At 46.4% G+C, this 140,372-nt stretch overlaps 4 protein-coding genes across 10 annotated transcripts; 1 reads left to right on the top strand and 3 right to left on the bottom strand.

The window, feature by feature from the left end:
- The first annotated feature begins 14,681 nt into the window (after positions 1-14,681).
- On the top strand, positions 14,682-35,960 carry CHRNA4 (cholinergic receptor nicotinic alpha 4 subunit). The gene is made up of 6 exons (XM_030463024.1): positions 14,682-14,748; positions 15,867-16,018; positions 19,303-19,347; positions 19,439-19,548; positions 30,290-31,646; positions 35,835-35,960. Exons 1-6 carry the CDS (start codon positions 14,685-14,687, stop codon positions 35,958-35,960), a joined length of 1,854 nt encoding a protein of 617 aa, XP_030318884.1. The 5' UTR covers positions 14,682-14,684.
- A 5,409-nt stretch (positions 35,961-41,369) lies between these two features.
- Positions 41,370-81,540, bottom strand: COL20A1 (collagen type XX alpha 1 chain). The gene is given in 48 exon segments (XM_030463091.1): positions 41,370-41,453; positions 41,880-42,035; positions 42,790-42,867; positions 44,528-44,716; positions 45,242-45,308; positions 46,881-46,916; positions 47,539-47,610; positions 48,611-48,664; positions 49,013-49,066; positions 49,415-49,468; positions 49,882-49,977; positions 50,541-50,594; positions 52,829-52,915; positions 53,496-53,573; positions 54,272-54,430; positions 55,132-55,241; positions 55,620-55,762; positions 56,482-56,620; positions 58,628-58,666; positions 61,891-61,947; positions 62,225-62,354; positions 62,877-63,019; positions 67,406-67,471; positions 67,474-67,525; positions 67,527-67,538; positions 68,743-68,867; positions 68,870-68,884; positions 69,398-69,527; positions 69,737-69,864; positions 70,553-70,688; positions 71,937-72,082; positions 72,571-72,700; positions 73,306-73,334; positions 73,337-73,459; positions 73,462-73,476; positions 74,724-74,888; positions 75,197-75,361; positions 75,528-75,612; positions 75,614-75,664; positions 76,296-76,450; positions 77,840-78,034; positions 78,499-78,549; positions 78,552-78,635; positions 78,638-78,655; positions 78,877-78,969; positions 78,972-79,019; positions 79,521-79,631; positions 81,468-81,540. Coding segments are annotated over 48 exon segments (4,410 nt in total). The 3' UTR covers positions 41,370-41,439.
- Positions 81,541-86,948: 5,408 nt separating this feature from the next.
- On the bottom strand, positions 86,949-103,777 carry LOC103532092 (DEP domain-containing mTOR-interacting protein). Of its 3 annotated transcripts, XM_008497801.2 has the most exons (9): positions 103,653-103,777; positions 95,629-95,807; positions 94,361-94,484; positions 92,980-93,158; positions 92,210-92,395; positions 91,709-91,843; positions 91,305-91,375; positions 89,381-89,485; positions 86,949-87,150 (listed from the first exon to the last, which is right to left on the bottom strand). In XM_008497801.2, the coding sequence occupies exons 1-9, from the start codon at positions 103,736-103,738 to the stop codon at positions 87,025-87,027; spliced, it is 1,191 nt and encodes a 396-aa protein (XP_008496023.1). In that variant the 5' UTR covers positions 103,739-103,777; the 3' UTR covers positions 86,949-87,024. The 3 variants fall into 3 exon arrangements, with proteins under 3 accessions (XP_008496023.1, XP_030318938.1, XP_030318937.1); XM_030463078.1 differs by lacking the exon at positions 89,381-89,485 and having other exon boundaries at positions 86,985-87,150; XM_030463077.1 differs by lacking the exon at positions 91,305-91,375 and having other exon boundaries at positions 86,985-87,150.
- A 6,575-nt stretch (positions 103,778-110,352) lies between these two features.
- ARFGAP1 (ADP ribosylation factor GTPase activating protein 1) lies at positions 110,353-132,447 on the bottom strand. 5 transcript variants are annotated; one of them, XM_030463021.1, is made up of 14 exons: positions 132,343-132,447; positions 131,960-132,093; positions 129,694-129,757; positions 129,179-129,288; positions 127,765-127,936; positions 125,543-125,643; positions 124,758-124,844; positions 123,998-124,094; positions 122,288-122,344; positions 121,605-121,637; positions 118,360-118,416; positions 116,343-116,402; positions 115,067-115,143; positions 110,353-114,822 (listed from the first exon to the last, which is right to left on the bottom strand). In XM_030463021.1, the coding sequence occupies exons 3-14, from the start codon at positions 129,751-129,753 to the stop codon at positions 114,474-114,476; spliced, it is 1,260 nt and encodes a 419-aa protein (XP_030318881.1). In that variant the 5' UTR covers positions 129,754-129,757; positions 131,960-132,093; positions 132,343-132,447; the 3' UTR covers positions 110,353-114,473. The 5 variants fall into 5 exon arrangements, with proteins under 5 accessions (XP_030318881.1, XP_030318879.1, XP_030318880.1 ...); XM_030463019.1 differs by having other exon boundaries at positions 124,758-124,847; positions 132,343-132,441; XM_030463020.1 differs by having other exon boundaries at positions 124,758-124,847; positions 131,960-132,088; positions 132,343-132,441.
- Positions 132,448-140,372: the final 7,925 nt, after the last annotated feature.

Genomic DNA, 140,372 nt, shown 5'->3' with positions numbered 1-140,372 from the left:
TATCTTCTGCATGTCTGGGCACACATACTTTTGAGTGTATATATAAATATAAAGGGCTTTAAAGTGAGGTTTTAAGGAGTTTATGCTGCCTGCTTAAAAAAAAAAAGAATCTTTAGGGAAAATGCAAACCTTTGATTTCTTATGCCAGTAAAGTGATGTTTGTTTAACCAGTTTCCTGTGCTTCATTTTCAGTCCTATCCTGGAGGAAATGTTATGCCACTCTGTTATCTTTTTCTTCCCGACTTGGACTTTAAACAAAATGCTCATCCATGAGCTGTTTTCTCAAATCTTCAGAAACTTGAAATAGCATTTTTCTGCCTTCATCACAAACCCAGTTAAGCACTGGCTGACTAAGTGTGTGAGCAGAAAGATCTCATTTTGCTCAGGCTTTTAAACTCTCCTTGTCGACAAACGACTTGAGCATCTCCGCAAAGTGTTCTGTCACTTCTCTGCCATCTGTCATGTGTCACCCCCTCCCTTCTTCCCCAGGGAGAAATGTCAATTCCTGATTTATGTTTCACATTTTCCTGAACAAAGGAAAATCCTGTTAGATTCACAAAATCTATTTGTATCCTTACTCAGCCTCACAGAGCATATTAATTCTTCTCTTCTAGGCACTATTTAATTCCTTCCCACAATCAGTCTGTCTTTTCTTTTTTGTTTTGTTTTAAGAATCCATACCTTCTGTTCATTCTTAAAGTAAAGCAAGTATAAACAAGTTTCAGAAAAAAAAAACCACACTTTTTTTGGGGTTTTTTTGTGTTGATATGGGAGGGAAGGTGGGGAATCAAAGGGCTGTGGATGAGATTATATTAGAGAGGAGAAGCATAATAATTACTCCTGTCTGGGACAGCCTCAGACTCACAAGATTTGCTTTTGGGTATAAATATTTAAAAATCTGCCACAAACCATTTCTAATTAGTGCTCATATACTGTGGGGTAGGAGCTTGCATGTGGGTAGAGCAGAAGAGCTGAAATGTCCAGACAGAATTAAGATAATATTTTGATTTAAAATCTAAGGCAGAAAGGAGGGAAGAGATCTTTTTACTGCTGGATATTGAAATTGATCCATTTATATAGACACTGTCTGTTCATTCATAGAAGAATAACTAAGAAAGTGCTTTATTTCTACCCATGTGAAGTCATTTTTAATGTTGGACCAGAGGAGCTTCCATTGAGCAGCTTTTTGGCTCAAGAATTGTGCTGATGGTTTCTGACCTTCCCTGCTCCTGCTGAGCTGCCCATCACCTGGCTTTGGGCCTTGTGGGCTGAGCAGTGAGAGTGCTGGAAGGGAAGCAGCACAGTGGGTTTTATCTGAGAGGCACAAAGAAGCCAAATTTAGAGAGGTTTAGAAACCTGCTGGCAATTTTCTCTGCTCTTTTCCCTTTGGAAATGTGTGGGCAGTGGAGGAGCCTTGGATGGAGCCAATTCTCTGCCCTGCAATGACCCTGGAGGAGGGAAGCAGGGCTGGTGGTGGTCATCCTGAGAAAGGAAAATTTGGGAAGAAAAGTTTGGGAGCTTCTGGAAGTCTCTACTTCACTCTCAGAAGAAGATTTAGGCTTTTGGGAGAAGAAAGCTTTGACACGGCCAAGAACCTGATTTACAAATTAAAATAGTTGCCAGGTGTTTTATTTCTTTTCCATGTGCATTTGATCCCTTCTGCTCTCACCAGCTGATGGCTGGCACATCCCCTTTAGCTCAGAAAAGAGAGGATGGTTTCAGATTTTAGTGATGCTCATGTTGAGTTGTGCAATTTCCCTCTTGCACATGGAAGCTCCTGCACCAAGCTGCAGGTGGGGTTCTGCTCCAGCTTTGGGAAGAGCCTTGGTTTGGGCTCTGCCTGGGGTTTTGAGGTGAAACATGTGGTCAGGAGAGATTATTTAGAGCCTTTCTCCCTTGCCTCAGATTTCTGCCTTTCTTGGCAAACACCAATTAACCTTCTCTTTAAGATGTCATGAAGAGATGCTCAGGGAAGCAAACCAGGAGCTCTGGTAATGATCAGTTGGATCCTTATGATGGGATTCACTAGGAAACAGCCCCCCTGTGCCCCTCTGCTGCTCCTCCCTAAACTTATTCCTACTAAAGAAGGACTGAGACTTTAGAGCAACAGGACTTTTGAGCTGAGCATTTATTCAGGAAAAAAACAGGGGCAAGGGTAAAGTAGAAAAGAGATGAATAGGAGAAAAATGTGATACAATGCTGAGAGGAGCCCTGAGGGTGTCACTACCTCAGTTTCCCTCTGCTTGAGCTGATGTTCTCTTCCCAACAAAAGGTGAAAGCCTGTTCCCCCCCCTCTGCATCCCTGTACCTTACAAATTAGATCCAGATGAAGCTGGCTTTGATTTAAACACCCTTGCAGGAGGAGCACTGGCAAGTTGTGCTTCAGCTAATTAAACTTTCAGCAGTTCACCTTTGTGAGAGCTTCATTAGCTGAGATGCTGCCTCCTCTATATTTATCCTCTGTGTTTCCCAGAGATGGAAGTCAGAGGAGCTTTGATTTGCAGGTTGGGTAAGGCTGAGTGGGCATCAAGTTTTCTCCTCATCTCCCTGGAAGGGTGGGTGCTGGGCAAGGTCAATAGCTCCATTATTTTTTTTTTTAATGTGGAGCCTGAATATTCAGGTTATTTCTCTGTTTCACTGGGGTTGCACGGGGAGATGTGTCAGATGGTTTCAGTGCTGGAACTGCAGAGGCAAAGCTGTTGCAAGGTGCAGATCCTCACCTGTGACCTCTGCTGGGATTTGGATCAGGAAGACAAGGAACCAACTCTGCTAAACACTCTTTACACTCAGGTCACATCCATTGTGTGGAAAATCAAAGTACAAACAGTAGAAAAGCCCCTGAAATCCCAGCTGTCCCTCAGCACAGCAAATGCCCTGCAGCAACTTGGATTTCCTCAAGATTTTAAAGGGTTGGACTCGATCCCTGAGGTCCCTTCCAACCCAGCCAATTCTATGATTCTATGAAGATGTTGAACCCCTCCTTGCTGGTTCTGGCTCCTGGGGGTGCCTTTAATTGGGAAAATGGGTGCTGCTGGGTGGGAGAAAGGGGAATGAGTTGAGCTGAGCCTTTTCTCCAACCCCTTAAAATCGTGAGATTTGAAAGCTGATGCTGGGATTTGTTGTCGTGTTGAATCAGCTTGCAATTCCTTTACCTCTTTGAGACTTCAGCTGCAAATACCACATTTAGAAATGTACACAAATTAACAAAAATAAGGTATCTTTCTGGCTGTATAATGTGTAATTTTAAAGGAAGGGCACTTCAAGCAAACCTCGTAAGAGTTGGGCTCCAAGTTTTATTCCTGTGGAGCATTTTCTTAGGTGAGTATTGCTAAAATCCTTCAAATCCCTGCCTTGATACCCCAGGCTAAAACCCAGCAACCCATCCCTGCCTCCTTCCAGGCTGCCAGACTTGCAGGCTCTGGCTCCAGAAACTTTTTCCTTTCTTTGGAGATAGGTAGGACCAGTGACTTCCCTGAGCCAGATGTAACCCAGGGTGTAAATATCACTTTTCTCCCTCGATTTAGCCCCAAACTATTGTAGAAATAGCAGGTGAACCACTAAGGTCAGGTCACCTTTCTCTTCTAACCCAAGAAGAGTCCTTGCCCTTCCCTGTAAATATTAAAATCTTTATAAAAACCATAGGAGTGCTACAGCACACTGCAGTTCTGGAATAAAAGCTGCTTTAGAAGTAAATCTATCACTGCCTTCCCCCCAGAACTCCCTCTTGCAGAATCCCTGTGAAGGAATCCCTAATAGGGCAATAAATATTAAGCAGGGCTTTGGTGGATGACTTTGGAGGACTTCTAATTACCTCTAATTAGGCTCCCAAAGCCTCCCCAGTGCCCACTTACCTCATTCAGACTTTTCTCCCTGACATTTTATTTCCTCCCCTCTCAGCATCCTTCACCTGCAGAGCAGATTTGGGAATGGGAGGTGGCAAATTACAAGAGGGGCCCAGTGGAAAGGGACTGTCCTGCTGGAGATGAGAGTCAAGGGTCTGGGAGATGCAAGGAAATCAATGGAATTCCCAGCAGTCTGCCTGGTTCCTTCATTTGGAATTCATGCAGGGGAGGAAGTATCTCCAGCATCACTAGGCTGCAAATAGTCAAGCCCTAGGGGTAAAAAAACCAACAAAACATGGGGAAAAGAAAAATTAAACCCAAATTTGAATGATCTGAGAGTGGAACCAGTGCCTGGAGTTAGGTGGGAGGCACCTGGAAAAGCTCCCAGTATCCCAAGGCTGGAATATGCATCTTGCTCCTAGGGCTGCTGGTGCTGCACACAGCAGGGATGGGATCTCCAAGGCTCTTTTTTGAGTCTTCGTGGCCTTTCTGAGTTAAAGCTGATTTCTGCAGCAGTTATCTTCTGCCTTGAATTCCCCTGTCCTTTACACTGCTGAATTTTCCTTTCAAAGCTGTTTTTAAAAGGACTCAGGCAGGGAGCTTACAGAGGAGGTAGAGCCAGTCCTGGGGATAACCCAGCAGCTGTGTGGAGCCTTCCTTGGCAAGTAAACCTTTTAAAAATTAAAAACTTAGGCAAGCAGCTCTGGGCAAGTGTGTGTAACCTTGTTCCTAGTCCTTCAGTCCCTGTTTCCATCTCTATTTAGTGCTGCAGCTCCAGCCCTGAAGCCTTTTCAGGAAGCTCTTCAGAAGCGTGCGGTTCAGTTGCTTTGGCTCAAACCATGATGTGCTGGATTTTTATTATTTTTTTTTCACTTTCCCTTTTAGTCAGGGCTGACTGTTCAGATATGGGGTTGAGTAAATGCCCTGGCACACAGTGTGCTGGTCCAGAGTGGTGCAAAGTTCTAAGAAACCCTGGAGGAAGTCAACAGCTTCCAAGTCAGTCTGAGCAGGAGTGGCTCAGCCTGGGCCACCAAAGCATGAGAAGCAAATCTGTGAAGTGTTCCAGGTTTCTGTGAGGTTGGAACTAAATTATCTTTCAGGTTGCTTCCAAACCATTCTATGATTCCACCAGATGAGGTCGGGATTGCCACAAATCCTGACAATTATCCCTGCTGACAGCTGATGCTCCAGGCACAAGATTGCTCTGGCAATGTTTAGCCCTTGGAATAAGAATCATTCTTGCTGAGTGCAAACACCTTGTGAGGGGCAGCTGAACCCCTGGATGATGTCCATAGTGGACACATGGATGATGTCCATGGTGGACACACTGCTCTCTGCTCATCTGATGGGAATTTTAGCTGCAGCAGCCTGAAAAGAGGCAGCAAAGAGCAGCAGGTGGAAAGAGAGCTCCAAATTCCATGAGCAGGTTTGTCTGATTCTCAGGGTGGTGTGAGGGGAGCTTTTCTATGAAAATATCCTTTTTTTTTTTCCTATTTATTCTGGCTTTGCCTCTCTGCTTTCACTGCACTAGGGCTGGGCACTTCTGAGCTGCTTCTGAATTTTCCTGTATCCAGCACTGCCCTGCAGGAGGAGGTGATGGGACAGGTCCAACCCTCCCTCATCCCTGTGAGTGATGCCTTTAACCACCCAAGGGCCATCTCTAGCCTTGGCTTCATTCAAAACCCAACAGCTCCTCTGGAGAGGGGGAATAAATTTCAGTTTTTAGTGCAGTGTTTCCCCAAATGGGGCTGAAGCCTTCACCAAAGTCAGTGCTGGCATCTGAAGGGCAAGGAGAGCCTGAGCAGGGCTTGATGTGACAAAGGGACAGGGGGTGTGTGGCTCTGAGTTCCTGCATTGGGAACAACATTCCTGACACCTTTGGCTCTCACATGAATAGAGATTTTTGCAGGGACCATATTTTCAGGCATCCAATGGTAAAAATGTTTCCATCCCAGTTAAACACCAAGAAGCTGACCTAGGGTGAGCCATCCCCTTGAGCATTTGGGGAACTGCTGGGAACAAGTTGTTGCTATGGCTCTGGACAAGTTTTTCTTGTTATCCTTGCAGTGACTGCCTTTGACTGAAGCTTTGCTTGCTACAGATGGGATCCTGATGGAAATATTCAGATTTTCAGCCCCTTGCCTGCTTCTGCATTCTCTCCCACCAATGATCTCCAACCCTCCCCCATCCACAAACCCCTCAGGCAACATCATTCCTCACAAGCTGGCAATTTCTACCTTACCAAAATGATTGCAATATTAGAATAACATCACTTCTGGATGAGACCTGACTTGATTTTTTAATAAACTGCAGGCCTGGTGTGACTGGTGCTTGTGAAGGCTCTGGCTGAAGGCAGAGCTCTCAGTTTTGGTTCATTCTCCCTCAGAAGCCTCATTGATTTTTTTGCCTGCATAATTTATGTATTTGTGTTTGCTTTCTGTGAATAAAGCAGCAAATAACAGCTGGGTCAGCTCACAGAGGCAGTCCTTTGAAGCAAATATCTTTCAGCAAAACACTGTCATGAATTCCAAAGCCCCTTCACTAGGGGGAGAAGATATTTAAAAATAAAGGAAAAAAAAAGAAAAAAAAAGCAAACCCCAGCATAAAATAAATGGGACTGTTATGTGGGGTTTGAAGTCTAGAAAATTTGCCACAGTTTCAGCAAACATTTGCTGAAAGAGCCAGAGATTTGCCTTGCTGAGTTTGCTTTTCCACTGGAATGGACTTCTTTTTGTTCTTACATCTGTAAGAAGTCTGGGTCCAGAAGTGTCCTCCTTTTCTAGGGCAGGGCAGATAAGGATTGGAAGGAAGCTCATGTCCATGTTTTAATCTTGAGAAAACCCACCTGCTTTTTGGGATGTGACTCCTTGTGGGCTCTGTACATGGTCAGCATTTTTTTTTCTTTGCAAAGCTCAGCTCAATGGTCTGAGTCCTCATTAAGGACAGAGATGGGAACTCTCCTTTCAGAGGATGCACTGCAGGGACCTCCTCTGCTGGATACAGAGAGCAAAAACCCAGCTCCTGGGTCCTGCAGCATGGCAGAGCAGGTTGGTTCTGGTTGATTTTTCACCCTCTGCTGTCTGGAGCTGTCAGTCTGAGCTCCACTTCAAAAGATGGATGCTTGAGGAGTCTGTGTGTATGTTACATGTATGTTACATGTATGTTACATGGGATCACATTCCACTTCTCCCAGGTGGGAACAGCTCATTTTCATCCTCCCCCAAATGAAATAATTTGGGAAATTCTCTCCTTTTCCAAGTGCCTGATTTGGTTTCCCTGCCAGTAAGGAAATCGTGCCTGAGAATATTCAAGGAATCCAAATATTCTTCTTTGAGCAGTTTCTGGAGAGGCAGCAGGGTTAATTTGTCCCTGTCCATCTTTTATCTTTAAACAAATCTGAATTCTTGCTGCAGTTCACAAACTGGGCAGCTCCAACCTGGCTCTCATCAGGATTACAAGAAAAAACATTAGCACAAGCCTTGCTACTAACAAGGTGGGGTTTTTGTGTTGTTTTCTGCTCATTTATCCATCTCTATTTTTGTGTGAAATAGTCTAGGGAGGCTTCTCATTTCTCTCCTTGGCTGTAAGACCAAAATTTGGAAGTGTGGACGAGGTTTTATTTCTGAGGATTGGAGTCTTGAGGATTTCAAAGTAATTAGGAACGTGTGGCTGTGGGTTTGGAGAGGTCACAGAAAGAGAAATATAGCTGTGCCCCTTCCTCCAAATTTCTCCCACTTGTTCTCAAGAGTTCAGCTGGATTTCCATCCTCTCAGATGAGAGAAGGCACCTGAGGTGTGGGAATCCCATCTGAGGTTTTCAGGCCAGGAATAGGAGGTGGTTCAAGCCAAGGGTTTGGTTCCATAAAGGAAAGAACCATTTGATTTTGGGGGAATGGATTTGTACCCCTCCAACTTTCATTGAGAGCTGAATGTCTGATCTGAAACCCACTTCCAGGTGGAAATATGCTCCAGGAATTGTTTTAAAAAAATATTTTTTGCCCTTAGAGAATAAGCTTTTATATAAAAAATACTCAGTGTAGAAAATGCCCCTTTCTTGTTGAAGAGTGAAATAAACCCGAGATGGCTGTTTCCTTTGCCAAGAGCACTTTCAGCTGGAGCCAACCCAAAGGCACAACTTGGTGTTTTGGAGTGTCAATCAAACACTTTCCCTTCAGCTGGTGCAGGGGCCAACAATTGGCCATATGGGATGTTAGGCTATGCCAAATGAAGGAAGAACTGAATGGGGAATAAAACCCATCAAAGAATCTTCATCTTAATTCCAAGCTCTGCAGCCATCGTGATGGAAGGGGACTTGGTGTTGTCATCCCAGCCCAACCATCCTTGCTGGCAAAATTAGCATCCCAGGGATGAATATCCCTGAGCTTTTGGATACTTAGAGTGGCAGGATGAGGTGTGAAGACATCATCATAAAAAGTTTGAAGGTAATAACTGTGCTCCTAAGTAGCAAGAAACTTGTTGGGTTTATGGGCATGGTCCAGGTCTCTAAAGATATTAATGAAGTTTTAGTGTTCCATTGCTGAGGCTGAGCTGTACCTAGGGATGTAAATAACTGCTGCACAGGAATCTGGACCCAAGGAGAGGCTGGTGTGCTATCAATCTGCAGGACTTGTGCTTTAAAAGCAGGCAAAACACTGTCGTTTTAGAGGGAAATAGTACGGGGTTTGGAACTCAATGGGAAATGGGTGTTTTCTGGAAAAACTTCCTCCTTAATCAACAAAACCCTTGTGATCCAAAGAGCTGTGGGAGTAGCAGATGGCTGATGTTTCTTTTCATGTAGACCAGTCAGCAAGAAAATAAAAGCAGTATGTGTCTTAATGAGCAAAAAGAGGGGAGCCTGAAGGTACCAGGAATGTGGGAGAGGGATGCAGCCAGGCCAGGTGCTCCCATCCCTCTTATCAGAAGACTTTATCTGGTGCTTGGAAAGAGAGGTCTGGGAACTATCAGGGAATCTCTTTCTGGAGCTCTTGGACTGTCTGCCCATTGGAGAGATGCAGAATCCAGATCAGGATCTACCCTGAGGTCACCTCAGTTGGTTTTGTCCTAGCCAGGCAGGATGGTAGCAACTCCCCAGCCCTCAGTTCCATGGGGTTCCTGAAAGAAACTTTCTTCCCTGTTTTAGATGGTATTTTGGAAAATTCCCATCCTAAGGCTGTCAGCTCCATATGAATGAATCCAACCAGTAATGAGGAGACTGGAAAAATAAGAAGCTGGAACAGAACTGTCATTGCATCCTCTACTGCAGGCAGTTGTGGGTTTTTTTGGACAGAGCTGAAGGAAGTGAATATATATACATATCTATAAATATTTATATTCAGAAATAGATATCTATTTTTCATACTAGCCCTGACAAAATCAGTAAGGACAGAATGGTGTTGAATTCTTGGCATCACCAGAAATCAGCATTTTGGGGTTGCTTCAGAAGCTGTGGGAAATCTGCCCTGGGTTCCTGCAGAAGCAAGGCAGAACCCCAGTGCCAGTGAGTGTGAGCCAGTTACTACTCAACTCTAATTGAGATTTAAGAGCTATCATTTCCTATGGGTTACCCAAAGAAATATTTATGGCCAAAGCTTGGTGCCAAGCACAATATTTTTGACCCAGTTTTTAGCACCCACTGCATTTTTCTTCCTGCTGGTTTCCACGGGGGACACAGATCACATCCACACTGATGTGGGAGTGAAAGAAGTGACCAAGACAGAGTCTGGAACAGGCTCTGTCTCACCCTTGCCTTCAGACACCTCCTGAGCTCCATTATTACAACCAGGGGGGCTAGAGAAGCCCCCAGCTCCTGGATGGACATCATTGAGCCCCTGATGCTCAGAGCCTGAGGGGTTCAGTAAATTAATTACACTTCCCATTAACACATCAGGAGCTGTTGGGAGGTTATAACCTCTTCAGCCACCTCATCTGGATGATTATAGCTTGGCTCTCAACAAGCCCTGCTCTGCCTGGAGCACCCAGCACCCTTGGAGAGGTTTGTGCTGGTGGGGAGGATGGGGTTTGTAGCTGGAGAGAAAAGGGAAAGGGTTTCTCAATCCTCAGGTTTCTTTAGTGAATAAACTGGGCAGGATTTGCCCTCTGAGGAAGGACAAGAGCCTAATTTAGCTCTACGAAGCTGAGCAGTGAAACCAAAGCTACCCTTGGAGAAGGAACTTGTCTGGAGAAACACGAAACTTGTCTGGAGAATCAAACACACTTCTGTACTCTGGTTAAAAACCCAGCTCCTTAGGTTTATCTTGAGATAAACAACAGCTTCCTCCTTGCTTTTTATGGACTTTGTACAATGGAGCCTGGCATTTCCAACCAAGATGTAAAGGTCCATCTGATGTGTAACATGAGGGCTTTAGTAGCTGCAGAGCTGGAAGCCTTAATGAGGCCATGACTTGCTGCTTTGCTTCTTTCCCCTTCTCAAAGGTTTTCTCACTTTGTTGCTTTGTTTTAGCACAGCCAGAATCACAAATCCTCTTGTTGCTTTATTAATAATAAACCTGATTCAGAAATCCCCATCTCGTGCCTAAGAATGGGAAGAGGAGAAATCCAGAAAACAGATAAAGTGGATTAGTGCATTTGGTTGACACCCCAAGTTGATGGTTGGAGGAAAAAAATGATCACCAAGTTCATCAGCTGTGGAGGAGAGAGGTGGGAACCAGCCAGGAGACAACAGCAGTGAGAGAATCCCTCCAGCTCTCCACCAGAACATCTTTGCCAGAGGTAAAGACATCTGGATGCTCCCCAGGACTGGACCCAGGGATCAGGAAAGGGGTGCCCTGGCTGGAGGACACAGTGGTGGCCTCAAGTACTCAGGATCAGGCTTCCAGGTGAGGGACTGCCAATTTTATCTGCTCACAGGGTTCACTTTGTGCTGGAAACTAATCTAGGAAGGCACCAGGAGGGTGAGGCAGCTTTGGAGCATCCCACACCAAAGGTGGTGCTGAGTGCTGCTGGGTTTCTGGCTGTGGATGCTCCACTTGTAAACCATGACACTGCATTTATCTTCAGTGTCTGATCACTGCCATGAGGACAGCCCAGGAAATAAGAGGCTACAGGAGTATTTTCTTGTTGGAAACCCATCCTCAGCCAACTCTGAAGCAGGGAAGAAGCCTGGGAACATCCTGGGCTCCAGCACCCTATCTACTACCCAGGGGTTTTTGCTGCTCTTTTTGCTCCCATGCTGGTGTCTGAGCTTCCCTGTGTGGCCAAAGGTCTCTTACATAGTAGAACTGCCTGATTTTGTTCAAAATGGTTTTCAAAAATCTTCTGGCACTTCACAGACCACCTGAAATAAATATAAATAGATTTAAGTCACTCCTGTGAGGCCAGCAGTGCCTTGCAGGGTTCCGCAGAGGCAGCCCCAGACTGAGCTTTTGGGAAACAGCTTCACAGCTCCCTCTGCTCCTGGCAGCACAGTTTTCCCTTGAAAGACCATGTCATTCCCATCATTGTGTTGGTTTTCTTCCTCCTCCTTTTTTGGTGACAAAAATGTTAGGAACAGGAGAGAGAAACCCTCCTTATCACAGGGATGGAGACAAAAAAACCTTTTTTGAATGCAAAGATGGTTTCTTAAGCATTCCATTAACTGGCTTTGCCCTCCATGTCCAGCCCAAACAGGGAAGGAGTAAGGAGATATTATCATTATTGTGTCCCACTTGTGTAGCTTTCAGCATGAAAATGACATTTTACAAAATAAACAGAGCCAAGGGCTTGCCCTGGGGTGCTGGCTCTGACATCCAGGACAAGACTATGGAGGGAGGGCAAAGTCAAAGGAAAATACATGGTCCTGGTGGTGCAGTGTTCCTCTGCCTCCTGCACCTGGATTTTATCCATCTTGAGCTAAGGTGAGGGGATTTGGGCACAGTTTATATGCAGGCACCCAGCTCTGGGGGACCTTCAAGCCCCTTCTGTCAGTGCCTTTTAATAGGATAAAAATCATTTGAGGAAGAGGTAAAATGGGGAGGAGAGTTGCAGGAGTGCAGAATGCAAGACAGTGGAGTCAAGAGTTACCAGATCCCTGCAAGATCATGGAAAATCCTAAATTACCCAAAGGACTTGAACCTGAGCTCGTTAACAGCTTGTCCTTATTTCAAGGGCAGGGCTAAGATTTCATGAAAAACCTTGAAGGAAACACTGCCTTAATTCAGGCTACAATCTTCAGTAGCTGGGGTGTTTGCATTCTGTTGCTGGGAACATCTGGATTACCCAAATTATCCACATCTTTTTTCAGACAAAGGGAGAAAATCATAATGAGGAGGCTCAGAGCCAACTGCCTGGGAATTGGGCTGGAGTCACAGATTTCTCCCACAATAAAAAAATAATTAAAAGCTTTAAAATGGGGTTTTCTTTTTGTGCCAGTCAGTCTGAGTCCCTTGTACATGGACCAGTGGAAGAGATTCCAAATACACACTGGGGCTGATGGAAATTTTGTTCTGGCCCAATGATGCAGAAAGAAACTGGCAGTGAGATTTAACAAGGTCACTTGAAGGCACAGAAACCTCAATAAAATATGCTCATTCCCCACATCATCCTACAAGAGGGCCAGGGAGGTGAGGGATAAACCTTTCACTTATAGGAAATGGTGATTTATGCTTCATTTCCAAAAGCAGGAAATCCTTTTTTTAATCACTATTATTTATAGGGTTAATCCAGAGGCAGCATTTGATTGCCAGCACAGAAACCAAGGAAAGGGGAAGATGGATGGGGTTTGTCCATGGGATTTGAATCAGTTCTGAGCAGGAGGGTCTGTAGTCAAGGATACCTGTGTAATTTATGACCAAGGTTTTCAAAAGGGAATAACTGACCTTGGGTCCCTTGGGGTTGGCTGCCCAGTACATGACCTGTGAGGAGCACCAGCCTCCTTGAAACATGGCCTGAAAAAAACTGATTTCCTACCACAAATCTCTGGGAATTTGTAAGGTTTGTTGTATTTGGGGCTTGTTGCTAGAAAGAGGCAGCTGGAACCCATTCATTCCCCATTAATGCTGCTGGGTACAAACTGGTACAGACTGAGGTGATGTCCCCCCTCCCTCCAGGTTTCAGAATGCAAAAGGGTTTAAAGAAATGTTGTTTTTTTTTTTCCTGGTTGCTGTGTGGATGCTTGGGAATGTGTGGTTGCTGTGTGATGCTGAGGAATGACTCTTCTTCTGTTACCCTATTGCTGCCTAGGACCTGGCTGTCAGGATGTAACCTGTGTTTCAGCTTGAAGTTAATTTGATCTCACATCTGCTGTTCCCTGAATAAACACTGGATGATGCCCTGGAATAAGCACGATGGATTTTTATAGATGCTCAGGGGCTGCAATGAGGATCAGGACACAACAAGCAAGGCAGGTAGGACATACAGGAACCCACAAAAAAAAACATGGGGGGATTTGTTGTTTGAAAAAGCTGACAAGAAAAGTCTGGAAGAGATGAGACAAGAAAAGGCAAGTTTGGTGCTACACCTACACTACAGACCTGATTTCTCTTGTGGCTGTAATCCAGCCCATTTTTAGCCAGCAATCTATTATATTGGAAGATACCTGAGACATTTTGGGAGCAGGGGAATTATTACCCATCAAATATGTAGCTAGTATGATGAGAACTGACTTTGATTAATTTTGCAGCTGGCAAAATTACCCCTGCCTGAAAACGAAATCCATTTCCCATCCTTGTGGAAGCAATTGTGCTCTTATCAAAGAGAGTTTTAAAATGTAACAGAAAGGACTTTGCTCTGTGTCTCCCAGGTGAGGAATCAGGGATGTGAGAGGAAAGGCTGGAGTGATAATTCCCTGCTAACACAAGGAATCCTCTTCTTTCACAAGAAGTCTTCCTGACTTCCATGGAGTTATTTCTGGTGTTCCTAAAGGTAAATTCAAGTATATAGATGCATTCAAGTGATCTCCTTCCTCAGTCTCACCTCTGGAAAATGGAAAAAAATGGAAAATAATGGGGAGAGACCCATATTGAAAATGGAAAAAATGGAAAATAATGGGGAGAGACCCATATTTGCCTTTTTACTTCGTGCTTGTACAGCACCAAGCCCAGCAGAGCTCTGCCTCATGGGCACCCATCACCCCAGTAACTGTCCAAAAATTCAAATCTCCCTGCCAGAGATTATCTCCCAGACTAATTACCCTGTTGGCTTAGAGGACTCACTTTGAAAAGCAAGATAAACCAGCCAGCTTTGTTTAACTAAGAACTGCTCGGCTTTTAGGTGCCCCTTTCCCCACCCCCCCATGGTTCCAGCTGGGCTCCGGCTTCTCCCCCTTTTATTTCTCCCGTGAAAAGTTTTCCTCCCTGCAGCCTGTTTGCTGGAGCTCACGGATTCTCTCCTCCTCCCAAGCAGGAGGTGGGCAGGTCTTAACTCCATTAAATATCCCCAACACACCCAGCTCCGGGATTCTGCTCCCGGGGCAGCGCTGACCCAGAGGCAGCAGAACCTGAGCAAGAGCTTCACCCCCCCCCTCCCAGGACTGGCAGAAAGGTGAAACCAGAGGCAGCAACCGAGCAACCAAAGCACCCCACAGGATAAAGGGAGCTTAAAAAGCTCTAAAAAATACCTTTGTGTTGTTTGGGTTTTTTTTTCTGTCTCTGCACAGGAGGTTCCTGCAGCCTTTGGGCATCTCTGGAGGGTTTGTGTGCAGCGATGTCCCGGGGAAGAGCATCCTCCTAGGAGGAAGAGCAAAAAAGCAAGCAAACAATCAATCTGCTGTTATCCCTTCCCAGAGAGGGGTGAAAGAGAAGGAGAGAAAGGAGTTCGGGGGAATGAAGCTGGAGGATCCAGAGACTCGGAGAGGAAAAGTTGCCCCGACGGGATCCTGGGTGTGCTAGAGCTTGAGTTCTGCTCCACCATGGGATTTCTGGTGCCTAAAGGAAATCTCCTCCTCCTCCTCCTGTGTGCCAGCGTCTTCCTCGGTAAGTTTGAGAGCTTTTTCACCCCTGCCTTGCTTTTTAGTTCTTTTCTCCCTCATCCCTCCCCAAGCCATGCTGCAGAGACTGGGAATTTCTCCCACTCCTGCATCCTTACCGGTCCCTTGAACTCCAACCTCTGCTGAGCAACCTTTTGGCTTTTATTTTTCTGCTCCTTGAGCAGCTTGCCGGGGAAAGGGTTAAATCAGCGGTGGGGAAGGGGCCAGGATGGCGAGCACAGGCAGGGGGCTCAGCATCCTGCTCCTTCCTTGGCTTTTTCTTCCCTGGGTAAAGCGTGTAAATGTGGCTCCGGGCTACAGCTCCGGCTGGGGAGAGCTCAGCTAATGCTTCCCTTTGTATAATCCAGGGCAGCTCAAGCCTTAAGTGGGAGCCATAATTCCACGAGGGATGCGGGGAGAGCCCCCGGCTCCCTCTCCCCTCTCCGCGGAGCTGCCGCTGCGTGCAGCCGGCAGAGGAGCGCAGCTCCCCCGGCAGCTCCTGGAAGAAAGGTGGCTTTAATTTTTCATAGCCCACAGGCATCTCCGACTGTTCCTGCAGCCTACGTGCAGGGGCAGGGCTGTTCTTCACAGCCTCCAACTTTTAAAGTCGTTCTTGAGGAAAATCGCCCTCCTGTTGGGCAATATGTGCTCTCCCCACTCCTCTTCCTTCACCCATCGTTTTTGTGAAAGAGCAGCTATGGAGGTTAGTTTAAAAAGCTGAATTTCAGACTATTTTTTTTTTCCTGGTGCATTTGGAGCCAGTTTCTATGTGTAAATCCGACCCAGCATCCCTGTCTCCCAGCAGAAGGTTGTTTGTTTCCCATTTTGGCCTGCCCTTTCAGCATCTCCCTCCTACTCACAGGCTCACAACTTGCTGCAAAGTGGCCATGAAAAAAAATTTTAATGGTTTTATTTATGCTCTCACTTTCTGCAGACCACTCCTGCTCTGTGCTAGAAACCTTTCATCAGGATTTGGCCATGGGGGGGGGGGAACAGGGTGAGAAATCCATGGCTATGCTTGGGTTAGGAAGTCACCAAGGTGGCATCACCTTTCCATGCCATGGAAAAGGCTTTTCCATGCCACACACGTGTTTCATCCTGCTGTGCCCCATCCCTTCCCTGCAGCTTTTGGCCACGTGGAAACCCGAGCCCATGCAGAGGAACGTCTCCTGAAGAAACTCTTCTCAGGTTATAACAAGTGGTCCCGTCCAGTCGCCAACATTTCTGATGTGGTTCTGGTCCGTTTTGGCTTGTCCATTGCCCAGCTCATTGATGTTGTAAGTACAACCCAGCTGTGCAACAAGCAGCCAAGATGAACCCTGTTGTGGGTCCTGGTGTGTCTGGGTTTTACTGGGTGATCCAGGGTGGGGTTGGGAAGGCTTTGCTATCAGCAGGGAAAAGCTCTGCTGGGATGAGGGAGGATCCATGGGAGGGGTTGGGCATCCAAGCCCATCCTTTATTCTTCATTTATTACAGGCAAACCCAAATTCTTTATCCAGAGCTACTGGGGGCTGATCACAGCAAGTGGCTCAACTGAGATAAATACCAGAAAGCCCTGGCTAAGGAGAACACCAAATAGCAGATAGGGAATTTGAGGCATGAGTATTAACACCAATTTACCCATGGTAAGAGTGATCTGGAAGGTAGCTTGGTTTTTTTTTGTTGTTTCTGAGTGTTTGCTCCAAACCAAGTCCCACACGTGTTGTGTTCAGACCCTCCCAACCAATGCCCTCTGCAGTGGTGTGGGAAGGATCCTTGTCCCAGAGTGCTGAATCCCAAGGGGATCCCAGTGGGGCTGCAGCTGTTGAGCACCCACAAAAACACAAGCACACACACAAACACAGATTTTCTGTCTGCCTTGTGCAGATCCTGGTCCTGCTGGCTTTTCTCTTCCATCCCTGTCTGCCTGTTCTGCTTGCCAGAACATCCTCTTGGTGCAGAGCCACAACCCTTGAGCAGGTCTTGACCTCAGTGTGAGGCTCCCTCTCCCTTTTCCTTTCTCCAAGTCCTTTATCCCCTTTTTTTTATTCATCAAGGGGATGACAAAGGAAAGAGTAATGCAACTTAGACACGACTGGTGTGGGACAGTCACAACAAATGACTCTCCACACCATTTTAGCTTTTGAGATGAAGGTTTGGGGATGCAGAGGAAGCTGAAGTGGGGTGGGAGTTGGGCAACCAAAGTCCCAAGTTTCTGGGGACTTCCATCTCCTTGCAATCCAAGGCAGCAGCTTTGCAGCAGAGGAATGGTCACCCCTTCCCCTCCTCTCCTCTCTCTCAGCTCAGCCTGGAGGACCCAGGGCTGTCTGCAAGTTGCTCACGTTGAGGTTGTGTGGTTCTCATCTGAATAATTGATAAGGCTAAAGATGAGACATTAGTGACTGCTGAGGCAGGAGACAGACTTTCCATTATGCAGCTGCTGAAGGGGGGGAAGGGAGGGATCAATACACCTGCCTCCTAGTGCTTCCCCCAGTTTACTTAAGGAGAATTAATCTTCTTAAAATCATGTCCGTGGTCAGATGGGCAACTACAGGCAGGTCTGTGCAGGGTGTGGTTGGAGGAGACCTCTCCTCCCTTCCTGCCCCACTGGTGTGGTTGGGGACAAGGACACCAAAGCCACCACTGCAGCACTTTGGCTGCCTCCCCCTTCCCAGAAGGGACACTGGTTTTGTTCAAATCACCCCTGCAGTTGTTGGACCCCACGTTCAGCTCAGGGATGAGGAGTCTGAAAGAGAAATCAGTTCTGTGTTCAACCCTATCTCCTGCTGGGGGGTGGAGGAACAAAAATCAGGGTGGAACAAGACATCTCAGTGTGTCCTCACCTCACCCTGATGTGCTGAGGCTTTTCTGAACCCAGGAAAAAAACCAAAACAATAAGGGGTCAGACATGGGTCCTGGAGCAGCTACTGAGGACCACATTTGGGTTCCTAAACCCATCTCTTAAGGACTGGGGCATTGCAGCTCATCCAGCGGTGTTCCTGATTCCCTCCCTTTCAGCTAAGGCAGGAGCTGCATTTTTTTCCTTTCTTTGTTGCTTTTTTTTTTTTTTTTTTTAATTGTATTCCTCCTCTTTTTGTGTTCTCCTGGTCCCTAATCCCCAGAGGGAGGGGATCTCAGATCGTGTTTTACACTTGGTGCCACAGCAGCAGCAACGAGGAGGCAGAGGGAGGGAGAAGCAGAGCCCTGCCACCCATCTCTTGGCTTTTAATGTCCCAAATTAATCTTCAGCTGCCACAGGAGGAAGGTTAATGATGAGCAGCTTGCTTCCAAATGAGCCCTGTCAACTGAGAGGGTTTGGATGTCAGACCAAAGAGAGGCAGCAGAAAGCAAACACATGAATGAGCTGGGATGTGATGGTTCCACCAGAGCAGGATTAGGATCCTGGTTATTTACACAGGGGTTGTAAGCAATGTGTAAAGCAAGCAGCAAACTGATTAATTCCCCTGCAGTGCTGCCAGCATTGTATTTGCCTTACATTATTGCCTTACATCAGCCCCTCAGTTCAGGAAGGATATCGGGGTCCTGGAGCAGGTCCAAAGGAGGCAACTGGGCTGATGAAGGGATCCAGCACAGATCCTATGAGGAGAGGCTGAGGGAGCTGGGGGTGTTCAGCCTAAAGAAGAGGAGGCTCAGGGGAGACCTCATCATTCTCTCCAACTCCCTGAAAGGAGGTTGGAGCCAGGGGGGGGTTGGGCTCTTTTCCCAGGCAACTCTCAGCAAGACAAGAGGGCACAAAGGGTCTCAAGTTGTGCCAGGGGAGGTTTAGGTTGGAGCTGAGAAAGAATTTCTTTCTGGAGAGGGTGATCAGGCATTGGAATGGGCTGCCCAGGGAAGTAGTGGATTCTCCGTGTCTGGAGATCTTTCCAAAGAGCCTGGATGTGGCACTGAGTGCCATGGGCTGGGAACCACGGGGGGAGTGGATCAAGGGTTGGACTTGATGATCTCTGAGGTCCCTTCCAACCCAGCCAGTTCTATGATTCTATGAAAAATACAAAGAATCCTACCTGTCCAGACTATTTGTATTTAGACTAAAAAAAAACTCTACCATGGGACAGCATGGGTGTACACCAGCCTGTCCAAAGGTTGCATCCCAGCAGAATAATTTAGGTTTATTTGATAATCCCAATCCATAATACTCTCAGTTTGGGTATTTTGTAGAAGGAGAAATATTCCTGAGCTTCATGTTTCCAGAACTTTGCTCACAGGTAACATTTCACCAGAGAAGTGACCAAATACTCCTTGGAGATGAAGCTGAGCCCAGGTCAAGCCTTTCCTCTGCCTGTCTCCATCATCCTGGCCTGAATCCATCAGCACCAAGGAAAATCCCAGTAAATTCAGGTCCATCTGCTCACAGGGTTGCTTAGGTGCAGGCTCAGCTGTTCAGTGGCACTGGGCAGCTGCTAAACAAAAGAAACATCTGCCTTTTATTTCCAAGATGGAACATATATCACTGCAGAGGTGTTTTCCAACCACAGAAATGAAGTGCAATAAAGAGAAATGGAATTAATTCTTTAGGGCCTCTCCTCTGCTTCTGTAACCAAGATCTCCCCTTGCATTTCAGGATGAGAAAAACCAAATGATGACCACGAACGTGTGGGTGAAACAGGTGGGTGCCCCAAAATGTGTGGGTTTTCCAGAGTCTTTTTTAGTTTTGCAATCTGCACCCTCCCAGCTTTCTAACCCCTTGGTTTTGGCAGGAATGGCACGACTACAAGCTACGCTGGGACCCCCAGGAGTATGAAAATGTCACATCCATCCGAATCCCCTCGGAGCTGATCTGGAGGCCAGATATTGTCCTCTACAACAAGTGAGTGTGAGCACCCTGCCCAAACTTGGTTTGGTTTTGCAAATTTTGGGGTTTTTTTGGGTTTTTTTTTTTTCTTCTGAGGTGCTTCTCACAGTTCTTCTCCTTCGTTTGTTCTCTGTGCTTGAATTCCATGGAAATTCTCAAAATATCTATTGCAGACAAATAATGTTCATGACCAGGGCTTTGTTCTCTTCATGAATCTTTCTCTGGACAGGGTTTTGTTGGGGGATGCCAGGTATTGTTTTCTCTTCACATGTCAGATACACAATGAAGCTGGATTTGAGCTTTCTGCCTCCTTTAATTCTGTTTCCCCTAATTAATCACCAGCAACTGGAAAAGCCAATTACTGAGAAAGGGCTTAAAATATGCTGCAGACTTGTGTGTGTCACAGCTTTCAGGGCAGCCCAATACTCTTCTAGAATTAATCTTAAGTGTTTGTTCCTGATCCTGAATGCTTGAAATCTCTCTCTTGTATGGACACTTCCTAGGGAGCAGCTGGTAGGGTTTTCTTTCTTTCCTTTGGGGCTTGTTGATACTCTTAGAAAGGCTGTCCAAGTGCCAAGAATATTTTTTTTTCATTCCTTGGCTTATCAGACCAGAGCTCTCCAGTCTCCTGTGATGCAGGAGATCTCAGGCTCCCTCCCCAGCACAGGCTGCAGAAAAAACACTTCCTGGAGGCATCAAACAACCCCATCTTTGTGGCCAACACTCAAAGAAAAACCTCACAGCAGAAACCAAAGCTCATTTTTAATAAATAGTCGTCTGCTTCTAGTTTGATAGGGTTTTACTTTTGCCTTTTATTTATTTATTTGAAATAAATGGCTGAGGGAGGAATCTCTCCAGGGGATTGCAAGCTCTGGAGACCACAGCAATTGTTATTTTTTTTTCCCATTAGCTTCTCTCTGATCCTCAGTGGTGTGGAGTGATTGCAAAGCTCTTGGGAATCACTGCATTCTCACATAGTCATTTCCAGAGGTTTATCTCTGAGAGGTGTTAATTCACAGGCACTTGGACCTTCCTAGCCTGCAGGGACCCACTCTGAGTGTAAATACATATTAGAAATGCCTCACGTTGCAGTCAGAAAAGGTTTTTGCAGCTTCCACTGGAAAAAAAAAAAATATCCTTGTCCTCAGTGCTTAATTAATGATGAGAGCAGGGATTATTCTATTTGGGGCTTCTGGTCCTGGACCAGGAATCTTCATCCAGGAGACACTTGTGGCTGAAACCTTTTGCTGGTGCTGCTGGTAACTGCTGTGTCCCCTGCTCCCTTGCCTGACAACCTGGTCCATGCAAGGAAATCCTCAGTTTCCTTTTGTGTTCTCCACATTTTGGGACTTTATGCTCCAAGCAGCCCCTGGAGGGCAATGGGCCACCAGCCCTCAGAGCTGGGTAGCCTTTGGCTCTGCCCTCCTGTCACAGGGACCCCAGGGAGCAGCTGCCCATCTGCTCAGCTATTCCAGAACATTCTCCTATTCCTCTTCTGGGATGAGTCCATCAGCCTTGCCCACCTTGGTGTCCAGGGAGGTCTGGGAGGTAGCAATGCCATCTTCTGGCCTGGTGCCCCTGCCAGCTAAGCCCAAGCTGACTCTTTCTCCATACTTATCATCAATCATCAGAGACCCTGTCATGCATTTTTAATTGGATGCTTTATTCCTGAATTAAACACAGGGGTGGGCATCAGCCACAAGGCAGTCAGGGATGGTTTCCCATTCCCAGAGAGTGCTTCTTCTGGTGAGCATCTCAGCTAGAAATGCTTTAAAAAGAAAGGATTTGCAGTAATTAGGCATGGGTGATGCTAACAAAGGTTCTCCCTCATCTTTTACAAACACCTGTAATATAAAGTTACTGTTTAGAGGGGATGGGAAGTGATGCACACAATGCTGAGTCCCTAAGAGCAAGAGAATGTGTGCAGAGGTCCTTGGTGGGACCCCTTTGGCCTTTGGCATTATTCAGGCTTTTTAATGTGAGTTATTAATTGCTTCTCATGTGCTCTGGCAGGCCAGGAATTTCTGTTTGGGATGGTGTCTTTCTGGGAAGGAAATAATGCAAATGCCTCTTCTGGTTTCATCTCAGGGTATAGACAGAAACAACAAATTTTCCCCTTCCACACATCTGCAGCCCCAGCCAATGCCTTGGTTGCTCTGCTCCAGCAATCAGGGTTCATATTCCCCTGTGCTCAGCCCTGGTGAGGCCACAGCTTGAGTCCTGTGTCCAGTTCTGGGCCCCTCAGCTCAGGAAGGAGATTGAGGTGCTGGAGCAGGTCCAAAGGAAGCAACTGGGCTGGTGAGGGGATCCAGCACAGACCCTATGAGGAGAGGCTGAGGGAGCTGGGGGTGTTGAGGCTGGAGAAGAGGAGGCTCAGGGGAGACCTCATCACTCTCTGCAACTCCCTGAAAGGAGGTTGGAGCCAGGGGGGGGTTGGGCTCTTTTCCCAGGCAACTCTCAGCAAGACAAGAGGGCAGGGTCTCAAGTTGTGCCAGGGGAGGTTTAGGTTGGAGATGAGAAAGAATTTCTTTCTGGAGAGGGTGATCAGGCATTGGAATGGGCTGCCCAGGGAAGTAGTGGATTCTCCATGTCTGGAGATCTTTCCAAAGAGCCTGGATGTGGCACTGAGTGCCATGGGCTGGGAACCACGGGGGGAGTGGATCAAGGGTTGGACTTGATGAGCTCTGAGGTCCCTTCCAACCCAGCCAGTTCTATGATTCTATGATTCTATGATTCTATGATTCTATTCTTTAGGGCTTGAAGGGTAAGGTTGGGCAGAAGGGAAGAGCTGAGGGGACATGTGGGGACACCAAGGTGGGACACCCCTTCTGCTTGGTAGCTGATGAGCTCAAGGACCAGAGAGTGCTTCTGGTGAGCATCTCAGCTAGAAATGCTTTAAAAAGAAAGGATTTGCAGTGATGAGGCATGGGTGATGCTAACAAAGGTTCTCCCTCATCTTTTACAAACACCTGGAATGTAAAGTTACTGTTTAGAGGGCATGGGAAGTGATGCACATAATGCTGAGTCCCTAAGAGGTCTTTGGTGCGACCCCTCTGGCATTGTTCAAGCTTTTTAATGTGAGTTATTAATTGCTTCTCATGTGCTCTGGCAGGCCAGGAATTTCTGTTTGGGATGGTATCTTTCTGGGCAGGAAATTATACAAATGCCTCTTTGGTTTCATCTCGAGGTATAGACAGAAACAACAAAATCTGAATTGATTTGAGATTTACATCTTTAAGGAAACTTAGCCCTCTTATTGTGAGATTGTTCTCATATCTAAGCTCATTATTATCAAAAACATGCATTTATCCACTCCAGAGGCCCAAATTAAGTCAGCAAACTCATCTGCTTTGGCCTAGAGAGTACATGTAGTTGTCAACATTCATAAGGAATATAAAACCAAATTAATATCCTACAGGGAAATTAATATGCTGTTGGATTTTCAGGCTTCATGAGATAAGTTCCAAGACTCTGTGCACAGTTTCTACTTGATGTGACAAAGCATAACAGAGGGATATGAGTTAGGGGTGAAGCCACAAAGTCTCCTCTTCTCTCCAAAGTCCATCTGCTGCTTGGCTGGGGCTGGAAAAGCTCTTCAGATACCACCAGATCATTGATAAATGAATTACTTGATCTTTCCCATTCACTTCCCATTCATGAATGAACTTTAAGCACATTTTACTTTTCCCTTTTTTATATTTAAAGTTAAAACAAATATTTTTTTGGTCTAATAGGGACTAAACTCTTGGGGTTGCATTTTGATTTTTTTTTTCCCCTCCCTCACTCCTGTCTTGAGCCATTTGGACCCTCTGTAATATACAAACTCCAGAGGAGGTTTGCTAAAAGCAGAGGAATGTGAGCCCATGTCCAGATCCTAAAGGATGGGCAGGGGACTTGAAATGGGAGCTTTTCTGCTTAGTTTTCAGCTGGATACTCATGATATACCATGGCATTTGTCTCCTCCAGCCTGATGGATGTAAAACCTGGGAAGAAGCTACTGGGAACATTCAGACTTCAGAATATTCTCTTTTTTTTCTCACTATTGGCTGCTGTTAGCTGGTTTAAAAAGTAATCTCTGCTTCTGTCCCCATAGTCACAAAAAAAAAAAAAAAAAAGAATCATGAAGGGAATTCAAACACAAATTCCTGTAATTAGGAAAAAGAAATATCTGGAGGAATTCACCCAGTGTGATACACACAGGATTATGGGTCTGGATTAGAGGATCATCTGGCATTCAGCTTTTAAAAACCAGGAGAAAGCAAAGAGTTCTTTTGCACTACCTTAGGGTGTTTGTAACCACTGAGACTTAGGGACTAACACTGGATTCCTGACTCATCCCAAAGCTTTTTGGAGAAAAAATACCCAAAGATGCCCTATCTACATACTGGAAACTTCCTTGACATTTTTATTTGTGTGTATTTGCATGGATCTTGTAACTTTGCACCAGATTGTGTTTATAACAGGTCTGAGATTGACACTTTACACTTCAGTTTTCCTGATTCTTCTGGGAGTATACCTGACTCTTTCTGGCCAGGAATTCCATCCCTAAATGCCTCTGAGTTTGGCTGCCAAGCTCTACCCAGTGACAGAGGAATTAGGAGAAATGATGAAGAGGGGTCACGCATCATGACCCTGTGTCACGGTTTAACACTGGCCCGGCAATTAAACCGGATAACAGACACTCTCTATTAATGTCTCTTTCCTTGATAAAGAAAGGAGAGAGAATAAGGGAGAGAGACTGATGGGTTGGAAACTAAACTACACAACTTTAATGAACAGTAATGATAAATAGGAAAAATTACTAAATATACACAAATATACAGGAAAATGGAAACCACATTCCTCCCTCCTTTCCCCCAATAACTCTCACATCACCACCGAGGCTGCAGGGCAGCCCTGGGAAAGTCCAGGCTGGAATCCTGGGGTCAGGAGCAGTTGGGAGCTGGAGGCAGGAACACACAGATATGGGCTGGGATGGATCAGGAGCACAGGCAGACGAACGGACGGGATCCTTCCAGGATGCCGGGTGAAGGAAGGGAAGAAGGGAAATCAGGAAATCCAGAAGTCTGGAAATCTGGAAATCCGGAAAAGATCTGGCTTGGCCCTCCTGATGCCTCAAATTTATACTGAGTGTGACGTATATGGGATGGAATACTCTGTTTGGTCAATTCTGGCATCTATCTTGTCTGTTCCTCCCCAAAGGAGGGCTCAGGTGGGACCTCTGTGTCCTCCTGGACGGTAAAATGTTTTCCTCAGAGCTGAGCAGTGTCCTTGGCTCTGCACACCAGTCTCTAGCAGTAACTATAAACATCAAGTGTTATCAATCCTAGAAGCACACACTGTCTGAGAAACTTGCTGTTAATTTCAGCAAGTGCAACTACTTACAAGAGACTGAGCTAAAAGCAAAAGTACAAGACAGAAAATCACCTTTATCCTGGCCCAAACCAGGACACCCTGTTTGAGCAGAGAGTTGGGACTTGATAAGCTCCAGAAATCCCTTCCAACCTCTGCTTTATCATTTTGGTAGCACAAAGCAATTGTTCATCAAAATATTCCCTGGTTTGCCTCTGGGGAGAGTACTTGAATCTGAATATTAAAGCAGCATCTCTTTAATGTGGACCAAAAAGATGCAGGGTACATTCTCCTATAGGGGTCTTGAAACTGCAGTTTTTTCTTGCTTACTGCTGTTTGATGAGAAAGGCTTGAAATGAGAACATTCTAGCTATCTCCATATATGCACAGAGCTAATTTTCAGGCTTTTAAAGCTCTGTTTGGATTTAAATTGTATCATCAGAAATGAAAATAAAAGTGGGCCTCATTTCCACATTGAGTTTTGTGAGATGAGGTAGCTCCCAATTGCAGGGAAAATAGAAACTGGAAGGAGAAAAAAATAATAATAAAAAAAAAACTGGCAAGCTTCTCCATCAGCAGAGCTTTTAAATGAACTGCAGCTGATGGCTGCCAGTAAAGCAATGCCAAATAAACTTAGAAGATTTTAGAGGAGCAGCCTTTATTCTGGAAAGGAGGAGGCAAAGGCTGCAGAACACAGCAGTGCTCTTTCCCTTGGCAAAAAATAAAAGGAGCAAAGCAACTGTCTCCTCTGTTTAATGTGTGCACTGCTGCATTTGACATGAAAATATAAAAGCTCCAGGATTTTTTTACAGACAGATTTTCAGAGCTGTCAGGTCAGAGCAATCAGGAGAACCTGAGTGTCTTAACTCCCAGGTTCTTGCTGGGATGTTTGACTTGCACTTGCCCCTTCTTCTGGATGGTTTTGCATCACAACTGTCACAACACAGGGGTCTAGACTGAGCAAGAGAAAAATGTGCCAGCACTCTAAAGGGATGCCTGCAGATTTCCTCCATCCCACTTCATCAGATCTCCCACCTCCCTGCCTAAGGAAATAGTCACATCATTGAATATTGACACAACTTGGCTGGGAATGGGTTCTCCATAAAAAAACCCCCAGGCTATCCCGGAAGAACAGATTTCATAGAATCATAGAATCATAGAATAGGTTGGGTTGGAAGGGACCTCAGAGATCATCGAGTCCAACCCTTGATCAACTACCCCCACAGTCACTAGACCATGGCACTGAGTGCCATATCGAGTCGCTTTTTAAATGTCTCCAGGGACGAAGAGTCCACCACCCCCCCAGGCAGCCCGTTCCAATGGCTGATCACCCTTTCCGTGAAAAAATTCTTTCTAATATCCAATCTGAACTTCCCCTGGCACAACTTGAGACCCTGCCCTCTTGTCTTACTGAGAGTTGCCTGGGAAAAGAGACCAACCCCCCCCTGGCTCCAACCTCCTTTCAGGGAGTTGCAGAGAATGATGAGGTCTCCCCTGAGCCTCCTCTTCTTTAGGCTGAACACCCCCAGCTCCCTCAGCCTCTCCTCATAGGATCTGTGTTTGAGTCCCTTCACCAGCCCAGTTGCCCTCCTTTGGACCTGTTCGAGGATCTCAATATCCTTCTTGAACTGAGGGGCCCAGAACTGGACACAGTACTCAAGGTGTGGCCTAACCAGTGCTGAGTATAGGGGCAGAATCACCTCCTTGGACCTGCTGGCCACACTGTTTCTGATACATGCCAGGATGCCATTGGCCTTCTTGGCCACCTGGGCACACTGCTGGCTCATGTTCAGCTTCCTGGCAATCCAGACTCCCAGGTCCCTTTCTGCCTGGCTGCTCTCCATCCACTCTGTGCCCAGCCTGGAGCTCCCCATGGGGTTGTTGTGGCCAAAGTGCAGGACCCGGCACTTGGCCGTGTTGAAGCTCATCCCATTGGAGTCAGCCCATCTCTCCAGTCTGTCCAGGTCCCTCTGTCCAGGTCCCCCTCATTTGCAGTTTTCTGCCCTCCTTCCCTTGGAGGAGATGGAAGAAAGGTTTTGGAATCCCATCAACATCTAGGATGAGCTTCTGACTCCCAAATGCAAGAAGCAATCCTGCCCTTGGTTTGGCTCCTGCCATGGCAAAATCCAGCTTGGAAGGCTATCCAGTGTTATTCAGAGTAATCTGCAATCCAAAGAGGATCCAGGATGAGGCTGGGTTTGTTAGGCAAGCAATTAAAAAGATTTTCCTCTCAAAGAAGCAGATAATTTATGGAAATAATTGACACATGAGACGTGTAACATCACTCTGGTTGCATCCTTGCTTGTAGCAGAGGTGTGTGGGAAGTCAGGCAGAGATGGCAAAAATGCCAGACAGGACCTTTCTGGGAAATGAAAGACAATTACAGGAATTATTCTTGTTCCTGGATAAATTTTTCAGAAGTTTCATGCCCTTTTCCCAATTGTTTTCAAAAGGAGAACCAGACCTGGGCCATGTTCCCAGCCATTACCATAGTGCTCTACCTGAGAAAGGAAGCATTAGTGGATGCTCATAATTCCTGTTCTGTAGTATGCCTACAATTACAAAGATGTTATCCCATTAGTGAACAATTTGATCATACCTTGGAGATCTCATTAAAGGCAGAATTGGATTCCAAATTTCCATGGAGGCTTTGAAAGGAAACCACAGAGAGGAGCAAATACTGGGCTGTCACTTCCAGGCATGTTCATGTCTCAGTCTGGCAAAACCTGGGAGAAAATAAAATCCTGAAGTTTTTTATCCCAATCAAGTGGTCCTGGAGTATAAAATAGATTTTAGAAGAGGTAAGAAAGGGGTTGGGTGGGTGGTACCATGGCATTGCTGGGTTTTGTTTGTGTTGGAGTGAAACACCAGGGTGGTTTTGCCTTGATGCCCTGTGGATAGCAGTCTGGGTTTGGACTTGTTTTCAGCTTTCCTAAAGAAAGGAAAGCTTAAAAAAAAAACCCAGTTCAGAGGTCAAAAAGCACTGGGTTCTTTGGTGTTTTGGTTTGCCAAACTCTACCACAGAGAGCAAAAGCTTTTTATTAAAGAAACACAGAGAAACAGCCCCATAGACAATTATAGACAAGGTTTTTTCCCATTAATTCAGCCAACCTGGAAAATTGTCTCAAAAGATCAAGGTCAGGGCTGTGAGCCTGGGGGCATCTGCCCTTTCTGCCCAGATTCTCTCTGAGCCAAACCAGCTCATGGAATGCCAGATCCTGCCACTTCCCAAAGGAAGGAGTTTTCCAGGAAGCCAGCAAGGACATGGACTGGTGAGGATGCTTCACAGGGCAGCAAGAAATATCAGAAAATCTTTTTTTGTGTGTCTTTTTTGTTCTGGGTTTGGGTTTTTTTTTTCCTTTTCCTCTTTTTTCCATATGAATTCATGGCTGTTTTTTCTAAAGAAATAAATTTAGGAAAGTTCCTCTGCCTTCAGCAGCTGGAGGGGTCCCTGCAGGGTTTATCTTGCTGCTGGGGAGGAGGTGCCCCCCCCCTGCACCCCATTGCTTTAGGGCTGCTGTCAGGGCACATCTGGGCACTGGAGCAGCAGAAAAGGGACAAGGGACATTGCTGATGGCTGGGGGAGAGGCTGCAGGCTGGATGGGCTCCAGCCAGGAGGAGCAGAGAGCTTGCTGGCTACATCAGCCTGAATAATTCAGCTGGAGAGTTTTTAGCAGAAGCTCTTCCCTCCCCTGCTCAGCTTCTCCCTCAGCATCACACGAGCAGCAGCTTCCTCCCTGTCCCCCTCCTCCAGCCACCAGTGACAGATGGGCCCCAAAGCCCTCCCTGCTTTTTGGAGGTTCTGCTCCCCATCCCTGCAGCTAGACTTGGGGATACTGCTCTATGAACAGATTCCACCTGTTCTGGTTTTGCTTGTTTGGGGGTTTGCTTGTTTAGGGCTTTTTTTTTTTTTGCTTTTTTTTTTTTTTTCCTGTTGGGATTTCAACCTTTCAGACATTTACTCACAATGGAAAAGAAAAGAAAAAACAAAAAAACAAACCTCCAGCTGCATCCACAACTCATCCACCTTTTAAGGCTGATCCAGGCTGTGAGTTTCCAAGGATGTGAAAATTCTTTGGCTGCAAGTAGAACCCCAGACAGAGAGAGGAGCTGAACTTTCAGTCCATCCCTGCACAGAGGGGCTGCAGGTGTAGGGCTCATCTCCACCAGGATGATTTTGCAGCTCTGAAGGTTTCAGTTTTGCCTCTCTCTGTAAAGCCAGGCTGGCTGCAGGTCCTGGAGACACAGCCTGGCAGAAGGATGTTGCTGTGGAACAGACACCCGTGGGCTTGGCCCTAGATGTGGAGTCTCAGGGTCGTGGTCCATGTGTCCTCCTGGCTGAGAGCAGAGGAGGATCAGAGCTTCTTGATTTCATGGCCATGCAGGGCATTAATTAGCTGCTGTGCTAATTGAATCTGTTAATGAGATGATTTGTTTCTGGGGCCTCAATGTCCTGGGACAACCAGCAGGTTCAGTGTTCCAGGTGTGGGGTGTGAGGAAGGAGCAGAGTTACAACTGGTGATGCTCAGGAGGTGGAGCTCCAGGTTATCTCCAGGCTTCGAGATCCCACTCAGAGAGTTTCTCAGCCCCTTTCCTTTCTCCAACACTTTTATGCCTTGAGTAGGACATTCCTTGGGGGCCTTTTGTCCCCCAGTGCCTCTCCTACTGCCTTTCCTGAGTTCCTTTGCCTGTATCCCAATTCCCATGAGGAGCTGGAAGCAGCTGGTGTCCCAGCAGGGAGCTGGGGGACAGGGGTGTGAAAAGCAGATCCAAGGCAATGAAAATCCTGTTGGTGCAATAGTTTTTTTCCCTGGCTGGAAAATCCTGGTTTGTTATCTGCTTATCTTCCAGCAGCACCCAGAGCCCAGCTGAGAGGCTCTGGAAGAAGGCACCATTAAAGGCAGCTGCCTGGGAAATCTGAGCTTAACTTTCATTAGTCCTGTTAAGAGGATGTTCTTGCTGGGTGTCCTGTAACAGACAATGGTTACCCAACACTTTCATTTATAGCAGCTGCCACAATTAATTCTGCAGAGCCCACAGCCACGCCATTTGGAAGTGGTTCCTTCCATCACTTCAAAGGAAACCCAACCCTTTCCATTTTGTGGGCATTTGGGGGACAAGTTTGATTAAAAAATTGTGTTTCTTCACCTCCAGGACCTGACTGCCAGGTGAGGGCTGATGTTTGCTTGCAAATCCAGTGCTTGTATAAGCCCACAGACTTCAAAACCCACTGGGCAGAGTGGATGAACCCAGTGTCTGCACACCATGGGCCTCTTGAATCCCTCAGGTGTGTCCCAAGTGGACTTTTTGGAAGCCAGACACTGAATATCCTATTTCTTTATCAGCACTGAGATCTTCCAGAGAAATCTTTGTCTTTTTTTATTTATTTCCTGTGTCTCTACAGTGCTGATGGTGACTTTGCAGTCACCCACCTGACCAAGGCTCACCTCTTCTACGATGGGAGAATTAAATGGATGCCACCTGCCATCTATAAAAGCTCCTGCAGCATTGATGTCACCTTCTTCCCCTTTGACCAGCAAAACTGCACAATGAAGTTTGGCTCCTGGACCTATGACAAAGCCAAGATAGACCTGGTGAGCATGCACAGCCACGTGGACCAGCTGGACTACTGGGAGAGTGGGGAATGGGTCATCATCAACGCTGTGGGCAATTACAACAGCAAGAAATACGAATGCTGCACAGAGATCTACCCTGATATCACTTATTCCTTCATTATCCGGAGGCTGCCACTCTTCTACACCATCAATCTCATCATCCCCTGCCTCCTCATCTCCTGCCTGACCGTCCTGGTTTTCTATCTGCCCTCTGAGTGTGGAGAGAAGATAACTTTGTGCATCTCTGTTCTGCTGTCCCTCACTGTGTTCTTGCTGCTCATCACAGAGATCATCCCCTCCACCTCCTTGGTCATCCCTCTGATTGGAGAGTACCTCCTCTTCACCATGATATTTGTGACCTTGTCCATCATCATCACTGTCTTTGTGCTCAATGTCCACCACCGTTCCCCACGGACCCACACGATGCCAGACTGGGTGAGGAGGGTTTTCCTTGACATTGTCCCACGCCTCCTCTTCATGAAACGTCCCTCTGCTGTCAAGGACAACTGCAAGAAGCTCATTGAATCCATGCACAAAACAAACAACACCCCCAGGCTTTGGGCTGAGGTCAGTGTGGAACCCAACCTCACCACCTCCTCCTCCTCCAGCCCCCAGAGCACCGAGCCATCCCCCACCTCTTCCTTCTGTGCCCACCTGGAGGAGGCAGCCAAACCTCAGCCTATCTGCAAGTCCCCTTCTGGGCAGTACTCTGTACAGGTGACCTGCTCCTCTCCACAACCTTCCCACCACCATCCCCTGAGTGACACCCAGGCCACCTCTGTCCTGAAGGGCAGGTCCCTCAGTGTCCAGCAGATGTACAACCCCAGCAAGGCAGAGGAAGGGACCCTCCGCTGTAGGTCCAGGAGCATCCAGTATTGTTACCTTCAAGAAGACTCTTCCCAAACCAATGGCCAATCCACTGGCTCCCCAGCATCCCAGAGGTGTCACCTCAACCAGGAGCAGCCCCAGCACAAGCCCCCCCAGTGCAAGTGTAAATGCAAAAAGAGCCAAGGAGCTGGCACGGGAGCTCAGGGGAGCAAGACCAAAGAACAACATCTCCTCTTGATGTCCCCAGCCCTGAAGCTGGCAGTGGAAGGGGTTCACTACATTGCAGACCACCTGAGAGCAGAAGATGCAGATTTCTCAGTAAGTTCACTAACTCAGACTTCTCTCTTTTGGGTAAGTCCAACATCACCTGCTAAGGAAGCCCCACCAGAGCTGGGGGCTCTCCAGGTTCACCCATTCCTGATGCTGTCGTTTTGTTGTTGGTTTTTTGGTTGGTTTTGGGCACTTTGGTCACTGCAGACACTCAGTGAGCCTTGGCACAACCAGAGCATGCTCAGAGATGCTCTAGGACAATAGGAATCTCCAGCAGAAAATAGGAGTAAAGTTGTTGTAGGTAGAAAGGAAGCAGCTGTGATGGTGAAAGAGACCCAAAAACTCTGGGACAGTTTGAGGCTACACTGATTTCTTTTTCTAGCTTCAAGTCACATCAAGTGGCAAAGCCCAATTTATTGATTTTTTTTTTTTTAATTCAGGTGGACATGGCCAGAAAGATGCTCTCCTGGCAGTGAAATCTGCTGGAAGGAGCAGAACAGATCGAGTGAAATGAGAATTTACTAGGGGGAAAAAAAAAAAAAAAATCAGGAGTCAGATTTCCTTTCATCTTAAAATCAAATTGCAGCATTTCTTCATGGGAGGCTTCAAGAAGTCTCTCAGCAGGCCCCTCCATGCAGCTGCAGCCCCTGAGACACAGCTCACTGTCTCTTGGGTAATATTTTCAGACATGCACCTTCCCAAAAAGGGAAAAGAGCTTCTTTTCAAGTTCTTGTCTCTTTTTCTAAAGCCCCACTGCCACAGGGGTAGTGCTTGTAAATTAAAAGCAAATAGGTTAATTAAATAAGTGCTTCAGCAAATGGGAGCTGCAAGAGGAAGTTGTTTGTTATTAAAAAAAAAAACAAAAAGTATCTGCAAACAATACAAGCACAAGGGTACACCAGGGAAAATGCAAGAGAGGGTTGTCCCAGTGTGATAGAAATTAATAGATAGAAATTAATTACAGACTGAAAAGCAAAATAAGCTGCATGTCACACACCAGCCAAAACAACCAGAGCATCATCTGCAAAGTCAGATGAAATGATGATCTGGGGTCATCAAGAGCAGTCAGCATGGTTTTATGAAGGGTAAATCATGTTTGACTAACCTCATAGCCTTCTATGAGGAAATTACTAGGTGGATAGATGATGGAAGAGCGGTAGATGTGGTTTATCTTGATTTCAGTAAAGCATTTGACACCGTCTCTCACAGCATCCTTGTAGATAAGTTGATCAAGTATGGGTTTGGTGATCAGGTAGTGAGGTGGATCAGGAACTGGTTGAAAGGAAGGAGTCAGAGAGCTGTAGTCAATGGGGCAGAATCTGGTTGGAGGTGTGTGACTAGTGGAGTCCCTCAGGGGTCGGTACTGGGACCGGTGTTGTTCAATATCTTCATCAACGACTTGGATGAGGGTATAGAATGTACCCTCAGCAAGTTTGCTGATGACACTAAGCTGGGAGGAGTGGCTGACACACCAGAAGGCTGTGCTGCCATTCAGAGAGACTTAGACAGGCTGGAGAGTTGGGCAGGGAGAAACATGATGAAATTCAACAAGGGGAAGTGTAGAGTTTTGCATTTGGGGAAGAACAACACGATGTCCCAGTATAGGTTGGGGGCTGACCTGCTGGAGAGCAGTGTAGGTGAAAGAGACCTGGGGGTCCTGGTAGACAAGAGGATGACCATGAGCCAGCAATGTGCCCTTGTGGCCAAGAAGGCCAATGGCATCCTGGGGTGCATTAGAAAGGGTGTGGTTAGTAGGTCAAGAGAGGTTCTCCTCCCCCTCTATTCTGCATTGGTGAGGCCGCACCTGGAGTATTGTGTCCAGTTCTGGGCCCCTCAGTTCAAGAAGGACAGGGAAGTGCTTGAAAGAGTCCAGCCCAGAGCTACTAAGATGATTAAGGGAGTGGAACATCTCCCTTATGAGGAAAGGCTGAGGGAGCTGGGTCTCTTTAGAATCATAGAATCATAGAATAGGCTGGGTTGGAAGGGACCTCAGAGATCATCGAGTCCAACCCTTGATCAACTACCACCACAGTCACTAGACTATGGCACTGAGTGCCATATCGAGTCGCTTTTTAAATGTCTCCAGGGACGAAGAGTCCACCACCTCCCCAGGCAGCCCGTTCCAATGGCTGATCACCCTTTCCGTGAAAAAATTCTTTCTAATATCCAATCTGAACTTCCCCCGGCACAACTTGAGACCCTGCCCTCTTGTCTTACTGAGAGTTGCCTGGGAAAAGAGACCAACCCCCGCCTGGCTCCATCTTCCTTTCAGGGAGTTGTAGAGAACTTAGTTTGGAGAAAAGGAGACTGAGGGGTGACCTCATCAATGTGTTCAAACATGTAAGGGGTGAGTGTCAGGGAGATGGAGTTAGGCTTTTCTCAGTGGTGACCAGTGATAGGACAAGGGGTAATGGGTGTAAATTGGAGCACAGGAGGTTCAAGTTGAATATCCGGAAAAATGTTTTTCCTGTAAGGGTGACAGAGCCCTGGAACAGGCTGCCCAGGGGGGTCGTGGAGTCTCCTTCACTGGAGACATTCAAAACCCGCCTGGACACGTTCCTATGTGATGTACTCTAGGTGGCCCTGCTCTGGCAGGGGGGGTTGGACTAGATGATCTTTCGAGGTCCCTTCCAACCCCAAGGATTCTATGATTCTATGATTCTATGAAAGCCTTGTTGGCCTGGTACCTGTCTGCATCTTCAGATTATTCTAAATAAAAAGACTTTAAAGACAGCTTAAAAATAAAATGGGAGAGAATATAGCTCAGGGGGAGGAAAGGAAGGATGATTCCACTGGATTATTTTTAACAAAGTACAACAAAAGCACCTGGGGTGGCTCTAATCTCTGCTGCAGGTTCTGGGTCCTGGGCATCAGATGTCACCAAGGTCCCTCAAGGGGGATGCTCTGCTCCCACCTGCCTGGAGCTGGCCCAGGAAAGAGCTGCAGGTTCCCATATTTTGGGGGAATTTGGGGGAATTTGAGGGTGAGGGAGTCAGCTGGTTCCTGCCCCTTGATCCTTTCCATGAAATAGCTTTGAGTGAGCTTCTTAAAACCAAAGAAAAGCACAGCTCAGGAGTTGGGGTGGCAGGGAAATGCTGGGAGAAAAAAAAACCAAAACAACTGAAAATACAAAATCCAGATCCTATTCTTTTTTTTTTTTGGTGCTTGGCAGATCACAGCATTTTAAGACCTGAAGTTGCCACTACAGATGTGAAAGCACCTGCTGCTGCAAAATGGCTTTTTAATGGATATTTGGGTTGCTTCCCTTACCAAAAGGAATTTTCATCATAATCAGCAAATAATAATAATAATAATAATAATAATAATAATAATAATAATAATATCATCAAGCCAGGTCTCTGAGCTACCCCCTTACCATTCTTTAAAGCAAACCTGGGATCTGTGGATGAAAAAGCCTGTGGCCCCAGGGTCCCATGGATATTGTCCTGTGGGGAGGTGTTATCCCTACAGAGAGAGGCAGAATCCCAGATTCCAGCCCTCGGGTCTGTCAGTCACCAGTTCCTGCATTGTAGGAAAATATAATGGGCACAGCCAGAGCAAAGAAAACTCTTCCTGGGAAAGACATTAATAGCAGCAATGTAGTAAAAGAGGGTTTTTTTTGATATGTGTGGTTTCTTGCTCAATGAAATAGCCATTTACAATCCTTGCCTGATGGCATTAATAAGCACTAGACCTCCCCAGAGAAGAATTCCTGGAAAACCTTCCTGCAGCCAGGCAAAAGTGGGGAAATAGCTTCTTTTATTTGCTGGTTCATTTTCACTTCTTACTCACCCCAAGCTGTAAATCCTTTCACAGAAACTGTTTGGCTTCATTAATCTGTAGGCAAATCTGTTTCTGAGCATGGGAAACAAGTGATTTCCTTCCCCCATCTCCCATCCCACTCTTCCCAGTTGGAATTACAGCCTTATTTACAACTCCCAGGTCTGGTGTTGCTCATGGAAAATGGGATAGGGAGTGTGCACAGATGAGCTTAACTATCCCTGGGTGTATTCCATCCCCTGGAGAGCTGTGAACAGGGAGTCTGGGAATCTGTCCCACATCACTTCTAGGACCACAAAAAAGAAGTGACACCTTCCCCTCTCTCTGCAGTTAAAATACCCTGGTTTGGAATAAAGCTCTGACAGTCTGTATGGGTTTTAATCTCAAATATCAATGTCTCAGCTAAGTGCTCATCTCAAATAAATGCTATTAACACTTTCAACCCTCTGTTCCCAGGTGAAGGAAGACTGGAAATACGTTGCCATGGTCATTGACAGGATCTTCCTCTGGATGTTCATCATCGTGTGCTTGCTGGGAACTGTTGGGCTCTTCCTCCCCCCGTGGCTGGCAGGGATGATCTAACTCTAACCCCAGAAGGGAGAAAATATCCACTTTAGGGCTTCTAGCTCACCTGGAGGGAGAGGAGCAGGGAAATGGAGGCAGAATAATTCCCTACATGTCCACACTTGAGTTGTCCCAGAGCTCTCTGGGAATACTTTCCAAGGTCGCATCCTTTTGCTGAGCCATTCTCACCTCCTCCATCTAATTTAGGGGGGGGAAGATTCTAATTAAAGTCTGTACATAGCATGGTGGCATTCATTCCTTGGCATATATTCAGCAATGTAAGAACACGAGCTTGGTCCCTAAAGCAGCACATCCAGAGGCTTAGCATCTACAAACCAATCCTTGGCAAATTAGCTGGAATTGTCCTCAGAGGTCTCCGTGTGCCCTGCCTGGTAATTTTGCCCCATCAAGCTGAAGCAGTTGAGGACTGTGTGTCCCTGTATGAGTCATTTTTATAAATAAAGTTCCAGATTTGGGCTATCTGTGTAGGCTGTGTCTGTAGGGCGAGATGGAGAGGTTGGAAAAGCTGGAGGAATTCCTCGAGGCAGTTTTGGGAGCAGCAGTGAAGCAAAACACAGCTCCAGGTTTTATGACTTTGGTCACCACCCCTCAGACCCCACAGGGATCCTGGCTGGGTGAGGATCACACCAATGAAGGGAGGATTTGGGGTTCAGAGTCAGAACTTGTTGGTAGCCCCTAAGTCTCCTGCCAAGGGGAATTTCCTAGCCCCAGGTTAGGGCTCCTGCAAAATAGCAAACCCCCCATTCCCATCCTCAGTGCTGGCTGCAAGGTGAGCAGCACCCAGCCCAGTGTCTCCCCAGAGCCTGGCAAGTGAGGTTTTGCTCATCTCAACCCCTCCAGTGAGCAGCAGAGAACTTCAGAAGCTCAGGACAGGGATGCTGAGCTGGAAACAAGAAGTTTTAAAGAGACTTCTTTGGAATGCAGTTTTCCTCCACTCAGCCTGAGCAACAGAGGCTCCAAGCCAGCTCTGTCATCAGCCTCTTTGGCCTCATCTAAGAAGTTACAACTGACCTCTGTGTTCACAGCCTCAGCCAAGTGCCCCAAACCTGCCCAGCTCCTAAAAACCTGGAGGCTTGAGCCAGCACCCCAAAGAGGAAGGGAGGAGGACCCAGGGGCTGCTGCTGCCTCTGTGCTTGGTTTCAGAATTAAGAGAGGCTCGGGCTTTAGAGATGCTAATTTGTCCCTTTTCACAGTCACTGAGTTTGCTTATGGCAAGGAAAGGAAAATAAACAGTCCAACATCTTCAAGGTCTGGTGCATAAATGTACCCAGGGCAGCTGCAGCCTGGGCAGAGGGGATGGGCTGGGGGTTGTGTTACAGACAGGGGGTGGGCTCAGCGAGCTGTCCTCAACCCCCTCCAGTGCCTTTTTTTGCCTTTTAATAAAGTAATCATGGAGATGGGGCAATTTCTGAGCCTGGGCACTGCTGGGACAGGGGCATCTCATCACCAGATTGCAGCTGTGCCCACCAGGGTTGTCCAGAGCTCCCACTGCAGCCTCTTCCTCCTCTTCCTCCTCCTCCTCAGCCCATGGAGCACCGAAACTCTGTCCAGGGATGCATGGTACTTGCACTAAACCCACAGGCACTTTCCAAACTAGGCTGGGGCATCAGCAGCAGCTCAAATCCCTGCTCACATCCCCTGGTGAAAGTGGGCACAAGCAGTGATGGCCAAAGCAGGGCAGGGTGGTGGCCCAGAGGGAAGAAGGATGCTCTACAGCAGGAGCTGCACTCAGAGCCCTGCCTTGGCAGAGAGAATGATTTGGGGATAGCAGGAGAACTTAGATTTGGCAGATCAAGATGAGAAGTGACAGCTGAAACCAGTTACAAGGAGGTTACTGGTGGTAGAGGAGAAGCTGGGATGATGCTGGTGATCAGCATCCTCTCTGGTTTGCTGATAAGCACTTCCCAGACTCTGGCAACTCCACTTCTCACGTGGAATGAATCCTTCCCCAGTTTACATTTCAAATCAAGCCTTACCTTCTGATCTGCCTGCCTGTAAAATCCAAGGGGGAAAAATAAAAATCAACACTTTCCAAGGCAGGTTCTTCCATCACAGAGACTGCTCAGGGGGGTGTTCTCCCTTCATAGGAGCTGAAACTGGAATAAAACTGGGACAGGAGCCACACCATAGCTGTAGAATAATGAATAATGCTGCTGTTCCAAACCCAGGGAACAAAAAGAGCTCTTTAGCATATGAAAGACTCCATGAAATGTATGCAGCCAGGCTGTTAACATTTCCAGAGTTCCCAGCTCAGAACTATTCCCAGGACCTGCCTGAACAAGCTGACATCAGAAGAAGAGTGAGGAAGGAAAATCAGGATACAACAGGAAAACTGGAAGAGACCCAGAGCAAAGTAAGTGTCCTGCAGGACCTTTTGAGTGCCAAACAAAGCTCAGAACCCCAAAGACCATCCCAAAACATCCCAAAAAGTAGGTGCTGAGCTTTCCTTTTTCACTTGTGGAAGAGGGACTGGATCCTCACCATGGGGTGTTCCATCCTTTCTCACCAGAAAAGTTGGAATGGAAGAGAACCAAAGGCACAGAAACCTAACTTTAATAACCTCAGATATTTAATTATTAGTTATTTAAATATTATTACTCATTTTTTCTGTTGCTCCTTACCCAGTCTGCCTCTGAGAGGTCCTCAGAACTTTGCTGCACAAGCTGAGTCACACCCTGAAGCTTGGCTAAAAATCCAAATTTCTTGCAATTTAAGGGGTGGAGGAGAGAAGCTTTGGAAAAAAAAACAAACCTGAAGCTCTGATGTCTCACTACTCACTGTGTGGAAAGGCCACAGCTCACTTAAAGGGAGCAATAAGAACAAGCTCAGGATAAAGGATTTTCATAAGGACTGAGCAGAAGGGGAGGGAAACAGGCATTACTCTGCAAAGGTGAAGAGATGGGAGGAACCTGTGGGATTTCACAAGGATATGTTAAGTTTTTATACTGGGGTAGGCTCAGTTTTATCCAGAGAAATGGGTTTAAACCTAGAAAACCAACAGCCATATTATTTACAGCAGTTAAAGCTTTGAGAACAAAGTCCCTAGGAAGGGATTTTTTTTTGAGTTACATTGACTTAACTTACAGTTAACTTCCAGTCTTAACCACAGTTTGCATTAAAAGGGATAAACTGGGGTACTGGGAGACTAAATATCCATGATTTTCCAGTCAATAAAACCCCTCATGGGACAAAGTTTAGGACCATCAATGGAGAAGCTGTTTGAGCTTCAGTCTCCCAATCAATAACCCTTCAGGGACCCAATTTTGTTAAAGTCTGACCCTGGCTGTTGGATCTGAAGCAATCAAAGAGCAAATACCACTTGAAATTCTAGCAGGCAGATGAAATCCCAAGGCAAGCAGTTAATGATGTAACTTCCAGAAGCACTCAATAAAGAAAAATTAAAAAAAAAAAAGAGCTGTGTGCCAAATCCCCTCCAGCTGCTGGATTGGGCTGAACTGGGCTGGGCAGGACAGCAAGGAGAGCAGGAGGAATTTGGCTGCTGGAATTTAAAGAAAAAGGAAGGAAATTACCTGCCAGCTGCAGATGTTGCACCTTGGGCTGCTTCCTGGCAATAATTTTGGGGTCTTCTGTGCAAGTTCCTCTGTTACCTCCTTGCCTTTCCTTTGCATCTGCCACAAGGTTTGGAGTTTTTGTGCTAAAAACCATTTTGGGTGCAACTCAAGGCTTGGTTAGGTTTATTCTAGAAAGCTTTCATTTTTCAGAAAGCAGGGGAAAACACAGATCAAAAGCTCTTTGAGCTGTATAAACTCTTTTACTTCCCCAAAGGAATGCAGGTTGTCCATCCCAGCATCTCTTCCAAACCCCTGCTTCCCAGAACTCTGTGTCCTTCAGCTCCTCTGACCTCTTCCTTCTGTCTGGGGCTTTCCAGCTGAGCTGGAAATATTGGAAATTCGCTGGTTTGTATGTCCAGGCATCTCTGGAAAGCTTCAGAGTGAAGGGCAATGTTACCTGGCAGAATGGTTTGATGCATTTTCCAAAGGGATATTGAAAATATTATTTTTTTTTTAATTTACAGAGAATAAACCTACATGAAGCCACAGACCACTTTAAATCATTTCAGGATGCAGCAATCATATTTCTATGGGACTTTTCTTTTAGGATGACTCCCACACAAGTCTGATACCTTCAGATCTTCCCTTAGCAAAACTTCTTAATACCATACAATTTTTCTATAGTGGTAAAAAAAAGCATTTTCATTCCGTGTCTAAACAACTTAGTTTCCTTAAGGTAGATCTCTTTCTCTGGGGTATTTCTGTGACAGTCTGGTTCCTAAATCTGGATGTATTTGCTGTGAAGTTTTTCAAGGTTGGCTATGGAGGGCTGAATGCCCAGCTCTGAGTCTCCACACAGCTACAGAAACCCCCACAAAATCACCAGGAATATGCATGATGCTCTGTTACTTTTGCCTCTTAGCATCTTTGGAAATTAAAACTGAGGCTGAGAGTTTCTGCTTCATTCCACTTTGGAGAAAAAAAAATAAAAATAAATTAAAAAAAAGAATTATTTTGTTGCTCCAGGTTTGAATCCCAGTTCAGACACCATTATTCCTGGGGCAGGGGCAGCTGCCAAGGAGCACAAACTAAAGCAGAGCTTGCAGAGGAGGGGATGCATTTTCATCAGCATCTGGAGGGGTTGTGGTTGGTATTTATTAGACTACAGCTCATACAAGGAGAGGGATGTAACATGACAATGACCTCTGTGTCATACCCAGCCTCAGAGCTATTAAATACTCTACAAATCTGATAAAATCACTCCCCAGCCTGCAGGAGGCAGAGATGGAAAAGACCAGGAGGTCGATGTCCAGCTCCTCTGGCTGTGTCCTGTCTGATCTAAGGATGGTTTGATAGTCACCAAGCTCCAGAGAAGAAATGGGGGGGTTTGTCACCTCCTGGGGAGATTGTCACTCTGTCTGCAGCATTTGTGCACACACCAGCCCTGAAGGAAGCCACCAGCATTTTGCCAAAAGCAGAAGGAATCAGAGTACTGTGAGACTTTACCTTTGCTCCAGGTGGATTTGCATCCTTGGGAATGAGATGTTCCTCTTCTGCATGCTGGGGACCCAGAACAAGCAGCAACAAGAAACCACAAGCAGACAAATGGGCAAAAATTATCTGTTATTTCTGAGCATTTCAATACATTATTTCTTTTTTTTTTTCTTCTTTTTAACAAGTCTGTCAGCCTCTGCCTTTGTCCTCCTGTGGGCCATGCAGTGTGAACTTGAACACTGCAGTTCACCTGATGCTGAGAAGCAGAGCTGGGGGTGACCCCTCTGAACTCAGGCTGGTTCAGTGGCATCAGTGTTTGATGGGCTTGGCCATGTAGAAATGGTGGGACATTAAAAAAAAAAAAAAAAAGAAACAAACAAACAACATATTTGGTGCTGAGGTTGTTGCTTCTCTTGGAGTGTTGGAGCTTTCAGGGCAAACCAATGTCTTCAGCTGCCTCCATGCCAGCCTCAGGGGATGAAATCTGTGTGTGGAAAGGAGATGAGGCCACTGAGCAACCAAATACACCAGGGAAAGGTGCAGAATTCATTCTTTTCCCCTTGTAAATTGTTTGTTTGGGGCCAGTGAGGTTTTTCACTTCCCAGGACTTTGCACAAGTGAGGCTCCATGAAATGGAGGAACTGGGCTGGGTTCTTTATCCCCCATGGACACGTTGCTGGGGATGTTAAGAACAGAAAACACCCCCATGCTCACTCCTTCTGCTCAACCAACTCTGGGCTACTCTGTGATGGATGGGAGGAGTCAATCCCATCGGATTCTATCCCTATGGGATCCCTCCTGCCTGCTTTGCAAGGGAAGCTCCTGCAGGACTGACAGCAGCAGGACCAGAGGTCTCTGCCTACCAGAGAGCCCAGTTTTAAAAATGCCCATTTTTCCACTCAAGACTCACCTCTCCTGCCTTCCCCATAGCATCCAGAGATATCACAACCCCCTGGATATCCAGGCTGCCCAGGCTGCCCTCTGGCACCAGGAAAACCTGGAGGACCAGCATTCCCATGATAACCCTTTGGACCTGGCTTCCCCAGCACAACTTCTCCTGGTGGGCCTGAAGAAGGAAAAGCTCTGTAAGTCATGGCACATCTCCTGGAGCTGTTTCAGTGTTGTACCTCTCCTATATTTTCTTCATCCCACATGGTGGTTCATGTTCTGAGTGGTGGCTCCTCATTTCTGTGGAAGAACTGGACCTGCCAGCTGGAAAAACTCTTCTGAATCTCAGTAGCTGAGGTTTTATTTTTGACCTTAAGGGTACCCAGCTTGGCTGAAAATGGAGCCTCGTTCCAAAGTTCACTGATGTGTCAAGGCAAAAAAATGCCTTAAACCCAGGACCCATCCCAGAGTCATTGGGTTTTGTGTCCTTACATCTCAAATAAAAAAAAAACTTTAAATAAGAAGAATATGGATGGTGCTTGGTTTGCTAAATCCTTTTCCATTGATCCCAAGGAACAAGGATCAGGAGGGAGGATGCCAACAGATTACTCAAACCCCCTCGTTCTTCCCGAGCTGAATTTTCAAAGAGTTTCCATCCCCTGAGCACCTGGTCTTGCATGCAGAAAGGCAGCAAAACAAACTCCCTGGATGTGTCTCAGATCCTTATCCCATCATTACCTGGGAATGGGTCCCAGAGGGAACCAGCTGCCTGGGACCATCTCTCACACCTTAGCAGGAACCATCCAGGCTGCTGCTCCCAGGGGGGGAGCTCATTCTGCCCCCCAACAGTGGTCCAAAGGCTGAAAGATGCTTTAACCTGGCACTGGGGAGCTCTGGATGGTCCCACTACAAAAAGGTTGTGGTCACTTTACCTGTTCTGCCTCTGGGTCCTTGGATCCCTTCCTCATTGGCTCCAGGTGTCCCTTTTTCTCCTTTGGGCCCTGGGGCACCTGATGAGAGATAAGAAGTGTCACTGCACTGCATTCTGCATCTCACCCTGAACTGATGCCCCTGCAGTCTCCCCACCAGCCTCTTCCCAGATGTTGGGAGTCCCAGCCGTGGGACACAGGGAAATATCCATGGGCTTAAGCTCTGCCTGGATACCTCTTGCCATTTCTAGGGTAACCAGGAGCCCAGGACCAAAAGGGCTCCAATCTGCACTGACTTGCAGCCTGATATTGGGTGAATTTGATATTGATATTGACCCTATGAGGAGAGGCTGAGGGAGCTGGGGTGTTGAGGCTGGAGAAGAGGAGGCTCAGGGAGACCTCATCACTCTCTACAACTCCTGAAAGGAGGTTGGAGCCAGGGGGGGTTGGGCTCTTTTCCCAGGCAACTCTCAGCAAGACAAGAGGGCAGGGTCTCAAGTTGTGCCAGGGGAGGTTTAGGTTGGAGATGAGAAAGAATTTCTTTCTGGAGAGGGTGATCAGGCATTGGAATGGGCTGCCCAGGGAAGTAGTGGATTCTCCGTGTCTGGAGATCTTTCCAAAGAGCCTGGATGTGGCACTGAGTGCCATGGGCTGGGAACCACGGGGGGAGTGGATCAAGGGTTGGACTTGATGATCTCTGAGGTCCCTTCCAACCCAGCCAATTCTATGATTCTATGATTCTATGAAAATGGAGATTTTGCACAGGGAAATTCACAGCACTGCTCTGAGGCTGAGGTCCATCCCATGCCCCTCCTGTGGATCAGCCACATCACAAAGCTGAACCATCTCTTCAACCAGTTGCTGGTGAGCCAGGCTTACTTTTTTCTCATTAAATTTCTTGTGGACCCAGCACACCTCTCAGTGGAAAAGGTGCATTTTGTCAAAATACCATTTTACATATTTTTAAGATGAAAATATTTTGATCAGCTGTGTCCTTAAGATATTTTTTTTGCCTTCTCCCATCTCCTCCCAACAGACTGGGAACATCTGCAGGTTGCTCCTCTCCTTTTCTCTTAAGTTATATTTTGAAAAGCTCTGCAGAACCCAGCTAAGACTTGAACAGAAGGTCTCTGGTTACTCAGAGGGGTTAGGATACAGCTGAGACCAACTTCTTTTATTTTATTTTGAGCCACTGACAAACGTTGTCTGCAAACCTGAGCAAAACATATTCCTGTCATCCTCTCATTCATGTGCAATAACTGAGATTATATTAATCCATCTCTTTAGTCGTGTGGGGAGGTTTTTTTGTTGGAATTACTGCTCCAGAAACCTCCTTCTACTGTCAGTATTACTCCAGTTGCCCCACACCTTCTTCCAGTGTTTTCCAAGTCTGGTAATTTCTACCTGAAGCTGATCCCCCGTTCCATCACCCCGTGACCATCCCAATGGCTTTTTCTTTTGCCTTTCTGGAGGTGATGCTCCCTGCTCCCTAAAATCAAACCTTCAAACATCTACTAACTGGCCTTCCTCCCAAAGCAGAGCTTGCAAAGAGGGGCTTGCAGCTGCCTTTCCCTCCTCTTTGAGCTCTCTAACCTAGGGTACCCCTTCCTAAAGGAGTCCAAAAGGAAACTAGGAATGAGATGAGCCAGTCCCATGGGTTATCTTTCCTGCCTGAGGCACTGAAATATTAAATTAAAGTATCAGACACAGTTGAAGATGCTTCCAGTGCTTCTCTCCATACCTCTTTCTCCAGGATACCCATCTTTTCCTGCTCGACCAGGGATGCCAGTTTGGCCTCTTTCTCCCTGGCTTCCAGAAGGACCTGGAGGACCTGGGGGTCCTGGTTCTCCTGGCTTTAACTTTTCTTCCCAAAGAGGAACTGGTTTCCTGGTGTGTTCGTGAATGAAGGAGTCAAATTTCAGCACATGAGCTGGGAAGGGAAGACAAGCAGTCAGTGCTCCCATGGCTGGGAGGTTTGGGAGATAAAAGCAGAGGGTGTTGGCTATAAAAGCAGTTAAAATGATCAGCCAGGGCTAAAAGGCTGCTAGCCCAAATGAGAAAGCCAGAAGCCAAAGAGAAGATGTGCAGCAGAGTCAGGACTTTGCTGCCTGACCTTGGGCAACCCCCCCAACTTCTCTTCATGCATCACAACCCAGGGGCTTTTTACCAAAACCACCTCAGCTCAGGAGGACTCAGCCCAAATCACCAAAAAGAAGAATTTCTTTCAAGCTTTTCCATTTAGGGAAGAAAAGAGTCTTTGCAAAGTGCCAAAAAAATATAAATATTTCACAGGTTTCTGTGCTAATGCCACCCAGTAAAACCAGCATAGCCCTGAGAGCCCATGGTGGGACATTGCCTGGGGTGATGCTCAGCATGGCAGAGGATGGAGGAGTTCCCAGGTCACTTCATGCCCTTTCCCCTCTGGTTTTCTTCACAACTTGCTGGTTATACTCACTCTGAATCATCCGTTCACAAGCCTGGCTAACAAGCTGGTAAATTGTGGCCAAGGACTGTGGTTCTCCCTATAGAGAAAGATTTTTTTTGTTTGTTTTTTAATTAAAAAGGGAAAAAAAAAAGGAAGTATTGACACCTTTTAAAAAGGATCAATATTATAATTCATGGTAGCTTTCTGCCCATTCTTTTTGCCAGGTTCAGAGATATTAATTAGTGTGAAATGAAGCTTTATTTATTTAGCACAAAGCTCTGAAGCCATAAAATTGAAATTGGGAAACATCAATAATTGCTTTCCTCCTACACATCAAAAAAGCTCCAACTGAATCTCAATAATTACCAAAGCTCCCCAAAACAAGAGAGTAAATTGTGCTCTCAAATTTTATCAAAATAGATGCTAAATCTATAACTCAGTGCTCTCTGATATGCAAAACATTTCATATGATCAGATATGGCAACATCCTATCTTTGTCTAAATCTTTTATGAATATTGATTCTTACTCTCCCTGAACCAACCTGATCTGATGGGTTCTTTAGAGAGGTTTAGGAAAGCAGGGAATAGTTACAAACATCCAAAAAGCTGCTTAAAAATAAACACTGGCTCTGTCTGTCAAAATTCTGAACTAGCAGACTGCACACTTCCAAAAACATCTCAAAAATATCCATCTGGATCTCTGTGTAGATTGCCCAGACTTGAACAAAAGCTCAGCACAGCACCCAAGGGAAGGCAAAGGGAAAATTCCACTGGAAAAAACAAAGAATGTGTAGAAAAGGAAAGGTTGGTGAGAATGGATGGAGTGTTAAAAATTAAATATACTGAAGCATTAACTTGAGACAAAAGCAGTTGCTCAATTGCATCTCACTCCTCTCCAAAGCCTGATTCACACATCAGTCATAGCAAGGAGGCTCAGACTCCTAGAAAGACTCAGGTTTTCTTTTGAAGCAAAAGCCAGGATGAGAAAAACTTCTTCTCAGGATAAAATAACCTTCAAAGGCAGAGCAGATCTCAGGACTGTTACACAAGTCCCCTCCTACACACCAACGACTTTCAACAAGACAAGAGGGCAGGGTCTCAAGTTGTGCCAGGGGAGGTTTAGGTTGGAGATGAGAAAGAATTTCTTTCTGGAGAGGGTGATCAGGCATTGGAATGGGCTGCCCAGGGAAGTAGTGGATTCTCCGTGTCTGGAGATCTTTCCAAAGAGCCTGGATGTGGCACTGAGTGCCATGGGCTGGGAACCACGGGGGGAGTGGATCAAGGGTTGGACTTGATGATCTCTGAGGTCCCTTCCAACCCAGCCCATTCTATGATTCTGTGATTCTATGATAATGCACGAAAAAAAAAGGGGGGGAATTCAGTCAAAAGGTGTTGATTTTTTTCAGTGTTGTTTTTTTTTCCTGCTCAGCAAAGATTGGATTTGCAGTTGACATTTCTTCTCCATGCCCACACCTTGTCCTAACATCCCAGGAGTGCAGATCCATGGGAACAGAAGAGGCTCTGGGTTTGGGAAGTTATTTCACACCAGGGAGGGTTGGATGTGTGAGCATCACTTGTAAAGCAAGCAGAGCCCATCCACTCCTTGGAATTCCACTCCTTGGAATGAAGAATACAACTTGGCTGCCCAGAACACCCCCAAAAAACTCACTTTTTCTCCTCTTTCTCCTTTGGGACCTGGCAGCCCCTACAAGGAGAGAAAAGAAAAAATTAAAAGCTGAAGGAAACAAAAGCCCAAGGAATCATTGGGGGTTACAGGAGTGGGATGGGGAGCACAGAGTCTGTTTCTCACATTCTCATCAGTTCCCTGACCTCATGGCAGTGACCAGAGGGGCTTCAAGCTCAGAGGAATATTTCCATTTCTTTTTGAAGAAAAAAGAATAATAAAGCAGCATAGAGAACCAATAAGAGTGATGCAGAAATTCCTCAAATCCAATCTTAGAGTTTTCCCACCACAGATTTTAACAGCTGAGAAGAGGAAAGAGCTGTGACAGCTGAGTTGGGGTCCTTCCTACAAGCCCAGAGCTGGCTGTCCCTGCTCAGGTTCTGACCCTCTTGCTTTTTTTTCTAGAATCTTACACCAGAAATTAGTTTGGATGTTGGATTTTCCCTCATTCAGGAAAAGGGAGTTTGGGTTCCTTAAATGCTTTACCAACAATTAAGTGGCTTGAATTTTGCACACCCAGACATTTCCTTAGGAAGGATGAGTGTGGATTAAAAATATTCCTCTGCCTCTGAGGGAACAGCTGATTCCCACTCACCCCCTTCCCATCTTGGCCTTCTTTGAAAACCCAAAAGCAGAAACTTACTGTTGGCCCAACATCACCTGGAGGTCCCTTCTCTCCACTGCTGCCTCGGGAGCCCATCACTCCTTGGAAACCCTGCAGACATGGATTACAAGGCACAGATAAAAATCCAGTTACTTCCTGGCTTTCTTTTTTTCCTGTTGGGGGCTGACATCCCCCTCCAGCTCCAGGGGTACCAGCAGCTGGAGCTCAGAGGTCTCCAGCAAGGGCATTGTAGCTTTAAGGTTTATGTAAGCACCTCAGTGTTAGGGGTTTATAATGCATGAGCCACGTTCAGATCATTTCCTATTACTGTCCCAATTATGGCTAAGCCAGCAAAGCTGAGGTTTGCCAGCAAACTGCAATGTGTTTTTTTACCCTCCAGGCTTTAGATCCTTTATTTTATATTCAGATTCGATGTAGCCTAAAGCATAACCCTTCTCTTCAGCCTCCTAGTACCATGCTGTTGGGTTTTTTCCCTTTAAAACCTGTGTTTTCCTCTAATACTTTACAACAGCAACAGCACGTTAAGGAGTGGGAAGTGCTTCCTTTGGTCATCTCCTTGTTGTGAAGTTTCTGGGCCTTTTGGAGCCATTAAGGGAATAAATGAATAAGCCAAAAAAGAACCTTTAGAAAGATCTTCTTTTCTAATTTTCCAGCTATTATGTGGAAGCTCAATAGAGATTAGCAGCTCCTCTGATCAGTGACAATGACAAAAGTCTGCAAGGCAGCATCAGAGCAGCTTTCAGAGCCAACAGTGCTTTCCTTGGATTTCAAAACCTGAGGTTGAACCCTGCCAGCTCCACATCCTCCCTGGATGAACAAATCCAAATTATCATCAGAATTCATCCTCAGCTCCCCCACAAATACCTGACTTGAACCGTGACTCCTGGGGGACCTCAGGAATCCAAATTCTTGATAATTCAGCAGTGAATCAGATCAGATCAGATAACTGTCAGATCCCCAAATCTAACCCCAAATTTGGTGCAGTTTCCCATGTGAAGTTTCACAGTTTGGGGGGGATGAGTTTGAGTTTCACAGAGTTTGAGATGGATGCCAATGAACAGACCTTAAGGTTCTGCTCTCCTGTACTCACCCTTGGTCCAGGAGGTCCTGGAGGCCCAGCTGTGCCTTCAAGTCCTCTCACCCCCTGCAAAACCAAATCCAGGAGTTTATTGATGAGAAGATTCCAAGAGATCTGGTCAAGCAGGGAGGTGGTTTTTCCATGTGCTCCTTTTAACAGAAGCTTGTGCTGGGAATGGGGGAGAAAAAAGCATCCACCAAGCAGGCAAGAAAAGGGGAAAGGGTTGAATTTGGCCAGACCTGAGATGATCCCATTTCCCCTTATCCCCCCATAAAGAGACCAATCACTTCTGCTCTGAGTGGGAGGGATGAGGGATCCCAGGAGAGGGATCCCAGGAAAGGGATGGTTTGGGTCTCTTCTCACAGCAGAATCCTGGGCACCCCTGTATGGAAACTCAGAGGTGAGGTATTTTACCTTTGCACCTTGAAGACCATCCCTGCCTGGAGCTCCCTGCACACCAGGAATGCCCTGTAAATCAGAATTGCTGGGTAAAGTTTGCACCTGATTAGCATTGCCCTAATTCATCTTGTTACAGGGGACAGAAGGAAAAGGAGAACCAAAGTTATTCATTAACCAGAGCAATTGCTGTTATCCCACCTTTAATTCCATTATATCTGACTTCCAGATAGGGATATCTTTCTTGCAGCCCCTGACTCAGTTTCCCTTGGGACAATGGTGGTACTCCAAAATGAAAGGCATTTTCCAAGGAGACACCAGTAAAAACTCGATGGCTTTTCAAGCTTGTTTAAAGAAGTTACTGGGAAAAATGGGCAAATCTCTGAGGTGAAGTTTAAAAGGAATGTTGTCCACCTTTACCTGCATGCCAGGACTTCCAGTGTCTCCTTTCTCCCCTTTGATTCCTGGTGGTCCCTTGGATTAAAGCAGAAGCACAGAGTTAGGGATGCTGCAGCATCCTTGAAGGCAAAGAGCATCCAGCAGCTCTACATCCACCTCCCCTCCTTACCAAGCAGTGATGAGCACTGCAAATAAAAATGCCTGAATCCTCTGCTGGGCTATTTTCATTAAAGACACATTAGGGAGAGGCTGGACAAAAGCAATCTTGCCAGCATGACTAAGTGCAGGGTCTTTGTCAGCACAAAAAAAAAACCAAAATCCCATCATCTCTCTCTTGTGCAGCTGTCCAGCTGTTAGTGAGGGTGATGTAAATACACAGATCACATTTGGGGGGTTTTATTGATACACTCATTTTTGAGCCAAGCTCTCAGAGCAGAGAGCAAGTGATTTATAAAAAAAAAAAAAAGGCTGTGAAAGAAATCACATACCACAGGACCTTGAACTGTGATTCCTTGGGAACCTGGAGAGCCTTGCTGGCCACTGGGACCCTCTGGCCCTACTTGTCCTGGAGGGCCTGGTTCACCCTAAAGCCAAAGACATGACATCAAGCATGAGGAAAGAAAGGAATTAAGGCTTGGATCCCCACATGGGCTGACCTTGGTCAGCATGAACCTTCTACAGGATTGAAGATGAAGTCAGGATGGGGAGGGGATCTCTAGGAACCTCCACTGCCTTTGCCTTTGGTGCATCTTCCATGGGAGAAGGCAGGAAAGGAGCTTTGCAAATCCTTGCTGCTGTTCAAGGTGGGCAGAGAGAAGAGTGAGGTGCACCTCAACCCTTGGCTGAGCTTTTTGTCCATTCTCAATCCTTCCCCCAAATCTTTCCCCTGTATCCAGGCTGCTTTCCCAGGTGTGAACTCAAAGAAGGGAACCATTTTCCAGAGAACATTGCTGACCATGTAGAAGGCATTAATTCAGCATGATCAGGCTGATCAAAGCTTTTCAGAGCTAACAAGAGAGCAATCCCATCCTCCTCCCTGTGACAATCCCCAAAGCTCTGCTTGGTGCAGCCAGGAGGGATTCCCAGCCTAAGGAATCAGGTCAGGAATGAGCACATCCTGCAGCTGGTGCTGAGGATCAGGACTCACCTTGGGTCCTGGCTCCCCTTGTTCCCCTTGGGGTCCTCTCCTCCCAGGGCTGCCCTGCCAGGGGGACACAAAGCTGCTGTTAGGAACTTCATCCTCCTTATTGGGGTGTAACCAAGGGACAGAGGCTGTGGGCTGTGCAGAGGGAATGATGTTTCTAGCCCCAGAGAGCTTGCAGCAAGTGGAGACAATGAGAGAATGAATCGAGGTCCTGGAGCGGGTCCAAAGGAGGCAACTGGGCTGGGGAAGGGATCCAGCACAGATCCTATGGGGAGAGGCTGAGGGAGCTGGGGGTGTTGAGGCTGGAGAAGAGGAGGCTCAGGGGAGACCTCATCACTCTCTCCAACTCCCTGAAAGGAGGTTGGAGCCAGGGGGGGGTTGGGCTCTTTTCCCAGGCAACTCTCAGCAAGACAAGAGGGCAGGGTCTCAAGTTGTGCCAGGGGAGGTTTAGGTTGGAGATGAGAAAGAATTTCTTTCTGGAGAGGGTGATCAGGCATTGGAATGGGCTGCCCAGGGAAGGAGTGGATTCTCCGTGTCTGGAGATCTTTCCAAAGAGCCTGGATGTGGCACTGAGTGCCATGGGCTGGGAACCACGGGGGGAGTGGATCAAGGGTTGGACTTGATGATCTCTGAGGTCCCTTCCAACCCAGCCAATTCTATGATTCTATGATAAGACATCCAGGAAATGTGGGAAAAGGGAGATGAGAGGAAGAGCAGAGCCTCTCCAGGGTAGGTGGGGGGTACCCTGCACCCATCCCATCAGGGAGAGATGTAGTTTCAACCCTTTCAACCTCTTCCCTCCAACTCCCCAGCAAATCCATGCTGAGACAGCATCACACATGGACATGGGAACATGCCTGAGAAGAAAAAGAAATGGTCCTCACATCTACACCCAACCATGTTGATTCTTATAATAACATCTCAAGAGAACAGACAGACCCTGAGACTGGGGACAGAGCCCAGGAGAGACCTGGCTGAGCTCTGCATCACTGCTGGATGGAGAGAAGAACCCAATCTTCTGGTATCAACCAGTACATGGGAGCTTCTGACATCTTAATCTTGAAGAATTCATCTATTCTTGAATCTAAAAAAAAATCCCAATGGATGTGAATGAAGCAGCAGAGGCAGAAAGTTTTGGAAGTGCCCAGAATCTCATTTCAGAAACCAGCTGGACCTGGGCAAAACCATTCATTAAGGACAGTGATAAACAGGAGGTGGGACAGAGTCTTGCTAACTGGAGTTTTAAAATAGAAAGGAGCACTCTTGTAACTGCAGCAAATTACCAGGGGTTTAGTGATGTGAGGGTAAGGTTATGTGTCAAAACCTTATTTTCTCTGATGCTTAAGTGAGTCCTTTAAAGGGTTGTACTGCAGAGATGTTGAAACCACAGGGCAAGGCAAGCTGATAATTATGCACTTGGGATATTGAAGCAAAGTGTGATAGTGAAGTGTGCTGTGTAATTAAACTTCCACTGGAAGGAGCAGTAATTACCCTGCAAGGAGGCACAGACCCTGGCAAAGTGTGGAGCTGAATTCACAGGCAAAGCAAGAGGGGATCTGGGACCTTTGCACTTGAGCCAGAAGGCAATTTTTTTTTTAAAATATTATTAAAAAAAAATATTTTTCCCCAAAAAATCACCTGGAGTGGTTGAAGTGGAGTGCTCTGGGTGGGCTGCCAGGCTGCAGCTGCCTGGTGCAACTCAAATGTTCTTTTATTCCTCAACTTCCAAAAGCAATTTTTAATTTTTTTTTTCTCCTTTACAAAGAGTTTCAGAGCCTCCAATCCATGGAATCTCTGCAGGAACTGGGGGTGACCCCTCCTCCTAAGAGGATTAACGTGGCACCAGGAACTGCTCAGCTTGTTGCCAGCTGCAGCTTTTGCTTTGCCAAGCCCCCCCCTTCCCCTTTCCATCAGAATCTGAAATCTGAAGGGCACAAAGAGAACATCCAAGATCCTGGAAACAGGATAAGAGGAAACAGCCTCAAGTTGCACCAGGGAAAATTTTAGATTAGGAAAAATTTCTTTATCAAAAGAGATGTCAGGTCCTGGCCCAGGATGCTCAGGGCAGGGATGGAGTCCCCATCCCTGGAGGAACTTCAGAGCTGTGGAGATGCTGAGGGCCATGGGGTGGTGGGGGACTGGGCAGTGCTGGGTTACCAGGGGATGATCTGAAAATTCTTTTCCCACCAGAGCAATTCTATGATTCTGGAACATTCCTGGGCATTATCCTCATCCCCAAACATGAAGCTTGAGCAGTGTGTGCAATTTACTGGGTGGAAAGGTGAACTTACTGGAGGCCCTGGAGGTCCTGGCAAACCTGGGTGGCCAGAAGTACAAGAGCAGGCAGGAGCTATGGAAGGACAGGTCTCCTCATCCCTCTGAAAAAAAAAAAAAACAAGGCAAAGTGGCTCGAGCAGCTGCATAGCAAGAGCAGGAGGGATCACAGGGGACATTTTCAGTGCTTCAACATTCAGTCTTTCAGTTGGAGAAAAGCAGATTTTTTTCTCTAGGTTTTTTTGTGGCCAATCGAGTGCTTCATTTCATCACCCAAATGATAACTTTAGGCAAAAAAATGATGAACCAGACCTGCCTGAAATTTGCAGAACACTACTGAAAGGTGATTTTCTCCTTCCTGAGTATTTATACGCCCCACAAAACCATCTGAGAAGGAAATGAAAGGCAGAGCAGGGGGATGTTGTGCCCCAGGGCTGAGGTGGCAGCAGAGCCAAGGGACGGTGACAGACGAGGTCATGAGAGGAGGGATTTGCACTGCCCTGAGATTTGGATTTTTCTTTTGAAGCAAACACAGTTTTGTTCAGCAAGAAAACACACAGACATTATTCCCAAGAGGAGAGGAATGGGGGAAAAAATTGTTTCCCTCTGGAGTCTGTGCCAATGATCTGTAATGTCACTTGTCCCACCATCCCCAGCATCAGGGCCATCACCCTCTTGTCTTACCAGTGCAGGGAGATCACAGCATCTGTCTTCCTCTGCCCCAATGCTGCTGCACATGATCTGCAAAGACTGCAGCTGGAACTGTGCAAAAATAAAAAAATAAATAAAAAAAAACACCCAACAAAACACAAAAACCCAAGAGAGTCTGACAAGAAAGCAGCATTGGTACACAGGATTCATCACCAAACCTCAAGGGATAAAAATAATCTTCAGGGATGATTTGAGAAGATTCTTCCATGTGGTCCTAACTCTAATTGTGCCCCAAAGAAAAACCAGAACATGAAAAATACCCCCAGGCCATTTTCTTCCACTCCATGCTTTTCCCAAGGAGCAAAGCCTGCACACAGACAGAGATGAGCCCTGCAGCAGCATTTAAAGATAAATTAAATTAAATAAAATTCCACAATAATCAAACACTCTAGGGCAGCAGAGCTGTGAAAAATGTGAAAGTTTGCTGGGCTGGAAAGGCAATGGGGATAGGGAGGACATGGAGCTGTTTGTCCCTCAGTTATTTGGGCAGGAGGAGGATGATGCCACCAGCTGAAGGCACCTCCAGAACACACTCACATTGCTGCCTTTGCCTGAGCAGAGGTGAGAGGGGAGAAACACAGAGCCAGAAAAGCTCCTTAAACCCCCAGAGCTCAGGGGACAGGGATCCCAGCTGCTTTGGGAGGCATTCAGAGCCAGGATGATTCCATTCCTCTCCATCTGCCCACCCCAGCCAGCTCCAAACTGAAGCCTTCCCTCTTTTCCAAAGGCACATCCCAGCAGGAACTCACTGCTGCTGAGCCACTCCGGGGTCCTCGGGTCCTTGTCACCTTTCCCAGCATGATGAAACCAGCCCTGGAGATGCTGCCAAGGGTGCTGATGGGTTTCTCAGCTATTTTCTTGCAGTCCAGGTAGAGTTTGATCTTGAAGTGGCTCACGGCCAAGTGGACCTGGGGGGTGGATGGAAAAAGGAGGGTTGGAGCTCTGCAAGGAGCTGGGAGAGGTTTTCAAAGACTTTCTGCCCAGTTCCCAGGCTGTTCCTGGTGGTTTGATGGCCAACTGGATCAAGGAGGCTGAGGAATAAGTTTCCATCTCTGCTGTGTTTGCTGGGCAGTTCCCTGCTCTTTCCCTCTCCACTCCCTAGGAGAAGCCTTTCTGAAGTTGTAATATTAAATAAATCCAATTTTAGAAGTGTCTGAATAATAAAATCTCTTAAGAATACTGATAGAACATGCTCATTCTTCATTTGGGTGGAATACTTTTACTGTGAGGATATAGATGGCCAAAGTCCAAACCCTGTTATGAATGATATGGTGGCTTTATCACAAGGTTTTCAGCACTAAATGGTCATCAAACCCCTAAATTAAAGAAAAAATGCTTGATTTTTCTTCTTTTTCTTATTATTGACACTTAAAACCCCCTTAGCTTTGGGATAAGGGAGGCAATCAGTGGCCTTTTGAAGGTGGAATGAACTTTAATTCTATACAACCATAAACTTCAGCATTTCCACTAAGTTTGCCCATTCCCTAGCAATCTGGATGCAAAACATTTGCATAATCTCTCCTTCCTTTGAACAATACACATGGATGGCAGAAAACTTTCAGACTGGAGTGAGATCCTGAGCCCCATTTTCCCCTCTCTTGATAAGGACCTTGTGAAAACTCCCATAGAAAATCTTCTTCACTTCTTGCTGATCAAAGGAGACCTCCTGCAAATCAGCCTTGTAGTCATGATTGAAATAAGTCAAGGATTTCTTACTGGCTGAAGGGAAAAAAAACAACAAACAAGAGGTTAGAATGAAAAAAGACAGAAAAATAATCCATAAATAGGCTTCACATGGTGAATGGCTTTCAGTGTTCTAATGAAATGCTTCTAAACAGTGGAAAGAATGAAGAACCTGTAAAATTAAAGAATATGTGAAAAGGATAAAAATGATCAATCTACTCTTTTAATTGCACTGGGCAGGATTTAAAATGCAGAGTTGGCAGCACCAACAAAGCTTCCAAAAAAAAACCACCCCAAACCTGTTTCTGTCTAACAAGGATATTAGAACATTAAAACTTTTTAAGGTAACAGCAAAAGGAGCTTTGCTGCTAGCAGAAATGTTTGCACATCCCTGGACTGGACAAGAAAGCTTACGGTCAAGGTTAACTCCAAGCAGGGGCTGGAAATCCTCATCTGTGATTTGCCAGACAGCAAAAGGCTCCTTGGGGGTCTCGGGCAGGAGGCGCAGGAGGATGCTGATGGTGTGCTCAGCTGGGACTGCAAAGTGGGCAACATCACTGGAAGGAGAAGAGAGGAGAAAAAGCCCCCAGAGAGGGCTCATCCATCATGTTTCTTGGCCAGCTTCACCCCTAGGAGCTGAGCATGAAGTGAGCCTGGTCCCTGCTCTGTGCATCCCTCTCTGGCTGCTGAGCCTGTGCTGAGTGATGGATGAGTCCTCCAGGACCTTCCCCTTGTGCCATGGAAGAGCCAGGGGAAGAGTGGATGTCAGTCCATCCCTGCCAGAGCTGCCTCAGGGAATGCCAAGGCACAGCTTAATGCTTTGCAAACCTGAGCCCAGCAGTAGCTCACAGAACACCCCTAGCAGGCTCCAAATAAAATAGAACAAATTCTATTTTTTCCCTCTTAACTTCTGCACCACATCCTCCAGCTCCAAGGAACCTCAGAGATTATTTTCTGAATATAATATAATTTAAAAAAATAATTTGACTTCCTTTTTCTGTCTACCTCACGTTTCCTTTAGTTCATCCTCTTTATTATTTCATTTTGAAGTTGCCAGGGGGGCTCCATCATCGAGCCACTCACCAGGGACCTTCTTGTGCTGTGGGTTTGAAGGCTTGAGCAGCCTGGTCTAGATGAGAGGCATCCCTACCCATGGCAGGGAGGTTGGAGTAATGACCTCTAAGGTCCCTTCCAACCTAATCCATCCTGTGCTAGCTAACACCAGTTAATGGGAGTGATGATGAGGATGGCACTGGGGTCACAGGTCCTGTCCCACCTGGTCCTCAGTGTGAGCTGGATGTCTCTGAACAGGGTGAAGGTACGGGAGCCACTGAACACGAATGGCTCCATAGCCACCCCTTTGATGGAGGAGTATTCCTTCTCTACCAAACCAAAAGCTTCCATCATATCAAATCCTGGGGAAAGGAAAAAGAAAAAAAAAAACAAACAAACAAACCAACAAACCAGACAAAGAAACCCCCCCGAGAAAAACAACCCCCAAAAAACCACAAACGAAAACCAAATGAATAAAAAAAACCCAAAAAACAACACACAAACAAACAAACAAAAACAGAAAAATACATGGTTAGAAAAGAGTGTAAAACAAGTGTGTTCACAGAGCAGGTAGAATTAGTTTCTACTCAGCATGGAGAAGGCAATAAGAAAAACCCCAGAGCTACCCCGGGCATCAGCAGAAACCTGGAAAAGGCTCCACAAGTGGCAGCCAAGGAAAAGACTTTGGGTCTGTACCCTCTGCAGACATTTAGTGTCAGCTTCTCTTGGAGGAGAGAGCAGACTTCAGATGGACACTTTCCCAGTTGTGTTTTCAAAGCTCCAGAATGAAAACCAAATGAGAAAGGAGTCACTCCAACAATTTCTCCCTCCCAACGTGATGCAGAAATGTTATCTTCAAAAGACATGGAATCACTCCAGTAATTGCTGGCAGGGAGAGGGAATTATTTCTGCTCTGAAACGCTGAATTTCTAAGAGACAAAACCTAGGAAAGGACTTTAAAACATGAGCATTTCCATTTCTCTCGATTTTGATGAGACACCCAGGGGTGACCTCCTTGTGTGCCCTGCAGAGATTCCCCCCTGACATCCCTGGCATCACCTCCCTGGCTTGTGCAGCTTCAGCTCAGCTCATCATGAAAGCTCTGAGTCATTTTCTCATTTCAGTTTTCTCTTCAGCAAGATAAGATCTTGCAAATGGGATTCTAATTATTTTTCTTATTTTTTTTTTTTTTAAATTTTATCTGAGTTTGCAGGAGGCTGGGATGAAGGAATTAGCTCACTCTTTAGCAAATGGAAAGGCTACAAGTTCATTACAACATGGGCTTTTCAGTCTGGATTTCCTCACCCCTTCACCCTTTACAACCTTCTTCAGTTTCTTGGCTCAAGTTGTGATATTGCCTCGGGGTTGGTCCAGATTGGTTTGGTTTTGTTTGGGGGTTTTTTTTTTTTTTTCATTTTCCAACATTATGAGAGAGTTTGCTAAGGGAAATGACCTACTTGAGAGCCATTGCTCTCTGATACAGAGCTTCTGGCACTGGAACTTCCTTAAAACAAGCAGGAAATATGGTAAAGACTGAAAATAAAGCTTGAGGCAGGATTAGAAACATATTGTAATAAACTTGGTGCCATATTGTGGATCAGCCCCATAATGGTGCCAGCAAGCTGCTAAGGAATTCAGCTCCTCCTGCCACCTTTGCTGAGGAGGAGAAGAGACCAAAATCTGTGAGTTTTCTGATTTAATTGCTTTGCTTTCTGCCTGTGAAGACAGGACAGGAGTGCTGAGAGCATCCTGGGCAGGGATGCTCATGCTCAGGAGCTGGAAGGGTCAGGGCTGGGAGCTGAGAGAAGATGAAGAGACCATCCAAGGAGTAACAGCCTCACCTGGGGAAGGGATATCACTTTATAAGCAGGACTGGATGCTTTCTAAAGAGCAAAGCCACACAGCAGCCCCAAGAGCCTGGAAGGAGGATTATGGCATAGAGAGGAGAAGTGGGAATTCACTGCCTGAGTAAATTCTGTACAGCTTGACTGCTGAGAGCCCTCTGGGGACCTGCACCTCCTCCTCTATGGGATGCTAAGGGGCTCTGGAGACAGATTTAGAGTTTCTCTTGAGGAGCCTTCTTGAAATTCAACAGCCATTTGAAGCCCAGCATCCTTCAGGCCAGTGCAAATCCCACCAGGAGCAGAGCAGGAGCTGGTGGGACAGGTGGGATATCAGCTTCACTGGTGCTGAATGTGTATCCTGATAAAGGATATGCCCTTATTTTGGTTCTCAGGCTTCTCTCCTTTCCATCAGGACAGGAAACCATCCCCCCCTGCTCATCTCTTGCCAATTTCTCAAAACTCAAGCCCAGGCAATGTTTTCACACTCCCAGCCCAGCACTGCTGGGGGTTGAGATGCTGCTGTACCTCGTAGGGAGCCCTGGGTGGAGCTGATGGTGGGACAGGCTGTGGGAAGAAAAAAAAAAAAAAAAAAAAGGGAAATATTAGGGACAAAAAGACAGCAGATAACTATGGAAGCAAAAGGCACAGAGTTCCTGTGGAAAAGCACAGCAAAACTTAGAATATTTTCCATCTTAATTCAGAGCCTGGTCTTTAACCTTGTTTATGTAGCTGTATAGAGAGAGGATTTATTTTTGTGCAGACATGAAGGCTGATCCTCAGCTTGCCCATCACAAAGGTAAAAGCATTCTTTCATCATCAAACACCTTCCTGATGCCTTTCTTTTGGCAAACTCACCTGACACCTTGCAGGACAAAACACAAGGGAGCATCATGTTCCCCACGTTCCTCTTTCAAAACAGACAGAAAAAACACCATTTTTTACTTTTTTGAAGCAGTTCTTTGCCTGCCACATGCACCTGCCTGGTGCTGTGAAACACAGAGAGATATCTGCAATGCCAGCAACCTAAAATACACCAAAATATCTCTCTCTCAACCTGAGATATTGGCTTTGGGGCTGGTTAGGGAAACACAAAGAGTTCTGACAAAGTTTTGCAGTTTGCCTTTCAGAAATTCCCTCCATGGAAAGCAAAACCAGAGGGGATAAAAGGCTGGCCCAGGAGGCCCATAACCATTTAAAAGGCTCAGGTAAAGGGGTGTTTTAGAAAGCAGAACCCAAATGCTGCTCTCATTTATCTGCTGCCATGTAAATCCCTGCCAGATGGAGCTGGGACAAAGGGAATGCTTGACACAAAAGGAGAAATGTCCCTGAAAAATCAAGGACACTCGACAGGATGGGTTATTCTATAAATGGTTTTTTAGGTCATCAGTACAATAGAACTACCAGCTCATTCCACTGCTGCTTTGTTACAGCCTTGTTATTCCTCCACCAAGGCCATTTCTTACCTCACCAGCAAAGCTTCCTATTGCCCATCCCTCACTTTTGCAAAATGTGGGAAAAAAAGATGTAAAGATGATGAGGTGCCCCCAGCAAGGCACCTGAGATTCCTAAGTCTGTAGGAGTTTCAGTGCCAATCTTCATGCTGAAGACACACATGAAATAAAGGGCACCCAAACCTATGGCCCTGGGGGACCTGGAACTGCTGAAGCCAGGAGATAAAACACAAAGATTTATGAATTCCCAGGATCTGTCCTGGTTTGGGCCAACATAAAGTGATTTTTCTGTCTTGTACTTTTGCTTTTAGCTCAGTCTCTTGTAAGTAGTTGCACTTGCTGAAATTAACAGCAAGTTTCTCAGACAGTGTGTGCTTCTAGGACTGAGAACACTTGATGTTTATAGGTACTGCTAGAGACTGGTGTGCAGAGCCAAGGACACTGCTCAGCTCTGAGGAAAACATTTTACCATCCAGGAGGACACAGAGGTCCCACCTGAGCCCTCCTTTGGGGAGGAACAGACAAGATAGATGCCAGAATTGACCAAACAGAGGATTCCATCCCATATACGTCACACTCAGTATAAATTTGAGGCATCACGAGGGTCGAGCCAGATCTTTTCCAGATTTCCTGCTTCCCTTCCTTCACCCGGCATCCTGGAAGGATTCCGTCCCTTCCTCTGCCTGTGTTCCTGATCCATCCCAGCCCATATCTGTGTGTTCCTGCCTCCGGTTCCCAACTGCTGCCGACTCCAGGAGTCCAGCCTGGACTTTCCCAGGGCTGCCCTGCAGCCTCGGTGGTGACGTGAGAGTTATTGGGGGAGAGGGGGGAGGAATGTGGTTTCCATTTTCCTGTATATTTGTATATATTTAGTAATTTTACCTATTTATCATCACTGTTTCATTAAAGTTGTGTAGTTTAGTTTCCAACCCATAAGTCTCTCTCCCTTATTCTCTCTCCTTTCTCTATCAAGGAGAGAGAGATTAATAGAGAGTGTCTGTTATTCGGTTTAATCGCCGGGCCAGTGTTAAACCGTGACAGATCTCCATTCTGAACTAAATGCATAGTTTTACACATCCATCCCATAATTCTTTTACAACTGGATATAAAACTAATGAAGGACTCCACAGAAATCAGTTAATAAATTGGTTAATAAAACTTGAGACTGAAAACCACCTCCCTGAACTTGAGCAGCCCTTGGTTGGGGGGTGAGCTCCTGCATCCTGGATGATCTGATTCATCCCTACAAGCTCCATATTTTTTCCCTCCCCACCCCAGAACCCAACCATTTTTCCAGCTGCCAAGCATTGCTCAGAGTTGAAGTATGAATCAGAGGCAGGGAAAGGACCCTCGACACTGCCAGTTTCCACTTCTGCTTTGAAGATTTTTTTAGCTAGACTTTGCAGCTTAGGATTCCTGCTGGTTTGTTTTTCTCTTTGCTTTCCTTTTTTTTTTTTTCCCAAATCTCACCCCGATGCAGATTTTCACTGTACAATAAACATCCACTCCTGCACTGTCAGACCATTTCTCTCAGTAATTTGGTTCCATATCAATATTTGATATATCCATCACGTTTCCCAGCATTATTACATAGCATCTCCACTTCTTAAAAAGAGTTACTTTATAAAATATGCAGAATTTAATATTTCTCCTGTTGTCTTTTCAGCCAAACAGCTCTAGTAAATTCTACAAGGTCACTCATCAATCTTATAGGACAGTTGTTTTCTGCTTGGAACTTCAGAGGACTTTTTACTGTGGTCTGAACACTTGTAGAGTTCCTCAATAAGCTATTTGAAAACTTGATATTGCTTGATTGATATCTGCTGCATAGCAATTAAAATGCTCTCATTTAATCTGCTTCATTCTTCCTTTGTGGTTTCCCTCAAAACATTTTAAAACTGAGGTTTTGTTTGGCATCATTTCAAGTAGCCAGGAAAAGGCTTTACTGCCACAATATCTCTATTTGCTGCTTAACAACCCCCTTAATTCAACATTTCTTGTTAATCCCTTTCAAGAGTTTGCTTTCTATCAGCTCTGAAAACACATGCTCATTAAATTTAATAAGGGACTTTATAGGGAACTTTAATATAAAACTTGCCATCATTCCCTTTGCTCCACTTTGGTCAAGTTGGGCAGAAATCCTCGAAAAATACTGTCAGTCTCTTTACTAAGTGAGCCTGATTTGAAGGAGTTTTGTGGGGTCTGTCTGTCCTGGGACAGTCCTCCAGACATTTCCCCCAGAAATGAGCTCCCCACTCCTGCCAGCCCTGCAGAGCCCACACTGACCCCTTGGTTATTGACCCAAAAATAGGCAAGACTGGGTAGGAAGGGTCTTACCCTCTGGTTTAGGTGGAACAAATCCTCTTATTGAAGGGAATTTAGACAACACAGGAGCTGGAAGAGAAAGCAGGGAAGAGGTGAGCTCTGGGATGCTTGGATCTTCATTCACCCAGATGTTTCTCAGCCCTCCCTGGACACCCTGGAATTGCAAATAAAGCTCAGGAGTGCAGAATGGGAGGAAGAAATTCCTCTTTTAAGGAGCCTGCCCTTGGCCAGAGGATGGCCACAACCCAATGCAAGCAAGGACATCACTGTCCTGTTGGAGCTTTGTCTCCAGGCTGATGGATGGAAGGTTCTGGGTGAAAAATCAGGTTCTGATCCCCCCACTCACCCGTCCTGCCCGTGCTGGTCGTGCTCTCGCTCTCTCCCGTGTAGTGGATGGCAGAAAGGGTCACTCTGTAGGCTCGATCAGGCAGCAGGGACTGCAGGGTCACACTGCTGCTTTTGCCAGGAGCCATGATCTACAGGAAGGTGGAAAAAAAGAGCCCAGCATCTGGACAGGCTGCCCCTGACAGCTCTGCCACCCCCGAGCTGTGTGCAGGGGGTTAAAGGCTCCGTTCTGGGACAGCATCCAGGAAAAAAGGCAAGGAAGCCAGGCTGCATGTGTCCATGTCCAAAGAGCCCAATATTCCCCATGCAAATGGGTCAGAAGTAAGTGGTAAGCACTTTGGGGTTGAGTAGAAAATCTGGGGTTTAAAAGGTTTATATGTAATGTCCCTAAATTAGGGTTTATCCCTTCTGCTTCTGAGAATTCCCCACCCCAGCTAAAGGAGGGGGGAAAACTGCCTTGGCAGCAGCTTTGAGGAGCACAAATATCTTAATCACAGAGAGGACCCCTTCCCAAAGCAACAACCAGCAAGTCAGAGGAAAAGATCTGGGTTTGTAGTCCTCTGAGCCAAGTTATCCTTGTGGGAAACCAGAGGGAGCAGAGTTGTCCCCAAGCCTCCCTGTCCTGGCACCCACCAAAGGAGCTGAGGACTTACTGTTTGCTGAGCACCAGCATCAGAAACAGGGCTGTAGGTGATTTTGTAGTGCTGGACACGGCCCTCAGGGGGGGTCCAGTGGAGCTGGAGGCTGGTGGGGGTCTCAGAATCGATGAAGAGGTTGGTGGGGGGGCTCCGGGAATCTGCAGCAGAGATTAAAGGAAAAAGGTGTAAAAGGCAGTAATGAGAAACAGGGCCAGCAGCACTTGTTTCTAAACCCTTTCCCAAATGCTTCTGTGCCCTGCTGGGCTGGTAACCAGAGCTTGGGGTAGAAGGAGCAGGCAAGAGGGAAAAGAGATCCCGGAGGGATGAGATTGCCCAAGCACAGATGAAAAAATTCAACAGTTCAGATCCTAGGACCTGGAAAAAAATTTTGGAAGGATTGAGGAGCCCTGGAAGCACAAGAGAGCCTTTGTATACATCACAGCCCTTCATAAAGTCCTAAAGTGCAATTTCATTTCATCTGGGCACAGACTGGACAAATATCTTGATTGCTGGTTAAACCTGGATCACACTTCAACATTAATCCATCATAATTACTGGTGTCTTCCAGCTTTTTCTTTCTGCTTAAAATGACTCTAAAAAACCCAGAGCAACAAGCACACGACAGCTTTGCCTGGTGTTTTTCAGCCACCACAGCACCTCTGAGGGGAGCACTGAGCTCCTCATCCCTTTGATCTGACACAGCCCTGCACATCAGTGCCCAGATGCATCCCACGAGGTGATGGGCTAAGCTCTGATCAGCCAGGAAAAAGGCTTGCTAGAGACCAAAGCTGAACAATTTTTAATTATGTAAATGCATTTCTTGCCCTGGGATCCTGCTGTGTAGCAAATTGGACTCAGAGATGGAAGCTGGTGTCTACTGGAGGGGCTGAGAGTCAGTGAGGAAAAAAAAAAAAAAAAAAAGGAGAGGGGGATAAATCTATTTAATGCTCAAAGAAAGGGCTTGAGAGGTCTGTCCTTGGACCCAGGAAGCCACAGAAGTCCTGGCCAGAGAAAAGGGAGCATTTCATTCAGAAGAGACTGAAAATGATGGGTGAGCCCTCAAGACAGCCAAGGGCACCCTTGGGCTGAGATTTCCATTCTGCAAGGCTCTTCTGCCCACCCAGCAAAGTCTGGGCTGACCTTGGAGCACAGGTTTAAGGAAGATCATTTGAGTCTTCATTGATCTCCCTTCCCTTTTTCTGTTGTATAAACCAAAGCTGGCTTCTACTGAAGCTGCACCAAGTTTGCTGCCAGCTGAGTCAGGCTGGAGGTTGTTGCTCTGCATCACCCCAAGGCAAAGTGGAGAAGAAAACAAGTGTGGGAGGTAGAGTGAGTTCAGCAGCACTATTATTAGTGCTGTGCTCTGTGGCTGGAGCCTGGCTGGCTGTACCAGCATTTTCCTTCAGCTGAGGTGAGTGGAGACTTTGTTGAACAAAGGGAAAAATTAAGGAAAGTCTTCCGAGTTGGGTTGATTCCAGAAAGCCCCCAGGCCAGGTAGAATTTGATGGCATGGATCTGACAGCCAGGAAAAAAAAAAAAAAATTAAAAAAAATATCACCACTTGAAGCTGCCCAGGAGGAAAAAAGCATCTCTGACACCAAGAGAGCAGCTGGGCCTTGGGTGAACCTCTGCTCCTTCACAGGAGGGATCTCAGGCTGCTGACACTCAGCATCTCGGGCACATTTTCAAATAAGAGTAAAATTTGGAGTTTGTTCCATCCAAAAACTCATCTGCAGGGATTGTATGGATCATAGTTTTACCCATATTGCCATGGCTTGAAGCTTTTTCCCCATATTGCAATGGATGCTCTAGTAGGAAGAGCTCAGGAAGGAGCTGGATAAAGAACCTGAAGACATTTATGAGCCCCAGGGACATCTTATCTAGAGGAACAGGGCACAAAAGGACTTTGGAATCTACTTCAACACAAAACCAGCCAGGATGGTTCAGCCCACCCTCAGCAGCAATTTCAAGAGACACTTTCTGAGCAGATGGGGAAGGATAATGTTGGGAAGAAGATCTTCCCAAGTCCCTCTTTAGTAATTACACTTTTTTACCAGGAAGAAGAGAAATCTCATCCCAAGCCCATTAAATGCCACACCTCCCAGTGATGAATGGTTTGGGGTTTTAAAAGAGGAGAGTGTTCCTGGTGACTTGTTTGTAGGATCCCTTGAGTGTAACCCATTTGAAATGGGTTTTTCAGGTGGGGTGAGGGGAAAACTGGTCCTGAATAAAATGCACTTGGTCTTCTCACCTCATCCCCAGGGAAGAACCATGGTGACATTTGACAAAAGGATGGTGCAAAGAACGTGGTTTTGAGGTGGAATTTTTTCCCTTAACCTTCAAAGAAGAAATCATTCTGGGGAGGAGGAAGGGCAAGGAGAGAAGCTTGTGTTACCACTGCTTCCTGCTGAGTTTCACCTCAGCCACTGCCCTTAAACTTTCTGGCAAATTCTCCAGAGCCTTTTTTAAGACAAACTTCATGACTTGACCTAATCCTGCATGAGGGATGCTGCCAAGAGAGGAGAAGAGAAAAGCAACAAAGAAAAGGAAGAGGAAGAAACAAAAGAAAAGGAAAAGGAAGAACAAAGAAAAGGAAAAGAAAGAACTCAGCCTCCTCTAACACAGCCTTTGGGTTTTGTTCAGCACAGCCTGATCACTGCATCCCTGCCCCTGGACAGGGCAGCAGCTGAGAAGCAGAACTCAAATTGTTTTCCATGTCCCAGTGGGTGGCAGTGCCAGCAAGGGATGTCTTGTTCAAACACACCAAGAGAGGGACCATTGCACACCATTTCAGGGCTATGGCATTTTGTAATTCCCAGCTTAAAACACAGCCAGTCCACAGCTCCAGTTGTCCCTTTATCATCAGACACCTGTAGGATTGCTTGCAGTTATTTCTATTTTTTTCAGTATGCAGCTCCTGGGTACTTTCCTGAGCTTTATATAAACAAATGCTATTGTCATTAGTATTCATTATTAATAAAACCTGACCTTCTTCTTCCAAGGTTGCCATTGCTGAGCTTCATCAGCTCAACACCAACCTAAGTGAGTTGATTCTGCAAAAAGAATTTGGGAGCTGAGAAGAAAGGGACCATCAAGAAAGGGACCATTGCACACCATTTGTCCCAGTGGGTGGCAGTGCCAGCAAGGGATGTCTTGTTCAACACACACCAAGAAAGGGACCACTGCACACCATTTCAGGGCTGAGGCAGCTCCTCTGGCATTTTGTAATTCCTAGCTTAAAACACAGCCAGTCCACAGCTCCAGTTGTCCCTTTATCATCAGACACCTGAAGGATGCTTTCAGTTATTTCTATTTTTTTCAGTATGCAGCTCCTGGGTACTTTCCTGAGCTTTATATAAACAAATGCTATTGTCATTAGTATTCATTATTAATAAAACCTGACCTTCTTCTTCCAAGGCTGCCATTTGCTGAGCTTCATCAGCCCAACACCAACCTAAGTGAGTTCATTCTGCAAAAGGAGGTTGGGAGCTGAGAAGAAAGGGACCATCAAGAAAGGGACCATTGCACACCATTTGTCCCAGTGGGTGGCAGTGCCAGCAAGGGATGTCTTGTTCAAACACACCAAGAAAGGGACCACTGCACACCATTTCAGGGCTGAGGCAGCTCCTCTGGCATTTTGTAATTCCCAGCTTAAAACACAGCCAGTCCATAGCTCCAGTTGTCCCTTTATCATCAGACACCTGTAGGATGCTTGCAGTTATTTCTATTTTTTTCAGTATGCAGCTCCTGGGTACTTTCCTGAGCTTTATATAAACAAATGCTATTGTCATTAGTATTCATTATTAATAAAACCTGACCTTCTTCTTCCAAGGTTGCCATTGCTTGAGCTTTCATCAGCTCAACACGAACCTAAGTGAGTTCATTCTGCAAAAGGAGGTTGGGAGCTGAGAGATGGAGGAGGAGAAGGCTGCTGCAGTTTGAAGTGAGTTGTATTCCATTCCCTGCCAACAAAGCCATTACACAGGCAATATTAATTAAGAAGACCTCTGGGAATGCCACTTTTAACCTCATATTCCTGTCTGTACAAAAGCAGGTTGAGATAATCCTTCCAGCCAGGGTCTGCCTGCAGGATCCTCTCTTGATTTTTCTAAGTTGAAGCACAGCTCAGCAGTGACGTAGCTGGAGAAATCCTCACCCTCCTGCACAGGGTTTACTAACAGGACACATCCATTAGGCAGCTCTGTCACATCTGCAGCTCAACACCTCCCAGAAGCCAATTCCTTTGCATCAATAAACTCCACAGGGGAGGGAAAAACATATTCTGCATGAAACACTTTGAAAGGGGGCAGATGCCTGCATGATGCACCAGCCTGCTGCTCTCTTGCTCAGCCTGTTTTCCTCAGGACAAACTCAGAACAATTTTCAGATGTAAAGCTAAATCTCTCCTGCCTCTTTCAGACATCCAGGTTAGGGTTTTACAGAGCTGGAGACGATCAGATCTGAGCTGCTGGTCTGGGATGGGTGCATCCCCAGGCCCTGCTCATTTATCCCCGAGGCTGTGGTACCAAACACCCATCACTTACTGGTCCTGTGCTGAACAGAAACTGTGTCACTTCGAGCACCATCTTTGTAATAGGCCCAGATGGAGATTTATAGTCAGTATTCTTCTGCAAGCCTGGCAGGACAGCAGTTGCCACATTCCCCAGCGATAGAAAGCTGCAGAAGGGGAAGACATGAGTCAGTCCAGCTCCCAGGCATCCCCAAAACAGTTCCTGCCATCCAAAGGGTACTTCTTGCAGGTTGCCTGGAGGCACAAACTGAGGACAAACTCTGCTCTTGTGGGTTGCACACGTCTAAGCAAAGGCAAATCACTGATTTAATGCAGGGGCAAATGACCATCTCTTGCTGCCCAGTTACATTAGCAGCTGCTTCGCATCCCAATGGGGTGCTCTGACACCCTGCCCTGAGCACAAAATCCCTTGTGCTCAGTGTTCCAGTTTTCAGATGATCTGGGACAGGACCTCCAGTAAAACCCTATTCAGCCCAAATCTGAAACACTGTATGAGAGATTTGTGGATTTAAACCACTTCAGCTGCTGCTTGCACTTCAGACTGAAAACAGGGACTAGAGATGGGAGAGATCACCTGCTCCATTCCTGCCTCTTTTGCTCCATCCCTGCTGCATTCCTGCCCCTCCTGCTCCATCCCTGCCTCTCCTGCCCCATCCTTGCCTCTCCTTGCTCCATCGCTTGCCCTCCTGCCCCATCCCTGGCTCCATCCCTGCCCCATCCCTGTCTCTGGTCACTTCTCCATTGTGTGGTCCTCAGCTAGACTCATCCTTCTTGAAAAGCGTATCCCAAAACAGTCAGTGCTTACTAGCACTGGGGGAAGAAAAGTTGTTCACCTGCCTCAGAGCAATACCTCCAGCTAGAATACTTGAGTTTTATCTTTGTCTTTCCCATGGCAACGTGACATTGTGGGCTGGTGATTCTCTGCAAGCCCAGATCTTTTTCTACTGAGTTGCTTCTTAGCTGTTTGTTCTCCATCCTGTATACCTGTAGTTAATTATTCCTGCCTAAGCTTAATACTTTCTGCTTGTCCCTATTGGGTTGCATCCTTGAGATTTTCCAGAACACTTCTGCAATCTTCCCAGAGTCTGTGGGGCTCCCACCCTCCCCGCTCCCACTCTCCCTCCTGTTTCCACCACTCAAGGTGACAACTCCATCAAACTGAGCCAGACTCAGGCCAGACCCTGACTTCTTCCATAGGTTTTTCAGCTGGATGTTAAACCTTTAACCCAAGTGCATCAACCTGAATTATTCTGCACCTCCCACTGCCCCTCTGCCAGGTGAATTCAGAACCATCAAGCAGGCACAGAGCCGACCCAAAACTCCATCCCAGAGCTGTGCCTGGGTCCATACCTCCTGGGGCTTCTCTCCAGTGACTGTGCTCCATTTGATCTGATAAACAACCACATCAGAGGCAGCCACAGCTTCCCAGTGCAGGCGGAGGCTGTTCCCAGGGAGCTCGGTGACCTTCAGAGCACGGGTGGGGGAACCTTCACTGGGGGATGCAGAAGGAAAGGAGCTGGAGCATGGGCATGGGAGCACCATGTCCAGAGCCAAGGTGGGAAGCAGATGGTCAGGGAGCAAAGCATCAAGCAGGCAAATGTCTAAACCCAGCCTGGCTTGCACTTCTTCAGACCCACATGACAACAGTCATCAGGATAGAGAAGGGTAAATTATTTTTTAAAGCCCTAATTCAGGAGGATTATCTCATTTGTGGAGAGGACACTTCTCATGCCAACATTGCAGAGGGGAGAAGGCTAGGAGGGCTCTCAAGGATACAGAGGTCAGTGAAATTCATTTTTCTTCATTGGCTTCTTTTTTATGTTCCTTCCACCTCGTTTTAAACATGAGGCAGTCGGACGTATTCCACACGCACACACAAAAAAGCCTCATCTGGGTTTTAGGCAAGGGTTTTAGCCGTGAACTGCTGGGCTCAGTCTTTAAAACCTCTCAGCTGAGGCACACACAAACCAGTTTTGCCACCAGAGAGTTTCCCTTCCTTGCTTACAGGTGGTGACATTGCCCGTGATGGGAAAGGAGTCCCCTTCATCGTAGGTGGCACGGACACTGATGAAATATTGGGTGAGGGAGGACAGAGGTCTCAGGACTGTGGATGTTGCAGTGCCAGGAACCTCCACCTGCAGAGGAGGAGTTGTGTGAGCATTTGGGGAGGACAGGCTGGGCATGGGGTGGGGAAGGAGGGGACCACTGCATCCCAAGGGCCCATTTCCGAGTTAAAACCCTACCAGCGGATGAGCCCTCCCTGAACCATCCAGCTGAAGGAAAACAGGACAATATCTGTCCTCTGAAATCTCTTTTCCTTCCCAGCAAGCCCTTGAGGACTCACCTCCCCAGCGTTGCTCCCTCTGCTAGAAATATAGGTGAGGTGGTGAGATCTCACAGCAGGGGATGCAGCCTCCCAGCTGACTCGGACGGATGCGTGGCTGAGCTCGGAGAAGCTCAGGGATCTGGGGACTCAAGCCACTGCAACAAGAGTTAGTGACCTCACCCCCACGGGCAGCACCATGAAAATGCCATCCACTGCTCTCAGGTGACCCCACTTTAAATTGAGTGACTTGTTCAGCGCAGGGAAATGTTCTCTTTTTGCCAAAGAGCAGGATCATGGAATTGGTTAGGTTGGAAAAGACCTTTAAGATCAATGAAGACACTGGAATAGGTTGCCTAGGGATAGCACATCCTGGAAGTGTTTAAGGGCAGGTTGGGTGAAGCTTTACACACCCCTGGTCTAGTGGGAGGTGTCCCTGCCCATGCAGAGGAGTTGGATCTTGATGACCTTTAAGGTTCCTCCTAACCCAAACCATTCTCTGGTTCAATGATCATCAAGTCCAAGTCACTACCTCTGGGACATCACAAAACCCCTTTTGGGCTTTAGGTGAGGAAACAGCCAAATAATTCCCTTTTTCTCCCCAAACCAGGACCTCAGGGAATGTTTTTTTCAGGCGATCTCTTACCAAGGGAAAAAAAAATCTTTTTTTTCACAATTCACCACGTAATTAGAGATCCCCTCAGGGACCATTATTCACTTAAGATCAGGCTGGGAAGAGGCAGTATGTTTACCAGCCACGTGCATGGTGCAGGGAGCACCTCACTGAACACATTTCCCCTGCCTTAAATGTTTAATAACAAGTCAGTGAGCAGCAGCAGGAGCACTCACGGGTGGTTTCCTGGATGCTGGCTGGGTCACTTGCATCCTCCCCATCCATGGCATACACTGCCACTGAGTACTCTGTGCTGGGTGCCAGCCCATCCAGCAGGACCTCAGGTTGGGCCACCTTCACCTGCCAACAGAGAGAAGTTTTGGGGTTCCCACCAATGCCCCCAGGCCTCCCAGGGCACATTTCAAGCTCCCTTTGGGTCATTTCCACTCCCACTACTTGGGTCAGTGCTGGTTGGTGCCCTGTCCCTCTATCCATTTTTTTTCCATGAGCAAAAGTCTGACAAGGAGATGCTGAGGGAATTGGGCTCTGCACACAGCAGGGAAAAGGTTTCTAAAACATTGGGGACATTTTAAACCTGGTTTTGCAGAGAGCCCATGGCTTTAGAGCACTGCACTCTTCCAGTGCATAGGTTGGGGAACCACAGGAAGGTCCCAAAATGCTCAAATGCAATTTTAGATGTTGGTCACTCTTCAGAAGTTCTGAATCTCAGGGAATACATTGATGTACTGAAATTAATTGTACTGTACAATTAATGCAAGCATTAATTGTTTTGAAAACCATCCTGCAGTTGCTCCTGTTGCTCTGCATTCAGGGGAGGTGGAATCTGAGTCACATACATGTTCCCCCTCCTCCTTTTTATAAAAAATAAATTCATATCCTCAGGCTACAGCTACTCCAAATAACTCATTAAAATGCACACACAGCAAAGGGAGCTTAAAGGATTTCTCATTCACTGAGTCTTGTTTGATTCTTATGCAGTGTCACAGCTCTGTGTTTAGAGAGCAGTGAAAACCAACCCGAAGCCCTCACAGATTTTCACTGAACATTTTTAGATAAACAAAGCAAAGACATTTATGTACAGCCTCAAGGATGCAGCAGTTCCACTTGGAGCTGCAGAGATGCAAGTTCAGTGTCTGGGTTCCCAATGCCCCACGAGGCAGTCACTTCTCTCTCTATGCCTTGATTTCCCATGGGAAAACCTGGCAGCTCTAAGTCACTGTGAGATACACCACTAAAAAAAAAATAAATAATAATAATAAAAGTCTTCCATGAAAGATGTTGCTGGCAACAACGATGACAGCTTTTAAAATTATTTTTTTGAACACAATAGCAATTCACAAAGGTTGGCTAGAACTAAAATCCCAGACAGAAGAGGAAAAAACCCAACATTATTTCTGTTCTCATGAACTACCTCACTTGTAAAGTCCTCTTCTCCATCAGGGGCTGCAGAGCAGAGCACCAGGTAAAAATTATTTTTTTAAATTATTTTTTCAAACTCAATACCAATTCACAAAGGTTGGCTAGAACTAAAATCCCAGACAGAGGAGGAAAAAACAACAATATTATTGCTCTTCTCATGAACTCTACCTCACTTGTATAGTCCTCTTCTCCATCAGGGGCTGCAGAGCAGAGCACCAGGTACTGGGTGGCTCCCTGGGTTGCCTCCCATCTGAGTCTGATGCTGTTGTGGGTCAGCTCAGAGACACGCAGGGCACGAGGGGAAGACAAAGGCACTGAAGGGAAAAAGAAAGCAGGGAAATATCTTCAGTGTCTGAGGTTTCCAGCAGCTCCAACACCAGAGCAGCCCTGGCTTTGCAGCAGTTGATGGAAATCCACCCCACCTCTAACACTGTGGAGCTGCCAGACAATTAGGTTAATTTTATTTGGGGGGTGGGGATAAAACCAATGGCAAGGGGTTGTGAGATATTTCTAGCATGGTGTGTTTCCTTTGCAGAATGATGTAGGTGGAAAGGGGTCCCTGAAGGTCTCTGGTACAGCCTGTAGGTCCAAGCAGGGCCAAATGGCAGCAGATTGCTCAGAGGCTTCTCTGGTGAGATTCTGAACATCTCCCTGGATGGAGATAGCTGCAGGCAGGTTGAACTTGAGGGAGGGGGAAATTACAACACCAGGCTCCTGTCTGAGAAGGTCAGAAGGAAAGAGCAGCTTTTTTCTCTCCTCTCACAACCCTGCCACAGCAGAATTCTCTCTACTCACGACCTACGTGTGGAGCTGACGCCTCTCAGCCCATCCCCAACACCCGTCTCATAAATAGGGAACACTGACACCAGATACTCCGTCTGGGAGGTCAGGTTGGAGAGCTGCACAGAGGAGATGGCTCCATCCAAAACCACCTGAAAGCACAAAGCAGGGCTGTCAAGACAGGGAGGTGCCAGTCCCTAAGAAAGGTGCCTTCTTCCTGGCAGATGGGTCAGGAGAAACCCAGTTGTCCTCTGAATTTTGGGCCCCCTAGCATCTCCACAGACCAGAGAAGAGGCAACAAGCAACAAGCAATTGTCCTCTAAGGAAATGCTCTCAGTGGAACCGATGGAAACCCATCAACAACTTGGATTTGCTTTTCCAAGTCACATCAAGCCCAGATGAGCATCCTTGGGCAGCTCCGTGTACCTGCGTGTCCTCTTCGAGTCAAGACAGATGCTTCAGGGGAGGGATAACATTACAGAAGAGAGAAGTCATCCCTGGTACAACTTTTAGGATTTCCATCAATTTCAAGATTTATTTAGCATCCTGCAAGATGACCTGCTATCCTCTTCTACATCACCATCCTACCAGCTGATCACATTTTCACTCCACGTGCTTTTAATTTCCTGCCTGGGATTAGGTGGTCCCACAAGAACTGCATCTCTCTCTTCCTCTCTTTGCCTGCTCAATTCTCCTCAAATTCCCAGCCACCATCTGAAAGATCCTGCAAACTCACTTGTCCAGAGAGAACTCTCACCTCTTTGCTGCTACCACCTTTAGCTGGGAATAAACAATCCGATATTTCTTGGGTGGTCTCAGAGGAGGACTCCAGCTCAAGTGCATGCTCTTAGAGGTCACAGCTGACATTTTAAGGTCAGCTGGGCTCAGCTGGGGACCCCTGTTCTCAGGGGATCTTTCACAGTGCTGCCTAGGAATGAAAACCACAGTTATTTTCTTATTTTTATGCCTTTGATACTTTCCAGCTCATAAATAAGTGACATGTCTCAAATCAAGTGACAGCCTCCTCCCCTACATGAACTGCTCCAAACTGCTCTGAATTAAATATTTAAAAGCTGGGTGTACAGAGGACATAAATATTCCATAGAGAACAGGCTGTGGGTTTTGCTGGGAATACTTTTTCAACACAAGTCTGAATTTTTGGCTGTAACCAAAAGAGGATCCAGCTCTCCTCACCCAGGAAAATTTGTCAAACTGAACAAGCAGAAGATATTTTGGGTTCTCTTTTGAGCAGCCCCATCTTTCTTTTGCCTAATCTGCACCTTTGAGAAAGGTCTAATTATATCAAATTAATAAGGAGGAATCGATTCATTTTTATGGATCTCAGGAGCACTGAAACAAAAGTCTGCTTGACTTGAGTGAGGCTTTCTTGTCCTCCTCAGGCCAATCTTGGAGTGGAGAGAGATGGAAGTATGAGCCTGGTATTTCTCCTGAAGATCTAAGCTAACTTCTGGAGTGGTTCTTCACTCTCATGCTGATGGTACAAGTGGAAGAAATTGGCTGTCTGGTTTTAGCTTGGAAATTACCTTGAAGATCCAGCATTTAAAGCAAAGCAGATGTGTGTTTAGCTTTATCATCTCCTCTTCCTACCTTCACATTTTCTCCATCTATTTTTCTCTAATATATTCTCAAATAAGCCCTTCTCCTTTCTCTGATTCCTCTTTAGTTAAGAGAAACTCAGAAAAGGAGATGGCTACAACACATTTATCACACCACATGCTAAAGGGTGAGGGAAAAGAAGTCCCCCCTCTTCCCTACACCAATAGTTACTGTTACTGGGTGATTATATCCACCTGGAATTATCCAAAGCCTTGGTAAGAATGGCTGAGAGGCCAAAAGCAGATTTCTAAAGCATCAGAATGGAAACACCCAGAGGTGACATCTCCCTGTGACTTGTTAGGGACAGCAGAGAGGCTACAGCTGGGGGAGAGTGGGAGAGCAGAATCTCTTGTAGAAGACAACAACCACAAACAGATCAACACCCTGACCTGCCAAGGACCATTGTAGGCAGCAAGAGAGCTGAGCAAGCAGATCAGCTCTGGAGGAGGAGGGTTAGGTAGTGCTGAGAGAGTGGTGGAGTTTCTCATGGCATGAGAAAGAGGCAGGCAGGAAGGTGGATGGTGAGCAGAAGGCAGCTCAGACCTCCTTTCATGTCACCTGCATTTTCCTTGTTGCTTTTCTCTTTGATCCTGGTGCAGAGGACCTGGGTGAGCCTGGCAACCAGAGAGCTCAGCAGAGGGAAATCCAGCACGTTGTAAACCGTGAGCTCCAGAGGCTCTGAGGCCACTTGCTTCAGCTCTGCCTCATCTGCATTCTTCACCCCTGCAACCAGAGCAGAAAATGTGGCTGTGAAAAAAAACCCCAGAGAGGAGCAGCTTCTGCCTCCTGCTTCCATCTTGGTTTTTAAGAGGCAGGATGGGTCCAGCATCATCCTCCTGTCCCAACAGAGCCTCCCACATGGGTGAGGTTAATATTAATAATCTTAGCCACAACCTAGTGAGGTCTCACCCCCTGCATCCTACAGCCTCAGGATGCTTCTGTCAAAATTGAGGGACCAAAACTTCCGACCTGAACAAGACCAAAAGCAGCCTGGCATTGCCCTGTGCTTTTATCAATGGCTTTGATCTCACCAATGGCAAATATCTCAATGCCCAGGTTCTTCAAGGTCTGGGCAGCCAGGTTGGCATCATCTTGGGATTTTCCATCAGTCAGGAGTACAACAAACTTCTCAGCCTCCAGGCGGGCACCAGCCTCTGGTTTCAGATTCTGCTCCAGGACGTGGGTGAGCGCCAGACCTGGGGAGGAATCAGAGGTGCTTGTGCCCCAACCTCACAGACAACCCCCCACCAACACCATTACCCTTTTCCCTGCCTCCTCCGTCCCCACAGGGGATGTCATCCCACGGGAGCAGCTTTTCCCACTGCAGGGATGATGTAGCAGGGACCTGGGAGATGGAGTTACCTGTAAAGGTGTTGCCACCCTTGTACCTCAGGCTCCTCACAGCTTCCAGCACTTGCTCCCTTGTCGAGTAAGAGCTCAGTCCCATTCTGTGCGGGAGGATCACTGCTGTACTGGGACAGCCCTGGGGAAGGCAAGAGCTGTCAGCATCGTGCAGGCAGAGGAGCTGCAAGAGGAGATTTGTCTGGGGAGGCTTGTTGGGGGAGGATGGCATAAAATAATGGAAAAAAGGAAAAAAAAAAATTAAAAAATATGTGAGGTGGTGCAAATCTGGTTCCTAGCTCCACTTCTCTGCATGATCCTTGAGGTGATGGCTCAGAACCCAGGTGCTGAACCCTGGGGTGATGCCCTCGAGTGATTGATGAGATCTCAGTGTCAACCAGGGAGGGACGATTGGGCTGCAAGGAGTGGGAAGGATTTTACACCATTCTACTTCCCAGACAGCCTGGCCAGAGTTACCATCACTCCGGACCAGCACAGGTCCATTTCCAGCTGAGCTCTAGCCTGGGATTGACACCACTCCTGCCTGGGCAGTGCTGTGGAGCTGAGAGCATCCTCGCAGGTAGGCAGCAAATCCCAAAGGGATCTCAGCTCAGGAAACATCACTCCTGCTCCCTGCAGCTATCGCTGGCAGCCACCAGAGGCCACAGCTTGCTGGGAAAAGCTGCTCCTGAAGGACTAAAAGCTGCTGAGAGTAGCACAGAACCCCAGAGAGCAAGGAACCTTCAGGCATGAGCTACCCAAGGTCAGGAAAAGAGGAAAGTGTCCTACCACTCGTATCTTGTCTTGGGCAATGGGGAATGGGGAGAGCAGATTGCTGAGGAAGTCCTTGATGAGCTTGAAGTTGTTGCGGCCGATGCTCCAGGATCCATCCACGAGCAGGATGAGGTCAGTCCTGGCAGTGGTGTCACACTGGGACTGGGAACCTGGGGGGATAGATAAGGCTGGATAGTGAGAGAGGAAATCAGAAAGGAGGAAAAACTGCTTCAGAGGGGAGAAAAGAGGAGAAAGAGAAAAGAGAAAAAAAGAGAAAAAGAAGAAAAAAGAGAAAAAAGAGAGAAAAAGAGAAAAGAGAGAGAGAAAGAAGGAGAGGGAGAGGGAGAGGGAGAGGGAGAGGGAGAGGGAGAGGGAGAGGGAGAGGGAGAGGAAGGAGGGAGAGGAGAGGGAAGAGGAGAGGGAGAGGGAGAGAAAGAGGAAGAGGAAGAGGAAAAAACACATCTGCAGTGTGAGGCTGGGTGTCTGGATGGATGAAGGATCAGTCCATCTGCCAGCCTGGAGCATCCCAGCATCCTGAGAAAACCCCGTGGCTAAAGGTTCCTCCTCTCAGTACCCAGGGAGTGAGGAGCACAGCTGAGTGCCAGGAGTGTGTTCTCTGGGGAGTGTGCCAGGAAGGGGTTAAAGCTGTCAGGAAGGGTGGCCCAAGCCCTGTTCTCTGCCAGCTGTCAGCTCCTTTTCCCTTTTATCTCGCCTCAGTCTCCCTGAATTGCAGGTGATTGCTTCATTCCATTCCATTCCATCAGGAGATCCCCTCTGGGCTATAATTATTTCATGGCTTTATAAGAAATCCAATCCCTCTGGAACAACCCTGCTGGTGTCACAGATCCTGGAGCCCTGCCTGTCCCCCCACCCCAGGCTTGCAGCTCAGGGCACGTTGCTGAGCAGATGCATCTTCCCCAAATAATTTTCAGGTGGGACATTTCCCATCTTTGGTGGAGGGAGGAAGATGATGCCCTCAGGATTCAATGAGCTGCAAAGAGGGTGCTCTAATAGCTCTTTTCACAGCCATGGGTTCCTACTGGTCTCAAACGACCAAGGGAGGACCCATCCCAGTCCCACCACTTCATCTGCCCCTCCATAGCCTCAGCTGATGGATCTGAAGGATCATCGTGGATCAGCTGCCATGAAACATGAAGAACAAGTGCAGAAGGTGGAGCAGGTTGGGTAACAAACATCACCCATGTGCTTCTCCCCTTCTGAAGGCTTGGAAAGGTTGGAGGAGAGTGTTGAATGCAAACTCTTACATGGATCTGCCAGAGACAGGGGGAGGTAGCAACACGAAGAGAGAGAATAGAGGGAAATGAAATTAAACCATCTGGAGGGGAATTTTTGACCTAGCTCCAGTTTGTCTGAAAGTCTGTGATGTTCTGCAGAACCCCAAACTTCTCCAGTGAGCCCTGACAGTTCCTCAGATCATCTAAAAGACCAATCAGCAGCACTGGGATTCTTGAGAATCCTGGTGACACTGGGATGGGTTCAACAAGCTTTAGGGAAACCAGTGGGAAAGAAGAAGGAAGACACATTTGAAACCCTCTCACCTCGTCTCAGTGAATCCTTGCTGGCTCTTTCTTTCCCTTGAGAATCCCCCTCTGAGCTTGCAGGAACGTGCTGGGCTGACTTGGTGGTTGTTGCTTCTGTGATGCTGGCCTCCAGGCTGGGCTGGTTTCTGATGGTTTCTCCTGAGCCCTTTGCTTGGCTCCCTTTCTGCCTTTTCTTTTCAGCTCTGTCCTTTGCTGTGCTCCAAAAATAAAAAAACCACAAAAAAACCCCTGTTGTCCCTTGTTGTGTTTTCCCACTTTCTTGTAGACCACCTGCAGCCCAGGATCTTGGCCATCATCACCCAGTGCCTAGGGAGCAGCCTGTTCTCATAGGATCTGCTCCCAAACTGAAGGGTTTGGCTGTACCTGCTGAATTTGAACGTTTGAACCTGCCTGGCCAGGATGGGCACTTTGCCTGCCATGAGGGGCAAGTGTTTTGAGGCTGTTTCCTGTCTTTTTGAAGTTAAGAGGTGCATGGAAGAGCTGAAGCTGGGCCAGTCTGGCTCACTGGGAATCAAAATCCCTGGGGAAAAAGGTGCTGCAGGGGAAGGGTGGGAGTGTTTTTAGGGTCAGTTGTGTTTAATGCTCCATCCATGGCAGCAGGGCAGAACCTATGGCTCCAAACCAACCTATCACCCCAGGATGGCCAATGCACCCACCTGGTGGCATCAGGATGGTGTTCAGGGTGGGGGGGTGACCCCTGCCACCCCATTCTGCCCACTTCCCAAGCTCCCTGAAGCAGTGAGATTCTTTCCTGAGCCAGCTCCTGAGTTTCTCCTGTTATTCCTACTCTGGATGCATTTTTGAGCTCCTCTACTGCAGGAAAACCAAAACCAAGAAGAAAAAGTCAATCTAGACAGGCTTGTGAGTCACAGTCCCCCCTCACCATCATCCCCTTCTTCCCCACCCCCTTTCTACCTTCCAACCCAAGCAGTAGTGATTTTCCACGTGTCCTCCAGGGGATGAGCTCTGAGGAGCCACATCTCCAACAGCCTCTGGAGCTCCCTGAAGGCTCCATTGGAGCTCCCTCTACTTACTCACAAATTTCCTCTTGGCAAACAGAGCTTCCTGGGAGCCATTGAGCACGTAGACCTGCAGTGTGTATTCCTTGGTGGGGCTCAGCCCCCCACTGTGGCTTTGGGAGTCTTGGTTTTCAGCATGACTTCTTGCTCTGAGTCCCCTGGGGTGGGATGAAGCCACAGTTCAGAGACTGCTGGAGCTTAAATTGAAGCTGACAGTAACAAAAGCACTGCTGAAATGCAGAGAATGTCTGCCTAGGGACCTCAGCCACTCCTTTTTTCTCTCTTTTTTTTTTTTTTTTTAGTTCTGTGGATCTGTGGTTTTTTCTACTCTTTTTTCATAATCCAGAGCTGAGAACATTTGGGGGTTTTTTTTGTTTGTTTGTTTTTTTCAAATCCCTGACACGTGTCCAACATTGAGCATTAGAGCACCACTTGCCAACTTCCCAAAGAGCTGCTGAGGGTAAAGCCTGGGCAATGACTAGGAAATATTTCATTTATTTAAAAATCCTGCTTAGGAAAATACCCAACCAATTTCTGTGCCTTGTATCTAAGGTTTAGATGATGCTCTTATTGAAGTCCTCTTGTCCACCAGTCAGAGGGTGGAGCTCAGGTGGAACTCAAACACAAATCCTTGCTGGGTTTTTCCCCTCCACACCCACCTGCCATGGGTTTCACCCGAATTTTGTAGCCCTGGAGGTTCCCTTCAGCCTCTTTCCATTTCATTTGCAGCCTGTCTTCTGAGAGGACAGTGAGTTTCAGGCGGCCTGAGCCTGGGGAAGAGGAGACATGGATGGGTTTTTAGGGATCCAGTTCCTTCCTCTGATCCCACACACAGCACCACGGGAGTCAGCATCTCCTCCATGGACATGGGAATGGTTCCTGTGCTGAGCAAACCTTCCCCTTCCCCTGCAAATCCTGAGCATCCCCTGGTGCTGCATGGAAACTGCTGGCAGGAAAGGGAGACAGAGAGAGAGAAAGGAGAAAGAAAGAGGAAGGAGAAAGAAAGAAAAAAGGGAAAGAAAGAGAAAAGGGAAAGAAAGAGAAAAGAGAAAGAGAGAAGAGAAAGAAGAAGAAAGAGGAAGGAGAAAGAAAAAGAGAAAAGAAAGAAAGAAAAAAGAGAAAGAAAGAAGGAGAAAGAGAAGGAAAGAGAAGGAAGAGAAGGAAAGGAAAGGAAAGGAAAGGAAAGGAAAGGAAAGGAAAGGAAAGGAAAGGAAAGGAAAGGAAAGGAAAGGAAAGAAAGGAAAGGAAAGGAAAGGAAAGGAAAGGAAAGGAAAGGAAAGGAAAGGGGAAAGAAAAAAAGGAAAGAAAAAAGGAAAGGAAACCTGATAAAGTGTAAATAACAGTTCAGTTCCTGCAGGATGATAACTCACGGGCTCCTCAAGTCCCTAATCTGGTGTCCTACAACATCCAGACATCTCCTGACATCTTTGCCATGAAGTCCCAGCCCAGGAAAGCCATCAGAGCTGGCAGTGAGGACTTGCTTGCCTCAGCCACACATCTGTGCCTTAACCTTTCCTTGCAGAAGCTTCCTGCAGGCTGCCCAACAAGCAGATAACTATTTTGGGGGAACAAAGCTCAGATTCACATCTCAGCCCAGGCGAATCTGAAGGGAGGAAGGAAAACACAGGGAAGAGGGATGAGAGCCCAAATCAAATCCCAGAATCCTGCCCAAGAGAAATGGTAAAAGATCATGGAACAATGAGGGGAATTCATCCTTAGGTTAAACATGGAGCTGTCTTCTCTTGGCCAAGTGTGGTCCAGCTCCTCAGCCATCACTCCAGGAGCCCAAACGCTAAGAAGACAAGAATGTCCCCAGCCAGAGCAGAAAGGACAGCATCCTCTAAAGCACCATTATGTGCTGGATGCAAATGAATCCAGTGCCATGAAAGCTTCACTGTTTCCTTGCCCTGGGCTGGGTGTGCCCTGTTTGATGCTGTAACCAGAACTGCAGAGGCTGTTCTGGAAGACAGAGAGCGTGGGGACCTGTCCTAACTCTGAAATGCCATCACCTATACGGTGCTGACCACTTCCACAGGAGGTTCAGGTGGACTAGAATAGTCTTCAACCTCAGAAAAGACACAGGGAGGTGCTGTGGGTGTCTCCTGATCATTTATGGTACATGGGGAGTGTTATCATGGTCCAGGAGGAAGGCACCCCGTGTGCTTTCTCATCCAGGTGTTGCACCACCCATCCCACACCCACCCAAAGCAACAGCTGCAGAGCAGGGGATGGTTGCAGGGTCTGACAGAGCCAACCCCACTTTTTATTCCTCTTTTTCAGGCTCCATTTGCAGCTCACACAAACACCTTTCATTGCTTACCCAGGCTGAAATGCAGCCCTAGTGCATGGGAGAGGCAGGCTGGCCTGGGGGCAGTGATGAGGACAGGCTCTGCAGGGTGGGGAGGGATGGAAATCCTCCCCCAGGCTGGGTCCCCAACATCCCTGCTGCTTTTTGGGTCTGGGCTGGGGCTGTTTGGAGCTTCCCCAGCAAACCCCAAAGTGCAGCAAGCCCTCAAATCCTCCCTGTGATTGGGAATGTGCCTTGAATGAGGTGCCAAAAGCCAGAGGAGATGCAGAGCACAGGGAATTGCAGGTGAGGTCCTTACCTTGGCCCCCTCGTCCCCAGACATGGCTCACCACGGGCAGGCAGGCAAAAAAGAAACAAGTGTGAAGCAGCATGGTGAGCAGGGCCTAGGGGAAGGCAAACACCAGAAGAGAGAGTGAAGAATTACTTTGCACCATGACAAGACTCAGGATTTTTTTTGCAGACTTCAGCTGAGGAACCACAAGCTGAGATCCAGAGCTCCCTGAAGCATTGGCAGCACTGGGTGGATGGAGGGATGGAGGAGGGAGGGATGGGTGAAAGGATGGATGGATGGATGGATGGATGGATGGATGATGGATGGATGGATGGAGGGAGGGAGGGAGGGATGGGTGAAAGGATGGATGGATGGATGGATGGATGGATGGAGGGATGGAGGGAGGGATAGAGGGATGGATGGATGGAGGGATGGGTGAAAGGATGGATGGATGGATGAAGGGATGGATGATTGGAGGGAGGGATGGAGGGAGGGATGGAGGGAGGGATGGGTGAAAGGATGGAGGGAGGGAGGGAGGGAGGGAGGGAGGGATGAAGGGATGGATGATTGGAGGGAGGGATGGAGGGAGGGATGGATGGAGGAAGGAGGGAGGGAGGAAGAGAAGGAGGAAGAGAAGGAGGGAGGGATGAATATTCCTACAAATTCTGTGCATTATCTGACATTCTTGTTGGACAGCCTCAAGAGAGGTCCAATATGTTCTGGGTTCTGGTCATGGGAATCAGCAATATTGGCCACATCACTGGACAGACAGAGATTCCAGAGCAACTTTTAAATCATACAGAATTCATTAAAACCGATTATCAGGAATCAATATTTGTAGACAGACAAACACAGAGAACCTTTCTCATGTCCCTGCAATTCCTGTGCTGATCAGAAGGGGGAAAACCTTTAGAGGAGAACTCTGAGCAGGCAAAGCTCCTCACCTCAGGCTGATGCCTGTTTCCCTTCTAACACATCAGACTTTTTAGCCATTTCAAAGAAAAAAAAATATATATACACAAGTAACTGACCCGGCCATGATCTCCTGGGATTTAGATCAGTTCTAAATTATTGTAAGAACGAATGGAAAAATATGGAAGTTAGAACAGGGAGGTGGTAACCACCCTAATTCAGTCTGTGAGGAGTTTTTTTTTTTCTGCTTGAAGATCAGGTTATCCAGAACAACTGCAGTGTAACTGGAACCCACAGCCATGGGGAAACACTTCGTTTGTTGTTGGTTTTTGTTTTTTTTTTCCCCCCAGCTAATAAGATGAAGTCATCACTTATAAAAAAACCATTTCACAAGGGGGTCTCAGGGATCTGACAGAGAAAAACAAAGCCCTGGCTGCAGACTGGACCTGCCAAACACCACAAAACAGCTGCATATTGGAAAAAAAACCCTGAATTCCCAGTTCCTTTGAGCCATTCTGCAATGCCACTGAGCTGCTCTGGATTATCTGGCAGCTTCCCTGGGGCTCTGCTGGCAGATGGGATGCCAAACCCTGGCAAATCCCCTGGATTGTGCAGCCAGGATCTCCCACCCTCAGGTGTCAGCAGAGGTGACAAGGTTAATATTCATTAATATTCATTAATTAAGCCAGGCTGGATCCCCTCAGTCCCAGGATGGGGATCTTTACTGTCACTAAAACAAGGAGCAAGGATTCTTCCCTTCTTCCCAAGCTCAGGGGCAAACCCATTGCTATTTTTTCCCCTTTTCTCCAACTTCCCTTTTCCCACCCCTAAAGCAGGAGTCACAAATCCACCCATTTGGAATGCTGGAGGACACACAGCTGGAGGAGGAGCTCTCTCTCTTCCCTACCATGCAGATTCCCCTTCCCTGGGTTACCTGATGGATTTCCCTGGTCCTTTCCCATCCATTTCTGGTGTCACTGGTGCCACCATCAGCCTGGCTGAGATGGATGGGGACAATGTGACATCAGGCAGCATGCCAGTGCCTCTCTCCTGTTCCTCACCCAGGGAAGGAATTTGGAGACAGCAACACATGGAGCATGTGGCATTTCCAGGGCCTGGAAAATGGGTGTGAGGGACACACACCACTTCCTGCTGTCCCCAGCTGTGTGCTCAGAGGAGATTTGGAGGTTAAGGGCACTCAGAGATCCCCTTATTTGTGCAGGAAATGTTAAAGTGGGTGTTTTGATTAAAGGCAAAGAGTATGTTGTGAAAAATAAAGTAACTTAAAAAAATCACTGCTGTGTGTTAAATCAGCACAACTAAAAATGGGGGTTTGGGGCCATATCCTCCCTCCAGAGCCACAGTCTGGGGATATCTAAAAAGACCTAAAGCCCACCCAGCCAAGAGTTCTTGCTATCAAACCTTTCCAAGCACTGTTCCTGCCCAGCAGCTATTTAGGGTCCCAGACTGGTTTGGGTTGGTAGGACCTTAAAGATCATCAAGGTCCAAATTCCTGCTTGGGCAGGGGACACAACCACAGGTTTTATATTATGGACCTCAAAAAGAGAAGGAAGGGGAAAAAAAAAAAAAGCCAAAACCAACACAAAACACCAAAAGTGCATTTGATGAAGCAGCCCTGGCAATATTTAGAGCTGACCTGCAAACCAACACGAGTCCTGGGACAACTCCACCAAGTTTTCCTGAGCTCCATCACCATTCCTGCCCAAGCTCCATCACCATTTCCTGCCCCGAGCTCAGCTGCCCCAGCTCCAAGTTCCCCAGAGAGCAAAACCCTCCAAAGTTCCTCCAAAAAAAAAATACTACAAACCCTACAGAACCTACTACAGAACCAGAAGTTCTTTCCTCCACCAATCCCCAAAAGAACTCAGCCCCTCCTTGGCATCCCTTGCAAACCGAACCGGGACGGAGCCACCGACCCTCCTGTGGAGCACAGCCTGGATTTTCCCTGGAGTCAGCCGGGAATGTTGCAACCAATCCAGCTTACATTCTTCAATCCTTGGAGAAGCAGCCCCGGAGCTTCGTCTGCTCCTCGGCGTGATGCTGAGAGGTTCCATCCCCAGACGTCCGGAGGGATCAGGAAGGGGAGGGAGAGCGGGGGAGAGGGGCAGAGATTCCCCCACCTCCCTCTCAGTGCTTTGCCTCCAAGCAGCTAAATAAAGCCTGTCTGGAAAGCAGAGAGCCAGCTGCTGGAGGGGGAAAAAAAATAACCCAGCAAAGAGTTTTTAGTGGGTTTTGCTAACTAAATATTAAATTGTTTTGGGACTCTGCACGCTGAGCTTGACAACGAATTGTGGGTCCCACCCCCTGGCAGGTCCAGGGATGAAGTCAGTCCCAGCCCCATTCACAATCTCAAGGAAAGGGGTTGTACTGAAGGCAAATTGCATTGATTTATTTGTTAGTTGTGGGAGTTTTTTAATTATTTAATTTTTTTTAAGGAAATGAAGCACATCTGTAAGTTTTTGTAGGGCCAGAGGTTGAATCATCAACTGGAGCTCAAATGGTGCTGCTGGGGGATACAGCCCTGACCCCCAACAAGTGGTCCCCAGCCCCAGGCCAAAACCTTTTTCAGAAAAGAATCATCCCAAGAATGAGATGACTGGAAAGTGGCTTTTGTCACCACAACGGGAGGCAGCACCACTCACCCATTGCAAACAGAGTCAGCCAAGGGAACCCCACAACTGCAGATCCATAGGAAACACAGGCACGTCTTGAAGTGTCAAGTTAGATGGGAAAAAAACCCTTTTTTTCCTAGTCTTTTGCACAATAAATAAACATTTGGTAGCTCATTGCAGCTTTCTGTCATCCAGGGAAGTATTTAAAAGCATCACAATTATAAAGGCAAACGATGACCCCAAAATGAAGCACTTCAGTCTTATTAAATCAAAACATGGAGCATTGGTTGCCTGACATATAAATACACCAAATTACCTCTCCTGTAATTCCTGCTGGATTTTAGTTATTGCTCAGATTTGTTAGAGTTTAGTTTAAAATTAGGGGGTGAGAAAGGGAAGGGCAATTTCCTTTCAGGCAATTCAGCTCCAGAGCTAAAATTCATCCTCTATTTATATCAGAAAAATCTAGAGCTGCTTCCAGTGCTGACATTCAGCTTGCAGCTTTCTGGCCTTTCCCAAGGTGCCCACACAGAGCTGTAGTTTCCTGGCTGTGACTTTCATTCATTCCCAACACTGGATTAATCCTTGGGGCCACCCAAACCCCTCCCTAAGCAGCAACATGAACCAGAGTTTAAGCAGCACCAAAGCCTCTGGGTGCTGCTTGGCCTTCCTACTGAGCATCTTGAACATCTGAGCATCTTGAGAACAACTGAATATCTTGAGAAATTGGCTTAAAAGCTTGTCTGGTTTCACTTAGGGGCTGGAAGGTCCCCCAGTGGATTATCAGTGCAAACGTCTTGCTTGGACCATTTTCCAGGAATGCTGAGCTCCAAGTCAGCCTCTTACCTCTGCATCAACTCAAGGGTTGGACTTGATGATCTCTGAGGTCCCTTCCAACCCAGTCGATTCTATGATTCTATGATCAGCACTGGGATAACACACAGCCCTTCATCCCCAGGGAAAAGGAAGCAGCCAGCAGGAATGCAATACCTGATGCCAGATTTTCCAGGAAAGTCAGCTCCCACTTCAACACAAATCAGAATTACCATTTGGGAGGGTGTGTTTTGTGGTTTTCTTTGGTTTTGTTCACTTTTTTTTTCTTCCAAGACTTGGTTGGAGGCCAAAAGAGCTGCAGACAGGGACCTGCCCTAAGTAGGAGAGCTGGAAATGATGCACAGCACTGCAGGCCGATCACAAGCAGGGGGAAGGCAAGAAACCCTCCCTTCTTTCTCATTATTACCTCTTACCCTGCAGTCAGTTCACTTTCAGGGTAGCCTGCAGAGGAATATCCTGCAAATTCCATCATCCCAGGCTCAGCAGAGCCCAGGGGCTTGGGGTTTGGTGGCTTTCCCTCATTTTTGTGCCCTCCTGAAGCCAAACTCAGCCCATGACACGTTTCCCTTTGGGCAGCCACTGCTCAGGGCTTCTCCCCAGTGCCCCCATCACAAGGCTGCTGGCTCCAGGCTGAGGTGAAGCTGGTTCAGGAATTTAAGCATTATTAGGGGGTGGTGGGGAGAAAAAAGGCCCAAGCCTGGAAGTCTCAGCTGGGAAGAGCAACCAGTCCTGGCTGTGAGCCTGAGAGTAGCAGGAGCCTTGGACTTTCTTGCCAGGAAGCACAAAACACTCTGGCTTTTTCCTTATTTTCTTGAGTGTTGCTGTGCCATCTGGAAAGAACTTTGTGCTCTCAGCAGGCAGCTCAGGGATGCTCAGACATACTCACTTGCTTGGGATCAAACTTTTTGCTGCCTCCCTGCTGGTACCTTTCAGCTTCTCTGGGTCAGCAGCTTGTTCTGGGGGTTGGTTTCCTGATGTGCATTAAAAAGGAGCAGCAGGATGAGATGCTCTCAAGATCAAGTCAAGCCAAATACTCAAACACCCTCCAGATCCATCAATCAGAATGGGTTTATTTGCAAATATATTCAAATGCATGGCTAATATTGCAGAGGGAAAGCTCAAGCTTGGTCCTCCCCACGGTCCCATCCTCACTTTGGGCTGTGTCCTGCTTTTTCCAGCAGTGGTGGAAAAAAAAACTCCTTTGCTCATTCAATGGCTTCCATGACTTCCATGACCAGAGTTCGTGGCCCTGTCATGATGAGGCTGCTGATGGTCTGATAGTCCAGGTGCAAACCACACATCCCATTGACTGAGAAAACAAACTGGCAGACCTGCAAGGAGAGGAAAGGAAAAGGGGGGGGGTGGGGGTGTCACCTTCTGCCCCTGACAGAGTAGAGCTGGAGGATGCCACACAAATAACTTGCTATGAAATCATATGGGCCCTACAGGCACTGTGATGCTATCACTGTGTCACCAAAAAGAAAAAAAAAAAATAAGGAAAAAGGGAAAAAAGAAAAAAAAGGGAAAAAAGAAAAAAAAAAAGGAAAAAAAAGGGAAAAAAGGGAAAAGGGAAAAAAAGGAAAAAGGGGAAAAGGGAAAAAAGGGAAAAAAGGGACAAAGAAAAAAAGGGAAAAAGGGAAAAAAGGAAAAAAGGAAAAAAGGGAAAAGGGGGAAAAAGGGGAAAAGGGAAAAAGGGAAAAGGGGAAAAAGGGGAAAATGGGGAAAAGGGGGGAAAGGTGGAAAAAGGGGAAAAGGGGGAAAAGGGGGAAAAGGGGGAAAAGGGGGAAAAGGGGGAAAAGGGGAAAGGGAGGAAGGGGGAAAAGGGGGAAAAGGGGGAAAAGGGAGGAAAGGGAGGAAAGGGAGGAAAGGGGAGAAAGGGGGAAAAGGGGGAAAAGGGGAAAGGGGAAAAGGGGAAAAGGGGAAAAGGGGGAGAAAGGAGGGAAGGGGGAGAAAAAGGGGAAAAAGGGGAAAAAACGGGGAGAAAAAGGGGAAAGGGGGGAAAGAGGAAAAAGGGGGGAAAAGGGGGAAAAGGGGAAAAGGGGAAAAGGGGAAAAGGGGAAAAGGGGAGAAAGGAGGGAAGGGGAGAAAAAGGGGAAAAAGGGGAAAAACGGGGAGAAAAAGGGGAAAAGGGGGGAAAAGAGGAAAAAGGGGGGGAAAAGGGGGAAAAGGGGAAAAGGGGAAAAGGGGAAAAGGGGAAAAGGGGAGAAAGGAGGGAAGGGGGAGAAAAAGGGGAAAAGGGAAAAAACGGGGAGAAAAAGGGGAAAAGGGGGGAAAGAGGAAAAAGGGGGGAAAAGGGGGAAAAGGGGGAAAAGGGGGAAGAAGGGGGGAAGAAGGGGAAGAAGGGGGAAGAAGGGGGAAGAGGGGTAAGAAGGGGAAGAAGGGGGAAAAAGAAAAAAAGAAAAAACAAGGGAAAAAAAGAAAAAAAGGAAAAAAAAAAAAAGAGAGAGAGAGAAAAAAAAAAGAAAATAAAACAAATTAAAAAAAAAGGGGCTGGGGGGGACACCAATGGGATTTAGTCTGTGCTAACAGAGGAAAAAAACCAAGGCTGATCAGTGAGCAGGGGTTCATCTCACAGATGGAGCTGAGGCACAGAGTTAACCTCTAGCAATTTGCTACCAAATAAGATTAGGGCAGAAGAAATGAACCTGGGTTCTTCAGCAAATGAAATAAATTTCACCTGCTCCCTTCTGCTCCTGCCTGAAGCAAAGAAGGAGTCAGAGGCCTGGCTCTGAAGGCTCCTTTATTCCATGGATCCCTGGGACATTACCCCTACATCAGCTTCCAGAAATTACTCCCTCCCTGCTGGGCCTTCCAGAGAGAAGGGTGGAACTCTTCTCTTTTTTTCAGTCTCTTTTTTTCATTCTTTTTTTCATTCTCTTTTTTAAATTCACCCTAAAACCCCAGGCTCAAAACCTGCCTGGATCTGAAAGGTGTTTCAAGACCTCAGTTCATTCCAGGTGAGCACTGGAAGGTACCTGGTGAAAGCAACCAAGGCATCAGCCTTTTTTTATTATTATTATTATTATTGATTATTTTTTTTTTTTTTTTTTTTAGGGGGTGGGGAATAGTTCCACACAAGATGACTTTGGTACCAGCAGAGAAACACAAAATGTGTTAAATCCCAGGAGCAGAGGAGTCAGGACCCAGCTCTGCTCCTTCCCTGCTGCACTGGGGTCAAACACAGTTTTAACTGGGAATTCTCTGCCTTGTTTTTTAGCAGCTCAAACAATTCTGACAGCTCCAGAGTCTTTCCACAGGGACAGCTTCGTTTTGACAGAGGTTGGCTGTGGTTTTCTTTTTAGTTTTTAGGGGTTTTTTTAGCCCCTCTGCTGTCCTGGCAAGGGGCAAATCCCCAGTGGGTGCGCTTTGCCTGCTCAGAGCATCCTTCCCTCTGCCCCCAGGCTCCACATGCTCACAGAATCCAACTGAATCCCTCTGCAGAAGTTGGGATTTTCACAGAGGATGTGTTCAGGCCAAAAAGCTGAAAGAGGGACACGTGATGCTGTAACCAGCTCCAAGTGATGCCTGTGGTGAGGCCACTGCTGGAAGCAGTACCAGTACCTTCATCCCTGCAGCAGCAGCAGGTCCTCCAGGATCCACTGCCTGGATGTGGCAAGGTCTTCCTCCTCGGACCACAAACCCCCAGCCCACAGCATCCCCCACAATCTACAAGCAGAAAAAAAAAGGTTTTAAAAAAAAACAACAAGGAACAGGCTGGAGAGAGGAGATGCAACAGTTCCTGATGAGCTGGAGAGCTCTGCTCATGGTTCTAATCTGACATGGGTGGGAGAGAGGTCTCTTTAGCACTTCCTTCTCAGACCACAAACCCCCAGCCCACAAACCCCCAGCTCACAGCATCCCCCACAATCTACAAGCAGAAAAAAAAGGTTAAAAAAAAAAAAAACAACAAACAAGGAACAGGCTGGAGAGAGGAGATGCAACAGGTCCTGGTGAGCTGGAGGGCTCTGCTCATGGTTCTAATCTGACATGGGTGGGAGAGAGGTCTCTTAGCACTTCCTTCTCAGACCACAAACCCCCAGCCCACAGCAACCCTCACAATCTCCAAGCAGAAAAAAAGGCTAAAAACAAACAAACAAAAAGGTTTAAAAAAACCAACAACAACAAGGAACAGGCTGGAGAGAGGAGATGCAACAGTTCCTGGTGAGCTGGAGGGCTCTGCTCATGGTCCTAATCTGACATGGGTGGGAGAGAGAGGGTTTCACACCAAGTGGATGCAGATCCATGGGTGAATTGCTATCTGCAAAGCTGTTTCCTAACTCATATTCCAGAAGAGTGAAGCACAGGTAGAATGAAGCTGAAGTGCAAGGCATGTTGAGAACTTTTGCAGAGAGGGCACACGGAGCCTTTGCTTGGCACAGGAGAGAATTTCCCAGGTGGAAATGGCCACTCTTGTTTTGTTTTTTTTTTCCTTCCCCACTCTGCTCTGGGTCTGTCAGGAGAGTTTGCTGTAGCACTGCAGCCATCTGATGTGACTGAAGGAGAAAAGGAATTCCCAAAGGACTTTGCACATTACCCATATAAATAAATAACAGCAACTGCAGAGCTAAGCAGAAGGAAATGAGCCATGAAAGGCTCAGGCTGGCAGAGTTGAAGGGCAGGGCAAGAGCATTCAGGAGGAGAATGAACAGCACGTCCTCAGACATGCCACACTGAGCACCAGCTTTAGTTTTCTTGCTCCTTCCCACTAATTTTTTTACAAGAGCTCATGTGGGAACCTAAGCCACAGCTCCTCTGTGACCCTCCCTTGTGCCAAGCCAGCCCTCGTGCTTCCTAAATGCTGAGCTTCCCCCTCTCAAAGGTGGGCAGGAAAGGCCTGAGATGTTCTATACAAAAATAAACAAGAAGAAGAGGAGCCTCAGGGCAGGAGCTGTCTTGCATCCCACCAGCCCTGCCTTGACCCATCCTGCACCCTCAGAAATAATTAGGAAAGCAAAATCCCCAAACTCAAGGTGTCTGCACCAACCTGGAGCCTTTTTGGTGCGTTCATGCTGGATGTGAAAAAAAGCCCATCCTAAGGAAGGGTGGCCCTTGGGTGCTCCCAGTGGGGTGCTGCTCCACCAGATGCTGATGGATGGCACCAAAAGATCTGGTGTGCAGCAGGAACCTGCACAAAGCCCTGCAAGAAATCCCTGTGACAGGGCATGGGGTGACAAAGTCTCAGCTTTGTCTGATCTTACAGTTTGCATGGAGCTGGATGAAACAGAAAGGGGAGGTTTTGTGCTCAGGAAACATTTTCTCTCCTGACCTCCCCCTCTCTGATACAAAACAAACTAAAGCAGGGGCTGCACAGTTTCACCAAGAAGAACATCTGCAGACAGTGGCCTGCTGGGACTGGCCAAGGAGGAGCAGTGCTGATGGATGGGCCATGCAAAGTTTCAACACAGCAAGGCCAGAGCAGCAGAAAGCTATCAAAAAGCAGGCAGGCAGCTTGGTGTTGGCACCACCAGAAGCTCTGGTCACTCACAGTCAGAGTTTTCTTGATGTATGGGGCCCCAGGGGACAGGAGCTCTTCATTGCTGACAGGTCTCTTTAGCACTAGAGCAGAAGGTGACAGATCCTATCAGAATCAAGGCTTTCCTACAGGAAAGTGCATAAGGAGGCAGCTTGGGGATTCCCAGGGGCTGGAGAGCAGATGTTAGAACCAGCCAAGGTTGCTGCCCACGGAAATCTTTGCTTTCATCTCACCCTTTCTCAAAACACTTGCACAACTTTTCACATCACACCTCACAACCAAGTGAGGTTGACCCCCTCCTTTTGCAAGCCACCAGGCTGACAGTGGATGGCTTTAGAGCTGAGGCTTGAGCTAGCCCATGCCCTGGAGGACCAGATGTGTCCCGGGCAAGGAGAGGGCAATGCAGAAGCTCAGACCTGATTTGGGGTTGCACTCAGCCACGGGAGGGAAGAGCAGAGCAGGAGTAGTGCTGAAGTAAGGGTTGGAGTTTCCAGCAAGGGAAGTGATGCTGCTCCTCCGAACTGCAACCTTGATCTCCTTGTTGGGCTGGACTGAAAGAGGCAGAAAAAATCCTTAATTACCCAAGGAAGGCACACAGGAGTTTAAAATAAATTTCCACCACCAGCCTGACCCCCATCTACCAGGTAATCATGCACTGAAGATGGCACTTGAGCTTCAAAAGAATAAAACCAGCTTCAAATAAAGACCAAGAGCTGAGTGGGTGGTAAATTGAGTTATTTTCCTGAGGTGGGGACCTGTGGCAGAGACTGCACTGTGACATCCATTACACCCAAATGGGAAGGGTGCTCACGGGATGGGATGCCTGGAGGAACCCCCTACCCTCTGCTGGAGCAACCCCCTCACCTCCGGGGCAATCTGCTCTTGTGATCCTTGCTTTCACACCCCTCCAGAGTTACCAGAGAGAAAACTGGTGTTGCCTGGGTCCGGGTTGAGCTTGCGAAGACAGAAGGGGCTGTCTGGGCTCTCCGAGAGGGCACGGGAAGAGTTCTCATTGAGTAACTCCGTGAGACGACGCCTCCGCCGAAAGTTGATCCAGAACTGGTAGAGGATGTCACTGTCAAAGAAGTGATGCCTGTTGGAGACTGGGAGAGAACAGGAGAGGAGGGAAAGGCTGAGAGGGGTGAAAAAAAATAGATAGCAAATACATTGGGGGACCCAAATGAATGAGGGTTTAATGCTTCTGCAACTTCTCTGACCCTTTCAAAATGCTTCCTGCAGAGGAGAAGCAGCAAGACCACCTCCCAAGGGATGCCACATCCCAGCAGAGCTGTACCACCACATCACAGCCCTCTGTCACTCGTCCCTGTCCCAGGACACTCAGGGCCTGTCCCAGGACACTCAGAGGGCTTCTTGCCTTCTGAACTGGCAGTTTAATTCCTGCGGATCCCCTGATCTCCTGCCAAGGGGAGCTGAACATCACATCCTCCCAGCCCTCCAAACCCAGCCCTGCGGGTCGGGGAGGCTTTGAAGACCAGAAGAGCGATCTCTCAGCTTTCAGCTCCAAGTGGCAGACGGCTCGGATTTCAAAGGTCACCCCGCTCCAAACATAGAACTCAAAGGCTCCATTTGCCGTCTCCAAGCGGGCACTTCCCCAGCACTTGTTGCGTGCCATGAATGGGGATTTGTCCTTAGCCCGGCTCATCCCTGCCTTCCCTTCCAGGCTCACCGTGCTGGATGATCCCATGTTCCAGCAGTGCCCGGCCCAGCTCCACCGCTTCCTTTCTGTTCTCTGCTTCCCCCTCCTGCAGGAGCCAATCGATCAGTTCACAGCCCAGGAAAGTCCTTTGGTATTTGACCGCGTTCTCCTCCCTCACCTTCAGGATTGAACCTTCCACGTTCAGCAGCCTGGGGCAGAGGTGGGACAAGGCTCCCGTGAGACAAGGGACAAGGCTCCTGGGACAAGGGACAAGGCTCCTGGGACAAGGATGCTGCTGTCCCAGCCGGGAGCTGGGGGCCAGGAGAAGCAGGCAAAGTGTTACAGCCCCCAACATTCCTGCCTGGGAGGAATTTGGGGAGGGAAAGGGAAACCAGAGCTGCTCCCAGGAAGCTCTGTACATCTTCATCCCAGCGACTTCAGCAAAGGAAGTTCTGCTGAGACCTCGGCTGGAGACCCCATGGGAAAGCCAAGCAAGCAACCCAAAGGGCAGGGGGTCCAAACTGGTGGAAAAGGCGCAGTTCAGTAAAGCCCAGCTCGGTTTGCAGCACATAGAATGCCAGAGCTACATCCAGTGTGTCCACGAGAGGGTGCAGCGGGCTCAGCTGTGAGATGCTCTGGATGCTCTGGATGCTCTCCCCACTCCCACGGCCACCACTGCGAGCAAAAAGCAAAGGACAAGTGATGGGGGTCTTGCCAGGGGACAGACCCGAAATCCCAGCCTGCCTGGCTGAAGGATTTGTCCCCGAGGGCCAGTTTGTCAATTTGACTGCCAGGCATGGAGGGTGGAGAAGAGGGGAAGGGGTTATTTCCTTTAACAATCAGAGGGGGCTCTGTGATGGAACCCAGCCTTACAAAGTTACTCGTGGGCTTAGAACCAGAATTAATCAACATAAAGAAAGCTAAACAACTGGAGGTGGGAGGGGTTTGCTGCCTGAGAAACAGCCTTTCCATGATAAATTTTGCAAATAGGCTGAACGAGGTGCAGGGATCCGGGCCCATGATGACCCTGAAAATCCTGTACCTGCTGACTCTGGTGGAAACAGCTCCCTCAGGGAGGCTGCAGGAGGGCTGGGAGTGGCCACTGGATGTGTCCACCCTGGGAAGGCTCCAACCCTCATGGCTGGAGCCCTCAGAAACACCCTTGAGCTCAGAGCACAGCTCCTCTCCCAGCCCCATAGATGCTGGTTGTCCTACAGCTGTGAGAAAACTCAGGAAACAGCATTCCATAGCATCCCAACATGGTTTGGGTTGGACACAGGGTGCTGAGAGGGAGGAAAAGAACAAACTGCAGCCCTGGCTCCCAGCAAGCACCCCCAGCAAGCACAGGCAGCAGCCCCAGCACCCACCACCCCTTGCTGAGAGCTGTTTTGTAGAGTAAGGACTCACATACTTCTCATACAGGCTCTGCCCTCTCAGGAACACCTTCACATCCTTGCTGAGAGGGAAGGTCCCATCGTCCTTGCGGAAGCGGTACAGGAGTTTGGCATCCTTGTAATCTGAGTGCTCATCACAGACTGAAAGGAGGAGTCCAGAGCAGGGACATCAGGGACAGGGGACAGGCAGAGCTCCACAGGCTCTGGGTTCAAGGTGATAGGGGGTTCAAGCCATGTCCTTCTCTGTGTCCCTCAGCAATCAGCATCCCAGCCTTAAGTCCCCAGAGGACAGGATTACAAAGGTCTGAAGCTCCTGATGGCCACAGCAGACCTTGGGAAAGCCTGAGTTTGGATCCAGGCACTCAAACATTCACTAGAACTCACTGGGATGTGACTTCTTGTGACAAACCATCACCCAGCTCCAGGCTACCAAAGCTCCTGTGTCCCAAACTTGGCAGCAAGAGAGCTCAGCCCAGAGTGAGCAGCTCAGCAACAACCCCTTGAGGGTTGGAAACCCAGGACTTTTGTTCCTTCTTGGGCCTGAAAATCCCAAGGAAAGAAACATCTCCTGGCCAGTCTGCAGCACTCGTTATATCAGGACCTCAGGGATTGCTCTGCAGCCCCAGGACAAGCAAAGAGCACAGGACATGAGCTGAGTTAGTCCAAAACTCCTGAAAGTTCCAAATAATTTTTAAAAAGAACAAAGCCTGAAGACTCAGAGCTGGGCTTGAGCACCAAGCTGCTATTTTTCCCTTTTTTTTTTTTTCTTTTTTTGGGGGGTGTCTTTTAACAGGTATAGCTTTGAAATGGCATCACACCCACAATTCCCAAGGGGCTGCTTCAGGCCCAGGTTGACAGGAACCAGGTAATTTTTTTGAGTGATGAGGACTCCACACCCCTACTTGTCCCACACCAGCACGGATGGGGAAACTGAGGAACTGAGGGTTTTTATGGTAAAAAAATGAATTTTTCTGCAGCTATGAAGCATGTGAAGCACTTCAGCTTCCACTTCTGCATGACACAAACATGACCCAGACCAGTTTGGGTACAAACACACCCCCCCCAGCTCACTGAACTTGCTTTCAGAGGTGATACTAAACTTGCTTTCCAGTAAGACCCCCACCAGAAACTCCTTACCAGTGCCTAGATCCCACCCCACACATCCTCATGCCTGCCCATCACCTCCAGGAGCCCTGACCCATGGAAAGGTCCCACAGGGGTTACCCAGACCCACAGCCACCTCCCTGGGGAGACCCGGGGGGGCAGTGGGGACCCCCAGACACACCGTGATGGATGATGTAGTGATCCATCAGCTTCTGCATCAGTCGGATCCCTGTCTCCCTGTCGGGTGCCTCTTTGTGGTCAATCAGCCAGTCTGTCAGCTCCTTTGCCACGAAGCAGTTGGGGTAAGTTCGGAGGTGGTAACGTCTGTCCTTGATCAGCTTCCCATCATGGAGACGAAGCCTGGAGGGAAAAAAAACAAAAAAAACCCAACTGAGCATCCAGGGGAATTTTTGCAAGGGGAATTGGGGGTTTGTAACCCTCGGTGAGGGGTGGTTTGGGACTTCTGGCAAGCACCCCACAACTTAAAAAAAATAAATTCAACCAATCCTCTTGGCTTTTCCAAGGATGCACCAGGAAGGAGCTGCCCTGCACCATCATCTTCTCTCCTACCACTCCTCAGGGTGTCTAAGTGCCTGCACCAGCCTTGGTTTTTTTGTTCAAAATACACAACAGCTCACTGAAGCGGGGTGAGGAGGGCCAAATCATAGGAAAAAAATTAACAGTACAGCTATTTGTCATCTCAGTGCCATTCTGTGCCTACTTCTCCTTCCCTAGAACCATGAAAGCCAAGATGGAGCTGCCCCCAGGGCAAAGACTCAGTCCCAGCTCAGGGGGGGAGCAGGAATGGCAGTGCTTGGCTCTTCTTCTTCACACCTCGAGTCCTGTGTCCAGTTCTGGGCCCCTCAGCTCAGGAAGGAGATTGAGGTGCTGGAGCAGGTCCAGAGAAGAGCAAGGAGGCTGTGAAGGGATCCAGCAGAATTGCTGTGAGGAAGGGCTGAGGGAGCTGGGGGTGTTGAGGCTGGAGAAGAGGAGGCTCAGGGGAGACCTCATCACTCTCTCCAACTCCCTGAAAGGAGGTTGGAGCCAGGGGTGGGTTGGGCTCTTTTCCCAGGCAACTCTCAGCAAGACAAGAGGGCAGGGTCTCAAGTTGTGCCAGGGGAGGTTTAGGTTGGAGATGAGAAAGAATTTCTTTCTGGAGAGGGTGATCAGGCATTGGAATGGGCTGCCCAGGGAAGGAGTGGATTCTCCGTGTCTGGAGATCTTTCCAAAGAGCCTGGATGTGGCACTGAGTGCCATGGGCTGGGAACCACGGGGGGAGTGGATCAAGGGTTGGACTTGATGATCTCTGAGGTCCCTTCCAACCCAGTCGATTCTATGATTATATGAAACTGAGGCAGAGAGGCTGGATGATGCTTCAGGCAACAGCATGTGTGTCCACGTTGTGCTTTCCTGGTTTTTTCCCAAGTAAGGAATAAAGAAATGCATAAAGGAGCCTCCATAAAGCTTGCCCTGGCCTGGTTCAAACTGGGATAGACTGGGACAGGGCTTTCCCAGAACAAGAAGTGTCCTCTCCTGAAAACCCTGGTGTCATGGTTAGGCTGGGACTCCAGGAAAAAGATTCCAGGGGTGCCAGGCACCCAGCTGAGTCTGGCTTTGACTTAAAAAGGACCTCAAGGAGCCACAGGGATCTGCTGTGTTCATGCCAAACCCAGCCTGGCAGGAGGTCTGTCCAGGTGCCAAACTTTTGCCCTGGAATCCTGGCTGTTCCCAAAATACCAAGCCTGGAAAATGCCCATGGGATGCAGCAGGATAAGAGTGTCAGGCACCATATGCAAGAAGTCTTAAATATCCTAAAAAAATCTATTCAATATCTTAAAAAAATCTATTAAATATCCTAAAGAAAATCCATTAAATATCCTAAAAAAATATACTAAACATCCTAAAAAAATCTGGGCGAAAAAAACCATACAAGAAAAGAGAATTTCAGCCAAAGATACCACTAAAACCTGGGATTTTTTAAAAAATAAATTAAAAATACAGTTATTCTGAAACCTTTCCATCAGAAGAAGGACCAGGACAGGAATATTTTTTTTTTAAACTTTTTTTTAAAGTTTTCCCTGCAGACCCAGGGCAGAGGGAGATGCCTGGATTTGGTGTCCTTGTGTTTTGTTTTTTTTTTCCTCTTGTTTATTATTTGCTAAATTCTGGAGGACAAATTCTATCCAGAAGGACACAACTCCATCACCCAGCTGCCAACAACCTTGCCAAGAAAAATCAGTTTTAAAGGAAGGATGTGCAGTGCTATGGTGTGAGCTGGCTGGGTGCCAAAAGCTGCCCCCCCCCCCCTGGACAGGGGGAAAAAAAGGAAATTAAAAATAAAAAGAATAAAAGGAGGATAAAAGGCTTGCTGGGACAGGAGGGTTGGTTCTTGGGAAAGGCTCCTGGCTGGGCAGCACTTGGGGGTTGGAAGGTGTCCGAGGTGAGCAAAGGGTTTGGTTGGCACTGCAAAGGCAGAATTATTATTGTTATTTTTATTCTTATTCAGGCTCTGTGACCTTGGTGAAAGGCAGAGCTGTGGGGGGAAAAAGGGAAAAAAGAAAAAGGAAAAAAGGAGCGAAAAAAGGGAAAAAAGGAAAAAAGGGGAAAAAGGGGAAAAAGGGGAAAAAGGGGAAAAAGGGGAAAAAGGGGAAAAAGGGGAAAAAGGGGAAAAAGGGGAAAAAGGAGAAAGGAAAAATGAAAAAGGAAGAAAAGGAAGAAAGGAAGAAAGGAAAGAAAAGGAAAGAAAAGGGGGAAAAGGGGGAAAAGGGGGGAAAAGGGGGAAAAGGGGGGAAAAGGGGGGAAAAGGGGGGAAAAGGGGGAAAAGGGGGAAAAGGGGAAAAGGGGAAAAAGGGGGGGAAAAGGGGGAAAAAGGGGGAAAAAGGGGGAAAAAGGGGGAAAAAGGGGAGAAAAGGGGAGAAAAGGGGGAGAAAAAGGGGGGAGAAAAAGGGGGAGAAAAAGGGGGAGAAAAAGGGGAGAAAAAGGGAGGAAAAAGGGGGGGGAAAAGGGGGGGGAAAAAGGGGGGAAAAGGGGGGGAAAAGGGGGGGAAAAGGGGGGGAAAAGGGGGGGGAAAAGGGGGAAAAGGGGGGGAAAAGGGGGGGAAAAGGGGGGGAAAAAGGGGGGGGAAAAGGGGGGGGAAAAGGGGAGGGGAAAAGGGGGGGAAAAGGGGGGGAAAAGAGGGAAAAAAGGGGGAAGAAGAGGGGAAAAAAGGGGAGAAAGGGGGGAGGAAAGGGGGGGAAGGGGGAGAAAAGGATGGGAAAAAGGGGAGAAAAGGGGGGAAAAAAACAGGGGGAAAAAAAGAGGAAAAAAAGGGCAAAAACCAAAACAACAACAAACCAAGCCCAGAAACAAAACAAAACCCCCCAAAATCCCCATAAACCTCAGTGCTGAGCAAAAGGCAGCAAGAACCACGGCCCATCTGGGGAAGAGCTGCTGGACAGGGCACGTTCAGGCAAAATGCCCCCAGCAAACCCCAGTTTGTTCCAGTGCCAGGCTGCAAAATCCCCAGTACATTCTGGGGGAGAGGGGAAAGGTTTTGGCATGCCTGGGGCAGCCCAAAGTGGAACAGAGATGTTTTATTTCCCTGCTTGTATTTAAATGGATGGGAAAATGAGAGTAGAATCTCCAGCACCAGCCACAACTTCCCAGCCCTCAGCATCCCCAGTGCTGAAAAATTAATATTTTAAGGGCATTCTGATCACGTAGTTCTCATCTTGACCTCTGAAAATTGAGCACTTGGTGACTGCAGTGTCCCCTGAGTCCTCCAGGAAGAATCCCCACTTCTAGAGACCCAAGTTCAACACCCAAATTCGCAGGTGACACCAAGCTGGGGGGAGTGTGGATCAGCTGGAAGGCAGGAGGGCTCTGCAGAGGGACCTGGACAGACTGGAGAGTTGGGATGATCCCAACGGGATGAGGTTCAACATTCCAAGTGCCGGGTCCTGCACTTTGGCCACAACAACCCCATGGGGAGCTCCAGGCTGGGCACAGAGTGGCAGAAAGGGACCTGGGAGTCTGGATTGCCAGGAAGCTGAAGAGGAGCCAGCAGTGTGCCCAGGTGGCCAAGAAGGCCAATGGCATCCTGGGCTGGCTCAGGAACAGCGTGGCCAGCAGGTCCAGGGAAGGGATTCTGCCCCTGTGCTCAGCCCTGGTGAGGCCACACCTCGAGTCCTGTGTCCAGTTCTGGGCCCCTCAGCTCAGGAAGGAGATTGAGGTGCTGGAGCAGGTCCAAAGGAGGCAACTGGGCTGGTGAAGGGATCCAGCACAGATCCTGTGAGGAGAGGCTGAGGGAGCTGGGGGTGTTGAGGCTGGAGAAGAGGAGGCTCAGGGGAGACCTCATCACTCTCTCCAACTCCCTGAAAGGAGGTTGGAGCCAGGGGGGGGTTGGGCTCTTTTCCCAGGCAACTCTCAGCAAGACAAGAGGGCAGGGTCTCAAGTTGTGCCAGGGGAGGTTTAGGTTGGAGATGAGAAAGAATTTCTTTCTGGAGAGGGTGATCAGGCATTGGAATGGGCTGCCCAGGGAAGTAGTGGATTCTCCGTGTCTGGAGATCTTTCCAAAGAGCCTGGATGTGGCACTGAGTGCCATGGGCTGGGAACCACGGGGGGAGTGGATCAAGGGTTGGACTTGATGAGCTCTGAGGTCCCTTCCAACCCAGCCAGTTCTGTGATTCTATGAACACAGAACCACCAAAACTCCTTGAAACCCACGATTTTTAGCCAGGAATTTTGGCACCTTCAGCTACGTGCCCTGAAGTGAGCCCAATTTCCAGAGCACCCAGGTAGGAGCATTTTAATCCCCAGTGCCTCAGTTCAGGCATCCAAATAAACCACTCAGCACCTTGGAAAATTTGGGAAGAGTGGCTGAGGTCACCATTTTCTTCCTTGTAGGAAAAAAATCCTTTCTCTCCTCTCCTTTTTTCTGCCCAAGACATAAAGTTATAAAGTGCATTCTACGTGGCAGGGTGATTAATGCAGCTTAACAGAGTAATTATTAAAGAGCAGCTTGCTCACTTGACCACGAGGAGAGTGCACAAGGACTTGTCTACACTTGAGAAATTCAGGTTGCAGCAGGGTGTGTGAATTCAAAGCCCTTTTTTCCAGCACCTCTCTCTGCAGATAAACCATCTCTTGCAATTAGCAGTGACTAATTGGGACTCTCTCACTGAACACCACCCAGGAGCACCCAGCACCCAGTCCAACTGGTGTGATTTCCAAGCAAGTTTCTGGGTCTGAATCAAGACAAACAGCAGAAGTCAGTGAGCCAGCAGCCCCATGAAACCTGGGATAAAAATACCAAGGGAAATTTTTATCTTCATTTTTTGGATGATGGGGAGAGACCCAAAGCTCCTCTTCCCCCTTCCATGGATTAAAAAGCTGCATCCCCATGGAAGCAAAGGGAAAAGCAGAGAGCCCAAAGCCCAGTGGCCACTTTTCCCTTGATTCCTTTAGGACTGGTTTTGCTCCTGGCCATCCCCACCAAGCATTCCCTCATCCTTGGCTTCTTCAGCAATTCCTGGCTGGGGAACTCATCCTGACACTGAACAGACTCATCCCTCTGGCCAAACCAAATTCAGAGGGATTTGAAAACTTGCTGGGAAGCCAAAGAACTGTGAAGATGGAGCAAAGGTTTGTTTGATTAAACACAATGGTGGGGAGGCAGGGCAGGAAGCAGAGTGCTGGGAAAAACAAATGTTTGAGGTTTTCTGTAGATACAGCAGCAGGATTTGTTGATGGAAGCTTACAGAGCCAGGGCAAGCTTTATGGAGGCTCCTTTATGCATTTCTTTATTCCTTACCTGGGAAAAAATCAGGAAAGGACAACGTGGACACACATGCTGTTGCCTGAAGCATCATCCAGCCTCTCTGCCTCAGTTTCATAGAATCATAGAATTGGCTGGGTTGGAAGGGACCTCAGAGCTCATCAAGTCCAACCCTTGATCCACTCCCCCCGTGGTTCCCAGCCCATGGCACTCAGTGCCACATCCAGGCTCTTTGGAAAGATCTCCAGACACGGAGAATCCACTACTTCCCTGGGCAGCCCATTCCAATGCCTGATCACCCTCTCCAGAAAGAAATTCTTTCTCATCTCCAACCTAAACCTCCCCTGGCACAACTTGAGACCCTGCCCTCTTGTCTTGCTGAGAGTTGCCTGGGAAAAGAGCCCAACCCCCCCCTGGCTCCAACCTCCTTTCAGGAGTTGTAGAGAGTGATGAGGTCTCCCCTGAGCCTCCTCTTCTCCAGCCTCAACACCCCCAGCTCCCTCAGCCTCTCCTCATAGGATCTGTGCTGGATCCCTTCACCAGCCCAGTTGCCTCCTTTGGACCTGCTCCAGCACCTCAATCTCCTTCCTGAGCTGAGGGGCCCAGAACTGGACACAGGACTCAAGCTGTGGCCTCCCCACTGCTGAGCACAGGGGCAAAGTTTCCCCATTGTTATCTCACTAACACCTGGTCCTTGGGAAGATTTATATCATAACTCCTTACCTGCCAGGCTGTAAGATCCTCAGAGCAGATCAAGCACTCAGCATGCTCTGCTCTGCACCCTCCCATTCTCCTTCCAGCCAGATGAGCTGCAAGGGAAGGAGGAGCCCCGTGGCAGCTTGGTGTCCATCTCTTCACCTTCCTCCCTGGGTTTTACACCTCACACCAGCAGCTCCTTCCAGTCTTGCTGCATTGGGAACAGACTCCTGCCCAGACAGGGCAGCTCCATGCCAAGCCACCAGCAAAAGGACACCCCCTCTCTGCACTGCTGGGTCCTTCCTGGGCTTTCAGCCCCATCACCCATAAATCCTGGCTGAAGAAGAGAAGTCACTCAAGATTAAACCCCCCCACTCTTCTCCTTGCAACAAAAAGCTCCAGGTCAGGGGCATGAAGCAGCTGAGGACACCAAAAAGCAGAGCAGGTCTGAGCTTTAAGACACCTCCACCCCCACTTCTCCTACCACCCTTTCCACCAGAGATAACCTGCACCAGGTACCCCCTGGGGCTGCAAACTGAACAGGAGCAAGAAGATCAATATCCCAACCTGCTGTGAGAGCCTTGGTCACCCTCAGAAAAGTGTTTGTTATTTTTTTGAGCTCAAAAATGAGCAAAATGCTGGCACTATAAATATGAATAATGCTGCCCTGCCCACAGGATGGAAAAAGTCATAACTTTACATCTCCTGCACTGAGACACTGGAATGAAACAAGTGGCTCTTAGAGCAGCTCCTGCTTTTCCCCATGAGAAAGTTCAGCTCGTTTTCAAATCCTCACAGCAAGGACAGCAAACACTACAGAAAGGCTGATGCCTCTTTACCTCTCCCAGGCACTGCCAAGCCTAATCCTGAGCTGGAAATTATCAATTCTTGATACAGTACAAATAATAAAGCTAAGGCTACCTTGACTCACTGAGAATGGACAAAATAGCCACACAGAGCTAATTTTAGGAAACTGATGCTAACAAACTTGGGCTCTGAGCTTTTTACGTTTTTCAAGGATGTATTTCCTATTTTCCACCCCCATTTCAAAGGAAAACAGAACAGCTCCAGATACAACCAAACGAAGTCTGCTCAGGAGTTAGAAAAGCCAAGAGCCACATGCTTCAAAGCAAGGGTGAGTTTCTGACCCCAGATGCACAGGGAAAACCCTTTCTCAGCACAGAGTTCCTTGCAGAGAATATATTTCTGTCTTCATCAGAAGAAACAAACAAATAAAACCCAGAAGCTGCTCAAAACCTGGGACTACCACCCAGCAGAAGTTTGCAAAGTGACTGCCAAGAAGGAAGATGCTTCATGCTGCTGTGTTCATCTGTGGCACCCAAGGGACAACCTCCCAAATCACCCCAAATCACCCCCATAGCCCAGCCAGGGCCAGGGGACCTTGCTCAGTGCCACCACATCAGGCTCTGGCTTTAAGGAGGGATGCAAAGGGCTTAAGGAAACCTGTTGCCACCTAAACCTACCTCTCAGTCCCCTGGCACCTGGAGAAGGAGCTCAGGAGATGCTCAGAGAGGAGCAGCAGAGGATGCAGGAGAGGATCTGGTTCACCTCTGGTTTGGGGGGTGAAGGAAGGGTCAGCAGACACCAGGGAGGAGGGGGACAGCAGCACCTGGGGAGGAAGCACTTTCTCAAGGATAAAACTTTGAGTTTCCTGCTAAAGAGGGGGTAAAACCCAGAGCCCCAGGGCACATCCCTGTCCCAGCCTGGAGAAGAACCCCGGGGGCACCTCCTACCTCAGCTGCTCTCCCGCGATCATCACCTCTGCCCTGTAGTGCTGCTCCGTGGCTTTTTTCTTCAGGTTGGTGCTCAGACTCTCCATGTCGGGCTGGAGCTGTACCCGGGGGTGCGGGGAAAGCCGGGGGCTTCGCACCCCCTCCCCCCCCAAAAGGATGGGGGACACGGAGATGCGGTCCCCAGCCCGCGGGCAAGGTGCAGGTAAGGCAGCCCTGGAGCTGCGGGCTCCTGCTACCCGCCTCTCCTTCCTTCCCTCTCCGTAGGAGGAGCCTCCTGCAATCCCAGCATGGTTTGGCTGCTTCCTCAACCCGCTCCATTCCGGCCAAATTCCAGCCCTGAGCCGGGGAGGTGACAGATTTGGGGACAAGTGGCCTTTCTGCTTCTTTTATCTAGGTGAGTCCCGCAGGCTGCGGGATGGGGGATGCGTGGTTTGATCAGCAATGGAGAAAGCATCTCCTTCCTTACACTGCCAAGGGGTCAGGATGGGCCATTCCCATGGGGCTTGACCTCATCCTCCTCTCCCAGTGCTTCCCAACTCTCCTCAGGGTGGGCTGCATCCAGCACTTGCTAAAAATTGGGCTCAGAGCAGCTTGAGCCGTTCCTCTTGGTGACAGCCATCACATGGAGGAGCTGAGGCTGTAATTAGCAAGAGCTGGCACTGATGAGGCTGGGGCTGTGCTGGTGCCAAGCTGTTTGCCCCCAGGGTGCTGTTTCCTCCCTGCAGGCACTGGTCCTCACCTCAGGTATCACCAGGCATTTTTTGTTGTTTGAGGTATTTTCTGCAGGCCAGAGCTGCCCTGAAAGTTGTAGCACTGAGTAAAGAAATCAGCAGAGGGACTGGGATGTGGAGATGGTTAATTACATCCATCTGATACATGTGCAATTAGATTTCCGTTAGCTAAAGAAGGAGGGAAAACTACTGGCTGGCACAGAGGACCAAAAAAAAGGGGAAATCCACCAAAAAAGAATGGGGAGGAGATGGGGGTGAGGGAAAGGAAGGAAGCTGGGTCAGCTAAGAAGATTCTGCTTCAATCTGAAGCCTCATAAAGCAGCAGTACACTAAATGTTGCCTTTAGTCAGCTCATCATTTGCAGCAGTTCATCAGCTCCTTGGCCAACAGCCCCATCAGCACAAGCAGACCCTGCCAGCATCACCATTTTTTTGCACCTTAATATCAGTACATCCACCCAGCTCAGGTTAGAGCTGCAAGATGTGAGGATGCTGTGGCCAGAGCTGAGGTCCAAACCTCAACCTGTGTCCCTCCTGCCTGGAGGAGCAGAGAGCTGGCATGTGGGACCACACAACTTTTGGCACTCCTGAAGGAGCTCAGTGTCCTAAAGCAGCTGAAGGATGGCAGGAGAGAGGAGGAGCAGTTTGTCCTGCCTGCCATCCTGGCTCAGCTGGCCCTGGGCTGTCTGTGCTTCCAGGGTCTTCCTTACCCTTGCCAAAAGTAAAATCATCAGAAGATTTTTGTCACCAGGTCACCAGTGAGATTTTGGATGGGGACAGCTGGGCTCCCAGATTCCCAGGGGATGGATGCTGAAACATTTCAGAGGGGAAAACCAAACACCTTGCAAGCTCAGAGTCCAGGCAGGGGTGAAGAGTTTGGTAACCCCCAGACAAGCACTGCCAATTCTTCCCAAGTCAGGAGGTGATTTTCATAGCATCCCAGGAGAGACCCAGAGAAGATATTTCTGCCCAGGCAGAGTGAGCAGCAGCTGACAGGAGGTTAAAGGCAGCCCTGGAGCTGGATGTCCACCCTCTGGCCAGCATCCCAGCCAGCTCTCTGCTAATGCAGGAGCTGAACAAACCTCAATCTCCTGCTCCCATCCAAGCCAAACAGCTGCTGCAGCCCTGGCTGTGTGGAGAGCAGCACCAACAAGGCTCCTTCTATCCAAGCTCTCCTGGAGGATACTCTGTCCCTTGTCTTGCTGATCAGGCCATGCCATAAACGCAGGAAAAAGGCTCCCCTTGTGCACAGAGGCTCAGCAGGCAGCTCCTGGAGTCTCCTGGAATCCTCTCTGATGTCTCTGATGCTGGTGTGTCTGCCCCAGGCTCAGCAAAAGGGCCTTTAGGGTGCTCCTAGGCCAAGCAGGGCTTGTCCCTTCCTAGCCCTGCAGCATCCTTCACTTAGGACAGGGTAAAAAAGATTTCAGCTCTTGCCAGCTTCCTTCATGGAAAACAGGTGGGAAAAAAAACACCTTTCTTGCTTCCATAAATAACCTTGTAAAAAGTAGCCTTTAAATTAGACATTGATGTTTCTACTTAAGCCAAAGAAACAGGGAGCAGAAGCTACTAAAATAGATTATCTCCCCTTTTTCAAGCCCTGGGAATCCTCAGCCAAGAGAGAAGAGGGAGGGCACAGTGACATCCAGCTCAGGAAGCTGTTTGTGGGGATGACAGGCATCAAAATTCTCTTGAGAAGCACTGTAACCTCACAGTACCTGTAAAACCACTGTAAGTTTGCAGTCGTGCTTGAGAAGACACCTGGATTAGGTGTTCTGCCAGCAAGGGCCAGGAGATCCTGGCAGCAGGCTGAGGTTGAGATCTTGCCTGCTGGCACCTCCAAAGGCAGCAGCCTGCAGCTGGCCACCAGCCATTGCCCCACACACTGGTTTTGATTCAGCTTGGCACAGAAGAAAAAAAAAAAAGCCCCCAAAAACAGAGTCACAGCCAACATCAACACAATAAACCCCCTGGTTTTGCAAGGTCCTTTTTGTTCACCTGGCTGGAACCCTGCCAGTATTGTTGGGGAGCCAGGCTCTGCCTGCTGCTTTTAAAAATAGAAAATAATAATAATAATAATAATAAATAAATAAAGGTTTGTATCAGGCTGAAAAGCTCCGGATCCATCTCTGAGGCTGTTTGCTGCTTAACTCGTTGATGTAAGTTCTGGAGGCCACCTCCCAGCAAGCACCTCAACAGAAAACCAGTTAAAACCAGTTAAACAGTTAAAACAGGAGGTCAGCAATACTGGGGGCACCTTGTGTGTGGCTCTCACGTGGAGCAGCACCCAGGGGAATGGTCTCAAAGCTATTAAAGTCAGCCTTGAGATTGCTGGGCACCAGGGGATGAATGTTGCTCCATGGAAACTCCTTCCCATCCATGCTGGAAGCTGCTAATGAGACTGGACAGCAGTGTCTTTACAGCCTGAGAAGTCTGGGGAGATTTATTACCTTCTCCTGGCAGAAAATGAGCAGGTTATTCAGCAGTCTCTCATTAGCCAGTTATAAATCTAAACTGGAGCTCTCGTGTCATTGAGTGACCTTTGTTTTGTTCCAGGAAATAAATTTGGATGTTAGAGGGCTCTATATTGCTTCTTTCCACAGAATAAGAACTGCTAAGGCCAAGCAGTCAAGTGTGAATATGGGGAACTCAGTTGCCCTTCAAATTTTAAACAGTTAAAGCTCAGTCATAGTTCTACAGAACACCAAGGAATAGAACTTTCTCTTGCAACAAACAAATAAAACAAAAGAAAGGAAAAAAAACCCTGAAAAATTACATTCCCCCTCAATTACATTGCTTCAGGACCTGTAGCTCTAATGAAATCACCACCAAGTATTTACCTTCATTATGAACCACTGAGTTTCCAGTGGAAAAAAAAAACCCAAAAAGAACAATGAAAAAAGCCTCTTATGCAACACAACACAGAACCTGCCTCACCTTCACTTTCCCATTCCTCAACAGCTTAGAAAAAACATTAAAACCCTTCAACAGTCCTGAACTTTCAGCTTCCTGCTTGGGTGGGAGACTTGGAAGCAGAGCAGATGAGTTGAATTCCCTCCATCCACCCTAAGGAGGAGGTTGGAAGGGTCAAAGCCAGGAGATGGAGCCCAGTCTGATGGGGAGATGGAGATGGGGGTCTGGAAAATGCAGCTGAGGTGCTCCAGAGAAGCCTCCCAGGAGCAGCAGGTTGCAGAACTGCACTTCTTCTTCTCCAGCAGAGTCTGGAAACCCAAACCTGGGTTAACACAACAACCTGGGAGTTGTTACAGCCTGGTGCACTCAGTCAGAGAAGAGGGGGAGCTAAAATTCTAAGGTAGGAGGTAAAAATCAAAGGTTGAGGGAGAGGAACTTGGGTCATGTAGGCTTAGGTAGTGGTGGCTGTGCCACAGACATCCAAGGACAGGATGGGGCTGTAGATGAGCAGATCCATGAGCAAAACACCTCATCCAGCTGATCAAACCTCGATCAAGCTCTGCTGCCTCCAGACATGCACAGGAACACAATTCCCTCTAGAGGAAAGCAGGAGAAGTGAGGATCATCACCAGCAGCATCCCTCTGGTCCACACCTTAGACACCTCATGGGTTCTGGAAGGAGATGGATGGGTCATGAATGGGGAAAGGCAGGTGAGGTTCTGGACCCCACCCCCAGCAGAGCCCAGGGTGCACATCACCTCTGAAAGATGGGAAAAAAAAAAAAAAGCCCTTGGTAGCCAGCACCACAGAGGACAGGGACTGAACAGACCTGGAGACAGGGAAGTGTTCTGCAGAGGTTTAATTCAACTAACCTGGGTATCACCAGCAGCCTAGGGAACACACAGAATATTTATTCCACTTCTTTGATGTGTTTTGTGCTCCAGCCCAAGCCCTGTAAGCAGCTCAGAGTCACACATTGGTGTGGACAAGAAGTTCAGAGGCTCCTGAGTGGGTTTAGATTCCAGTTCTCCCTGTAACAGTGGGGAGCCTGAGCAGGGAGGCTGAGTCCTGTCTAAGGAGACTGAATTTCCATTCAAGCCCCGTGTTTTGGGCTGAGGTTCAGCCCCAAAGTGACAGCAGATGCCTGGATCAAGAGGAAATTTGTGAGCACAGAATGAAAATAGCAATTCACTCCTCAACTGTAACAAGCTCCTGTGCAGGAACAACTCACAGAAAGGTTTCCATGAAGAAAAATCCCTTGTTTGACCTTGATCACAGCAGCCTTTAGAGAGTCTGATGCATCAATTTACATATATTAACCACCCATGTCAGCAGAGCAGGGAAAAAAAATGTGTATATGAGTGGTTTTTGCTCTAAATAGATAAACACTGTTATATTTAAGGCAACTTGAGCAATCCAAGGAAGATTTGGTGCTATCAAGCAGCAGCACCATCAGAAGTGGGTAACTTTTCCATCAAAACCCACTCCAGCCTTCCTGGGATTCCTGGCAGAAGCCAATTTATCTGCTACAAAAGTCAAGCTGAGGGAACAGGCTTTGGCAGAGCTGAAAGGGAAAGACAAAAACAGGTTTACAAACTGTGGAGAGCTGATAGCACTGGATTTTCCTGCTTGAGCAGCAACCCTGGTGAGGTACAACCCAGCTGTGTTCTTGGCAGTCCTTGCAGCCAGAGAGCAACCACAGAGTCTCTTCCACTTGTTCTCAGCCATTGCAAGTACAAGGAGGCTTCTCCTAGCAGGTTTTTTTAGTATTTTTTTCCCTCTCTCTTCTGTTTTTTTTCCAGTTTAAGTGTTGCTCTTGTGGAACTGCTGGTGAAATTCACAGCTTGGCAGAGCATCATTTAAGGACAGGAAACCATGGTGCAGTTTTATCTCACCTAAAGCAAACACCAAGGGCTTGCTGAGGAAAGGCAGCCAGGCTTTCCCTTCCCATCCATGTTCCTGGTGTGATCCAGCTTCTTGCTGACAGAGAACAACCAGCTGGAGCAAGGAGAGCCAGCCAACATTTTTTGGCCTCCTTGCAAAGGAGTGACTTAGCAGATGGATGATCACACTGCCCAGACATCAGGACTTTGGGTTTTACAGCTTCCCAAGAGGACAACCCAGCTCTGCTTCCCTTTCCTTACACACTTTGGAGTTTTCACCCAGTGGCTGCACCCTGCAAAACAAAGTGGTTGAGAGTTGAACAACCTGAGCACTGTCCTGAGGCCTCTTTGGTACTGGGATACCTGTGAACTGGTCCAAACCTGTGGAGTTCAGGGAAGGTAATGGTGCTCAACCAGCTCTGGAGCCATCCCAAAGGCTGTTGGAAAAGGAAGAGAATGTGCTGGAAGAGAAACCAGGACACAGCCCCACTGCCTGCTCTTAGACACCTCAGAAGGCAGCAATGTCCCTGAAAATCAGTGAGCTGTGAAGCCCAGGAGTGGCAGGTAAGTCACCTGCTGAGCTGTGAGGAATCATCTGAAGGACTCACAGGGCTGCTCGGCTCAGGAAGGAAACCAGAATCCAAATGGGAAGCACAACCACCAGCTGAAGGATCCATGGGAGGAATCTCACTCCTTGGAAAGAAACCCTGCTTTAAAAGTTAACTTTTCTCCTGTGGTAAGTACCTAATAAAAATTAGCTTTAGTGTATAAACCTACTTGCTACTACTTTAATTTCTATTTTATAGTTCTCTTTAAAGGAAGGAGGCAACCAATTTCCTCTTAAAACTGTTCCTAAATCAAATAGCTCTTAAATTAGCATTTAAGACTAAAACTCCAGTGAAACACCAATCTGACACAGCTGGGTTTGGCTCTGTTGTCAGCACTGGCAGCTTCTTTTCTCCCTCCTTACTGCAGTAAAGAACATGCATGTTAATGTCAGTGAGAATTTCACCCTCTGATTGTAACATTACCTTCCTGCTTTCTTAATTATGAAGGATTCTGATGGTAACCACAGCAAAAACTACCTTACTTCATTCAAAAGGCCACATAAGCTCTGGTAATGCTCCTGGGTTTAAAATGAATTGAAATCTCCTGAAAAAAAAAAGGCTAAACACCATTCTGCTCCAGATCTCTTTGCTTTATTATAATGCTCTTTAAAAGATGACACTGCAGTTCAAGTCCAGTACCACTCTACAGAACAATGAGCAGTGTTCACTGAAATGGCCATTCCTGTGAACATCACAAAAAACACATCAGGAAAATTAAAGGTACAGTATAGTCCATGCCAACCAAGGTTCTGCTGGCATGAAAATGAAAAGAGGGCTCTAAAACTAGAGGTCACAAAGCCATCACAATCAAACTCTGATAATGGACATCAAAATGTTTCTTGGTTTCTGTTCACTGATTGCTCAAGCCTTTCTTAACAGGGTTACTGAAATTTAGGATTGCCAAAGGTGAGAACTGAAGTGCCTTGGCAGACTGCTGTTCCACTGTTTCTTTAAATGTATCCTTGATTAAATAATAAAGGTTTTACCCACACTTGTCAAAATAATTGCACAGATCATTACACTGACAAACACATTATGAACCCATGGAATGTTACAGTCTGGCCTGGAAAATAAAAGCAGCAGCATTATCCTTGAGGTCTCAGTGAGGAGGGAGAGTTGGCCAAGCACTTCTTGAAATATAATTATTAACAGGTTGCAAGACACAAATGAAACATTTTTAAATAATCCTTAAATCATAGGATTAGGGTTCTGCTTCAGAAACATTCTCCAAGGCTTTTTTTTCTTTGCAAGTGGCACTTAGCTTGAATGTCTGAAGATTTTTCTTCTTTCAGACTACCTGTAGGAATCCAGCTGCTATTTTCCCCAGTTGAAGCCATACAAAGGAACAAACCAGCATCAGGAAATGTAAATCAAACATTACAATGCCCAATTGTTGCAGTAATCATTGCAACTTCTGTGCTCTGCCCTTGTATGACAGAATTATTAATGCATGGTGTAGGACTGAAAAACTGGAGCTCTCCACCATACACGTGAAGCAAACAGTGACACTAAAGCCTTCACTGAGATTCTTGGCTGGATCTTCACTTCCAAACGTGGCCTCAGCTCCAGGAGGCTGTAATCAGTGCCTCTGTTTGTAGTGCTCAAGATTAGGCCAAAAAAAATTAAAAAAAAAAAAAGAAAAAAAAAAAGGAAGATTTGGGGAGAGAAAGGGGGATAAAAAGAAAAGCCTAACTCAAAAATGCAGTGTGACCATATGCATCCCCCCTAACTGCAGAAACTTCCCAGCCATCTACACACACACACAAAAAAAGAAAAATCCTGTAAAAAACAGGCTTTGCAAAAGAAAATGCCCTCATTTCATCCTCTCCTCTGGAAGATGTGATAAAGTGTTTGGATTCAGACAAATCCTACAAAAAATACCAATTTGCCTGGCACACTGAGGCACAAAACCCAGATGGTTTACTAATTTTGTGGCTAGTTACACTTTCTACTGTTTTACTGGGTTTTTAGTGTCTCCAGTAACACCTTTCTGGGATTTGTAACATTTTTTAACCACTCTACAGCACTGAAGAAAAAAAAAAAAAAGATGGCAACCATTCTGTCACTGCCTCCTCAACTGGAAGAAAAAATCATCATCTAAAGCTTCTGCTTGAGTAGGGCTCTGCCTGTTTAATTTGGAACATGAAGTGATAGGGAAGTAAAACCAGAGGGATTTAAACCAGAAGGAGAGAAAAATGGCTCCTGTCAGTTGTAGCTGGAAGTGATGTACAACCAAACCAGTTTTCTCCTAGGGAAACCACAGAGCTGCAGAGAACATCCACATCCCAGTGCTGCTGACTGAGTGGACTGATATAAAGCTTTCCTTGCTCCAAGCTGATACAGGAGGTTTATAAAAGAGAAACCATAATAAATTGGTAGCCAGGAAGCTGAGCAGCTTCCCATCACTCCAGGGAAGACACCAGCAGTGATTTTATCACGATGGCACTGTCAGATGATGACCCACTGCCTGCATTTTGCTGGCAACACTTGAAACAAGACCAACCAGGAGTCAGGGACTTGGGCAGAGCCACCTCAGCCAGGCTGCCAGGGACAGGCAGGACAAACACAAGCAGGCAACAGAGGTGTGTGCATAAAAATACAAAGTTCCATTTGACATGCAATTAGGCTTTGACCAAGGGATGCTTGGAACTGGAGAAAAAGCACAACAAAACTCTTGGTTTTCCAGCCAGGCTGTAAAGTCTGCTGAGGGGGGGCACAAGCAGCATCATAAACCAAGATCTCTGGTGTCTTCAGCACTTCCAGAGGGTCAGTGTGTTGGCAAGAAGGCTGCAGGCACCTTGCATGGCTCAGCCTGGAGTAGTGCTTGGGTTGCAAGCAGCTCTGGGTCCTGCTGCAGGAGCTTCAGAGACCTGCAAACAGGAGAAGCAAGAAGGGAAAAAAAAAAAAAAGAAATCCAAACTTGCAGAAGGGCTTAGAGAAGACTAGAAAAATATTCTGTGCAGCATCTAGAAGTTTCTACTAATAGAAATACAGGATCAAGCTAGAAAGGGAGCTACTTCTACTTAAACTGAAGCCTTTGAAATCTGCTACTTTTGAGGTGATTCATGATTTTCCTTCCTTTTTAACCTCTTGGTATTACTATAAGCTCAAAGACTTCTGTGAAGAGAAAAAAAAAGAAGCATTATTCAGGTTAAGTTCAGCAACTTAGGTTGGTTGTTTGCTTGAACAAAGTCACTAATTTGAAAAAGAAAAGGCTTTTTAGGGAGGTATTAACATTTAGAGGGGCTGCAGGAAAGAACTCCATGCTGGTAGTAAAGCAGATAATGCAACAACATCACCTGAAGTTTTCAAGTGAGCTGACTGGTTTTGGGCTCAGTGTACAGCTACAACACAGCCCCCAAAATGAAATGGGGTACAGAGGGCAGCTTTGTCCTTAAAGTCACAGTTCTTCTGTAAAAGTTATGCTCTGTGTCATGTAAAGCAATCTGCTGGGTCAAAATTGAGATATAACTGAATCTTCTATTCCATTCCTTAATGCTGATGAAGAGTATCTAAAGTTTCCAAAATAGGGTTTTTTTTCACAAGATCTAGGAAGAAAATGTAGAGAAATACATGGCAGAAATAGAGAAATAGGTTGATATATTAAAGATTAATTTGGAAAACATCTGCTTCATTTCAATTTTACTATTAAATCCAGACATCTGCTCATCCTGAAAGGGGCTTGCTGCCAGCTCTCATATTTTCCAACTACTTATTTCTGATTTGGAATCTTTTTTATAGATTTGTTTCACTGTCAAGTTGCCAAACAGATGCCCCAGAGTTCACAGGCAGCAGAAAGATTTCATTTTGATCAGAATGGGTAAAATAAGATAGGTAGGAGGAAGAGAGAGAAAAACCAGGCTATATAAAATACTCAAGATGGGAAAGGGGCACAAGTAAGGAAGGAGAATGTCACAGCTTTGCATGTTGCCTCTGCAAACTCTTAGCCCTGTGAGCCAGAAGAGCAAACAGAGCTTTTCTGGATCTCCCTTGGCAGCTCAGGTCAGAACTTTGAGTTTACACATAGAATTACCCAGCTCTAGATTCCTTATTAATTCTAAGAGAATAAAATAAGTTTTAAGAGACTAAAAAAACCCAACCAAACAAACCCTAAAAATTGGAAGTTTAAAAACAAAGCTCCAATCATCTTTAAGACCATCTCAAATTGCCAGACTTCATCCTGTCAGAGCAATCCATAAGGCATTTGAACTACATTATTCAGCTGCAGTTTGCTGCTTTATTTGCTAGCTTTTCAAGACATACCCTGTCCTTTGTTTGCATTCAACATCTCAGGTCATCCCTAATTATACAAGGGCTGGATGAATACCTAACAACCTACACATGCAAGATTGTGCCATGAAAAGTGTGCTTGCACTCACTTTTTCCTTTTGAAAAGGAAACATTCATACTAGGAAAGCCACCTATCCAGCTTCAATAGTGCAAGGAGAATGTATTTCTCATTATCCTTAAAAAAGGGAGAGCCACTTTGATGTAAGAAAAGATTCAGATGCTGCTTGCTTTTTTTTTTTTTTTCCCTCAACTGTGATAGAAGGAGAATGAATGGGAAGCACAAAAGTAAGAGATCAGTAAAGTCAACCAAGATACTCCAGTTGTGTGTCAAACTTCCTCCCCTCAATCAGCCAGCATAGCCTCCCTTTCCTAGCTGTGCAAAACAAAGTTACCAAGAGTTCTACCAGTCATCCCACACATCATCAGCTGAAGATGCCTTTTTTGTTGGCTTGGGAGGTTTTTTGGTCTTGCTTTCCCCTCCTGTGTTTTCCCAGTTGGTCTCCCAGTTTTCCCAGCTGTCACTGTTACTGTTCTTGTTGTTGGAAACTGTTCCTGAGCCCCACACGTCCCAGCTATCCGAGCTCTTCTTCTCTGTGGAATTGTCCACATAGGTCCAGCTCTCACTGCTTGGGGATTTATGAGCTTTTGGTGGATCTGAGTTGCCAAAGGTCTCCCAGAAGCTTTGATCTACAGCAGTGTTCTGGTAGCCATCCCCTCCACTGTTCTGGTAGCTCTCCCCCTCAGGTGGTCTTTTAGGGAGGGTAAAAAGAAAGGAAGGTAGAAATAAAATTATTTATGATTTAAGACAAACACAACAAAAATAAGTTGCCACCAAAATAATGCTACCCCCCTTTGCTTAAACAACAAATGAGGATGAAGGCAGAAAAATTAAATATATTGCTCTAAATGGCATAAACTTAATATTTAAACATTACAGGAGACAAAACGATGTGTTTAGAGAGACAGAGAAAATAATAAGAAAAAAATAAATACCTTTCAGCATTATCATCTGGTTTGCCAGAAAAAAAAGTAGTGACATCTCTCCATCCCTTACTTCCAACTCCCTGGACCTAGAGGGAAACAAAGACACTTCATTGATCTGGGCTGAACCATGACCTCTCCCCCAGGTCCAAGAGCAAAAACCACACAGACACATTCCTCCACTTGTTCAGATAAAAACCTTTCATCAGAAAGTTTCACTCACAGTTTATTAGTGTTTTTGATGGGCAGTTATGGGCTTGATGGAAAGAACACACATTTGACAACATCGTGCTGCTGGAAGAGGTGAAAAGAAGGTTGAGTTCAGCTTTTTCACCCAACAGCTTTTGAATTCTTAGACTTCCTTGACAAAAATGGTGGAACCACTCTTTATACAAAATTAAACTATGACAGCACTGATGCTTTGATGTTATGGTTCATGGAACCAGTACTTACATTTCCAGTGTCCTACAAGACACCTTTCACCTCGTTTCAGTAGCATTATTTCACTGCCCATAAAAAACAGGCCAAAAGTTGAGTTCTAAAATCAACATGACTGCTAGGAGAAAGCCTTGGGTTATTATAGCAGACTGGAGCTGCATTAGGAACACAAATTCTGAAGTGACACCCGTGGAAGTCACTATTCCAAGTCACAGCTACAGAGGATGAATCCCAGAATTCAGACTTAAAGGTGCCAGGCTCTACAAAGAAGAGGTGACATCACTTATTTTATTAAAGTTTCCCAACCTCTAAGGCACTAAGCTGGGACATCCAGTGCTAGAAAGCCAGATCCTCCCTGGTAACACTGTAGAAATTATCAAAACAGTATTAGGCTGTGTAGGACTCCTGTATTTAGCATTGTAGAGAGCACTTACCACATGACCAAGCAATGACAGCAAAACAAGACAAAGACAAAAAGGTACAGAACATTAGTGAGTTGAACAGTACAAATGCAATGCAAGCTGTCTCCATATTCTCTGGCTGACATTTTCGTGCTGTGTTTGGGTCACCAGCTGCCTTGTAACTCCCCGTGCCCTCAGAGAAACCATCAGGAGGATCCTCTCACACCCAGGTAGCTTTTTAACACCCCAGCAGAAACTCAGAGCATTGAAAATGACAGCTGGAAAATTTCTTTGGGAAATGTGGATATTTCCAAATTGGAAATTTCTATATCCAGCACAAGCAGAGAGTAAAAGTGCACTGGGGTTTTGTTTCCCAACAAACTCTTCAGGAGAATATGGAGACTGGCTTACTGTCTGGCCTCCTTAAAAGCAGGCAGGCCACTTCATACCTTGCTGGCCAACTGTGACACCCCCACGGTGACCTCCTCAAATATTTTCCCCTCTTTTACCTAAATGAATCAAAGTATTGGTAATCAGTCATAAAATAAAGTATTATTGAAAGCCTAAGACAAGCTTACTTACACTTAGCAGCTAAAAACAAGAAAACAACAAACCCAAACTGAAAGTGAACCAAAATATGCTGAAGTCAAAGCTAACAAAGTTCAGAAAATGATATTTAAAGTCTACTTATCTAAAATGGAGTGAATTTCAGTGCTTTGAAGTTTGTGGGGATTTTCTACTGATACACATCCAGTTTGAGGAAGGTATCCATCATCCCACTAATGCTGAGCCTAAAAACACCAGTACAAACAAAGCTGCAACTGTGACATTTTACAAACACATCTTATTATATAAAAATGGTTTGGTTTGAAGAGATTAAAGGTCTACCCCATCCATTTGCTTCTCTATCTTTTATACATGCTTATTTAAATATTAAAAGGGCTTTGAACTTTGCTCAACTAGGATAAAATTGGTGCCTTTCACCAATTGATAAATGGTAGCTGTTCCAAAACAAGTGACTTTATATCATCATAGATGTGCCAGGAAGTGATTACTGAATACTCTGGAAAGTAACACTCATTTAGAACAGCAAAACATCCAAAGGGAAATAAACTTTTTTTTTTTTCTAATATAGAATTCAACATTAAATCATCCTACAAACTAAAAATCAGCTCAGGGAAATGCATCCTAAAAATAACCTTGAAAATAATGCATCTAAGCACTCTGAAATAACTTATGGATTATTCTAGGGAATAGGAAACCCATTAGAGTCTTCTCCTGTGATTTGAAATGCTATGTAAAGAATGTTGAATTAATAAAGGTAATGCAAGAGAAATTATTTTGTAATGTGATTAAACCATTCCTTTCCAACTGAAAATTAATCCATATTCCAAAGTGGTGGGGGGGCTTTTCTTAGGGGAGCAAAATGAGTCTGCTTTATCAAAACCAACACAGTTGGGGAACAGGTAGGTAGGTAAGTAGAGCATCACATTCTCAGAAAAAAAAAAACCAAACTTCATCACAATTTTGGAGCTGATCCAAAACTCTAGAAGCACAGAACAAATGCATGCCAAATGGGGGAAGATGTAAAAGTGCATTATTTTTAAATATATGAAACAGGAAGGCAGCATTTTCCACCAGGGAGAATCTCTGAAGAAAATTCATAGTATCAGGGATTATTTTAAGGGCTGATTGGCTTTTTTTTTCTTTTTACATGTCCACCAGTATGGGCTCAGGTCATTGGGTGCTTCCTTCCAACCACTGCTGGAAATGCCATCAGCCAAATGTCCTTCATCACTAACAACTGCAAAGGGAAGATGAAAATCTACTTCAAGCTCATTTGCCAGCAACAACAACTGATAAAAATGTTACTTTAGACCACCCTTTGCATAGGAGTGAATGCAAAACCTGGCTACCATGTATTCTGAACAACTACTAAATAAAGGTTGCAAGAAAAAGGTTGATAAATTGTCCCTGTTCAGCTTAAACATCTCCTCTGCCCCAAATTCTACTGCCCAGGTGAGGCAGCAGATGAACTACAGAGGCTCAAAGGTGTTTTGATGAATTAAAACACTGGTGGATGGGTAAAACACCATCAACTCAACATTCAAAGGCACTACTAATTGATTATTGGTTTAATAAGTGACTTTTATATCCATTTAGGGTGCAATTCATCTTGTCCCATCCTCCATTACTGAAAGAATGAAATCTATAAAGTAGTATCTAATGGGGAAGAAGGCAACAGGTCTTGTGGACATGAGAAAGAGAGGGAAATTGCCCTCATTTAACTTTCTTTGGGAACATAATAGCTTTGAATTGTGCTTTCCCTTTACTTCTGTGCTGGTACATGAAAAAAAAACAGAAGGTGGCATTGACAAACTGGGCAGAAAAAAAGAAAAATTAAAAAATCACTCCCTAAGTCAGCACAACCAAGTTCTGCAAGTAATTTACTAGTTCCAAAGTTACCTTTTCCTGGGCAGGTTTGAGAACATTTTCATTTAATGTCTGACCTAACTCTGATGCCTATTTAAAAGCAAAACAAAAAGAAAGTCAGTTATAGTTTCCTTTTTTTTTTTTTTTTGTCTCAGCAGTATCTCCAAAGACACATGAAGCCTTAAGCTTTGATTTGTAAAAGCAGAATGAGCTGAAAAGCACACACAGTACAGTGCTGCAGGACACATTTAAAGAAAATAAATACAGATGCACATGGTAAGAGGTTGTTGGAGATGCCCAGAGCCCAAGCAAAGTCTGACCTTGCACTGAAAGCAGAAGCAATGGTTCAACCAGCAACAGCCCAGAAGATGGGCCCCTTACTAATCCCTGCAGCTGAATACTTGGAAGAACTGACCTCATCCACCCTTGGTTTTCCTTATGGAAATAGAACTTAGAGAATTAGGTAATTTTGGCCCATTTTCCACCAATTCTTCTGCCTTGGAGTGCTGTAATTGTTATCCATTAATAAAAGCCCAACTGTTTCTAAGGAATACACAAGAGGCAAAGCTGTGGCAGAAGATTTTTCGTAATCTTTTTTAACAGCTCCAGGTTTGCAGGGAGAGAAAACAATCAGCTTCAGAAAACTCCTGCAATCCAGAGCAATTAAGAGGGATATTGTACTTCAGAGGCATCTCACAAAAATGTACACCCAGAATATGTCAGCAAATTACTTTCACAAGATGATATTGACACAAAGAGCAGTGTTTGAAAATGTTTCATTAGATATCATTCCTTTCCCTGCTAAACCCTTTGATGGAGTTAAAACTCTTCTTCAGAATTGCCATATTATACTGAGTACCTTCTGAATTAGCACAATTAACCTAAAAGGGTCAATTTACTTGTTAGACAAACATTATTCCTAAGCATTAGCAGAGAATTAGCAGAAAATTTCATTTTCTAAGGGTTTACATCCCATCACTGAAATTGGTTTGAGTGTGAGCCCTCATTCAGAGTCTTCCTGGGGATGGGGCACCTTGAGCATCTTTCCTACAGGTGTGTAAAAAGCTTTTCCCTTAGCCACAGCTCTACTAGGATCTCCCCTCTCCCCAACCACCATTATCTCTAACATTTCTACTCCTTACCAGTTCAACTGTTATTTGAGAAGACAAAGGCAAAAGGTAACACCCTTTCCACCTAGTAAGAAATGTGAATGCAGATCACATGAGAGATGTTTCCATTGGAGGTGAGGCTAGAAAGTGTTTAAGAAAACCAAGACAGGGGACTTTTCATCTTTGAAAACTCCTTCAGCACCTATTAAACCTGACAAACTGTTTGTGTTCTATAAAAGGAGTGTAATACCCTAAGACTCACAGTTCAGGTATGCTCAGTGAAATCATTGCTAGAATCAGGAAGAATTCTTCCAGTATCCCTTTTACTCAACCACATAATTTTGTAAAGATGGAAAGGCTACAATTTTATTTCCATTTGACTCACTGCCTCATCTTTAACATTAGGACAGCATTCTGACCACCATTACACACACTGCCTAACAGGGCACTTAGTAAAGAGTCTGCCTACAAAGAGCAGCCCAGGGGAGTTGTTGCTGTACTGCATTCCTGGATCAGACATGCAAACAGAAATCCTCAAGTCATCTGTGGTCATGAAGAGCAGGGACAACAGTACAGCACACCTTCTGAGAGGGCAGAGCTTGGATATCTCTATCCAGCTGAACCTATTTGGAATAGGTTTGAAGAAACACTAGTGGATGAAACACACAACACTGCTCTAAACAGATTGGACTGAAGGCAAAAAGAAAAGACAGCTCAAGAGGAAATGCACAGGTTCAGCACGAGCAGCAACAAGGAGTCCATGCACAAGAACAGATGTGAGGGTGTTACCGGCTCTGGTTGGTGCTTGGAGCCCCAAAACTTTACCCAGACAGCAAGAGAGAAAGAGCAAGGAAGGTAGAAGCAGCTTTTAGCAAAAAATTGGCAGCATTTTTTCAAGCAAGTTAAGTAGCATGAATCTTTTCTGATTTTGACATCTACCGACAAGGCAAAAAGTGAAAACTTTTGGTCACTGGACACCAGATACTTTTAAACAATTATTACAGCAAAAAGATGCTGAACTTGCTCAACAGAGCAAAAGATCAGATGTTTCAGGAGCAAAATTTATGCTACAGTAACACAGCTTAGAGTCTAAAGTACCATGCTGCTGTCATCCTTGTCAGTAGATGTAATGAGCTATTACACTTAATATTTTATTTATTTGTGCTAAAAATGCTAAAGGAAGAATAATTTTCTAAAAGGGAAACTGCCAAGAGGAGTGAAAGAGGAAGACAAGTAGAACACAAAGGGTTTTTTTTCTAAGTAAGCCAAGCAGCAAATACTTTCAGGCTTTAAAGTATCAAGTTTGGGTGCTTTAAGGAGACTTTTTTGTTGGAAAACATGCAGAGGCTTGGCTTGCTATCCCCAGTGTCACCATCTGTCTGTGTACATCTGTCTGAACACAAGCTCCTGCAGTTTCACATTTGTTTTAAGCACAGCAGAGAGCAGAGAGCACACCTGGCTCTTGCTACACACCCAAGGAGAGTTCCAGTTGAAAATACAGCTCCTTCTATCAGACAATAATCCTTGTATTAATCATACCTTGAAAAATGTAATCCCTGTCCTCACTCAGAGCTTTGGCACAGTAAGAATCCTGTTCTTTTACACATTTTTATACACATACAAATTTAAAACTTTTCTGTGCAAGCACATCCTCCCTGTGTCAGATCTCTGTGCAGTTCAGGTCTGACTCTGTTCTAACCCTAGTTTGGAAAAGGAAATGCTTTGGTAATGGCTACTTTTGAAAACACACAGAAGCAAATTAATTTAATAACAATATGAAGCAGTTCCCATTTGTAATCTTTTCTTTACCAACAGAAAGATGGTTTGCATCATATCAACAAGAAAACTGCTTCAACCACATTTAAGGCTCCCCAAAATAAAATAAGGGTATTTTAAGTCTGCAAGCATGAATTAAACCATTTCATTCTACTGCCTCTCCAACACACCTGACAGCTACACACAGCAGAGTGTCACTGTTTATTTCTTCCTTAATTTGATCACTGCAGTTGATTGCAATTCTCACAGAAACAAAAGCTAGAACCTAAAATTACTGTGCACCTGAAGGATAAACACACTGGGCTGTTGATAATCAAGTCTAAATCAACTGGTGCAGGGAAATCCATTACATTTAAAGCCAATCACAGTCAGTAAGACAGAATCTGTAATCACCTTTTGACTTGCTTGAGATCCAAATCTGCTTGCCTGTGAAAAGAAGCAAATACATTCAAGTTTAAAGATGAAAGGATTTATTTCTAGTAAACTCACAGACTTAGAAATGCTGCATGATCCACTCCAAGATGGATGGATCTTTGCCAGAATTTCAGAGTGAACACAGAATGACTGTCACCTAAGTCAGTGCAAAGCTGTAAAACATGCAGAGCATGAAAACCATCCCAAAGCTTTCCCCTGGGCACAACCTTTGCCCAACAAGCTCTCTATTTAAATTGAGAATAATGCTGTAGTTACAGGAGAGTGAAAGGAAAAAACATAAAACCATCAGCAATTTGCAACTTGGTATTAAATTCTTGCTGAAGAATGCACTTTGGCCTCACTTGGCATAAAGTGAAATTTCTGCTTTATCAAGAAAAAGTTTTGTTTCTGAAGGGAGTATAAAAATGGCAGTTGAGTTCTTCCTAGAGGTCCAGCCATCAAATTTATAAAAATGTCCATCCAGAAATATGAGAAATAGTTAAGGCAGACATCCACATTCAATATGCATCTATTTCACATGCTGTAAGTAAAAATACAGAGTTTAGTTTGTCTTGGTAATACTTTTAAAGATAAATCCCTATTTGAACACTAACCAAATCTCTGAATCCACAAGAATTACACTGAAATATGTCTTTACTTACACCCTCTCTAGCAGCTGAGGCAATTTTGCTTGCTCCAGTTGTAAAACTGCTCCAACCCTTAAAAGAGAGAATGCTGTAAGCTGTGTGTGAACACTAAGAGTGAATTAGCAAGAGTTCTGTGTTAAATTAAACCAGAATATTCTCCAGTACAGCTTATCCTGTAGTCATAAGATCAACCCACCAGTGACAGCAAAAAAAATCAGTCTCACTTCACTGTAACACAGTGATGAACTTGGATTGTGTCCCAACAGCTGCAATCTGAGCAAACCTGAGCACTTCAGGTGTTATTTCACTAAAAATGGCTACATGAAAAAAAGCAACCAAACTTTCCCCAAGAAAAGAGAACAAAAGAAGATGTTGAAACTTTAGGAAACAGATTGGCTTTCCAACAATTCATAAAACACCCATTCAGCAACTTTCTCATAATAAATACATGCAAACAATCAAGCTTCAAAGTGCTTGTTTCCTGCAAATTTTATCTTTAAAAACAAAATAAACAAAGCTTTATAGATCAAGTTGGACAGTGCAGTCAGCACGTTCTACAGAAAATGCTCCTTCTGATAAGGAACAGCAGAAAATAATGTTTACACAGAAATATAGCAGGTGTGGGGAAGAACAATGATACACAGAGAAAGGGAAATTGGTTTCCTCACCAGGATGAATATTCATGCAAGTATTCAGTCTCACTGCAAGAAATGACTTAAAATTACACTGCAGTATCTATCTGTGGTCACAAGAGGGCATTTTAATCATAAATTTCACTGAGATTCTGCATTCACACAATGGTTGACAGTAACTTGGTGACATCTCTCCTTTGCAGGCTTAGCACATCTGCAACCTGGTATAGATCTGCCTTTTAATCTGGACTCTCTGGTCTACAATCTATGATATATCCAGAAAATATTCAGACCTGCACTAAGCACCCTCTGGGATCACCTGCAATACTCTCCAAAGACTCAGGACTTTTTCTATTATCTTCTCATAAAATTATTTAAAAAACAAAACAAAACAAAACAAACCCAACCACAAACAACATGGACTTGTTGTGGATATTCAGACTGGCAATATAATGAGTCCTTTACAGAGGACCACTGGCCACCAACCCTGATAAAAAACTTTATTTCCAGGTGACTCCAAATGCCAAATACTTTCCAGCAGTGTTACTCTGCAGCCTATCAAAGCACCAATGTGTCTCTGACTTCAGTCCCATTTTCCTTCAACAATGCATCTCTCACTATCTCTCCTTTAATCATGACAACTGTTCAGCCATATGCTGTTATCTCTTCACACCCTGTCACAAGTATTTCAAATGTTTTCCTCACTGCTCAGGGCTTCTGGCACCCATGTACACACACATTTCACTTGTTTCCCACTGAACATACCTAATATGGTTCATCTATTTAGAGCATTACCAGAATAACTGCTATGCCAAACAGGTAATTACTTTTTTTGTCTCCAAGCCCTGTTGAGTATCAGTTCTTAAGCCTCATTTCCTTATTTTCCACACATTATCCTTAAGTTTTCCTCAAGTTTCTTGCCTTTTAAAGTCCACCAGTATCATCTTCACTCTTTGAGAACACAGTCAATACTTTACACCTCTTTTTTATCTACCACAGTCTGTAGTTTCTCCACTCTGTTTATATTCTCCCATAACAGGGGGATAAAATAGAAAAAAAATAGGAATTCAGGTCACAGAAAGCAATTCCTTACCGAGTACAAGGAAGACATAGCATTATTCAGGAAGTCATCCTCTTTTTTTGGAGGGTTTACTGTGTTTCCAAACCCCACGTAACGATTTTCTTGGCCACTACCATAGGAAAATGAAGAAATTATCTGTGTTAGCATGTGTTTCATTAAAACCCTTCAACCAACCTGAAAAGCATAAAAGAATGACAATTATTTAACAGACTTGAAAATACACCTGGGGAAAAAAAAAAGTCCTAAAGCACCTAGCACCCAAAATACAAACCTACTCACTTCATAAAGACATTAACAGCAATAAGGATCCACTGGGGGGGGAACTTGCAAATTAAAGTGTCCCCTAAGCAAGCTAATGTGGTCTTAATGAGTCTCCAGGCTTAAGAGATCACTGACATCAGAAGTTTGAGTAAATCCTAATAAAGGGATAGATGAAAATGGGAAAGAAAGAATAAAACAGTTGTTAGCTTTATAAACACCCCTGTTCAACTTGAATCACTGTAAGATTCTACAGGCACTAAAAAATCCCTAGTTTGGAGCTCACCACAGAAACATTTGGAGTCACAAGCTCTTTCTTCAATGCTATTCAAACATTTTTGTTACTCAGTTGCATTAAGAGGCACTCTCCTTCATTTTATCCTTTATCATGTATTAGTAACATATTTTTAAGAGTAAACTAACAAGGGAATCAGGCATGTAGCTGTAGTATAACATCTGAGCCTTTGTTATGCTAGGGGCCAGGCACTCAACAGGTTAATAAATATTGCATTACCCTTGGTAGGAGTTGACATCATCATTTAACCAGTCTTCAAAAGCCTTGTCAGAAGAGGCAGCTGCAGTCTGAGATTGTCCAGCAGTACTACTGAAATGCAAGATTTAAGCATCAAACCATGTCAAGCAAAAAGCACAAGCTCAGCAGTGCAGCTTCATGTGTATCATCATCATCCAGCTGCAAAATTGATTCTCCCCTTCTGGTTCCCAAGTAAGGAACTCTAATGCAACCACTAAAAGCCACTGGAATTTTTCCATGAATACAGCAACATCAGGCAATGCTGCTCTGCCTCTGAACTCACTGGGTGATGGGCATCAAGCTCTTGTTGATTGATTTACAACTGCTTTTCAGTGAACTTAATAGTGCAAAGAACAACAAACATTATTTGAAAAGCAGAAAAACCCAAAACTGCTGCAGTCCAGCTTTGAGGCTCCAATGAGCAATCCCCACCCTAAGGAAAAAGTCTGTTCCTTCTTCCTTGGCATTCAAGCACCAACTGGACAGCACCTGAGGCTGTGTCACTCTGTGCGAGTGACACCATGGCTTAGTGTCAGGCAAATGAGAAAATAAGAACCTCTGCTCTTGCTCACTTGTCTCTGCCATGGCTTAAGATTCGGGTGGAGGAGGTGGGAATTCTTTCAGAAATCAAAGCCCTGCCTACTTTCTTTTCCTTAAAGTCAGCAGAAGAAATACTTCTTCAGACAACACCACTGAGAATAAAGCCAGCAGACATTCAGACATGAGGTCTGGATCCTGCTGTTGCTCTAGATGACAAGAATACACACCGATGAGTAGAAGAGAGAGACATTTTAGGCTGAGGTGGGGTCCAGTTCCTGGCAGGAGAAGTTTCAATGGACCACTCCTTGCCTTCAGCTACTGTAGCTACCTGGAGGAGGGAGGAAAATCAAAACAACTGCTTGGTCAAAGTTTTCAGACAAGTTATACACTGGTTCTGTAAAGTGAGGATGAGTCATTTTTCCTATTTGCTGCTCATTTTCATGAGGAACTGATTTTTTAATTTTCTTTTTTAAATCTCAGCCTAGTAATAAACTGAACACTGGTTTTATTTCAGGCAACTGACTTTAGGCAAGTCCTCTAAACAGGCAAATTTGGTTTGAAGAGGAAAGGCTGGATTAATCATGAGATGCAAGCACTAATCACAGAATAATAGAGGAATAGAAAGAGGTGGATTTATACTCTAGCCTAGGGCAGCTAAAACACATGCACAGAATTTAAAAAATCCCCCACTCTCTTTCAAATAACACCACTCCTCTAATCTAAGACATTACTTCAGCAAGGCAAAATAAAACTCAGGAGCTCTTTGCTTTCATCAAGATACTTCACTTTAGTCAACCATCTCCTAGTGCTAGCAACTTGTAAAGATGCAAAGAGAAAACACACACAACAAACTCCAAAGCTGCAGGAATATCCCAGAGAGCATGGAATGCACTTTTGTAGCTCTTCCATGGCAAAATCAGAATAAAAATACATTGTATTTTAAGGCTCTAAGCTGACAAGCTCAAGTTGTTTGCCATTTCATTTTTTGGAAATGCAAAACCTCCATAAAATGATACTGAATTACAGTTATAATTTGTTTGTTTACAGCCTCACCAGTGTTTGCCAAGTTAATTTACCATTTTGTTACTACACACACAGAAGATTTATCACTTCAGACAAAACCATGCTGCTGAAGGAGCAAACTGCCTGCTGTGGACTGGGACAGCTCCACTGATGAACGAGTTGCAAGAAATGGGAGCAGTGAACATCTGAGTCACTGCAGCCAAGTGAAGAGAAGAAAGTTCCCACAGAAAATTCTTACCAGAGGTGGGAAGGAGCACTGCAAGCCTTATCTCTTCCAAGAACCTCTGTAGAGGTTCTAAAAGTTGCTACTTTGCCTCCTTTCCCCTTCAAAAACAAGTGCTAACTTTGATGTTTTCAGACAACAAGGGATCATAGACTCATAGAATTGGCTGGGTTGGAAGGGACCTCAGAGATCATCGAGTCCAACCCTTGATCCACTCCCCCCGTGGTTCCCAGCCCATGGCACTCAGTGCCACATCCAGGCTCTTTGGAAAGATCTCCAGACACGGAGAATCCACTACTTCCCTGGGCAGCCCATTCCAATGCCTGATCACCCTCTCCAGAAAGGAATTCTTTCTCATCTCCAACCTAAACCTCCCCTGGCACAACTTGAGACCCTGCCCTCTTGTCTTGCTGAGAGTTGCCTGGGAAAAGAGCCCAACCCCCCCCTGGCTCCAACCTCCTTTCAGGGAGTTGCAGAGAGTGATGAGGTCTCCCCTGAGCCTCCTCTTCTCCAGCCTCAACACCCTCAGCTCCCTCAGCCTCTCCTCATAGGATCTGTGCTGGATCCCTTCACCAGCCCAGTTGCCTCCTTTGGACCTGCTCCAGCACCTCAATCTCCTTCCTGAGCTGAGGGGCCCAGAACTGGACACAGGACTCAAGCTGTGGCCTCACCAGGGCTGAGCACAGGGGCAGAATCCCTTCCCTGGACCTGCTGGCCATGCTGTTCCTGAGCCAGCCCAGGATGCCATTGGCCTTCTTGGCTACCTGGGCACACTGCTGGCTCATGTTCAGCTTCCTGGCAATCCAAACTCCAAGGTCCCTCTCTGTCTGGCTGCTCTCCAACCACTCTGTGCCCAGCCTGGAGCTCCCCATGGGGTTGTTGTGGCCAAAGTGCAGGACCCGGCACTTGGAATGTTGAACCTCATCCCCTTGGGATCATCCCAACTCTCCGCTCTGTCCAGGTCCCTCTGCAGAGCCCTCCTGCCTTCCAGTTGATCCACACTCCCCCCCAGCTTGGTGTCATCTGCAAATTTGCTGATGATGGACTCAATCCCCTCATCTAAATCATCAATGAAGATATTGAACAGCACTGGGCCCAACACTGATCCCTGGGGACACCACTAGTGACCGGCCACCATTTTGATGCAGCCCCGTTCAGCACCACTCTCTGGGCCCGGATGATGACACATGCACAAGAACTTACTTGATCTCTAAAAAGAGCTGCAGCTTTGCTGTTGTATTTCTCTTGCATTGTCCAGCAGGGATCATAATCATCCTGAGACTCCAAGAACTCCCGAAATTTGCTGTTGCCTCCAGCCTTCATTTTCTCCAGCTCAATATCCTTCCACTTGTCCATGGTTACAGAACGTACAAAACTGAAAAGCAGTTTAAAAAAAAAATTAATTTATAACCACAGCTTTTATCACTTCCTGCTACATCAGGAGGGACAAAAAGAAAGCTGATTAAAACCAACTCAAAATTTGGGAGTAAAAAGAGCACTCTCCAAGTGTAGAAGCATAGATCATCACAAAAAGGTGGCCAGATCCACACTGAAATAAGCTAAAATCATAGAATTTGTAAGAGGACAAGCAGCAGAAGGTGATGGTAAGAAGCAGCTTGCTTAAAGTCCAGGAATTGACCGAACCCACTATATAAAATAAACTTTTCACATACATCTTTACTCTGCAGCTTTCTTTCCTATGTATTTTCACAGTTAGAGTTAAGTGACCTGTGAGGAGTCTGCTCATACCAAAGTACAAGGTCACAAGGGGGGAAAACAGCAAGACATCATTCTCAGGAAGGCTCTTTAAAACCCCTATCTTGACTTATTTCTCTTTGTCCCTAAAGAAACACCCTCCACTTTATCCTCATCTCAATAATTTCATTTTTTTCTTTCATCTAAGATATGGAGTAGTTCCAAGCTCTCATTTCCTATGCAATTTCTACTCACTAATGAGCTTCAGATCACCCCCTGAAAAGCAAAGCACGTACTTCTGCATGGCCTCCTTGATTTGGTGATTTCCCTCCTGGATTTTCTCTCCCTTTCTCATTTGAGAAACTGTCCCATGCTCTGTCCCTATCACACATACACACTGTGAGTCTCTGGAACACATAACAGTTCTTATTCCATGGAGTCTTATCTCAGTTGAGTATGTTCCTTGGAAAAAAAAAGCAAAAACTATCATTTCTATTACTAAAAATTTTATAAAAAAATAATCTCCTGAACAGAATCAAACTTTTAGACACTTGCATTCAGTACGGACTCTGTCAGTCACATACTGTGACTTCTTTTTGCTGAAGTCTCAAGCTGCTCTAGCACTGCTTCAGTTTTAATTGTTAAAAATTATATAAAAGCAGAGAGTAAAAGGAGTGCAGACTACCAAACACCTCCACAACTTCAACACCTAGCAAGAGACACTGCTCTCTACAGCTGGACATTACATAGTGGTACTGGGGCAGCACCTGCCCCAACTAATCACACCCAAGATACAGAGAGTAAAGCTCACTTTGGAGAGGAGCATGAAGCAAAACTGGTAAAGAAATGTTGGGTTTGAGACATTCTATACCCTCCTGAAACAATTCATTCCATTCACAGCCAGAATGCTTCAAAGGCTGACCTGAGGTGAACTCCCAAGCCTCGGTGTTTTCCTGAGCACTCAAGACAGATCCAAATTCCATAGGTCACACTCACCCACTGGGGGTTAAAAGCACCACATTCAAAACAGACCTGAGAAAAGAAAAACAATTATTCCCAACACTCACTCATCACTTGTCAAGGTGAAACTTTCCAAGCTCAAAAAGTCAATCAGGAAAACGTTACACACAGAAAAGCAACTCAGAAGGGAAGAGTTCTTAGCATTTGGAAACATCTTCCCTGACACCATAAGCTTCCTTCAAATATTTATTTATGCTTCATGGAAAGAAACAGTCATTAACTTGCCTGACTTGGATTAGAAAAATTACTCTACTGACTACCACAAGGCAATGAGGCAATACAGATGAGGAAATTGAAATTAATGAACAAAGAACTCAACAGCCCATAGCTGCAGCAGACCTCAACATACATCTGGAGTAGATAAAAAGAAAATTCAGTTCTACAAAAGTGATCTAAGTAAGATTATAGATTTCTCACATTGTTCTCATCTTGTGCTCTGACTTCCTTGAGAACTTTCCTTGTTCTTGGACTTGCCATGATTCTAAAAAGGGAGAAAAAAAAAAAGAAACAAACCAAATCATATTGAAGCACTGCTAAGATCTTACAAACATTTCTCTGTGAAAAAGAGCTTGCAATCTAAACAACCAGATCACAACCTACTGCAGAGGGAAAAAGCCCAAACAAAATACCAAAACCCCACAACTTTTCCCATGAACTTTAATATGCTTTGGGGGATTTAGTAATCTAAATTCAGACACTGGAAAAGTGAAATTCAGCCCCAGATGGGAAGGGTGGTGATAAACATGAGAAGAATGAGTAGCACCACCATCCAAGATAACATGGGTCAGAAAGAAATAAATTCAACATTGTGCCTACAGATTATCACTGTTAGAAGCAGAAGTTCTAAGTTATACTCACTGCCTTTTATCTAAATCCCTCATTCCTTCATAAACATCTTGCTGACAAGCACTTGATTCTCTGTAATTTAAAGGACAATGTTCTCACTGATGATCAGAATATGCTGCCCTTCAATCTTAATGGATTTGTGCTAAACAAAAAAAGGTAAAATGTGAAAAAGAGAGTTTAGACTGAGAAAGTTTCTGTAATTAATGGTGAGTACAGCCTTCCAGCCATCCTGCATCAAATTAGAAGTGTATAGGATTACTTTAATCAATAATCAAATGGTAACTGGGTAACTTTCAGAGAAAAGGAAAACAAAAGTGTGGTGAGTGACCCCTTGTACAATGAAACATTTCTGCCAGTATCATCCCAATAACAACATTTAATTTTTTGTCATTTACTCATGTGCATGTAAGGAAGGATAAAGCACCACACAAATATGTGCTTGCTCATCCTAAAAAGAGACCATAACCACATCTATAGGAACTGAAGTCTTCAGTCCCACCATTTGTCACTGGCAACCTAAGGGAAAATTCTCCCTCTGCAGCACAAAGTACAGCACCAGTTTCAGATCTCTCATTCCAAGCTGACAGAGGAAGCAATTAGCTCAGGGTTGGCCATAACTGCTTTTATTTTTATTTTTGGAGAGAAATGTGGAGAAAAACCTCCAGCCAGCTGCAGTCTGAACCCAGAAGCACCAACTTCCCTGACCAAACCACTGTCTGCCTGGTGGGAAGGCAGAGCTTAACCCACACATCATCCTAAAAGAAGAGGCAGGAACTAAGGGCACCAGCTTCTCAACTTTCTCTTCTCCACTAAATCATCTGGAAATGAAGGGGCACAAAGGAGGCTCGAAGCTTTCTAAGATGTAATGGATTTAGAGATACTTTGTATATTTCTGTTTTGTTTCAGGAGTAAATATTGAGGTAATAACTGTGCAGACAACATAAAGAAGCATGCAGTGCTTTGATCTGATGTAAATAGACATGAGCCTAAAGAACAGGTTTAGTTTAGGAAGAAGTTTCCATTGAAAAATATAAATATTATGGACACAGAGTAACAAGGAGGAAATAGCTTCAGCCAGACCAAACTCACACTCCTACTTCCCAAACAATCTGACAAGTATCATATGAGTTTCCACGTAAGGAAACTTTGGTTTGCTAACAGCAATCAAAAGGGTACGAGACATTTTTTAAGTGGAAAAGAGCCACAGGAGGACTTTCTTCCTCCAGTGCAGCAGCAAATTCATACAGCCAACACATAAAGCTCTGCAATTCAGAGTATGAAGATGAGGCAGGTGACGTGCTTGGTCCTGAAGGACCTCAACAGGTCTCACCAGGGCGAAAAGGTTCCCCCCCAAAAAAACACATTTTGAACCAAATGCCATAGCACAGGCCATGTTCACCTTAAAATATGCATTATAGAGTACTGCATACACAGAATCACACAGAATGTTTAGGCTGGAAGAGACCTCCAAGATCATCCAGTCCAACCTTTTGACCAACACTATAATCTAACTACTAAACCATGTCCTTAAGGACCAGGTCCTTTTAAATACCTCCAGGGATGGTGACTCCACCACTGTCCTGGGCCATTCCCATGCTGAACAACCCTCACAGTGAAAAAATATTTCTTAATATCCATCCTGCTGCAGCTTCCATCCATTCCCTTGGTCCTAGCACAGTTTACTAAAGAAAAGAGGATGTTTCCCTCTTTGCTCCAATCTCCAATCAAGGGAGGTGAAGGGAGTTATAAAGATCTCCTCTTCTTCAGGCTAAACACCCCCAGCTCCAATACACTTCAAGCCGTGCCCTTTCGTATCCTCGGAAGGATAAAACCTTACCAAAAGCTCCACAAGAGACGTGAGGAGGGCGATTTCTTCACCTACACCTGCGGTCTCTGGATCCAAGCCGAGTCCTGGAGGCCTCCCTCAGAACATGGCCCGACGGCTGGCAACCTACCCCGGCTTCTTCTTGACTAGAAAATGAATATATATATATCTATATCTCTTATTATTTTTTAAAGAAAGAGATTAAAATCCAGGGGAAAGGGGGGGAGAAGCTGAGGCCTCCGCCACGCCAGCACCTCCCGCCTTCCCTCAGGAACCCCCCCCCACCCCCGGTGTGACAGGCGGGGGAGGCCGCACCCGCTGCCAGCGAGGCAAAAGCCCCCGGAGAGAGGTAAATTACAAGAAGAATAGGAAGTGAAAAGGCAGGGATAACACACCGGGCAGCTTTGAAGCGGTAACAAAACCACCACAGGTCCCGGTTCGAGTCTCGGTTCCGCCCGGCGCCGTCGCCGCCTCAGCCGCGGACGGAGACGTTGCGGGCCCGCAAAGCATTGTGGGTGCTGCCTTAACCCCCTGAGGTGCGGCGGGAAGGAGCTGAGGGGATGGAGGCTTCGGCTGAGGGAATTGAAGCTTCCAGTGAGGGAATGGAGGCTTCGGTTGAGGGAAAAGAAGGGATCGAGGCTTCCATGGACCGAGCTGAGGGGGGTCGGGGCTTCGGTAGAGGTCCCGGGGCCGGGAATCCGGCCCCGGGACCTCTACCGAAGCCCCGACCCCCCTGGGTATTCCTGAGGGAAAAGGCGTCGTTTCCCCTTAGGGAAAGCTCCCGATCCGCCTGGATATTCCTGAAGGAAAAGTTCTCTTATTCCCTAAAGGAAAAGCACAAACATTTTGGTTTCTTGATTCCCCGGCGAGTTTATTTTGCTTTGTTCCTTTGGGCTCGCAGCATCGTATGACAAACACCTGTATGACAAATCACCTGTGTGATAAATACCCCTGTGACAAAATAACTCTTATAACGAGAATAAATAATGGAAAGCTTGTTAAGGTGACCCAGACAGTGAGGGGTTTTTATTTGTAAATGATTTTGAATTACAGCTTTGAAACTTCACCGTGGAAAACTAAAGTGGAAGAGGATTGCAAACGTCTTCACTTTTTCTTCTTTAAGCCCTTTCTCATCTATTAATAAGGCTTGATTTGGGTTATTAAATAGTGTAGACCCTGAAATTAATGGTGTGGCCTTATGGCTCAGTTTAAATTCCACAAAGATACCTGGAAAATGAACTCCTAGAAGAGCTGACAGTGTGAGGATGGGGTTAGGAGGGGTTCCTCATCACCCTAATAAATAAAAATTATTTATTAGTAATTAGCAGCATGCAGGGCTGTTGATATTCATTGCAGCCCCAGCATAGCAACACCTCCAGGTAAATATTAAATATACTGTAAAAATACAGTAAATATTGCCAGGAAATTATACAAAAGCTCTATGTTTATTAAGTACATGAAATAATGAAATAATCCCCTCTTATTCCACAGGGAAACATTACTTGGTCCTTCTTTTTAAGCTGAGAAACCTCTGCATAAGGGTTTTTTTATACATTCCTTCATTTGACCCAGGCAAGATCTTTAACTCCATCTAATTACCAGTACAGCCTTACTGGTAACCAGGATTTAAGCAGGAATTCAGTCCTACAACTAAACCAAGGAATCCTTCCTGGACTATGGAGCACACGTGGCAGCCTCCAGCAGTGAATTTCATGTCCAGCTCTTCAAAAAGCACAGAGAAGATCAGGAGAGTAATCAACCCTCATCATCCCACTGCATATTTATAGGAAATTCACTTATTGGAAATTCACTTCTGATTTGAGCTCCCCTTGCCCACTCCTCCCAGCAGCTGGGAGTGCATTTTAATGTCTGCATCTCTAGGATCAATCAAGTTGCTAAGACATCCTTTGATTGTGTTTCTCCACTTCAGAGTTAGAGCTGGAGAAAAGCATAAGCAGCTTCTTGCATTTAGGGACCTCCATCAGACCTTCTGCCTATACATATTTTTTTTTTTCTCAATTCAGGAACAAGACAAAATTTTTGAAGTCTTCCTAACTCTGATATTTAAAAAAAACAGAGAAGCAAAAGCTTTTATTTAACAGGCTCATACTATGTGCAGCTTTAATTTTGTGTTAATTTCACATCAGTTTGTATCATTATCAATCAAAGTGGCAAAAAAAACCCAACCCTGGAATCCCTTCCAGCTGCCTGGATCTACTCTGTGGATATTCAGAATGAACTTTGGGTTCAAGTGGCTTATTTCCAAGGCAATTAATTCTTTCTCAAGTAAACCTGTGTCAAAAATGCCCCTTCAGCCTGGTGGCACCTGACACTGCTGACTTCTTAATACACTTTGGCTCTCACTGGCTGGGATTGGAAATAATATCACTGAAAATAGGGCAGAAAAGTTGCTCTGGTTTGTGCATGCAGTGTTTGAACAGCTCCTGCCTGCTCCTTTCCTCCCCACACTGGGGCACGTGCTGCTGGAGATGTCCTTCAAAAGGCACTCTGAAAGCAACTTGTGATTGATTTCTTCTCTGTGGTTACAGATGAGACTCCTTAATTTGGCCTGGGGAGTTTCATCATCATCATTTGAGTGGTGAAAATTAATTATTCCCAAGCAAAACGAGGAAGCAGTTTGTCTGAGTGAGAGTGCCCTAAGCTGCAGTCCCAAACTGAAGGCTGCTCTCACCCTTTTTTCAGGCTTTTTTTTTTTTTTTTTTTTTTTTTTTGTGGTATCATTTGAGAAATGCAACTGTTGCATGGAAACTTTGAATAACCACTCGGTATCAATACCCAGGGCCCTTGGCAGCTGCACTGAATTACTTCTTGGTCACACTGCCTGGAGAAATTGCAGCTGGAAATGTGGCTGCAATCCTGCCAGCTACTCAGATTGCATGGGCTGGGATGCTGGGATGTCAGCTGGGGCACTTGGCTGGTCCTGCATGGATTAACCCTTCAGGAACTCCCTCCTCTCCACCCTATGGAAGCACCTGCAGTGTTTACCCAGGATTCACCCAGGATCATGCAATCCCCAGAGCTGCTCTGAGCCCCATTCCCAGAGTTTTTCAGTGGTTGTTTCACAGTTGCAGCCTCCAGGTTGTGATTCCTGGGAATTTCAGTGATGGAGGGAATTTCAATGGCACAGGGCTCCCACTTCAGACTAACAAAAATGCTGGCAGGTTCCAGGGTGTTTCTGGTTTTTTGCCTTTAAAATCGTGAAGAGTTAGGAAAAAAAAAAAAGTTATTTAGAAGGTTGCTTGTGGGGTGTTCTGGCAGAATTGTCAAGACATCCCTTCTTGTGCCCAGGTGGCCAAGAAGGCCAATGGCATCCTGGGCTGGCTCAGGAACGGCGTGGCCAGCAGGTCCAGGGAAGGGATTCTGCCCCTGTGCTCAGCTCCGGTGAGGCCACAGCTTGAGTCCTGTGTCCAGTTCTGGGCCCCTCAGTTCAGGAAGAAGATTGAGGTCCTGGAGCAGGTCCAAAGGAGGCAACTGGGCTGGTGAAGAGACTCGAACAACAGATCCTATGAGGAGAGGCTGAGGGAGCTGGGGGTGTTGAGGCTGGAGAAGAGGAGGCTCAGGGGAGACCTCATCACTCTCTCCAACTCCCTGAAAGGAGGTTGGAGCCAGGGGGGGGTTGGGCTCTTTTCCCAGGCAACTCTCAGCAAGACAAGAGGGCAGGGTCTCAAGTTGTGCCAGGGGAGGTTTAGGTTGGAGATGAGAAAGAATTTCTTTCTGGAGAGGGTGATCAGGCATTGGAATGGGCTGCCCAGGGAAGTAGTGGATTCTCCGTGTCTGGAGATCTTTCCAAAGAGCCTGGATGTGGCACTGAGTGCCATGGGCTGGGAACCACGGGGGGAGTGGATCAAGGGTTGGACTTGATGATCTCTGAGGTCCCTTCCAACCCAGCCAGTTCTGTGATCTTCTTAAAGTGTGAATTTGAACCTTGACTCCTAATAAATGGGTGCCTCTGCTTTTCTCCAGGGTCAGAACAACACCAGTCCTGTTTCCTTTATCCAAACCCTTGATCATACAAACGAGGAGGCTGCATCAGTGAGATCTGGACTAGGAGTTCACCTTGCTGTTGTTCTGACATACCAGAGAGCTGAGTGAATTGCTGCCTTCCACCTCTGCCAACCTCCACTTGCTCATCAAAGAATGATGAGAATTTGTTGCACAGCTCAGCAAGTTAATACTGAGAAATTACAAATGTGGAATGTAGATGATGGTGGTGTCGAAAATCCTGATTAGAAGCTGCCTCCCTCCAACATCCAACACTTCAGAGGGACCAGAGAGAAAATGACAGATTTCACACACCAGTTCTGATAAATTTTACAGTTTGCCCTGGGCTGCTGGGGAACCATTTCAAAGCATAAAAGTCATTGTGATGGTTTTCTTTCCTGTGTAGTGATGAGAACAATTTTTAAAACATTGTGCTTTGCTCTCACAGGGTGTTTTTTCTCTACAAAGTGTTCACCAGGCTTCAAAAGGAGGGGCAGAAGTGTGGTTCCTTTGGACACTGGCTGCTGAGGGACTACACTGCTGCCCTGTTTGTGCTTCTGAGCCTCTCTGGTCCTTCTAGAGAGAAGAAGAACATATTTGTGATGCTGTCACCTCTCCTAGGTCTTCTCCTTTGATAGTTCTGGCTTCAGCTGTCTTCAGCCCTGGACCAGCTGACCTCTGTAACAAAACTCTTTATTACCCCAGGTTAATGGAGGTTTTAAAAATTAACTCTTTAAAATTAGAAGGTCAAAAATCCTTGCTTTCTTTTTTTTTTTTCCCCGTGATCTCTCTTTCTACCTGGTTCTGTAATCCTTCTCTATGTAAATATCTTCAGAAAGACACATGGGGATCTCACAAAGTCCAGTTCTTACAGCCAGACCTCACCTATGGTGAGGTCTGCCCCTGTACTCAGCAATGGTGAGGCCACAGTTTGAGTCCTGTGTCCAGTTCTGGGCCCCCCAGTTCAGGAAGGAGATTGAGGTCCTGGAGCAGGTCCAAAGGAGGCAACTGGGCTGGTGAAGAGACTCGAGCACAGACCCTATGAGGAGAGGCTGAGGGAGCTGGGGGTGTTGAGGCTGGAGAAGAGGAGGCTCAGGGGAGACCTCATCACTCTCTACAACTCCCTGAAAGGAGGTTGGAGCCAGGGGGGCGTTGGGCTCTTTTCCCAGGCAACTCTCAGCAAGACAAGAGGGCAGGGTCTCAAGTTGTGCCAGGGGAGGTTTAGGTTGGAGATGAGAAAGAATTTCTTTCTGGAGAGGGTGATCAGGCATTGGAATGGGCTGCCCAGGGAAGTAGTGGATTCTCCGTGTCTGGAGATCTTTCCAAAGAGCCTGGATGTGGCACTGAGTGCCATGGGCTGGGAACCACGGGGGGAGTGGATCAAGGGTTGGACTTGATGATCTCTTAGGTCCCTTCCAACCCAGCCAATTCTATGATTCTGTGAGTGTGGGCAACCTCTGCTCCCCAGGTTCTGTCACTGCATCCAATGAATCTTTTGAGATTCTCCTCTGAGAAGGTGATTTATCCTAATCCATTTTTACCCACCTACATTTTGAGTCCCCACAGTGTCCCGGGGCAGAAAGCTTCAGAGCTCTCCCATCAGGACTTCCCAATTGAGCATTCTGAACATTTCCCCTGCAGAATGTGCACAGGGGGGAAGCTGCCATCGAGTCAGACAAGTGGCAGTGGGTTTTCCTTCTAGTTTGGGACAGAGAAATACGAGGTGACAGGCAACCTTGGGAAAGCTGCCTGCTGCCCTGGAGGAGGGGAAGGGGGTGGCTGATTAGCTGGTAAGGCCATAAAGCACTGGGACAGGCACATTTTGCCTCTTGGCAGTAATAAGGTTGGAGTAGTCTGACAGCACTGTGTTTGATCAGAGTTCTGTAAAGGCACCGTGGCCCAGATGAGGTTATTAAAATGGAGAGGAGGTGAATGTAAATGAACTGAGTGGAAATAATGGACCCCATGTGTATCATAGGATGTAAGACCAGCTCCAGCTCCCAGCAGCTGTGACGATTACAGGGTTTGGGCTGTGAAGAAACGTGTCCCCAGCCAATACTTTTAGCCTCTATTTCTCATCTTGCTCTTTCAAAGCCAGGAGGCTGTGGATCTGAGAGATAACAAGCTGTGGTAAGATACTGCTGCTTTGTTTCAAGCTTGCTAACTTGACTTCTTGAGTTCTGAAGCAAACCTGTGGCTTCTTGAACTAATTTTCATGTAAACAGCCAGGAAGAAGTGAGAACAAGGTCCCATTATCTCAAGTTAATCTTCCCTAGCAGCCCAGCCAGATACATGGAACCCCCTCAACACAAGAAATCGGGATGGGAAGAGGTTCCTGATTCAAGCAGTGACTGATAAGAAGGAGCAGAGGGATTCTGGAGCATCATTTGAACCTGAGGATTGTTCCCAATGGGATTTCATTACATTACATTCATTACATTCCACCAGTATGTGCATCAGGATCTTAAAGTGAATGGGCATCCTCAGGAATTAAAGAAAAAAGAAAAGAACAGCAAGGGTCTCTCTAAACATACATGTGCACAGCGTTTGGAGACTGCCTGAGCACTTCCCTTTGCTGGCTGCCTGGCTTACCAGGTTAAGGAGAATCCCTGTTTTCTTCCAGGTGTGTGTGAAGTCCCAGCCAACACATGGTTATCTTTTATTTAGCCTCTCAAGATAAAAATGCAGGCGGAAAACCTCCTGCTTATGTCAAAGTGAGCATTTCAGCAGCATTACCTTTTGCTGTTTCACACAATGTCTCCTTTGTAGTACAACTGAGTTGGAAAAATCACTCTGCCTACAGGAGGTTTGTAGGAGCAGGAGGCAGTACAGGAGATGCAGGAAACCTTTTGAAATGGTTAAAAAAACCAAGTCTTAACCCACACGCCTGCAACCCAACCTTCCCCATGCTCTTCCCAGCAGATTCCAGAGCATGTAACACAAAGCAACCTAACCCCAGCCTGCTCAGCAGCCTTGAGCTCCTGTTTTAGTCCTGATGTCAGCTTGCCTGACCCTACCCTGCAGATTGAGACCTCCCTGAGCAGTCTGTAAAAATGTCCCAGCTGTGTTCATTAAAAAACCCAACTGGTCTTTGGTCCTCTCTCTGCCACACAAACCCCATCTTCCTGGGAATGCAAGCACTGCCAAAGCATCTTCAGTCCACAGTTTCCTGGGTGAAGTAAATTGGTTTATTCTCTGAGTATATTCCTTTCACCTATAATAAAATGTGTTTAATTGTATCTGACTGCATTAATTGATGTCCTGGTTATGCTCACTGCACAGGTCAGATAATCAATACTTTAGCCTTTGAAACCAGTAGAATTTGTGATCAATTTAGAGCCTGCCTCCTAACCTTAGGTATTTGGTTTGCTTGTTTTTTGCTCTGTTCCTCCCTGTGACTGGTTTAATAACAGCAGTCCCTAATAAAAGGGTTTTAACATTCATAGCACTTTAAAGACTAATCCTGATTCCTTGAGGTGCAGCCAGGCAACGATTTCCTTGAGTAAAATGATAAAGCCTCCAGCATTTCAGCTGCCATCTCATTCTCACACCACTCCAGTAAAGAGTGGGCCATGCTGATTTGAAAGGAAAGTGGAACTGGTCACTCCAAGTCACACCTTGCTCTGGAGGCAGGAGCAAAACCCTGACTTTGGTGGAAGAAGGAACAGCCCAGGAGTAAGGGAGGAATCTGTCATGCAGCCACTGGAGATTGCAAAGAGACCTCGGCAGCAGATGAGTCTCTCCCAAAGCTTCTTATCCTGGTGTGTTGAGCTTAGCCATGAGTCTGTCTGGATCCCAGCTCCTGGGGCTGCCCAGAAACTTGTGGAGCAGGGAGGGCTGGAGTGTTCCCCCATTTCCTGGACACTGCTCCTCCTTTTGGGGAGGAGGCAATGTGAAGGACTTGGGCATGGAGAAGGAGGTGGTGGTGTTCTCGTGGATTTGTTCTGCTATTCATGGTTAATGTAGGCTGGCTTGCATCCCTAGGGATTCAGGGAATGGTGAGTTCATCATGGTGCTCATGTAGAAGCTCTTGGAAAAAAAAGAGATGTTCCCCTCCATCCCTTTGCTCCTGGTCAGCTGTGGTTCATACACCAGCCTGTTTATGGGCTTTAAAATACCACAAATGTGCAGTTTAAAGAATTTCTTGTCTTAGCCCCCTTTCCGAGTTTGCCATCCACGTGCACAAGCCTTCTGGGAAGAACCTGTGTATTTTAGGTTAATTCTGGGCTTTGTCAGTCTTTGGGTGAGCCTGCCAGCAGCACCTGTGGGGGGAGGAAGGTGCTTGGAATATATGGAAGGGGGAGAAGAGCTCCTAATCTCTTTCTCCTCGGATACCCTACAGTTTCCTACACCCACAGCTCGCCTGCTCAGGGCATCCCCGTGTCCCGACAGTCCTTCCTTTTGCTCCCGGTAGAGTCAGAAC

Source organism: Calypte anna, chromosome 20 (assembly GCF_003957555.1).
Source record: "Calypte anna isolate BGI_N300 chromosome 20, bCalAnn1_v1.p, whole genome shotgun sequence".
In the NCBI taxonomy this organism is placed as follows: domain Eukaryota; kingdom Metazoa; phylum Chordata; class Aves; order Apodiformes; family Trochilidae; genus Calypte; species Calypte anna.
The sequence above is the reverse complement of the archived record's forward strand: the minus strand, read 5'-3'. Positions and strand labels throughout refer to the sequence as shown.

Coding starts and splice junctions, on each gene's coding strand:
- ARFGAP1 (XM_030463019.1), bottom strand. CDS start 129,753: ATGGCAAGTCCAAGAACAAGGAAAGTTCTCAAGGAAGTCAGAGCACAA. Junction 129,289..129,693: donor GAGCACAAGATGAGAACAAT/GTGAGAAATCTA, acceptor TTCTTTTCTCAG/GTCTGTTTTGAATGTGGTGC. Junction 122,345..123,997: donor CTATGTCTTCCTTGTACTCG/GTAAGGAATTGC, acceptor CTCTCTTTTAAG/GGTTGGAGCAGTTTTACAAC.
- CHRNA4 (XM_030463024.1), top strand. CDS start 14,685: ATGGGATTTCTGGTGCCTAAAGGAAATCTCCTCCTCCTCCTCCTGTGT. Junction 16,019..19,302: donor TTGCCCAGCTCATTGATGTT/GTAAGTACAACC, acceptor CTTGCATTTCAG/GATGAGAAAAACCAAATGAT. Junction 19,549..30,289: donor GATATTGTCCTCTACAACAA/GTGAGTGTGAGC, acceptor GTGTCTCTACAG/TGCTGATGGTGACTTTGCAG.
- LOC103532092 (XM_008497801.2), bottom strand. CDS start 103,738: ATGGAGAGTCTGAGCACCAACCTGAAGAAAAAAGCCACGGAGCAGCAC. Junction 95,808..103,652: donor ATCGCGGGAGAGCAGCTGAG/GTAGGAGGTGCC, acceptor TTTTCCCTCCAG/GCTTCGTCTCCATGATGGGA. Junction 93,159..94,360: donor GGGCAGAGCCTGTATGAGAA/GTATGTGAGTCC, acceptor CCTCTGCCCCAG/GCTGCTGAACGTGGAAGGTT.